Source organism: Panthera leo, chromosome A2 (genome assembly GCF_018350215.1).
Source record: "Panthera leo isolate Ple1 chromosome A2, P.leo_Ple1_pat1.1, whole genome shotgun sequence".
NCBI classification, from domain to species: Eukaryota; Metazoa; Chordata; class Mammalia; order Carnivora; family Felidae; genus Panthera; species Panthera leo.
Window position 1 is genome coordinate 75714223 of NC_056680.1, and position 131405 is coordinate 75845627.

The 131405-nt window shown below is 43.8% G+C and overlaps 1 protein-coding gene across 1 annotated transcript; it reads left to right on the forward strand.

The window, feature by feature from the left end:
* The first annotated feature begins 19436 nt into the window (after positions 1-19436).
* On the forward strand, positions 19437-119570 carry LAMB4 (laminin subunit beta 4). Its single transcript, XM_042915075.1, has 34 exons — positions 19437-19470; positions 24354-24515; positions 27904-28038; positions 30512-30585; positions 31670-31858; positions 33083-33146; positions 33271-33485; positions 34644-34764; positions 35858-36046; positions 41817-41996; positions 43981-44090; positions 46685-46764; positions 47322-47472; positions 60453-60638; positions 62833-62948; positions 63741-63861; positions 71860-72037; positions 73419-73562; positions 75011-75242; positions 76010-76167; positions 77854-78078; positions 79179-79399; positions 84813-84909; positions 89074-89449; positions 93001-93161; positions 96126-96331; positions 96950-97111; positions 101416-101560; positions 105015-105222; positions 108069-108207; positions 111249-111422; positions 112723-112876; positions 117411-117641; positions 119524-119570. The coding sequence occupies exons 1-33, from the start codon at positions 19437-19439 to the stop codon at positions 117548-117550; spliced, it is 5247 nt and encodes a 1748-aa protein (XP_042771009.1). The 3' UTR covers positions 117551-117641; positions 119524-119570.
* Positions 119571-131405: the final 11835 nt, after the last annotated feature.

The window sequence follows — 131405 nt, forward strand, 5'->3', positions numbered from 1 at the left end:
GTCTTGACTCACAGGCCATTACAAACGCTGCAGGTGGGACAGGGCCCGTGGTGTGGGGATCGCCAGCACCTGACCCAGATGAGGAAGTGAGCACAGCACTTACGTGAAGAGGAGACCGCTCCTGACAAGGCGCAGAGGCACATCCAGGACCCCGCAAGCTGTGGTTAAGATTAATTTTTTAAAACGGTAAAAGTGGGGAGCCTGGGTGGCTCAGTCGGTTAAGCGTCCGACTTTGGCTCAGGTCACGATCTCACGGTCCGTGAGTTCGAGCCCCGCGTCAGGCTCTGGGCTGACTGCTCAGAGCCTGGAGCCTGTTTCAGATTCTGTGTCTCCCTCTCTCTCTGACCCTCCCCCGTTCATGCTTTGTCTCTCTCTGTCTCAAAAATAAGTAAACGTTAAAAAAAAAAAAAAGTTTAAAACGGTAAAAGTGATGACTCTCCTACAAATGTAAAACAAGCATGTGACAGAGATTAACTTGTTAATTAGGGAACTAGTCAAATGTTACAATCAGGAAAATTTCCTTAAAAAAAAAAAAAATAGGGGCGCCTGGGTGGCTCAGTCGGTTAAGCGGCTGACTTCAGCTCAGGTCATGATCTCGCGGTCCGTGAGTTCGAGCCCCGCGTCGGGCTCTGTGCTGACAGCTCAGAGCCTGGAGCCTGTTTCAGATTCTGTGTCTCCCTCTCTCTGACCCTCCCCCATTCATGCTTTGTCTCTCTCTGTCTCAAAAATAAATAAACGTTAAAAAATATATATATATATATATATATGGCATCAGAAATGCTGAAATCAGTTGGTCAATATCTACAAGCAAGAAGGAGTTGTATCCTCACAGGGCACACTTTGCATCTCTATGGACAAAACAATCATTTTCATCACTATCAGTGTTCGAAGACTTAAAGTTGCAAAATAGCTCAAAAACCATGAAAGACAAAGGTAATCCAGGTGGATATATTATTACCGGGGACACCAGCCATTTTTCCCTCATTTCAAAGACTTTCACCATTTTTCTTGGCACAGTTCAGTGCGATTGGAGGGAAGGGCTCTGGAGGATTGGTTCTTTTCTTTTTTTTTTTCCCCCTTCCCAGAACATTCGAGAACCGGCTGACTTTAATTTAGAATGTTTGGCTATTGACGTTCAGGTTTAAGGCACGTGAAAGTCAGGATATTTACCCAGGATAGGCGTCAACAACCTGGTCTTCACTACTTTCACTTCAGAAGAATTCAGAAGAATTCCGTTCACTTCAGAAGAATTAAGGGCAGTGTTGCTGTTGGTGTCACCATGGGCAAGTTGCTTTGTTGTGCCTCAGTTTCCCCATTTGCAAAATGAGAATAACTGAGCGCTGACCTCACAGGGTTGATGTGGGATTTAAGTGATTGTGCCTCATTCTCCCACAAAACGCTCCCATTTCTCTGGACTCACTGAAACCTTGAAGCGTTCCTGTGTGAAACTGTGCCACCAAGTCACCACACGGAAGGATGAACTAAAAGAAACGCCATCCACCGTGGGTGTTAGGGCAGGAAAGATGAAGGACGGCTGTGAACCAGAGTGTGGCATTATCTGAGTAATCTAACTCCCTAGATTTTAGTTTCCTCATCTTGAGAGCAAAGAGAACTACAATTATCCAGCAGTCTGTGTGAACAATGTTTGCATAGAAATGACCCAGCTTGTACACAGTAATCGACGACTGAAAATTTGGTACATTTCAACATTTTCCTGTAACTATTGAAATGCATTTCAAAATTCTGATAGGATGGGGTGCCTGGGTGGCTCAGCCGGTTGAGCGTCTGACTTGGGCTCACAGTCCATGAGTTCGAGCCCCGCGTCGGGCTCTGTGCTGACAGCCCAGAGCCTGGAGTTGCTTTGGATTCTGTGTCTCCCTCTCTCTCTCTGCCCTTCCCCCAGTGGTGCGCTCGCGCTCTCTCTCTCTCTCATAAATGAACATTAAAAGAATAAAATAAAATTCTGATAGGAAATATAAAAACTCTTCAGTGGACTTGAGTCCCCTGGAATGCTCTTGAATGCCCTGTGAACTCCATCTACCTCAGTCTGGTAACTGGAACATCCCAGGGCAGATTCTGAGGTAGGAGTCCCCAGGATTACCTCAGGCCCGGGTCCCTGAAGGCTTAAGGATCTTCTCATCTTCCTCCATAAGGAAAGGAACCTGGAAAGTTGCTTAGAAAAGAAACCAAAGGGTAAATCTATCTTCTCTCCAGGTGCCCGTGGCTCTCTGCCTGAGGTCACTCTGAGGTAACACGGGGTGGTTGACATCAGTCCTGTCAGGGAAGGTTTTGCGGCTTCCTCGCTGCCTGAGGACTTTGTAGGCAGGCCCACACCCTTCTGTTCTTTCAGGGTTTGGGCAACATGTGTCAGCTCCCTTAAGCATGTGATCTGAGCTCCTTTCAGATCCACTGAATCTTATTAAAGGCTCATTCGCTGTCTGATGTCTCCTGAGATTTGGTAATCCTCCACATGTCCCGTCAGGCCTTGTAAGCCTCCTTGTGTCTGGTGAAGACTTCTGAGCCCTTGTGAAATCTTGAGTCAGGGCACACCTGGGTAGGTGCTCAGCCCCGCGGAGTGGAGGCCACCACTGGACAAGGCTCATCCAGGAACTTCTTCCCAGGCTGCCTTCCAAGGAAATACCCTGTTCTAGAGCTTTGAAATGTTCACTCCCCTCACTTTTATTTTCACTGTATGATTCCATTTATAGGAAACGTCCTGAGTAGGCAAATTTATGGGGATTAGAAAGTAGACTAGTGGTTGCTTGGGGGCTGAGGGAAGGGTTAGAGGAAGAATGGGGGGCTGACAGCTAATGGGTATGGAGTACCTTTGTGGTGGGGAAAAAATACTCCAAAATTAGATTGTGGTGATGGTTGTACAACTTTGTGATATGTTTGAAAACCATGAGTTGTACACGTGAAATGGGTGAATTGTAACACATATGAAGAAAGTTGTTCTTGTTTTTCTTTTTACTTTATATTCTTTTTTTTTTTTTAAGTTTTTGTTTTAATTCCTGTTGACATACAGTGTTATATTAGTTTCAGGTGATTCAACACCTCCATACAACACCCTGTGCCCATCACAACAAATGCACTCCTTAATTTCCATCACCTGTTTCACCGACCCCCCCCCCCACCCCCCCACCCCCCACCTACCTCCCCTCTGGTAACCATCAGTTTGTTCTCTATGTAGTTAAGAGTCTGTTTCTTGGTTTGTCTCTCTCTCTTTCCCTTTTCTTATTTGTTTTCCCTCTTAAATTCCACCTATGAGTGAAATCGTGGTATTTGTCTTCCTCTGACTGACTTATTTCGCTGAGCATGATACTCGCAAGGTCCCTCTCTGTCCTTACAAATGGCAAGATTTCATTCTTTTTTATGGCTGAATAATATTCCATTTTTTATATATACCATATCTTCTTTATCCATTCATCAATTGATGGATACTTGGGCTGCTTCCATATCATGTCTAATGTAAATCATGCTGCTATAAACAGTGGAGGGCATGTATCCTTTTGAATTAGTGTTCTTATATTCTTTGGGTAAATACCTAGTAGTGCAATTGCTGTATCATAGGTAGGTAGTACTATTTTTAACTTCTTGAGGAAACTCCATATTGTTTTCTACAGAGGCTGCACCAGTTTGCATTCCCACCAACAGTGTGCAAGGGTTCCTTTTTCTCCACATCCTCTCTAACACCTGTTGTTTCTTGTGTTGTTGAGTTTAGCCATTCGGACGGGTGTGAAGTGATATCTCATTGTGGTTGTCATTTGCATTTCCCTAAGAGTAAGTGACAATCTTTTCATGTGTCTGTTGGCCATTGGGATGTCTTCTTTGGAAAAATGTCTGTTGATGTCTTCTGCCCATTTTTTAATTGGATTCTTTGGTTTTGGTATTGAGTTGTAGAAGTTCTTTATAAATTTGTATCCTCTGACTTGACTAAATTTGTTTATCAGTTCTAGCAGTTTCTTGGTGGAATCTTTCGGGTTTTCTACATATAGTATCATGTCATCTGTGAAGAGTGAAAGTTTTACTTTTTCCTTACCACTTTGGATATCTTTTATTTCTTTTTGTTGTCTGACTGCTATGGGTAGGGCTTCCAGTACTATGGTTAGGTTGAATAGAAGTGGTGAGAGTAGACATCTTTGTCTTGTTCCTGACCTTAGGGGGAAAGCTCTCGGTTTTTCCTCACTGAGGATGATGCTCGCTGTGAGTTTTTCATAGATGGCCTTTGTTATGTTGAGGTGTGTTTCCTCCAAACCTACTTTGTTGATGGTTTTAATCATGAATGGCTGTTGTGCTTGTTGTCAAATGCTTCTTCTGCATCTGTTGAAATGATCATATGGTTCCTTTCCTTTATCTTATTGATGTGATGTACCGTGCTGATTGATTTGTAAATACTGAACCACACTTGCAACGCAGAAATAAATCCCACTTGATCATGGTGAATGAGTTTTTGAAGGTATTGTTGAATTCGGTTTTCTAGCATTTTTTTAATGTATTGTTGAATTTGGTTTCCTAGTATTTTATTGAGGATTTTTACATTTATGTTCATCAGGGATATTGGCCTGTAATTCTCCTTTTTAATGGTGCCTTCATCTGGTTTTGGTATCAGGATAATGCTGGCCTTATTGAATGAATTTGGAACTTTTCCTTTCTTTTCTATTTTTTTGAATAGTTTGAGAGAAATAGGTATTAACTTTTCTTTAAATGTTTGGTAGAATTTACCTGTGAAGCCATCTGGTCCTGGACTTTTACTTGTTGGGATTTGTTTGATTACTGATTCAATTTCTTTGCTGATTATCAGTCTGCTCAAATTTTCTATTTCTTCCTGTTTTGCTTTTGGTAGTCTAAATTCTGGGAATTTAGTAGTCTAAATTCTGGGAATAAATCCTGGGAATTTATCCATTTCTTCCAGGTTGTCCAATTTGCTGGCATATGGTTTTTCAGAATATTCTCTGATAATTGTTTGTATTTCTGTGAATTTGGTTGTTATTTCTGCTCTCTCATTTGTGGTTTTATTTATCTGAGTCCTATCTCATTTTTTCTTGATAATTTTGGCTAGACGTTTATCAATTTTATTGATTTTTTTCAAAGAACCAGCTCCTGATTTCATTCATCTGTCCTATTGTTTTTTGGGTTTTTGTTTTCATTTTTGTTTTTAGTTTCTATATCTAATCTTTACCATTTTCTTTCTTCTCCTAGTTTTAAGTTTGGTTTATTGTTCTTTTTCTAGCTCCTGTTGGTGTAAAGTTGGGTTTTTTTTTTGACATTTCTCTAGGCCTGTCTTGTTATAATTTTCCCTCTTAGAATTGCTTTTGCTGCATCCCAAAGGTTTTGGACCATGTGTTTTCATTTTCATTTATTTCCATGTACTTTTACATTGTTTTTAATTTCCTGGTTGACCCATTATTGTTTGTGGCATGTTATTTAATCTTCATGCATTTGTAGTCTTTCCAGATTATTTCCTGTGGTCATAGTGTTGTGGTCAGAAAAGATACACCGTATGACTCCATCTTCTTGAATTTGTTGAGGCTGGTTTTGCGGGCTAATGTGTGATCCGTTCTGGAGAATGTTCTGTGTGAACTTGAAAAGAAAGTATATTGTGCTGCTTTAGTATGGAATGTTTGAATACATCTGTTAATCCTTCTGTTGCAGTGCGTCCTTGAAAACCATTGTTTCCTCGTTGATACTGTTGAGATGATTTGTCCATTCATGTAAGTGATGTGCTAAAGTCCCCTGCTATTATTCTGTTATTACCACTACTTCCACATTTAACTTGAGTTCAAATGAATACATTGAATGATGCACCTAAAACAAGTGGATTTATGGAATGTAAAGTATACCTCATGAAATTTGCCAGTTTTGTAGGTTTTCTAAGGAAATAGGGCTAAGATTCCACATTGCTGAGTTGGGACTTGCTCCTGCCCTTCAGCCTGCCCTACCTCTATTTCTTTTTTTTTTTTTAATGTTTTTTTTTTTTTTTTTTTTTTTTTTAGAGAGAGAAAGAGAGAGACAAAATGCAAGCAAGGAGAGGCAGAGAGAGAGAAAGACACAGAATTTGAAGCAGGCTCCACGACCTGAGCTGTCAGCACAGAGCCCAATGCGGGGCTCGAACTCACAAACCATGATATCATGACATGAGCCGAAGTCAGTCGCCCAACCGACTGAGCCACCCAAGCACCCCCCTACCTCTATATCTAAGAGAAATAAGAGAAAGAGAGGAGATATCTTGGAAGATGTTTACCAAAAAATTTTAGGCTTTCACCATGTTCAAGTAGGATTTATTCCAGGGATGCCAGAGGGTTCACTATTTGCAAATCAATCAACATGATACATCACATTAACAAAAGAAAGGATAAAAATATATGATCATCTCAATAGATGCAGAAAAAGCAATTGACAAAGTACAATATCCATTCATGATAAAAGATCTCAACAAAGCAGGTTCAGAGGAAACATATCTCAACATAATAAAGGCCATTTGTGAAAAAGCCACAGCTAACCACATACCCTGTAGGGAAAACTGGCAGCTGTTCCTGTAAGATCAGGAACAAGACAAGGATGTCCACTCTCGCCACCTCCATTCAACACAGTACCGGCACCCCTAGCTACTGCACTCAAACAAGAAGAAGAAATAAGAGGCATCTCGAGTGATAAAGTAAAACTGTCACTATTTATAGATGACGTGATACTATATGTAGAAAACCCTGCAGACGCCACCAAAACATAAATAGAATTGATAAATTAATTCAGTAAATTTGCAAGGTACAAATTAATGTACAGAAATCTGTTGAGTTTCTTCACACTAATAAAGCAGTAGCAGAAGGAAAAGCCAAGAAAACAATCCCATTTAGGATCGCACCAAAAGAACAAAATACCTTGGAATAAACTTAACCAAAGGAGTGAAAGACCTGCGCTCTGAAAACTATAAAAGTGACAGAGATTGAAGATGAACAGAAACAAATGGAGAGGTGCTCCATGCTCACCGGGAGAACTAATATTGTTAAAACGTCTTGACAACCCAAAGCAATCTACAGAGTTAATGCAATCCCCATCAAAATTCCAACGTTTTTAACAAAACTAGAACAAATAATCCAAAATTTGTATGGAACTACAAAAGACCCCGAATAGGCAAAGCAATCTTGAGAGATGAGAGCAAAGCTGGTGCTATCACAGTCCCAGATTTCAAGATTTACTGCAAAGCTGTAGTCATCACAAACAGTATGTACTGACACAAAACTAGACACATCAACCAATGGACTAGAATAGAGAGCCCAGAAATAAACCCATGCTTATATGGTCAATTAATCTGGGACAAGGCAGGCAAGACTATGCAATGGGGGAAAAGACAGTCTCTTCAGCAAATGGTGCTGGGAAAAGAAACAGGCCACTTCCTTACACTGTACACAAAAGTAGACTCAAAATGGATTCAAGAACTAATATGTGAGACTTGAAACCATAAAAGTCCTAAAAGAAAACATAGACAGTTCTTTGACATCAGCTGTAGAAACAGTTTTCTAGATCTATCTCCTCCTCAGCCAAATGAAACCAAAGCAAAAATAGACTATTGGGACTACACCAAAATAAGAAGCTTTTGCACAGTGAAGGAAACCATCCACAAAACAAGATGGCAGCCTACTGAATGAGAGAAGATATTTGCAAATGAAACATTCAATAAGGGGCAAGTATCAAACAACACCAAAAAACCAATAATCTAATTGAAAATGGTCACGAGGACTGAATAGACATTTTTCCAAAGAAGAGATACCAATGGCCAGTAGACACATGAAAAGATACTCAACATCACTCACTCATCATCAGGGCAGGGCAAATGAAAACCACAATAAGATATCACCTCACACATGTCAAAATGGCGAAAATCAAAAACACGAGAAACAACAAATTTTGGCAAGGATGTGGAGAAAAAGAAATTCTCTCTCGCAATATTGGTGGGAATGCAAACTGGGATGGCCTCTATGGAAAACAGTATGGAAGTTCCTCAAATAGTTAAAAATAGAACTACCCTATAATCCAGCAATTCCATTACTGGGTATTAACAAAACAGTAACTTGAAAAGATACACGTGCCCCTATGTTTATAGCAGCTTTATTTATAGTAGCCAAATTAAGGAAGCAACTCAAGTGCCTATCGATAGATGAATAGACTAAGAAGACATATTGGAATATCACTCTGTCATTAAAAAGAGTGAAATCTTGCCATTTCCAACAACATGGACAAAACTAAAGGGTATAATGCTAAGTGAAGTAAGTCAGAGAGAGAGAAACACCATATGATTTCACTCATATGTGGAACTTAAGAAACAAAACAAATAAAGAGACAAACCCACTTTTTTTTTTTAAAGCACACTCTTAAATTTAGAGAACAAACTGGTGGGGGTGGTAGGTCAGAGAAGGGGGAAGTAGGGGATAGGGATTAAGAGCACACTTAGGACGAGCACTGAAGTACAGAACTGTTGAATGACCATGTTGTACAAGGGAAGCTAATATAACACAGTATGTTAATCACACTTCCAAAAAGTTAATTAAAAAAAATAGTGTGAGGGGCGCCTGGGTGGCGCAGTCGGTTAAGCGTCCGACTTCAGCCAGGTCACGATCTCGCGGTCTGTGAGTTCGAGCCCCGCGTCAGGCTCTGGGCTGATGGCTCGGAGCCTGGAGCCTGTTTCCGATTCTGTGTCTCCCTCTCTCTCTGCCCCTCCCCCGTTCATGCTCTGTCTCTCTCTCTGTCCCAAAAATAAATAAAAAACGTTGAAAAAAAAAATTAAAAAAAAAAAAAAAAAAAAAATAGTGTGAATAATGTGATGACTTGAAAAAAATCTAGGCTTTCAGGTGATTTTTTGTTTTCTATTTCATAATTCTTTTTCTTTTAATTTTTTTTAACATTTATTTATTTTTGAGACAGAGAGAGACAGAGCATGAACGGGGGAGGGCCAGAGAGAGAGGGAGGCACAGAATCTGAAACAGGCTCCAGGCTCTGAGCTGTCAGCACAGAGCCTGACGCGGGGCTCGAACTCACGGACCGCAAGATCATGACCTGAGCTGAAGTCGGACGCTTAAGCGACTGAGCCACCCAGGCGCCCCTTTCATAATTCTTTATATTGTCTGATATGGGGTAAATGAGTATATACCATTTTTTTTTTTTTAGGAGAAGCAGCAAAGCTGTTTTCTTTTTTGGAAAAGAGAACATCCAAAGCCAAGATCTTTGTTAAAGAAAATCTGAGACTGCTTCTGATGAACTAAGAGACTGACCTTTTGACCTTTTGGTTCAGTGGGCAAATTAGCATTCTTGACAGTCCCTCCTGGCTGACAACACTCTAGCCCTAGCCGTAATCCTAAGAGGTGTACAATTCAGCCATTCTGAGATGAAGGCAGATATCCTAAGAACACGGCATCAATTTTTCAGGAAAGTGATCCATGGTCCCCTGTTATTTGAAAGCAAGTTTCTGAAATCTGAATGATATTGTCATTTTAATTTCATTATAAAACCGGAGATACATAGTATCCAGGGAAAACCCTTGAGATATAATAAAATCGCCCAAGAATGCAGCAAGCCTTTTAAATTTACATATTTCAAAAAGAAAAAAAAAAGACATTTTTATGGAATCCGAATGTTTACAGTAAGCTTCAAATATGCATAGATGTTTAGGTCTAGGGCTTTATGTTTTGCACAGTAAGATAAAGGACTACAGAGGGAAATAGATTAATAAAACCAGTCAAAAGCACAAACTGAGAAGTCCCTCCATTTCACTCAACCCCCCTACTGAAGTTTCTGCCTAAAACCAATGTCACTCCTGGGTCTCCTACCACCTGCTGCTTTGTGGCAGTTGATGGTTTATAGCAAGACATGAGCCAAGTCAATTCAGCAGATCCTGACTACAAAAGCTTCCTCTGTGCTTAGTCCTGAAATGGAAAAGATGTGATTCTAGTCTTCTAGGATTTGCTTTCCAGGACGTCAGAAGTGAACAAGTAATCTGGCCTCTAGGGAACATATTAAAAGCAAATGGAATCAATTTATTTATTTATTTTAAGTTTATCTATTTATTTTGAGAGAGAGCAGGGGAAGAGCAGAGAGAGAGGGAGAGAGACAGAATCCTAAGCAGGTTTCATACTCTTTGTGCAGAGTATAGGGCTTGAACCCACGAACCCGTGAGATCATGACCTGAGCTGAAATCAAGAGTTGGACGTTCAACCAACTGAAGTGACCCTAACAACAATTTAAAATATAGCAATAAATACACAGGATTAAACAACAGATAAGAAACTTTGGTAAAACGCTTCTAAAAGTGCTTAAAGGTCTATAAAATTAATGTTTGAAGAATGTTCAGTCTATTCCTTCACTAGTCAATATCGTATAAAGAAACGAATACCGGGGCGCCTGGGTGGCTCAGTCGATTGAGCGTCTGACTTCGGCTCAGCTCGTGGTCTCATGGTTTGTGGGTTTGAGCCCCGCATCGGGCTCTGTGCTGATGGCTCAGAGCCTGGAGCCTGCTTCAGATACTGGGTCTGCCTCTCTCTCTGCCCCTCCCTGACTCATGCTCTGTCTCTCTCTCAAAGATAAATAATAAACATTTTTTTAAATTAAAAAAAAAAAAACACGTACAGCCTAGCTCTGGCGCAGGCGGTGTGGAAAACGGCATTGGGGCCAGGCTGTAAATCCATTTTGTTCCGCCAGCTAAGAAGCTCGGATCCTGTTAAGTGAAAGGGAGCCAGTGTACGTTTGTAAGCAAAGAAGCGGCAAGTATAAATCTGTGTTCTCTGGTGACAGTGAGGAAGAAGCAAGGATAAAACTTAGGCCACAGAGACTGCCAGAAATGATGACATTCCCAACGAAGCCGCTGATGGAAGGCTATAAAAGAAAAAATAAGCGGAGTAAAACAGCTGACTTATCGGCATTTGGAAACTGGGGGAGTTCCTTCATAAAATTATTTGCAGAGTCTCATCCTGGGAAGAGCGAAGTTAAGAGTCAAACCGAAAATGTAATGTTTTACAGTGTGTTCTATGTTGAGTCACTGAGGTAGACATAACTTTGTTTTGGTCATCCAGACCTGGCCACGAAATATTAAGTTAAATATGGTCTTCCTAAGCAAAATGAAATAGTTCAGTCAGTAGTATTTAGCCTTCTTCCCCCCAGCACCCCCGTCCCCCAGCACCGTACTTGAGAAGATCTTAGTAAAACCAGTGGAACGTATGACCTGCTGAATGACAATCCAGGGGGGACTGAACGGTGGGAAACAGGGGCTGTTCCGAATAGACCAGAACAGGAAGGAAGCCCTGGGAGGACTGAGCTTTTAAGTCTTCCCATTGATGATGCTCTGAGATCCAGTCTGAGCCCCACATGTGCCCTCTGAAAGGACATGACGGTGTCCCAGCCCAGCAAAACCAAGGCCTGAGGGAAGTTGATAATACTGCCCTGACCACCAGCCACGTCTATGCTTAGGGGAAAACCACGGGAACTTCCAGGCGAAGCAGCAGCAGACTTCCCTCTTTGTCACTGGACCCCATCAAGTAAGTGTAGGGAGGCCAGGCTCAGAGATTCTGATTTTCTGTCTCAGGGCAATGGGAGAGGGAGAGATTAAGCACAGCTGAGGCTTGGCTTGAACAAAGAGACCCGAGAAAGATGCCATTAACGGAGAAGTTACGAAAATGAGGAAGATGGAAAGGTTTGAATAACAGAAGACGTCGACCGTGAACGGTGAGCGTCATGTTTGAGGTCCTGGCGGTCCATGGTTTCTCTTTGACGAATGGCAATAATATAAATCAGTGAAACACGTTAGTCAATTTTGTCCACATGTTGCATTTCTGGAGGAATAAGCTTACTACTTATATTGAAGGAGACAAAATATTCCACGGACTGTTGCTCGCTCTTTCTCTGTAAGTTTTATCACACATGGATTCTCCTCTCCGGACCACCAGAGTCCTGGGGTCTGAAGGCCAAGTTGGGCAACAGACTATACAAGTTAGTGAATAATAAAAACGTCTGCATTTATCAGCCACTCTCTTCCAGGTTGAGATCTGCTTTGTAAAGCATTATGATTGCAAGTAGTAAGTGAAACGGGCTTGAATATGCCCACAGCTTTCATCTAAAGGAATTTAGAGCTGCTCTCACAGGCAAGCCATTGCTGGAGAGAGTGGGGCAGCTGCCTTTGATTGTCTGAGTGTTTCTCCTTAATTTCACACTGTGGGAGGCGCTAAGGGGAGCCTGGAACTTAGTTACAAATTTGGTAGAAATGTTGCAGTTTGTTGCTGCTAACCCTGATCCACACAACTCCGGGTCACTGTTTTCAGAATTCTGGCACATCAATGAAAGATATTTGCTGTAAAAGTGAGCTCGTTCCCTCTGTACACAAAGTGTGTGTGTGTGTGTGTGTGTGCATGTGTGCGCATGTGTGTGCGCATGTGAAAGTCAAAACCTAAGGCAAGTAACTTCACGACTCACCTTTTATGGCAGGTTCTAGAATACCTCTCATCTTTTCTTCCCTCCCCACAGGTGCCTCGGGGAAGACGTTTTCTGCTTAAATTGACTCTCACTTTCAGGTGTGCCTTTACACGCCCCGTTTGTTGCCTGGGCCTCTCAACACAGCCTCACAAATCCCGGTAAGTCTCGCCTTCTGTCTCACTGACAACTTGGTGTTTTTTGGGTTTTTTGGATTAAGTGAAGGAATCAGCAAATTCAGAATTTGTTGGGTACATGGGGAGCCAGCATAGAGCATATATCAGAGAGTGATTATCATTACTTTCACATGAACGATAAATAATCGGGTAACGTTTATACAGAAGACATGTATACACAAGACAATATCCAATGGGAAAAAGTGGTGCTTCGTGCACAGTGCAGCCCGTGACTTGAGCTTTTCTGCTCCTTGGAGGAAGCTTCCATGGATGTAATGTTCAGCAGCACAATTTAAATTGTGTATTAGGCGAATACCTGTTTTATCACGGTGCTGTAACTTGTGACAATGGGGGGCAAGTTCCAATTCTATGGAGCCACCCATATCTTCAAAATATACTGTTAATATCTTAGGTGTGTATAAATCGGAAGCTTTAAGGGAAAACCTGGGGTCTGCTGGCATGGAAAGAAAGAGCTTTCTCGCTTCGCGTTCTGTGTTCCTCACTGCGATGCAATTTAGGTGACGCAATTTAGGCGACACAGTTGAAATCTCTAATGATTCCCGATGTAACATGGGGGAAAAGAAAGCACGAACTTGATGGATGAGGGAAAGTTACGTGTAAGATTTCCATGAGAACGGTCATGTGTAAATGTGTAAAATAACCCATTCGAAGTGTGCCAGAAAAATAATTAAGGACTGATATCAATATATAGATTATAATGTCCCCCAGTGTTGGAGATTACTGTACAATTTGTAGAAGGAAGGCTACAGGCGGGCTGTTTACCAGACACTGGCTGCACGTGTGGGTCGAGCACCGTGTTGGGAAGCTTGACAGTAAATCTCTCTCATGTCTTCATCTGTTTCCTCCACATTTTGACGACAAAATAAGAAACTCTTTGACAAGATGTCGGCTTGAGCACAGCCTGCAGGTGAGGACAGATGAGGTAATGTTCGTAGTCAGTAAATTAAAATCGATCAGCAGTGCTGGGATATTAGTTACTGTCAGTTTCACATCCTTGACTGTTGATTGCGATACTGGGTAAGGTTTAAGGCCACTATCCTGTAGCAGCATCTATGAAACAATTAGCAAAATGCAATCACCGCCTTTGTAAGTATATTTTCATGCTCCTTGTCCAAATGAGGGGTGATACTCTGCTTATTCATCCCAATTCCTTTTACAAATGCCACGTAAGCTCACCAATGGGTTTAGCAAGAAAATGTTTTCAGGTAGCCCCTGTGAAGCTTTGCAACATTCAGTCCTGGCACACCAGCCAGAAAAGCAGCACTAATTAGATGGCAAGCCTGGTGAAGGAGGGTGTAGAGAAGATGACCGCTGAACCTACACATGTGTTGTGTGTGTAGACATGGGTTTTACAGTGACTGGGCGATTTCAGAAAGCAGAATTTGTAAATGTCGCCAGACTATGTGCTCCAATACCCCTCAAGTTTGGGACTTAGATCATCTAAAATGGGAAGCAGAAAACTGGGAGCAAGACCAGAGCCGTGCAACTTATGGAAATGGAATGCGGGGTGACAAGGCCCCGGCTAAGGGCACTGTTGGTAATTCTTCCTTAAGGGGATGGGGCTGCTCTGTGCATTGTAGGAAACTCTTTAGAGCATCCCTGGTCTGCCCACTAGATGTCAGTAGACCCACCTCCTCTACGTGACAGCCACAACTGTCCCCAGACTTGGTGTTCTCTGTGGAGCAAACGAACACTTTGAGAACCATTGCGTGGGTGACAAGTAGGAAAGCTGATACGGGCATTTCCAGTGTAATTACAGGGATCAGCCATAATCCACCTTCACTGAGAAGGAAGGGGATTCTATTTCGGGAGATAGAAGGAATTAACTGGTAACAGGATGCCAAGAACCCACTTGCAAAGTGACATAGGGAAGTAAGAAAATGAAGGATGATTTCAGTCACCCTTTACCACATTTTATTGGACACTTCAGGGAGAATAATTTTAGTAGCCTAAATTAACCAGAATTAATTCACCTCTTCATTGCCCGTGCCTCACAGATTTCAGAGATAGCTGGATCAAAGGATTTGAAACCCCAGTTTTGCCACCACTTGGGTGGAGGAAAGAAAGCTGGGGACTCCAGCTCATTTTCTACCCATCATGCCTCTGTGCCCTGTAGAATCCCATATGTGAATGCTTCGGCCCCAGGCCAGCTCTTCTGTCCTGAAAGCTGTAAATCCTTCACAGGATATGATTCAGGATTGGTTCCCTAAGGATCGTTCTAGATCAGTTCTAAATGGAGACAAGGACCGAGAATGGATGAGCTCCCTTAGAGTTTCTTCCAGCTGTGACATGAAGACAAACTTAGGAGTGCGGAGGAGTGATTACACCTATAGCCCTATTTATCTCCCAGGTGCCTCCTATCACAATATTTAACTCTTCAGGTTTAAAGACACCCTTAGATTCACGCTGGGACTCTGGAAAGCAAAGAAATATGGAAGTGGGGAAAAAGTCAGGAACTAGAAGTCACAGAATAAGGCTGTGGGGAAAGAAGCAGGAGAAAGATGAGCCCCGGTGAACACCCAGGGTTGGGAATTGACATGAGGATTATGAAACCAAGGCCAAAGCAGCCCCAGCAGGGACGGGCCCCTCCAGGGCACAGTCAAGGCCTTCAGGTCAGGACCGATGAGGTGAAGGTGGTGGAAGATCCAGTAATAAAAATCAAGCTACAATATGCTACACATGCATTTAAAGTCAAGGTCAGACAGTGATGTATTTTTTTTTAAATTTTTTTTTAATGTTTATTTATTTTTGAGACAGAGACAGAGCATGAACAGGGGAGGGGCAGAGAGAGAGGGAGACACAGAATCTGAAACAGGCTCCAGGCTCTGAGCTGTCAGCACAGAGCCCGACGCGGGGCTCGAACTCACGGACCGTGAGATCATGACCTGAGCGAAGTCGGACGCTCAACCGACCGAGCCACCCACGCGCCCCTAAAAAATTTTTAAATGTTTATTTATTTTTGAGACAATGAGAGAGACAGAGTGCAAGCAGCGGAGGGGCAGACAGAGGGAGACACAGAATCCGAAACGGGCTGCAGGCTCTGAGCTGTCAGCACAGAGCCCGCCGCAGGGCTCGAACTCATGAACCGTGAGATCATGACCTGAGCTGAAGTCGGATGCCTAACTGACTGAGCCACTCAGGTGCCCCTATAAGCAAATATTTTTAAAGAGGAGTCATGGAAAAAAATCTTCCCAGGTGCTTCTAAGGTGCCACCAGGGCTCTGACGGTGCTCAGCCCACAGGAGAATTATCGAGAAGCTCAATGATTGTGTCATTCATGCCTTCACTGAGAAACTGGTGATACTCCTTGAGCTAGTATTAATAAGAGAGTATCAATTACTGCTAAAAGAAGTATCTATTCTAGTCTAGTTTGGGTTCCTCTTCTAGTGCTCCTCCTCCTCTTTTTTTAAAAATATTTATTTAGAGAGAGAGAAAGAGAGAGGGGGAGGGGGAGCGTGTGAGTGGGGGACAGGGAGAGAGAGGGAGAGAGAGGATGCCAAGCAGGCTCCATGCTGTCAGCACAGATCCCGACCCAGGGCTCGATCTCATGAACCCCGAGATCATGAGCCGAAATCATGAGCCAAGTTCAAGAGTTGGATGCTTAACCGACTGAGCCACCCAGGCGCACCACCCCACTTCCTTTTTTTCAGGGCAAGTCACTCTTGAACTCGGCCGATACATGCTGGGAAACTCACTGTCTTGTATCATGATCTTTGCTGTAGCTTGAAGATAATTCTAGGACTGAGAAAATTCCCAGAAGTCTATTTTCATCACAGAAATGTGATGAACTGTGATACTAAGAAAGTTTGTCCCCCCAAATGCCCTGAAAAAGGCACTCCTTTCATGCAATCTTTTGTTCTCTGGTCAGCATGGTAGTTCTGCCTCTTTCTCTCTACACCTGGGTCCTTAGAATTGTGCAGTCTACATCCCTCCCACCTTCCCCGAAGGAAGGAGATTTTTGCCCATGGTCTGTAGTTGGAAACAGTCTTTCAGTTTGGAATATGCCCTGGGAATGGTCCCTGCTGGAGAGAAACAGGGATGCCCGTGATATTGCCAGTGTAACTTCTTCGATTGCCTTCAACCCAGAGGCCAGATCATCTCAAGCCCTGAATTGTAGGTCATTCACATAAGAATCTCACTGAATTCGGTCTCTTGGGTTATAGAAAATATTTTCAAACTTTGCTTATATTGCCCATTCTTATTAAAAGAATAACTAAGCTGTTAGTCTTTCTGGGCAACATCAGGCTGGGACAGGCGGTTCATGTTGTCCAAAGTGTAGCCGAATGAATGACCAAAGCCATATGCTCTGACTGTGGAAAAGGCGACAAGAAAGCACCACCAAGAAAAAGTGCTCAGGTGACCCGTACAGAATGGACTTTCTGAAGGCTCCATTCTGGATTCTCCTGTGGGTCTTAACAAGGTTCTGTATACAGTCATCAGCCCAAAACTGCAGACTTTTATAAGAGAGAGAAAGAGAGCTCATTTTCAGTTCGAGATGCTGCAGGGGGCCCACTGCTTCTCAGTGAGTCATTTCGTTGTGATGTTGGGCGTCCCATTATAGCCCAGGCTGCGTGCGCTAAGAACTTGATCGCAGAACGAAATTCACCTAAGATCAGGCATTTAAAAAAAAAAAAAAAAGACTTCATAAGGAGGATGGTGTTTGAGTTTAGGAGAGTGGCATTCAAGGCAGAGGAAACAGCATGAGAAGAGGGTTCAGAGAGAGGTGATGTGCCAGTGGAGTGCCGGGCATGTCAGATTAGAGGACTTGGAATGTGGAGGAGGGAGGAAAACACAGGATTCGCTAGGAAAAGCCTCGAAGGATTGAATGGCAAAAATAATTCTCACCTGTAAATACATGGAAAAGCATTTTTGTACTCACTACTATCCAAATAAAAACATTAAAATAATAATGAGGAGGACTGATGAATGGATAAGATGTGGGGTGTGTGTGTGTGTGTGTGTGTACGTACACACACACAACGGACATTACTTGGCCATCAAAAAGAATGGAATCTTGTCATTTGCAACAACGGGGATGGAACTAGAGTGTATTATGCTAAGCAATATAAGTCAGTGAGAGTAAGACAAGCACGATTTCACTCATGTGGAATTTAAGAAACAAAACAGACGAACATAGGGGAAGGGAAGGAAAAATAAGATTAAAAACAAGGAGGCAAATCATAAGAGACTCTTAAATACGAACTAAAGTTGCTGGAGGGGAGGTGGGTGTGGGGATGGGCTATGTGGGTGATGGGCATTAAGGCGGGCACTTGTCAGGATGAACACTGGGTGTTTATATGTAAGTGATGAATCACTGGGTTCTATTCCTGAAATCAATACTACACTATATGATAACTCACATGAATTTAAATAAATAATAATGATGATGAGATATAACTTTTTGTTCTTTAAATTGACAAAGCTTTAAAAATTCCTAATACTCAGTGTTGGAAAGGGCTCAAGTCAGCAGCTGTTCTCATAGGCTGCTGGTAAGTGTGTACATTGGGATGAAATTTGCACATGGCAGTAACATCAACAGCTTTACACACACACACACACACACACACACACACACACAGTATGCATATATGCATATATATGTACTCTTTATATGCATGCATATATGTTTGTATACACTCAGACACCCAAACACACACATGCTCTTTGAGCCATTATTTCCACCCCATTTAATTTATCCTGGGGAATAATTAAGGATGTGAAGAAAGAGTTAGCAAAATTATTTACTACAGGAAAATATTAAAAACAAAGTACACATCAACCAATAGGGTATTTATTAAATAAATTCTAGTCCCTGCATTCAGATGAAGATAATTTAAGATACTGGTGCAAAAGAGTATTTTACCTTCTTTCCACCCAACCCCTAAGGGGCATATATACTCCTATCGATATTAGGCTTCCCCACACAGTGACTTGGGGGGCCCTCTATCTAGAAGGAATCTCCAAAGGGGGACACAAATTTGGTCTGTGGAAGCCCCCAGGTGATCCTGATGTCCCTCACTAGGTTGATATTACTGATGTAAAATTGTATTTGTTGGTACAGAGAGATGTCTGGGATGCATTGATTAAAACAAGCATACAGTATGATATCATTTCTGAGAAATACTTTTATGCAAGGGGAACAGTATGGAAGAATGTATACCAAGATACTAACCACTTTTCCCTTGGTGGTAGTGCTACAGATAATATTTCCTTCACTTTGCCTGTCTGATTTTTCTATTTCTTCAATAATGACTACAGACTAATTGCATAATGAAACATTTTTTCTAAATAATAAGAGGACAAAAATCGATTAAAATAAAAATTTGCAGGGGCACCTAGGTGGCTCAGTTGGTTAAGCACCTGGCACTTGATCTCAGCTCAGGTCTTGATCTCGTGAGTTCAGGCCCCACATTGGGCTCCATGCTGGGGGTGGAACGTACTTAAAAATAAAATAAATAAATAAATACATACATACATACATACATAAATACATAAATACATAAAGTTAAAATATGCACAGGAAATTATATTTGTTTCACATTATTTCCTACAAACTATTGCATTCTCTGATTTCAAAAAATGGCAAATATTGGTAAAAATTTTATATACCACTCTTATTTTGAAGGAATTGGGCACTATAGATACTTTGTGTCTTCTTACTCAAGAATCATCAGATAAATTTTCAAATCGTTGAAAATCGATGGCAAATATTGATTCTATCAGTGGCTGACTTTCACCTCCTTTTTTTTTTTTTACCTAGAAAAATTGAATTTAATCATTTCCTGACAGAAGGATGCAATTTCCACTGACCTTTCTTTTACACCTTGGTGAGTATTAGTCGTCAAAATCCATTTTCCGCTTGTATTGAATTGCTCTAAAATATTCAGTAAAAATATTTTAAAACCTATCCACCTCTTTTTTTCTGTACTACTATATATTTTCATGGTTTTTGTGCTGTATCATTGTGTCAAGCGACTAGACATGTCAACTCCCACATGTTTACTATCCACACACAGCTGTTTCGATCCTCTTTCGTGGAATATAGTATTATCAGCAGATAATTAAGTAAATTTACTAAAGAAAGTAGACATGGTTTCAGATTCTTAATTTAAAAACATAATGCATTTTAATTTCTTTTTAATTTTTTTTTAATGTTTATTTTTAAGAGGGAGAGAGACACTGAGAGTGTGAGTTGGGGAGGGGCAGAGAGAGAGGGAGACACAGAATCCAAAGCAGGCTCCAGGCTCTAGGCTCTGAGCTGTCAGCACAGAGCCTGACACGCGGCTCGAACCCATAAACCACGAGATCATGAGCTGAGCCGAAGTCGACGCTCAACCGACTGAGCCACCCAGGTGCCCCAATGCATTTTAATTTTTAAGCATAAATCTGTTTTGAATGTAGCACTTGTCCCAGTAACAAGACACAATTGCTTGTGAAGAATTTACAGGCAAAATTCCCTCTGACTAAGCAGCGGCTCTTTGCTAAACCCTCCATGCGTCTGCTGTCTTTAATAAGCTGAGAATAATTTACATTAGTCATCGAGAGGATGTTTCCAACAATTACTCTCTTTGATCCTGACTTTTCAATAACCGCCCTGCTTCTGGTTCCTAAGTACTAACTAAATTGCTTAGAATCTTCTCTCCAAAGATTCATGCTGAGTTTCTTCATGGCAGCAAACTTTAAGAATCTCATTTTCTAATTTTGCAATTCCCAAGCCCTGAGGCAATCTCCCCGTTAGATTTGCTGGTGATGGAGGAAAGAAGAATACCTCGAAATAGAAAATGCTCATTTGTTCTCTGCTAAAAATTCTCTGCCACCGAGAGGTGAGCCGCAAGCCAGTGGGAGCAGAGACTGGTGACACATTGTCCCCTAGGACAATGAAGCTTAGATCTGGCCTCAGATGGCCAGAGAAGAGTTGTTGCAATCTATATCTGCCTCGGATGCTCTCTTTGGAACTAAACTAGTGTTCAAAATCAGAAGCAGCTACTGAGAATCGCTGAATCTCCATTAGGATAACTTCCTCACACTTTGCCAAAATTCTAAACCATTGCACAGTGGCTCAGAGATTCCCTCCTCATTCAGGAGACCCTTCTCTCAGGATGAAAGAGCTTCAAAACTAAATTCACCTGGGCAGAACAAAGTCCTCACTGCAGTAGATCCTGAGTTTCTAAATGTAAACTTACTCTGATCTAGCCCAAATCTCTAGGGTCGCCTATGGTCAAACTACCACATCATGGTTACCATAATATATTACCATATATGGTTAATCCCATATCATCGGTTGAACATTTTCTGGTTTGTAGTTCAACCATAGGCATTTATATGAAAACTGGAGCCTATTGAAACACTTTGTCTTGCATTCTGACTAAGGAAGGTTAGGGAAAAGAATCCTAAAATGTGCATTGGCCCCAGGTTTTGGGAACTGGACACAAAGTACAAACCTTATCTAACATTCATTCTTTGTAAGTTTTCTTGCCCTTAATAAATAATGTGTGTTTGTGCGTGTGTGTATATATGTGTGTTTACAGCCTCTAGAACTCTGAAGTGATCTCTAAAGTCTATGAAAACATCTCCTGGGTTTAAGAACATGAGAACGATGTTCTCAAGTTAGAGATTATATAATAATGGTTATTTCTACAAAATGATCCCTCACTTTACAGAACTTTTGCTGTACCTTTTCTTAAAATGACCAGGTCTCCTAAGTTGGTGTTTACTAAGATCATATCTTCAAGTTGTATGTCGTCTTTGAAGAATGCATTGATTCTCTAAAGACACAAGCATCTTTATTTTCTGAACCAATTCCAACTTGTTGCTGATGTGATAATCTGGCAGTTGAAAACTTCAACCCAGGAAGGGTACTGCTAAGGCTATCTGTGTTCAGGCATGAAGCTTTAACTGCTTAGGTTTCCAGCCACTTTGGGCCAAGTATTTGAGCCCAGAAATTCATATTTGCATTTAGAAAATTACATGAATAATAGTTCAATTTCCCTAAGTCCTGGGATACTTTTATTTCTGAAAAGTACACATCTGATCAAAACAAGTTAGGCCAAGTCGGGTTATAAAAACATGTTAGATCTCTAAGGCAGCAATTCCAATAAAAGAATTCAGGATGGAACTTGTCTAGAAGAATAAATCCCTGGAAGGGAAGTCTTAGCTAATCCACACATAGCATTAGCAGAGATTTTTATACCTGACTTGTTTTAAAAAGCCTCCGCCTACAGGAGCCCAAACTTCTGATTAGTTATTTATCTTACAGGTCAAGTCTAGGAAATAAAAGGAGATCTGGGTTTGGATTGTTGGGTGAATAAAAGGAAAAATCCATGTTAAGCAACTAGGACCATTTATTATACAATGAAATGAAAGTGTAGATGGAGCTCACTTTCATCACATATCTGTCTTCAAGGAGAAAGCAGAGCTGTCCCTTTGTTCTGGAATGATGGTAATTTTGCAGTGAGAGTGAAGACCGAAAATTCCTTGTCCAAACAGGTATTTGGCAACCTGCGTGGAAGGAGACATTATGTATCATATTCTTAGCTGTAGAACTATGATCTGTTAATGCCTGATGATAATCGCAAAATGACCAGATGAATAGAATAGTTCATGTGGGGACTGTGCACATAAGAGAAAAAACATTACTTTTCAGTGGCTTATGGTTTTGGAGGGCACGTTGAAGGAAAGAGATCCATTAAATGTGAAAGAAGACCACAAAAAATTCTTAGAGTTTTACAATTGAGAAAGCTGGAGAAAAACAAGCTTCTTCCACAGTTGGGAGTAATTTTCCATCTTCTGCCCATCCCCCTCACTCCTGTCTGCTGGAATCCGCTGTGCTTGACATAAGTCTTCATGTCTCAAGGGTAAAGTATATAAGAACAGGTAGAGCGGGCTGTGTGTGTGTGTGTGTGTGTGTGATGTTGGTGGGGGATTTACTTGGTTCACCATCTAGAGGCCGATGGGGTAATTTTGAAGGGACAGAGGAATCTTTGGGTTGTTCACTTTTTATTTTGAGATTACCGCAGGTTCTCATGTAGTTGTAGGAAATAATACAGAGAGATTCCCGTATACCTTTCACCCAGTTTCCCTGGATGGTAACATCTTGCATGACAATAGTGTAATATCCCAATCAGGAAACTGACATTGTTATAGTCCTTGACCTTCTTCGGATTGCACCAGTTTTACATGCTGTGTGTGTGTATTTAATTCTATACAATTTTATTCATGTGGTCATCATCAAAATTAAAATCCTGAACAGCTCCATTACCCTCCAGGAGCCCTACTACTACCCTTTTATATCCGCACCTTCATCCCTACCTCCTAATCCCTGGCAGCCACAAATCTGTTCTCCATTTCTAAAATTTTGTCATTCAAGAAATGGGGTCATGTAGTGTATAACCATTTAAGATTGATTTTTTTTCTGGGCTCCTGGGTGGCTCAGTTGGTTAAGCATCTGACTTAAGCTCAAGTCATGATCTTGTGGTCCTTGAATTCGAGCCCCGCATCGGGCTCTGTACTTTCAGATTCTGTGTCTCCCTCTCTCTATGTCCCTCCTCTGCTTGCACTCTGTCTCTGTGTGTCTTTGTCTCTCTCCTTCTCTCTCTCTCAAAAATAAATAAAACATTTAAAAAAATTTAAAGATTGGGTTTTTTTCCACTCAGTGTAATTCACAAGGTTTTAATTTTGATGAGGTCCAATTTACCAATTTTTCCCTTTTATGGATCATGTTCTTGTTGTCAATCCTGAAATTCTTCACCCCGTCCAAAGTCTCAAAGACTTGCTCCTATGTGTTATAAGAGTTTTATAGCTTTACAGTTTTATATTTTACATTGAAGTCCATGACCCATTTTGTGTTAATATTTGTGTAAGGTGTGAGGTTTCGGTTATGGTTCATTTTTTTTGTCTATGGATTTCCAGTTACTTGAAAGTAACCTTTCTCCATGGACCTGCCTTTGCACCTCAGAACGAGTTGGGCATATTTGTGTGGGTCTGGGACTCCCGAGGGGGCACGATCTGTTCCTTGGTGAATCTGAACCCAACAATCCAGGTTTTAAAGGAGGTCAATTGAATCTATGTGTTTTAAGAGAAAGTTATTTCCCAAGGATTTCTTAAATTCTCCAGTTGAGTTTGTACTGGTTAGAACAATAGGTAGAAGAGGCCACATTGAGATTTTCTTTCCTCAGGTCTGTGCATTAGTCTTTGTTATTTGCCCTAAGATGACACATAGAGAATTTCTAGTATATGGGGCTATCTTGGATCAGGCTTCCTAGATGCAGAGCCTGATGCATGGGTTTGTGTTATTGAGGGAGGGCTCTGAGCAGTAAGAGACTAAGGAAAGTGGAGACAGGATGTGGTCCCAGCTAGGGTCTGGCTTCAATCTCCCCCCCCATCCAAAATGTTCTGAGCATAAATTGCACCACACAGTTGATCCCAGGCTGAGGCAATGGTGCCACAGCCTTTTGAACTGTGTCTCCATCAGTCACTGGCTATGGACTGGCCCAGGTGGGGACGTGAATGCAGAAGGTATCACCTCCCAGGCTGAGAGATTTCCATTAGGCCAAGGGCACCAACAGCATCCACAACTGGATGGTCTTAATGATCAAGAAAACTGGCTTTAAAAATAAATGGGCTATTAACTTCCCAACTTAACCAGTTGCTTCTTTAAGCCTTCTGCTACCCTTAGACTGCCTTCTAAGTAGCTGTGTCTGTTATGTTCAAGGGTTTCTCAGTTTCACGAAAGCCCAAGATAAATGTCACAGGAGCGCCTGTCATCCTACCACTGGCGATCTCCTGGTGGGTCGCAGCGCACAGCTCATGGCTTCTTCTACCTGCGGGCTGGATGGACCCCAGAAATACTGCATCCTCAGCTACCTTGAGGTGGGTTGGTCCTTTGTTTATTTGTTGGGACATTATTGAGTCGATGACATAGATTTTTCCAAGCATGGCGGGGGCCAGCCAGGCAACATAAAAGGAGGACACATCACTCTTTCCTGAATATCAGAGGCACAGGTGATTCAATTCCTAGTCCAAGAAACCTTGATTAATCAGAAAATAGGGAAGATCTGCCACATCTATTTCTTGTTACCTTTAGAATTGGACAGAAGAGCCTCTTTGGTTCCGTCTTCGAAGGGAAGTACTCTAAAATGTACTATTCTACTTAGCCACAGGAGGAACTCGCAGGGAGTGAATTCAATTGACCCAGCAGTGAAGAGGGACGATCCCTCAGGGTCTCAAGGCCGTTATACTGAATGTGGGTTCTCACTGTCCTGCGTTAGGTGGGGGATGGGGGGGGGGTGTGAACTTTGAATTGATTGCATGCCAGCCTCACAAAACCACTTGGAAATTGTCTTGTCTAAAAACCGTAAGATCCCAGTGTCAACAGATTTGGGGGCCTTTTTTCTTTCCCTTAAAGACCAGTTTTAGAAAAGGATCAGCTGCTTTATAGTTTTTTTCTTCTCCGTGCTCGGGGACCTGAACAAGCATCCAAGGTCATTTGAGTATCATACCTGCTGAAAAGCCCAAGGCAATCACGTCAACCCCTTAAATGAGAGGACGTGCAGGCGGGAAGTTGGACGGAAGCCCGATGTTAGAGGCCCAGGCTTTTCCACGTATTGTTCATTTAAAGCAACTCCTCGAGGTCTCTGGGAAATGCTTTGGATTCTAATTGGTTTCTAGTAAAAGAGGATGATTATAAATAAGTGAAGACAATACCTGAGGGCTTAGCACTGTTCTAAGTTTGGGAAGTACTTGTGTAAGAAAGCAACTTCTCTGTGTGTGCAAGGAAATGACACTGTAGACGTTTTGTTCAACTCTAGGCCAGGTGGGATGTGGCACCCTACAAGTGACTTTCCAATTCCGGGTCCTCTGGACAAAGAAACGTTTCTAAACTCTAATATTAGATACTTTCCAACACTGGCATTATCCTTCTAGTTCTTAAACCACTGACATTTGCGTACTATTGTCCCAGCCAACTCATGACCTACTCTGGCAATGATTAGGAGTTAATATTCCTGTCTTCACCACCCAAAATAGAAGTAAATCAAACTTCAAGGTTTCTTTTGTCTCAAGAATCCCAGAAATCTTAAACTCCTAGACCTGGGGGAAAAAAATCTCAAGATATCTTCTGGCTGACAAAGTGTTACAGGTAGGGCTGTAAGTCTAGTCTACTTAAACATTTGCGTGTCATGAAGGAGGACTTGTTTCCCCATGATTATCTAAAAAATTGCTACCAAGCAACACATTCTCCTAGGAAGCTTCAAATCAACATTGACCCGTAGTGTTACTCAAGTTGGGACTTCCACATCTCATCATCACAAACAAGCATCCCCAGTCAGGCTCGCCAAAGACTATGCTTCTAAGATATTGACAGTAAAGCGTTTCCCCCAGTAATTTCCATAGTAATACTGGACATCTTTTGAAGGCTTGACACCTTTTGGTGGAATCGTAAAGCTTCTGCTGCTCTTTTAGGGGCAAGTCTGGGGCAAGCCTTCCCATATGCAGAACAGATCTCACTTCCATTGCTCCTTAATTTTGAAAGGGCATTTTTTTTTTCGGGTATAAGACTTATGGTGGCCAGTGTTTCTAAAAAGATTATATGGATCTCTTGAAAGGCTGGTCTACTTTGACAGACTCTAGCTGAAATAGTTCTCAAAATCACCACGCATTCATTTGGCAAATTTTATCCAGCCTCTACAATGTGTGAGACACTGTTCTAGGTCAGGAGGATGTGGCCTTATACAAAACAAAGTCCCATGGGGCACCTGGGTGGCTCTGTTGGTTGGACAGCCAACTTCAGCTCCAGTCATGATCTCATAGCTCGTGCGTTTGAGCCCCCCATCGGGCTCTGTACTGACAGCTCAGAGCCTGGAGCCTGCTTCGGATTCTGTGTCTCCCTCTCTCTCTGCCCCTGCCCTGCTCATGCTCTGTCTCTGTCTCTCAAAAATAAATAAACGTTAAGAAAAAATTTTTAAAAAACAACAAAGTCCCACCCTCATTGGACTTAAATTCTACTGATGGAGACAGACAATAACCCAACAACTATATAATATAGTCTCAAGTGGTGATAACAGCTTACAAGATATTATAAAGCAGGGTAAGGCATAGAGAGTGGTAGAGGCCATAAGGAGGTGGTGATATTTTAAGTAGAAGTCTCTCTGAGAGGATGGCCTTTAAACAGAGACCCAGAAGAAGGGAAGGAGCAAGAGATAGGAATATTTGAGGGTTGGAGGAGAGGGGAGCGGAGAATAGCTCGTGTCAAGATGGCAAGGTGCAATAGAGTTCCCGGTGAACTCAGGGAAGTAGCTAGAATTGAGTGAATCAAGGGAAGACTCATGGAAGGAAAGGCAAAGAGATGGTCCTGGTCAGGTTGTATAGCCCTTGTAAGCAACGATCCGGACGTCAAATCGGTTTGCTGAACACCTACCGGCGCATCTGTTATAGTCAACTTCCAGTATGGAGGATTATAATAAACAGTCCCCACTTCCTGGAAGTTTTGCAAAAATGCTCCTCCGGGGTCCCGCAAGTAGTAGTAGCCAGGAACAACTGTGCAAGCCATTGGAAGTCCTTTGGGAGTCTTTGGGGATTTCCTTGGGGGTTTTAAGTAAATACGGCCACAAATGGGTGCATTAAACTAGGCAAACTCAAAGGCCACTCTTGGCTGTTGCAACCTTGGAAATTCCATTCCAAGTAAAGTAATTCCAATTCACTAAGACCTTCCAGTCTGGAAGACAAGAGGGCAGGCCTCTCTGTTACAAGTATAATGAGAATCTTTTACAACATCCACATGGCGGTGATGGAGAGGTTTTGGTCATGGAACTTTTTCTACCAAAAACTATGTCTGAGAGAGAAAAAAAAGGATGGTTGCAGATAACATGGTGGCCGAGTGTTGCATTAGTTTCTTGCCAAATATTTGTTTTTGACTACAGAAAGTAATCCCTACTCGAAGAACGTATCCTGATTACTTCTCTACGGTTTAACATAACCTCCAGGTCATCTGCCTCTTGTGCAAGACAAAAATTAGTTCCGCATAAGTTTGCATTTTTGCCCCCAATGTACAAATTCATAAAATTTCTAGGTCCTAATTTTTATTTTGTCTGTTATTGTATTTAAGCACCTATTGATGGAAAAAATGATGTCCTGTTATTTCCTCTGCTTTTTATTTTTAGCCAGATTGAAAGACAAATATAGTAAGTACAGCTTGTTTTCAAATTGATATCAACAATAAGTAATTATGGGTCTTTATTTTTTACTGAAATGATGGTCTTTTCCAGGGGAACAAAAATGTTTCATCTGTGACTCCAGATCTCCCTATGACCCGTACACGCGATCCCAGAGCCACACCATTGAGAATGTCATTACAAGTTTTGAACCAGGGAGAGACAAGAAATGGTGGCAAGCTGAAAACGGTATGACCGAGTTCCTTTCCAGATTATCCATTTCTTTAGGTTTTTAATCCAATATCTTTCTGTACGATCTTAACAATTTCACAGCAAGGAGTTATACTGGAATGGAAAAGTATCCCCTAGCACTGTTAAAGCCTGTATAAGAACAAACTTTATTTTCATTTCAGGAGAGATTATTTTCCTTCAGAGAAATCCAAGTGTATTTTAAGCACATAACCCTGAAAGCTTCACGCATTAACCCTAATATGAAACACACTCCTGTAAATGGAATTAACACCGCCAGGGGAAATCTGAGAGTTTCCACCCTATACTTTGTCCCTCGGCAATACATGCAGGAGAGAGGAAAAGAGCATTTCATTTCTTGCTGCAAGCCAAATATTTTCATATAAAAATTGAATTGAAAGGATAGTTGGCTACTGGCTGACGTTCTTTTCTGCCTGGATTTATGCCCTTCTCTGCGCATGAACAATTGTGATTTTGAAACTCGCATCGGCCCTGACCATCCATATTTCCTAGGTGCCCTGATCAGGTCCCAACTGGGGATGCCTCCAAACTCAGGCATGGGCCTTACGTGCTTGAATGAATGTAGGCTGACTCACCCATGACAGCTCCCCTGCAGCACCAATCTGGAACCCTCACCCCACAAGATGATTCCCTTTGTTGCATCTCTATATGTTGTACCTGGGCTACAATCCCTCTATTCTCTTCAGATGCCTAAACCTATTTCCCTCAGGGGGTCCTAGACCATTAGAGAAGTGTGGGAATTGTCAGAATATATAGGATCGTAACATATGAGGCAAGCAGAATATGAGGCTATTTTCCTATGCCTTCCATTGGACAAGCACGATTGGTGTGTCTACTAAAATGCCGATTCATGTTGGATCCTAATCCTGAATCTCTAGTTGGGCCCTCCTTAGTGCATGTATGCGATGCCTTTGCAGGAGCCACCTGCCTTCGCTCAGGCCATTTTTGCTTAGCAGCAGTTTTAACCCACATGTCCAGCATTTGCTGCACATAGCCTCACAGGAGCGCCCCTCCACCAAAGCGGATCGCATAAAACAAGGGTTCTCAGCCAAGAACTTTTGAGAGGGGAAAGGCGATCTTCTTTCCAGAAAGGGTGAGGGACTCTTGACCCGGAGCCAGGAATGGGGCTGCCCTCTCAACGGCGAACCCTCCCAAGTGATGCACCCACAAATAAAACTGCCTCCGGTTCATGCAGCCCGGTTACTGACTGCTCTCAGAGCTGCTGTCCAGTATGGGAGGGAGCCCAACGCCACATGCGCTACCGGGCACTTAAAACACGGCTAACCCATGGGGCGCCTGGGTGGCTCAGTCGGTTGAGCGTCCGACTTCAGCTCAGGTCACGATCTCGCGGTCCGTGAGTTCGAGCCCCGCGTCAGGCTCTGGGCTGATGGCTCAGAGCCTGGAGCCTGCTTCCGATTCTGTGTCTCCCTCTCTCTCTGCCCCTCCCCCATTCATGCTCTGTCTCTCTCTGTCTCAAAAATAAATAAACATTAAAAAAAAATTAAAAAAAAAAACAAAACACGGCTAACCCACACTGAGATGTGACATCGGTGCAAAACCATTCCAGGTTTCTAAGGCTTACTTTGGAAAAAAAATAGGCATTGGTAGTAGCAAAATAAAACATTAGTAATTTTTTAAAATATTGAGTACATGTTGAAATGAGACGGTTTTTGGTATATGGGGTTAAAAATATTAAAAGTCGTTTCACCTGCTTGCTTTTACGTCTTTTAAATGTGGCTGCTAGGAAATTTGAAATGACACAGGTGGCTCGTATTCTGTTCCTATGGGACAGTGCCACTCTAGAGCGATCGGGGCTTCCTCGTGTCCAGCGTGGGGCCGGTCTTGCACATCCAGGCTGGAGGTGAATGGCAGCTAACTCTCTCAGGATAGGACTTTCTTCTCCTCAGCCCCAGAGGAGCTGCAGATTCTCACTCCCAGGGGAATATTCCAGGCTGTGTCTTACGCTAAGTGACCATAGAACTAGTCCGAGTGGTTATCAAGCAGATGCTGGAAGAAAAGGATGCTTCGATGTTTACCATGCACCGGTTTCCCAGCGCACCTTTACGCACGTGCGCAGTCAGGTTGTTCAAGGAAATGTTCAAGTTCAAGGAAATGAGCTCCCTCCCCGCCAAGTGGTGGCACTTGCTGCTTAGGACCTATGGGAAATGGGCGAACTTCCTTGGTGGTAGGTAACACTGCCACACAGTGGCCGTGTGCACCGCCACCATAACATGCATGTGGGCACAGTCCGAGTAAAACCTGTACCGCTCTCAGATAGACCTTCTCCTGGGTGTGCAGTGTTCTGGGAAACCACTGTAAAAGACGAGGAAAGAGTGTTGATCCCCAGCCATGTAATTTCACACATTTTTATTTTTTACAGACAAGCCACAGTGAAGGATTAAATAGGGGTCTCTCAAAATCACTGATTCCTTCTTTCTGGATTTTTCTTCAGGTCTTGATCATGTCAGCATCAGATTGGACCTAGAGGCGTTATTTCAGTTCAGCCACCTTATTCTGACTTTTAAGGTACAGATGTGTGGGCTTGTCACCCCTTTTATCTACCTACCAAGTGCTGGGCTTACCCAGGATTTCACTTCCTTGCTTCTGGGTAGAGCACAAAATCTCTACTCGAACTTTGTGCAGAATTTGACTCTTTGTTCCTGAGTGGAAAACAAAACAAGTAAAAACTCTACTGCTCATTAATTAATAACTTATATGGTTAACAGAGGAAGGAAGGAAGGAAGGAAGGAAGGAAGGGAGGAAATCTTACAAGATACAGCAAAGAGGAAAATTCCAAAGCCTAGGGTGAGAGGGACCACAAGAGCTAGAAAAATGATTTTCAGGAGAAAAAAAAAAAAGCAGAAACTGGACATTATTTTGGGAACCATGGAAAGATTGTGATCAAAAGAGGCAGAAAAATGAAAGGGTCTTTACTAAGGATAGTTAGATGCCAGAGAAATCCTGTGCTGTAGTTATTCTCAAATATTTCATCAAAATTCTAATTTTGTTGTCAGCCCAGAAGCTGAGTTACAGTAAAAAAATAAATAAAATGAAAAATGAAAAAAACCCCACAAGTCTTTGGCCTCAAAGAGCTCACAGTCTAGTCAAGGATACAAACATATATAGAAATTTAAAATCATAATACAAAATTGTCAGTGCGGGAACCGACATACAATCACAATGCTGGTAGTTTCCTTGATGAGGCTAACACTGCTGTAAGAAATCAGAAAAAGCTTCACGGTAGATTCTGGAGGATGTGTAAGAGTTTGCCAGAGAAAGGGGTTCTTCTAGTCAAAGAAAACCACATACAAATTGCTGTAACATATCAGTTACACTGACTTTTTAAAAATTGATATGCTCTCCTTTGATGAATAATTCACACAGCCCATACACAGTTTTCAAATGGAACCAGATTCGAGGCAAAGTATGTGCTCGTGATTGCTCGCCCACCGACTGGAAAGAGATTTCTGTGTGTTCATTGCATAACGGATTTCAAGAGATACAAATAAAGTTTGAAAAACTGAGATTTGGGAATACAAATATTCAGTCTGCAGTGGATAATGAAATCTGCCTTTGCGAAGCATTACAAGTTTCCCTCCCGTCTTCCTAGACTTTTCGGCCTGCTGCAATGTTAGTCGAACGCTCCACAGACTATGGACACACCTGGAAAGTGCTCAAATATTTTGCAAAAGACTGTGCTGCTTCCTTTCCCAATATCACTTCTGGCCAGGCCCAGGGAGTGGGAGACCTTGTCTGTGACTCCAAATATTCGGATATTGAACCCTCATCTGGTGGAGAGGTAGCATTTCCTTTCTTGGATTTCTCAGATAGAGGTTACACCATTTTTTTTTCTAATGCGGTTCATTTAAATGAAAACAATTTAGGTAGTGTTTACTGAAATATAACTTGAGTTCTGTTACTTTTGTTTTAGAGAAAGAGAGCGTGAGCAGGAGAAAGGGGTGGGGGGGGGAGAGAAAGAGAGAGAGAGAGAGTGGGGAGAGAGAGAATTTCAAGCAGGCTCCACACTCAGCACAGAGTCCGACATGGGGCTCAATCCCACGACCCTGGGATCATGACCTGAGCCGAAGTCAAGAGTCAGACGCTCAACTGACTGAGCCACCCATGGGCCTCTAGCTGTTGGTTTTTAAAGCATGAACGTGTTTAAATTGAAATGAGTCCTGAATTAATTTCAAACTCAGATAAATAGTAAGCATCTTACAAGCAATACTCCTGCATGAGAGATTACATCTCTCATTACATCACCTGCTGAGGGGGAGTGGGGACTAAGACCCAGCCTGGGCACTAGGACACAGGACACCCAGAGGGAGGAGCATCTGTTTCTAGCCCTTGCTACATAGCTGTGTTATCTCATGGCTGTGTGCCATAGCTGTGTTATCTCATGCTCTGTAAACCACCACCCAGGCGGGATCTGCCAGGACCTTCCTCTGAGCAAAGCGGGTGACAGGCAGAAGGGCAGGGTAGGAGCGGGGTTGGGAGGTATGACTCTTATCAGGCAGAGTGAAAGGGTTGGTGGCAGAAGGTGTCTCTGGAATCCCTGGCCAGATCCAGTTGATGACCTACTGGATTGTGACCCCGTCCTTCCCTCCCAGCCCCAGTGCTATCACCTACATGGACCATGGGGGCATAAAGAACCAGAATGACTAAGACGTTTGATTCGTTTCCATGTTGGCCCTTTTATTCACAAGAGAACCCAAATAATAATCTGTATCCTACGCCAGCTGGGAGGCAATGGCTCAGCCTTTTCGTGAGGTCAGGATCTCTTCTTTAAGAGTATACTCTTTAAGAGTTACTCTTTAAGAGTAACAGGGCGCCCAGGTGGCTCCATTGGTCGAGCATTCAACTTTTGATTTCAGCTCAGGTCTTGATCACAGGGTCATGAGTTTGGGCCCTCTGTTGGGCTCCATGCTGGGTGTGAAGCCTACTCAAAAAAAAAAAAAAAAAGTATATTTCACAATGCTGTTTTGGGTGAAATGCTATACATTTACCTGCATTTGTTTTGCAGGTCGTTTTAAAGGTTTTGGATCCCAGGTTTGAAATAGAAAACCCCTACAGCCCCTACATCCAGGGTATGAGATACTCTCTATTCTTGCACAAATTCTTTTTCTAAAATTCTGTGTTGGGGGCATCCCTTTTCATTGCATGTCCATAGCCCATGAAGTGTGCTTTCCTTTGCTGTTATCATTTCTCCAGACCTTGTGACATTAACAAACCTGAGGATCAACTTCACCAAACTCCACACCCTGGGGGACACCTTGCTTGGAAGGAGGGAAAACGGTTCTCTGGATAACTACTACTACGCTCTGTCCAACATGGTGGTTGGGGGCAGCTGTTTTTGCCACGGCCACGCTAGCCAATGCATCCCCGTGCAGAAAGTGCGGGGAGATGTTTTCAGCCCTCCTGGAATGGTAAGTCACTGATCGATCGCAGAGGGCAGCTGGCTCTCTTCCCTTTCCTTCACGGCACTGGTGCTGAATGTGGATCAGAGCCTCTCCATGGGGGTCCATAGTTGAAGTGACAGCTCTGTGTTGGGGCAGGGATCATTCAACCCGCAGTTCTGCGGTCTCCGCCCCAGATGACTCCATGAGCAGCATTTCTCATCTGTGAGCTCAGGGTAGCCCGTCGTGCTCCCTTCTTGTTTATTTGCTTTTTAGGGAATGCAGCTTTAGTGGTGAGGACCCTGTTTCGTGTGCATTCTCCCACAAAAAGTTCTCGAAGGTCTCTCGTGCGAGAGAGGGTGTACTCCACGCCGGGGTGTCCGAGGGATGCCTGCCACTGTAGAAATTGTCACTCCAAGTAGCACTCTTGTGCCGGGAATGGCTGTTCCTGGTGTTGATCTCTTCCATCCCTGGGACGAGTCTTAAAAGAGCGATGCGGTGGAAGAAATGCCTGTTTGCGCAGAGTCCTGAGGGTGTGTCTACTACATAATTTTAAACTATGAGCCACAAGCAGACAAGGCTGGATGCCGAAACTCTGCACCTTCCCTGTCAGCCAGCTCCTATTTCCCTGGAAGTACAAGTTTCTGTCTTTGAACTTGGGTATACAGTGCATTTTGTGGACAAACCAAGAGAATCATACGCTTTGCTCCAGGTTCTTTCTGTTTTCTAATTCCCTCTTTCCCTTAACCACCCTTCCCCCCCCTTCTCTCTCTCTCTCTCTCTCTCTCTCTCTCTCTCTCTCCCCTCTCCCTCTCCCCCTCTCCCTCTCCCTCTCCCTCTCCCTCTCCCTCTCCCTCTCCCTCCCCCTCCCCCTCTCCCTCCCTCCCTCCCTCCCTCCCTCCCCCCCCCCCCCCCCCCGTCTTTCCCTCTCTCTGCCCCCCCCCCCCCCCCCGCGATCCTGTCTCTCATTGTGTGTTGCCCTGAAACTAGAATTCAGAAATGCCAAAGAAAATGTAGATGGTTCCCGAACATCTTAAACTTTTTCCAAACGTGGAAGTTGGTTAAGCAGATAATAGAAGGTAGACAAGGAAAAGCTAAGACCCGAAGAGGCATCTGGCGTGGTATTGCCTTTTCCACCTCAAGAACCCCAGCATCCTCAGAGCAAAGCCCTCTTTTCACACCACGCAGGTTCACGGCCGGTGTGTCTGTCAGCACGATACAGATGGCCCGAACTGTGAGAGGTGCAAGGGCTTCTTCCAGGACGTTCCGTGGAGGCCGGCAGCAGGCCTCCAGGACAGCGTGTGCAGAGGTACGTGGGGAAGGTTCTCAGCCTGTGTCCTTAAGCTCGAACAACATCGAGTTCATTTCAGTGGAGCTGTGGGCATCAGAGGCCGCAAACTTGTGGCTCCCAGCTCCAATCGTGGGATATCCTAATGTGTCCCATTACCTCCCATAGAAGAATACCAACTTCTCAGACCCTCACACCACAAAAGGCACGTTAATTCACAAAACGAAACCATCCGCGTGTTGTGTGGTCCCTTCCCTGAGGAGGGGCAGAGCCATGTAACAGCAACATCAGTGGGGACTGATTTGGTACAGAGATCCCTACCCTTTTCCTGAAGAATCACCCATTCCGTGAACGGAGCCTTAAACACATGTCAGAGGATAGGAGAGGTGAGGACTGGGACAAACTTTGACAGGCTATTGTAGCTTTTATAAAATATTTAGGCTAATAAGGTAGAGGGTTCTTTGGCAATGCGTTTGCTGCCTCTGAATTTTGAGGAAAGTCCATACAAACTTGTTACTCAGCTTCTTTTCCCAGACTGGGGGAATATGGGATTGGGGCAGTGAGAGGTGAGTGGAAGAGGTCTCTAAAAAACGTCCCATCCAGGGGAGTCCCAGTGTGCGAGACCCAGCAAAACAGAGCCTAAGATTTTGCTGTTTACAGGGAAACCCCAACAAGGCACACAGCACAGACTTCACCACCAAGGCAAACAATAAAGTTCTCCAAGCAATAAAGCTGCACTCTAGGGCTCCCAGATCACCCAAATGATTTACTTTTGTTTACCTGATTGTAAAAAATATAGATAGACAGACATACAGATAGATAGATAGATGTGAGCAGAATCAGAGTACTATCAGTGTGTGTGTGTGTGTGTGTGTGTGTGTATTCTGTGTGTGTGTATATATATATATATATATATATACACACACACACATATATATACACAGAATAAGAGTACTAGAAAGATCCTTCGAAAGCACCTGCTTTAATCCTCATGTACTTGGTATATTTCTAACAAGTCGGCGGAGCACTGAGGCTGCAGTGATTTGTGCCCAAACAGCTGTCTGGTGGTCCCCCAGACCTTGGCCAGTCTCTCCTAACCCCTCTCCTTCCTCAGCTTGTCGCTGCAACAGCCACTCGGACCGCTGTCACTTCGACATGACCGCGTACCTGGCGAGCGGCGGCCGCAGCGGGGGTGTGTGCGAGGACTGCCAGCACCACACGGAGGGACAGCACTGTGACCGCTGCAGACCCCTCTTCTACAGGGACCCGCTCAGGGCCATGTCCGATCCTTACGCGTGCATCCGTGAGTCCCCGGCCTCTGGCCTGTCTCTTCCACACGTGTGAGGCCGACGGAGAGGTCTCGCTTGGGCTGCAGGCACCTCCCGCCCCCACTCGGTTTAGCAGCATTTAGGGGCCTGGGGGGGGGGGGCAGTCTGAAAAGGCACTCGGTTCTGAGAGCTTTCCTTTCTCACGACAGGTTGGGCCCAATAATCCGGGTCCATCCCGCAGCCCCGTGTGGGTGGCCAACACTGGTGAATCAGGAAACTATTCCAGATTCAGCCAGCAGGGGGCGGGTGGTTCAGGAGGTGCTGCAGACACCTGAGTGTCCTGTGGGTCCCCTGGGGGAAGTAGCTGAGCATGGGAGACCCGACTTACTCTGGCCCGCTCCACTTCGGATGTTTCAACTTTGCCACGGTGCCAAAGCAATGGGCATTTAGTAGAAACCTGCTTAGAATTTTGAACTCGGATCTTTTCCCAGGCCAGCCCATACGCAGATGATCCTCTTTCCCAATGCTGGGCCAGGTAGCTAGGGACAGTTCCCAGTCAGACCCCTGGTCAGTAGCCTCAGCAACCCATACGCTTGCAACCATTCTGGGGGCGCCTGGGTGGCTCAGTCGGTTAAGCTTCCAACTTCCGCTCAGGTCGTGATCTCGCAGGGTTCGTGGCTTCAAGCCCTGCATCGGGCTCTGTGCTGACAGCTCAGGGCCTGGAACGTGCTTCAAAGTCTGTGTCTCCCTCTCTCTCTGCCCCTCCCCCACTCATACTCTGTCTCTCTCTCTCTCTCTCTCAAAAATAAACATTTGGGGAAAAAAATCACTTAAAAAAACCAACCATTCTGGGCCCATACAACAAGTTTTCACTATCAGTGCAGTATTCAGGAAATTACACGAGACATTCAACACTTTACTGTAAGACAGGCTGTGTGTAGGAAGATTTTGCCCAACTGTCAGCCAGCATAAGTGTTGTCAGCGAGATTAAGGTAGCCGAGGCTGAGCTGTGATGTTCGGTAGGTTAGATGTATTAAGTATATTTTCGACTTAGGAAATTATCAGCTTCCGATGGGTTTATCAGAGTCTCGCCTTAAGGAGAAGGTCTGTAGTGAAATGGGCTACATTTGACTGGCTGTAGACAATTCATCTTTGCTGAGAAGACACATAAGCTAACGATTACCATCTTTGTTTTAATCTTTAAAAATCTTTCATCTTGTCTTTAATCTCAGCTGTTGAAAATGGAATGTTTTGTGCATATAAAAATAAGAGAGAATACTGTAATAATATGCCCACCAGCAATTGTGTCAAAATGTAATGTCTTACCCCAGGGCAACTTCAGGACCTTAATAACACATGACGGCGATACAGGTGACTCAGGTACCCCACTGTTACCTTCCTTTCTGGGGATAAACTCTCATATAACTGGCAATTACCAGTACAGTGCTGGCTTTTACACTTTTACATGTTCTTGTCTACAAACAACGTATGTTGGCATGTTTTCAAGCTTTACATAGATGATACTACGCTGTATGTATCCTTGATTATTTCACCCAACGTTATGTTTTTGAGATTTGTCTGTATCAGGTAGCTCTAATTCTCCAATTTTAAGATCTATGTGTAATGTCTGTATAGAACTCTTTCTTCCTATAGATATGACAGAATCTATTTGGCCATTTTTCTTTTGATCCCCCCCAAAGCATTCTTGTATGTGTGGCCTTGTGCAAGTGCACAAAACCTCTCCCTAAGAGTCCTACCAAGAAGTGGGACTAATGGATCATGGGGTATGAACTTCTTCCAGGTGATTAGATGGTACCACATTGTTCCCTAAGTGGGGGTACCAGTTAGCACCCACACCAACAGTGGTTGAGTACTCTCATTGCTCTATACCCTGGCCAGCACTTGGTTTTTTCACACTTCGATTTTTGCTGATGAAAACCTGTCTCATCATTATTTAAAATTGAATTTCCCTGGAGGAATGAGACCAGAGTGAGGCAAGGGAATGACCCAGATCCCAACATTTCAGGTAGCACACTCTCTCAGAGTGATGTAAGTGCGAGGTTATCACCTGCCATTTGCATTAACCAGACAGGGAGCACCTCCTTAAATTTTGGCCCTAGGCATCTTGCTGGTCTCAACTCTGGTCCCGGCACTACTGTGGATTATCTCATAGATAAACTTGATTTCAAGTACTGAGCACTGGTAACTACTGGATCTAAGATCTCACTCTACTTGCAGACTGACAAGTAGCTTATTATTGTTTCGTGGATGCTGGCAGAAGACACGAAACTCCCCGGTTAGAGACAAAGGACTTTAGTACTCATGGCACAGGAAGTAACAAGATGTTTATATTGGTGTGTGTTCCCATGTCTCCAAGCCCTTAGTCCCATGGGGCAACTCAAAGGATGCCAGGTGGACCCCACATACAAATGAGTCTATGTCACAGCCCAGGGACACAGCGCTTGGAGCATTCATTGCTTTTACAGCAAGGAGAAGCGTGCTTGTTCTTTGTCCAGGGGAAGACGTGACCTCATCCCTGAAAGTAGCTTGCTGACAACGCTACCTTGGGAAAGGGCTGGGTGAAGAGCCATCTTGCATTGCCGGGACACTGAGTAAAAATTGGGCGGGTACCCAAGACCCATGGAATGTTGCCTCTCCCCATACCCAGAAATCCTGCTTCTTACTCTCTGTCACCAGTCTGTTATTATATGGGGGGGGGGGGGGGGGGGGGGTAGGGGTTTGCTATAAAACTACAACTTCCAACTTTATGCCATCATCATACATAAAATGAAGTCCTATACAGAAGTAATTCAGTAGCCACCAGAATGTATACAACATCCTAGATTTCAAACTTTAAATCCTCACAGCGTAGAAAAGGCATAAATGAAGTTTTTGTTCAGATTGCGGAGTGGGCGCCTGACAACATAAAAGTTTACCTTATGTGATCTGTTTAAAATTGAGACAAAGAACTGAATGCTCAGAAAAAAACAATTTCTTTAAATCAGCGTCCTAAGTGTCCTACTTTGTCACCAGAATCTATATTCCACCCCCCACACACACACATACCTTTTATTAATGTTTTAAATGCTATGCATTTATAAAAGAAAAAGGAATTCCTCTCTGAGGTGGAATCAGGGGAAAATATAATGTTCCGAAGGTTATCTAACCTAGGAATCTGGAAAAGAGACTGCAAGTAACCAAGTCAGATATTCACATTAACCAACGTCTTGTTCCTTAAGAACCACTTAGTATCCGGGTGCCTGGGTGGCTCAGTTGGTTAAGTGTCTGACTCTTGGTTTCAACTCGGGTCAAGATCTCGTGGTTTGTGGGTTCAAGCCCCACATCGGGCTCTGTGCTGGCCGTGCAGAGCCTGCTTGGGATTCTCTCTCTCCCTCTCTCTCTGCCCCTCCTGCTCGCTCGCTCTCTCAAAATAAATGAATAAACTTAAAAAAAAAAAAAAGCCACTTGATGGCACTTCTAAAGGAAACTGAGTCAAGAAAACTGGTACCCAGATGTAAAATTAAGAGGCTATTCTATATATACAAGGAGGTTTTTTTTTTTTAAGTAAAGACAAATGAGCCTGTAAAAACAATCTTCAAGAGACTCCCCAGTTTCCCTAAACGCATGTTTGTGTGTGTGGAAGTCTGTGTATACAAATGGCATTTATTAAGACTGACTAGCAGTCTCCTATAAATTTTCTCTAAATTGTCCTCGTTTGTGCCTAAATATTTACATGATCAGATTCCAGGCATAGGGGTTGACTAATCTTAAGTCTGCTGTGATTAAAACACAGCCAAATGTGATACAGGGGAAAAAAAAACAACAACAACAAAAAAGATTTGGTAGATTCAACTGCCAATAATAGGAGTTTGCTGGAGTTAAGTTGTGTGATGCCAAGAAGTTTTATTGGACTTCTAAGGCCATGACTTAGGGTTATTTCAAAGTAAAATTACTACCCATTCACCCACATCCCTTCCCTAAAGGCTACTTCAGTGCATAATTAAATTATACTCTGGAACTCAGGGCTGACCCTTTGGAGTGTCTTTCAGATAAAGTTGACATTTTTCCTTTTGGCTACTTCTAAAATGACTCCAGCTTGTTCCTTCCTTTCTAGAAGCAACTGTATTTAATTAGAAGAAAATTCTGGTTTTTCCAAACTAAGCCGGACCGAATGCTGTTTTTCCATAATAAGATTTCATTACCAGTCACAATCCAATAACAATTGAAAATCGAAAGATTCTGTCAGACAACCAAGTGTTTGCTTCAATAAACCAAACAACTGGTGGGAGTAGGTTTTTTCCATCAAACTCTCTAACCTGAACGGTTGTTATATAAACCTACATAACATGGCTTTAGATATGAGGAGTTTGTTTTTATGAATCCAGAGTAAACATGTATAAATGCGAACATAACTATTTCTTAGAATCAGGATATTCTTTTTTGAGAAAGAGAGGGAGCATGAGCAGGGGAGGGGCAAAGGGATGAGAGAGAGAGGGAGAGAGAGAATCCCAAGCTGACAGCGCAGAGCCCGATGTGGGGCTGGAACTCACAAACCGTGTGATCATGACCTGAGCCAAAATCAAGGGTCAGACGCTTAACCAACTGAGCCACCCAAGCGCCCGAGGATAGTCATTTTTTAATCTTTATTGCATTCCTTAAAAGTGGCGTCCCTTGGAAACACAGCACCAAGTGGTCATCTGATGTCCACCAACAGACCTGTCCTCTCTACCAGAGCCGCAGTAGTCAATACTACTGCCCCAGCCTCTCCCGGGTACCACCCCTCAACACTGGGGGGCGTTGGGCCCCTCGAACTATCAGAGAGTTCTTCCTTGTATCACATCAAGCTCTGCCTTTGATAACTTCTCCCCTCTGGAATTATTCACACCATCAGCATCCCTTTTCATATTCGACTCCTTTCTTGAGTTATTCCAGTTTCTGCTGAAAAGAAAAAGGGTGGCCGGTGCTTCTGCTGCTCCTTGGCTACAGGTGATCGTTTATCTCATTTTGCAGAATCTCTTCATCCAAGCTTTTTCCCTGCCAGCAGATTTCCAAAAAGAAAACAGTGGTATAAGCCTTTCTTGCTCTTCTTCCCCTTTCTTTCTTATATGTGCTCCTTCCATGAAGAATTAAAGAATGATCACACTTATCCTTATTTTTCTGTGAGGGGGGGAAGGGCAGACATACTTTCTTAACCACATTTTGGAGTTTTGATAGACATGTGATTTTTTTTCTCTGTCTCACATCTGTATTTGTATATTTCATTACAGCACCCCACTCCTACTTGCCTCTAGACGTTATTCTCACCTTTGGAGTCTTATTTTCTTTCTTTAATCTTTTATTGAAGTGAAATGGACATAACATAAAACTGACCATTTTGCGATGAACAGTTTCCTACCACAAAGCTGTGCGATCATCACCTCTACCTAGCTCTAAAACATTTTCATCACCCCCCAAATTAATCTATTCTTCACATGCAGTTTTCCTAATAGCAGTCTTCCTCTGATCCTCTTACTTTAGAATCACTTAAAAGTCTCTCTCTCTCTCCCCCTTCCTCCCTCCTCTCTCGATAGATAGATAGATAGATAATAGATAGATAGATACAGATGGAATTGTGCAACATTTTCCAAGGCTGGAGATCTGGGAGACATTTCTAAACAGTCCTCGCCCACTGGTCTAGTTGTTTAAACATATTTAATTATTTAAACAAAATAAAGTACTATAGCATGAGTTAACGGCTATGTTTATATGTTTATAGGTTTCCCACAATTTGCAATTAACTAAGATAATGCATGTCTGTGTCCCCAGCTTGTGAATGTGACCCGGACGGGACCTTATCGGGTGGCATTTGTGTGAGCCACTCTGATCCTGCTTTGGGGTCTGTGGCCGGCCAGTGCTTGTGCAAGGAGAACGTGGAAGGAGCCAAGTGTGACCAGTGCAAGCCCAACCACCACGGACTGAGCGCCGCTGACCCCCTGGGCTGTCAGCGTAAGTCGGCAGCGGCCGGACGGCCAGCCCGAATGCATTTTAAAGCTTGGGGCCCTCAGTTTCAGTCATTGTAAATACCCAAGAGTATTGCCGGCCTCTGGGTTTTTAAAGGTGATTCAAGACCTTCCGCAGATTTTAGTTAAATTAATGGAGATTTTTTTTTCTTGGCGATTAGCTGAGTTTATCATAAGGAACCAGCAGGGGGCGCTCACATTTCCCCGCTGCAGCAAACATGAGAAAATGCCAAGAAATTTAATGCCGAGTTGCAAAACCTTTCTAAAAATGGTCTCGACTTGGACTCCCTTATACAAATTCGTGAAGTTACATTATGCATTTATGCATAGATTGATGACTTCTTAAGTAGATTTCAAGGGGTGGTTTCTTTTTCCTTTTTTTTTTTTTCAATTACTTTTCTCCTTTGTTCTCACACCTCTCCTAAATTGGTCCTATGTTCTCTGACAAAGAGAAGAACAAAATTAAAGAGCCAAGGGAGGGGTTGTGAGGAAACAAAGAAATTCAGAGTTTTCTGGGGCCAAATGGGAGACCTTTGCCTCTAGGATCATAGAAACTCTTAGCTGCCTGGGGTCTCAGAACTGTAGATTCCTCAGGGAATCCGGGTAAATAATTTCCCTCTGTCATGCTCTGTGTTCTTGCCCATATAAGGAACTGTGGATTGTTTGCATGTTTAGAGAGCAGCATACTGAATCCTTCCTTCTCCTGGAATTTAATGGCAACATTAAATCCCAGGACAATGGATCATATAGTCAGACCAATTCTCATCACACCTCTCAGTACTCCAAGTGTTTCCCCTGGGTCAGCCCTGACCTGATGTCCTCCTAGAATAGGCCAAATATTGTTTTCTGTTTTCTTTTCTTTTCTAATAGCTTTAGTAAGGTATAATTCACATGTCATACAATTCACCCTTTGAAGTACAAGTCCGTGACTTCTAGCATATTCAGAGTTGTGTAACCATCACTACAATCAATTTGAGGACATTTTCATTACCCCCAAAAGAAACCCTGTACCCTACTTCTGGCTATATACCCAAAAGATTGGAAACAGGGGCTTGAAGAGGGATTTGTACACCCATGTTCATAGCAACATCATTCACAGTATCCCCAAAGTGGAAGCGACCCACATGTCCATCCATGGATGAATGGGCAAACAAAATGTGGTACATACGTGGGGGAGGAAGGAGTTGGAAGAGATGGTGTTTGATGGGCACAGAGTTTCAGTTTTGCAAGATGAAGAGTCCTGGAGATTGGTTGCACAACTGTGGGGCTGTATTTAAAACGGTCGGTGTTATGTTAAATGTATTTACCATGAGAAAAAAAAAGCAACCCCCTGGCCTTTAGCTCCCACCTCCCTAACCCCTCTTAGGCAAGCACTAACCTACTTTCTGTCTCTCTAGATTTACCCCTTGTGGATATTTTGTACAAATGAGATCATCCACTATGTGGTCTTTTGTGACTGGCTTCTTTCACTAGCATGAGGTTTTCAAGGTGCATCCATGTTGCAGTATGTGTCAGTATTTTATTCCTTTTTTATGGGTGAATAATATTCCATTGTGTGGCTACTCCACATCGAATGCGTCCATTCATCAGCTGACAGACATTTGGGTTGTTTCCATGAACACTGGTTTGTCCCACAGGGGAAATGTGTATGTTGCTCTGGGAGCGTAATTTCTTCACAGGACTCAGGACTCAGGATAACTCGGGATAACGGTGCCAGATGCTCCAGCCTACATGACTTCTACTTCTACTCTCTAATTACCATCCAGTAGCACCGCATGAGGGCTCTGGAAATGTCTGGCACTGGATTTCCCACACAGAGTTGTATGCCATACAAGAACCGTGAGGCCAGGCAGACGATAGACTTGGCAGGGCTGGATGTCGGGTGTTCTTGTGGCCACGCGTTTTGCTCAGCGTGAGCTATTAAGGACAAGGGTGGGGAAATAGAATAATTGTGTTTGCTCTGCTTGCAGCCTGCAACTGTAACCCTCTTGGGAGTCTGCCTCTCTCGGCCTGTGATGTGGAGACTGGCGAATGTGCATGCCAGTCATTTGCCACCGGACCACACTGTGAAGAGTGCACTGTATGTCTTTGCCTAGGATTTCCCTTTCATGTGGTCGTGTAGATTTCTGCCGCCATTGCCCAGAGGACACTTGGTCTCGTTAATTTCTTTCCTTGTGCTGATGTATTTCGGTCCTCCCAGGTAAAAGTATTTACACAACAGAAATCAGCAAACACTAACCCTTCTACAGAGAGCTAGCTGGTTGTTAAACATTTACCAGCACACCGACTTTTCCCAGATTGCACCGAATGGACCCGGGCACCGATGTCAGAATTTTTATCCACTGTTCTCCCCAACGTACCAAGCAGTAGAATATGACAATTTATCTGCTCCCTTTTTTCAGCCCACCAGATTGTGGAGCCTTTTCTTCTGTCTCTTGCGTATAGTCTCTTTATCACCCCTACCACCCTTTGCCTAGAAATATTTTGGACGAGCTCATTTAAAAAAAAAAAACCCGCAGGTTTAAATGGACTGTAGATTCCTGTGGGAAATAAACTCCTGGATTGTTCTAGACTCCAAACATGTGAGCATGTATGTCTAAAATTAGTAAACTAAAGCCTTTTTTACACCATAAGAAATGTGTCATGCAGTTAGGGAGTCCAAATCCAACTTTTCCCTTTGTTCTCCAATCCTGGCAGCCCACCATGACATTTTAGAAAGAAAAAACCCCAAACTCAACCTAGTAAAAGAACAGTGACATTGATGTGTCTGAAGAAATGTAGCTGCTAAATAAGAAACATATGCCTATTACAACATCGTTCTGGGTTAATATTTTAAGTCATTTTACTGGAAACATATGAGGCCGGGGCACAGGAGGATGGGGAAAGAAGGCAAGAAGGTACCCTTGAAGAGGGAACTCTGGGAGACGGCACAGGTAACCTGGACATGTTATGGAGGAAGGTGAGCCACGCCAGCTCCACGGCTGCATGTGGGCAACACGAAGGATGCCGGGCTGGTTGGCAGGATTGACGAAGATGCCACGTCAGATGATTCCAGAGAGACCTTAGACTCAGGCTGACTTTGTTGGTTCGCAGTTTGACAGCCACTGTATATATAGGTCACTGGATTGTGTTTGCAGGAGGAAAATCGCTGAGCAGGGGCCACAGTGGGGGAGGGGTGGGGGGAGGGGCAGGGCAGAAGAGGGTTGCCCATTGTGGCTGCACCCACATGTCCACCAGGTGCCCCACCTCGTCCTCCGTCCGGCGGTGCCCCAGATCTGCTCTGAGCCCCATGTGCCAGCACCCCTGGCCTAGAGGGAGTTTTCACAACCACATCCTTGGCGAAGTCCGTCATTGCACATTGTTTCTGCCCAGACTGAAGTTGGGTTTCAGGAAAGATACCAAAAGTCTTTTGCTGTGTTTTGTAACAAATTCTGTCAGGCTTTAATGTTTAAAATCAATCTTTCTGAGTAAAATCAGGCGGAAAGTTCTATCAAGATAACAACAACAACAAAAATAGAGACATAACAAACCCGTTTCAAATGAGACTGCCGTGCCTATTAAGACCTTGATTTTGTCTGAGCATGTTAAATTGAGGTTTGAAAGGGAAGTCGTTTTTGGAGCATTTTATAGTAAATGTTATCAGATTTAAGAAATAGTTGTTTGTATCTCCCCAGCTGCTTATCTCGAATAAAGGTCAAGATGTTGCAATGAAGAAAAGTCTTGAACAAAACGGACTCTCTCCTGCAGAGTTTGTTATGACAAAACAGCTTACTTACAAACATAAGAGCCTGCTAAACTGTGATATGCAAATAAGATCTCAAAATCAACTTGAATTTTTTTTTTACCCCCAAACATTTTAAGACTGAGGAAGTAAAACCCCCTTAAAAACCCCTTGGGATTTTTGTGGTGAGAGAATCTACTGGCTTTACAAAAGCAGTTGCAAATAGGCTAGTTGAAGACCTTCTCCCCAGACTGGCCTTAAATAACTCACCGTGAGGCTAAATTGGTGTGGTCAGAGGAACTGTGTAGTTTTCACCATATTTTTTAAAAATTTATTTTGAGAGAGACCGTGAGTGAACGAGTGCTGGGAAGGGGCAGAGAGAGGGAAAGAATCCCAAGCAGACTGCACTGTCAGCACAGAGCCCAGTGCAGCCCTTGAACTCCCGAACTGTGAGATCATGACCTGAACTGAAATCAAGAGTCGGACACTTAACCAACTGGATCCATCCAGGCGCCCCTGCATTTTTTTTTTTTTTTAAAGAGAGAGCAAGCAGGGGAGAAGGGCAGAAGGAGAGAGAGAGAATCTTAAGCAGCCTCCACACTCAGGGCAGAGCCTGACACAGGGCTCGATTCCATAACCCTGGGATCATAACCTGAGCCAAGATCAAGTCAGACACTCAACCGACTTAACCACCCAGGTGCCCCCACTGCATTTTTGCTTGGAATAGTATTCAGGCAACCTGCCTGTCCCCTTCATTCCAAGTCCCAGGAATAGGAGAGATGTGTCCCCCAAGGTCATTACCAAGTACACAGGCAGGAAAGGTGACTGTGTGATTGCCCAGGCTGTGTGGCTATTTGACGTGTGTCGACTGAACTGTACTGATTTTAATATTTACCCTTCAGAGCAGCACGTATCTTCATAGCTGGATTTAGCTGAGCATTTTCTCTTTATAGGTTGGATACTGGGGACTGGAAAATCAGCTCCATGGATGTTCTCCCTGTGATTGTGACATTGGAGGTGCTTATTCCAACGTGTAAGTCACTAAATGAATGACGCAGTCCTGTGGCTATAGTCTCCACTCACGTTTCCACATTTTATTCTGACCGGCTTCTAGTCATCGGTGATGGACTTTATTCCATGACGAGCAAAGGGTGTTGAAAAGCAATGATCTTGAGACATTAACTACAGCCCAAATGATTTATTTTGCTCGAAATATTTCCAAGGAAGAGATCAACAGTCCTCTTGCTTAGGTAACCCACAGGTGGTGGGATAGATGCCGTGTGTGACTTGACCTGCCTAAAACACCAACTTTTTGCCACCCTATAAGGAGAGGTCCTATATACTCCTTTTTGCAGCGTTTAGAGCAGAATCAGAGGAAAGAGGTGGCTACTTGGGTTCCATGGATCTGGATTTGCTTTTCAAGACCAGACATGTAGAGCCCATGGCCTCCTAACATCCTCCTCAAGACCATTGATTGATCGATTCAAGGAGCGGGTCCAAACTCAGAAGGCATTTAGCTCAGCACCTCCATGCCTCCGTTTTATCCCTCCCCCCTCTCCATCTGTGCATGATGGGTTTGTTTCTCCCCAGGTGCTCCCCCAAGGATGGCCAGTGTGAATGCCGCCCGCACATCACTGGCCGCAGCTGCACTGAATCAGTCCCCGGCTACTTCTTTGCTCCTTTGAATTTCTATCTCTATGAGGCAGAGGAAGCCACCCCTCTCCAAGGACTTGCACCTTTGGTTCGTATTTCATTTAGTCTCCTTCCAGACTTGATTTGATGGGGCGGCGGTAAATACATATAGCACACCCTTGAGATCATGGGTAAGGTACCTGGAAAAGAATGGTTTGGCCACCCGTGCCAATCAGAACAGAGTTTACTTAGCATGGAACTGAAGGTTATAGAAACTCTGGAGGGCAGAGCCTGCATTTTACGTGATCTTTATATTACAAGTCTAGCGCAGAGCCTGGCACGTAAGTGGGAATTGGTTGAGGCTGTGGTCAAATGGACCTGACTTTTGCTCTTTCGATGTGGCTGTCTGCTAACACGTGTTCATTGAGTATCTACTTCTCTGCCTTCCCCACGACACTATAAACCACAAGATGGACGGATAGATGTGTATGCTGTTCACCACTGTTGCCCTAGCATCCGCCACAGTGTCTGAGCCACAGCGGGAACCTCACAGACCTCTGCTAACGATGAGCAAATAAGGTTCAAAACGGAAGTATACGATGTCCTCCTGAAGCTGATCATAGACTAGTCGTTCTCACTGATGTTCACTGGTGTGGGTGAGGGCAATTGTCACTCGGTGCCCTACTTCATTCCCTCCAAGTCAGGGTCCTGTGGGATATTTTCCCTAAAAACGTATTTCTTAAAAGTCTTGTTAGAGGAGCAGACACACACGTGTGGAACGATTAGAGAAGTTAGACTCCCGTGACACTCTCAAGCATGTGACCCCAGCCACAGGCAGGAATGTGGCAGGGGAAAAGGGGATGTGCGGTGAAAGTCTTCAAAAGAGAAGGCATGTAAAAGTCGGTTCTGAAGACAGGGTTTGGATAGAAAACGGGAACTCGTCCAGGTTCCAGCAACTAAGTCGTTTCCTGAGATCTTTTCTTTATCTGGACACCATTGATGGGAGGGATGAAAATGCCCCTTAGGAGGCTTGGAATGTTCTCTTCTGCTGACTGGAATCGGGGGGAGGGGCGGGAGGCTTTCACTGTCCCTACTTAAACTTACAACCATGGTGGGTGGGATCAAAATGAAACTATTCTATGTCTGCATTCTTCTTCATGATTTTTAATTTTGCACCTTTATGATGGTGACTTAAGAAAACACTTTGGTAAGATAATATTGGTATTTATATTTAGGCTATAACTATCGTAAAATAATAGAAGATATATGTTGGTCCCTACCCCTGGTTCCTGGTAAAGAGCTCCTAAATCCTTTGGAATTTTCTGGTGGATAAGGATGTCTTTTGTTCTAATTGTGTGACTTGATGGGCTTCTAGATGGGGCCTGGTCACCAGAAAGACCAAGCTTTGATTAGAAGCTTAGAATTTTCCATCCTCCCCACCCCATTCTCTGTGAAGGGGAGGGGAACTAGAGATTGAGTTAATGAATGACCATGCCTATATGATAAAGACTCCATAAAAATCTCCAACATATAGGGTTCAGAGAGCTTCCAGGTTGGTGAACACATCCATGTGCGAGGAGGGTGGTGCACCCCAACTCCAGGGGCCAGAAGCTCCTGATAGAGAACCCTCCCAGTCATAACTCTTCATCTGGTAGTTTGTATCCTTTATAGAATTCTTTATTATATAATAAACCACCAAACATAAGTGTTTCCCTGAGTTTTGTTCTAGCAAATTATCGAGCCCAAGGAAGGGGTCATGGGAGTCCCAGTTTATAGCTGGTTGGTCAGAAGTACTGGGAACAACCTGGATTTTCCATTGGCATCCGAAGGTGGGGTTGCGGGGACAGTCTGGTGGGACTGAGCTCTCAACCTGTGGCATCTGACACAAAGTCCAGGGAGATGGTGTCGGGACTGAATTAAATTACAGGACACTCAGCTGGTGTCTGAGACTTGGTGATCATGGGAAGAAACCACACACCAGTGTCCGAAGTGTTGTGAGCATAGTTAACAGTGTGACAGTAGAGGGGTCACACGAGAGGGTCTTTCCTATACAACTCTAAATATAATTGTTCCCACTATTTTAGATAAGAAAACACAAAGCAGCTGTAATATCTAGAGTAGACGGACTGATGCTTAACGTATATTCCCTGTGCGCCATGCCGTAGCTGCTGAGAAGCAGTTAAGGGGAATGTGCTAATGTGCTAATGCAGCTCCAAGCCATGAGTGTAGTCCGACGTGAAGCCTTACTCCTCTCTCCATGGTTCAAAGATCAAGGACAGAGAATGGGCTTAAAGGGCCAGGAAAATTGTGCAGAGGATCGGAAAGTAGTATCGATGACAATTCAAGCTGGGACTGATGTTGTGTTTAAAATACAGCACGAATAATTTCCTCTCCACTAAAAAGATGATCCTTAATTGTAGTAGGAAGAGTTTAAGCTAGACCCTCTTTGTGCATTCATTCAACAAATATGTATTGTGTGCTTACTATGCTCTTGCTTTTGATATTAATAAAACTTCCAGGGCCACCTGACAGGCTCAGTCGGTGGAGCATGAGACTCTTGATCTCAGGGTCAGGAGTTCGAGTCCCACGTTGGGAGAAGAGGTCACTTAAAAGAAGAAGAAAAACAACTTCACTTAGAGCTCTGTCCTTTGCACTTTATATACGTTACCTCGTTTGACTTCCCGAACAACCTATCACCTTTAATTTCCAGATTAGGGAGACATTAGAGAAGTTACCTAACTTGCCCAAAGTCACACAGCTGGTGGGCAGTGGACCCTGGATTGAAACCCGGGTGCATCTGGTTCCAAAGCTCTTGCTCTTAACCCATCAATAGGTGCCACCCACATGCGTAACATTGAGCTCCAGGCTAAGGGCAGCATAGAAAGCAATTAGTCACGGTCTCTGCCCTCCAGGAATTTTTAGCTATAGCTAATACACTTACATAGATACCTCAGGATGGGGGCAGAGACGTAGGACAAGAAGGATCCATATGTGCCGTGTGTTAAGATTTCAGAGCCAAAAGTGATACTTTATGAACAGGCTTAAGGCACAGAATAATGTGGCCTGAGACTTGAAAGCAATAAGCGTTCCAGTTGGTGGCCTCGGTGAGAAGACAGTCCAGCCAGGAAAAGTTATAAATAATGGCTCAGAGGGGAGACAGGGTAGGTATATTCCCAGGTAGAACAGGAAGTTTATATAGGGAAGAAGTATTGGAAAAGAACAGTAGATCCTCCTATTAAAGAGCCTATATTTTACTTTTTGGGCAATGAGAACTCGCTGACGCTTTCTGAGCCAGAGACTGACCTGACGAAGACTGTCCTCAGTGTTCCTGTAAGTGCGGTCTAGTCGCAGGGAGGTCTGGGATGGAGGGAGAGCTTTCTGCTGTAGTCCTGGCAGGCATAAGGAAGGAATAAGGAAAAAGCTAAGAGGTAGCAGAGAGAGGAGAAGGTATGGAGATGATGTGAACAAAAAGGATGTGAACCCAAGACCATGACTTAGGAGTAACTCTTTGAATACTCAAATCAGAGAATGAAGAAAAAGGACGATTAACTTTCTTGGCGGGTCTTCAAAAGATGTGTGTGGGTATGTGTGTATCTTAATTTTTTCAGGCTGCTGTAACAAAAGCACCACGGACTGGGTGGCTTATAAACAACATAGATTTATTTCTCACAGTCCTAGAAGCCGGGAAGTCCAAAATCAAGGCACCAGCAGATTCATGTCTGGAGAAAGCCTGCTTCCTGGTTCGTAGATGGCCGTCTTCTCACTGAGTCCTCACACGACAGAGGGGCAAAGGAACTCTTTCATAAGGGCACTGATCCCATTCCTGGGGTGTGCCCTCATGACCCAATCACCCCGGAAAGGCCCCACCTTTAATCACCACCACTGTGGGGATTAGCCTTCTCTATGTGGATTTTGCAGGGACACAAACATTCGGTCTATGGCAACATCCTTGCTACTCACATGTGGTCTATGGACCAGCAAGGCTGCATCACCTATGAGTTCACTGGACTTATAGAGTCTCAGGTCCTGCCCCAGACCTACTGAATCAAGTCTATGTGTTAACAGGATCCCTCAGTGATTCATAGGCAACTTGGGAAGCACTGGTTTGTTTTCTTATAGAAACTACCTGTGGTCACAAAACTTAACATTGATTGGATTTAACATAGTGTGGAATTTGATACAGTGTAGTATAAAGCTAATTCCATAATAGGCTTTCTGCATAAAATCAATAAAATGGTTTCTAATTTTGTGTTGGACGCATGGACATAATCCAGCGTGGCCTGTCTGAGGTTCCTCATCGCAGAGGTCAGGCAGCTGGACAGAGAGTGTGGCTGAGAATCACTAAAATAAGCGAGTTCCTGAAGCGGGCCTCCGCTGACCCGAGGGCTGCATGCTCTTGACGAACAAGTAGGGCACCTGTGAAATGAAAAACTCTTGTTTGTAAAACCAATAACGAAACATCAACCAAGGAAACACCCACGTCCAGAGGACCGCGAAAATCTGGAAATGAGCAATTGGCGATTCCGACCGGGTCCCCGCTGAGGGGGATGGTATGAAAAGGAAGCCCGTGAGACCAGGATTTTAAGGAAATGGGAGCCGCAGGAATGCAATTCCTCGGCTTCGTTTGGGAGGTGGCTCTCCTGGTATAACCTCTCATGGGACCCTGCGAGGTCAAATCCCACAAACTGTGAGAACTGTCAGGAATTGGCCTCGAGAGTGTCCAGAGTGACAATAGCTACTGAAACTGCGTCTCTACACCATGCCTGCTGTTGATTTTCTACAACTTTCTTCTTGAGATCTCACGTTAAAACATAGCATCTGCGCTTTTTTTTTTTTTTTTAACACCACGAAACTAGGAGATAAGCATAAATGTTTTCCCAGGTTCGAATGTCACCAGCACAGCGTCGTTCAAAAAGAAAACCCGAGACGTCATAGGACTACCAAAATTTTCTCATTTTCACGGAGAAAGAGGAATTATAAAGTGCTTCACGACTCCTTCCTGAGGCTATGAAATGAAGATCGTGATTACCTTTTAAGTTATCAGATAACCCGAAACGCTTGCACTGTGGTAGAATTGGAACTTCTGTGGGTTACTGACGCTGTAATTTCTTTTCTTTTTAAGATAGCAGCAACAGCTTTGCCTACGTGTGATGTGTACTTCCAGCAACAAGGGAGTGATTTCATAGTTGACAACGGCACGATAATACTGAAGAGAAATCAGAAGCAGAGTGTACGTGCTGACGAGCAGAGTGAGGTAAACCACTTCTCCATGGCCGTCATCTGTCCTGCCTGAAACAAACAATCCGGTAATGTGCTCAGAACCGTGTGGGGCCCTTGTGAGTACTCAGTCCCTGTAAGCTGCCAGTGTCCTCGAGGATGGGATGGAGGAAAGGAGGGCACAAGCTCAAAGTAATTAGAGCTTCTGGGCAGAATCCCAGTAGCTTTCTTTGTTTCAAGACAGAAGTTTCTGGATTCTGTCCAGAATCCAGGCTGGATTCTGGAGTCAGAGTCAGGTATTGCAAATTCACAAGTTTTTGTCATTTTAGGGACATAAGGAGAGCTGAGGAACGGCTCTCCCCCTAGTTGGAAGGAAGAAGACATGCTGATATCCCTGGGGGTGGTGCATGGCGTCGCCATGTCTAGAATCTGAGACAGTGGAAGCTGGTCAGTGCTAGTGTGGGTGCAGGATGATGCCACCTCCACGGGACCCTGCTCCAATGGCTTCAGAAGGCCAGAGGAGACCTGAGGACCTTGTAGCCAGCCAACTATATTAGTTTGGATAATAGTCATCCAACTCTATTAGTCAAAGTTGGGGATGCCTTGGGTCCATTCCTTCCTTCATTCAGTACCCTGGGATCTTCACTGAGTTTCCCACATGCGTATGCATGAAGGGGCACGCTGGAAAGCCAATGAAATCAGGGCTCACAAACCCTGAGTCAGTTCCTTAAACATAAGAGACCTCCTTGAGTGAATGAAATGGTTGAATCAATGGCAACAAGAATATGTCAGCACGAATGAAGTCTGCCCTTAAGATCATTGTTGTGGAAATGAGCCGTGTACACAAACCACTAATGGTGGCTGGGTGGGGTAAGTATCATAGAAGAGGTACACATAATATGACACGGACTTCAGATTCAGGAGAACTACCTCTAGGTGAGAGAATCAGAGAAGGCTTCCTGGCTGGTGTTCCTCGTCCCCAGGTCCATGCACACCAGTCATGGCGGACTTGCTCTTTCGTCTGCCTGTTCCTGTGCCCACACCATATGCCCATGAAGCCTTCTCTGACTCTCTGGGCTTCTCATTTTGAGTCCATCTGAAAGATAAGAGTGGGGAATGAGTCACTACTCCCATCTCCTGGCTCTCTATAAACAGATAAGTGAACCTGAAACTTTACTGTGCGGAAGCACTGACTAGAGGGCTCATTTAGAAAGCAGGTTCCAGGTTCTTACTCTCAAGATCCAAATCAGAGAGTCTGGGACTGGTCAAGAAATCTGCATGTTTGCCACGCACCCCAAAGTGATTCTGATACAGGTGGTCCATGACTGTTCTTTGAGAAACACAGCTCTAAATATCCACAAACTACTCTCCTGACTCTTGTCTGAAATGACCACCTCTGTATTATTTCTTGATTTGTAAAACTTCTACTCATCCCTTAAAACCCAATGCAGATTTATCTTCCTACTCCAACATCTGGACATAGTTCATTGTTTCCATCTCTGGGGTCACACAGATCCGTAATCTTCAAACTGCGGGTCCTGCCTGTTAGTAAGTAGGTTATGAAATCAATTGGCTGGGCCCAGCTTAGTACAACAGAGGAATACAAAACAAGGGCATATTTTCTTGGTGAAAACTTTGTTTCGGTTTGTATAAATGTGTATGGGTTCCCTGGAAACAGACATTGCAACAGAGATGTGGGTGCATGTGCCTTATGGAGGGGAAGGAACACTCATCAGGAGAAATCTGTAGGGGAGGGAGGGCAGGAGGCTCGGGAGGGGAAAGTGAGGCAAGGATGAAGTCTGGGATAGATGTAGCCTTGGCCTGATCCCCTGCGAAGGTTGGAAGCATAAATGGCACAACAGAATTGTCCCCCATTGAGGGTCAAGGGCAGGCCTGTTATGTCCATCAGCCTGTCATGGTTGTGGGCTCCCAGGGCAGATGCTGGCAAGCTCCCAGGTGAGGTGACTCCGATCCAAGGGCAGTTCTCAAGAGAGGGGAGCTATGTCACAGCAGCTGGTGGCTGGAGAGTGTGGCCCAGCCGAGGGGACCCGGCAGTGCACTCAGAGCGAGGGCTGGCGTCTGCTCTTTGCATGCTCAGCCCCACATGCCGGGCCCTTTGTTCAAAACTTAGGGAAAAAGAACATTGAAGGCACTGAAACATATAGCATCTTACTTTCTTCCATAGTCTCTTGACTTCCCGGTGTTCTTTTATTTGCCATCTAATGTCGTTTGAAGTAAAGAAATATTAAAAATATAAATTACTGGCACGAATGGTACCATGCATCTTTATATCGTGCAATTTTCACTGCAAACATAAGGGCATTTGGCTCATGTAAAATCACTGAAATTACACGGGTTGTATTTTGTAGTTATAAATGCATATGTATTCTGGCCTTCCCAGAACAATGGAATGTGCAAAACGAACACAACTGTTTCTGTTTCACTCCTCGGTATGTGTCTTACCAACACTCCCTACCTTCAGCATACTAACCAGTAAGGGAGGGCTGCAAGAAAGACAACCAGGAGTCGCCCTATCTTTCTTTCCTTCTGGTCATCCTTTGGTGTATGCAACTGGCTAATACAGGGAAGCAGCATGAATAACGTCTTTCTCAGAATGCCTTTGCCTTCTTTCTGCTTTCAAAGCAAGTTCTGGCTGGAACAGAAAAAGCCTGGCTTCTTGGAGCTGTCGACACCCTGCTTACTCAGGCATCAACATAACCCACTTACCTTATATGCACTCTTAGTTTCACTGAACACGTGCACATAGTAGGTCCACTGGGATGCTGTGTTCACCGGCATCATGTGCACTATTTGCAAATGGGGGCAAGGAAGCACACACATAGGGGGCATGTCTCTTCTCATATGCACGTGCCATTGTCCCAAGAGACTTCACTCACAAAACAATTTCAAACATAACATTATTATTTCAAGATGGTGATGGCAGAGCATTAAACCAAACATGGGGTCCCTTCTGAGTGTGGGACCCTCTGGAAGTACACGTTTGCACGCCCATGAAGCTGACCCAGTCCATCTGTCCCTTACATTAAGTTCATTCCATGCACGCACGGGCTTTCCGGGATTCTCCTGGACCACAATTCCTGGGGAGATTTACAAAAGGAGATTCGTGAGACAAATGCAGCCTCTGGCTGCCACAATTAGTCCCAAAGGTGGTAACCGATACTCACTGTCTCCCTCCTTCCTTGCCACCCATTCTAGATTCCCTTCATGCTCAACTAGCACTTCTGCAGGTTGGGATGACCTAGACCTTCATCCTTCCACAACTGAGCCCCTGGTTTCCATGGTCTTCTCAGGCTACATGTAGGGGAACACCACAGGTGTCTTAGTGGGCCACCTCAGTGCCACGCATATTCCTCATGTCCTGATTAAATAGGATCAGCCCTTCCGGTTATGTCAATTTCGTCCCAGGCCTCCTGGTCTACAGGCATGAGAAGCCCTGGTGGCCATGCAGCAGCCATATCTTTAAGGTTAGTGGAATTCCTTGTTCCTGGCCAAGAATCAAGACATCTAGACCCACAGAGCCTAAAGTTGCAAGCACAAGAAGCCCAAATTCCCTTGGTCACCACCTGTGACAGTGAGCTTGGCCACTCCTACTAGATTTCCAAACCCATGTCTTCTACCCATTGGGAGCACAGCATCACATAAAGGCCATTGCCATCATTAAGGAGCAAATGACATCCTGAAGAATACTGTCCCATCTCACAGGGTGTCGTTCCCAAGCTAGTGAAGCTGATGCATTTTTTCGGGGTCCCATCCCACTGCCATCTGAGGTTAACATCTTCTGGATGGCATGGTTTGTGTAGAGCAGTGGATCGCAAAGTCACATGACCACTGCAATCCTTCTTTTGCTGTGAAGTGGGTCCCTTGAGCTGAGGACGGGTGATGTGGTCTTCTGACAGAGGCCACAGAGTATCTGATTCACACCGTGGGAGACCACACGACATCGGCTTGGACCAAGGGACCCACTTCACTATCCTTTAATATAGGAAATAAGTGTGACATTTTGTGGCACATCTAGATGGTTCAAACCCCTTTGGTCTATCCAGTTACAGAGAGTGGGAGAATGAACAGTCTTGGGGCAAGACAATATACATTACCCGAGAGAAGACAGCCTGCTGCTTCTCCTTCTCTGTGTTTCTGGAGAACACATTTTGCATTTCCTTTGCTCCATATCCTGGGTGAGGGTGGTGGAAATCTGCTCTGGTAAAGATGCTCCCTCAGGCACGACAGCCACAGATGGGACTACAAGCTGGTTAAGTCTGTATTAAGTGTATGATGGGGACATGATGGGAACCACCATCGAATCCTGAGAGTGGCGCTTGGAGAATGTCTCAGATTTGTAGTACTGTTTTTTATTTACTATCTTGACTTGGTGGAGAGAAAGTGGTTGCAAATGGATGTTTCACAAGCTTTTACTTGGCATTTCCTACTAGAAGAGCTCTTACCTTTCCTTCCAGGTCAAAGAATCAATGCCCACTGCTAAGCAGATCCATTCCAATTACATAGTCAGGAATTGGAGAAAATAATCAAGGGACGGTTCAGTAAATCTGTGAACCCATTGTAAAAAGGACTTAGGCCAGGACTCCATATATTACCTGACCCTCAGATGCCCTTCTTCTAACAAGGGGACCATGATGGCATTTTGGGTACCTGATTTACACTTGCCATGGTGTTCAAGAATCTTTCTTCATGGGGATCTGGTCTCTTATTCAGTCACTGGGTTCTGGATCCAAGAAATGGCTCAAGTCTAGGAATTTGACAGAACATCACGTCTTTCCATTGGGGCAGCTGACCTCAGCCTTTTGATAATTCATATCTGACCGCTTTTAATAATATATGTTAAGCAATACTTTTGTTGTCTTCTCGTCTGTGTTGCTCCTGGGAATACCGTGTTCTATTAGTCATCTCCATTGAAGATTCTTATGGGTCAGTCCCCCTTGTCTCCTTCTCTAACCTTGCTGCCCCCTATAATAATTATGCCCATCTTGTTTTTGAGAGTTAAGTGCTACCCAGTCTTCGATAGTCTGGGATCCTGTCCTCCACATTGATACCAAAGAGCTGTTTCCCAGTGATAGATCCTACTAGCCTACAGAGGACACCCAACACTCAGCTTTTCAGTGATGCTGTTGCCCTTCTCACCAGTTCATTGCTTCTTGTCCCAATAAATAAGGTGTCCTCCAGGCTTTCAAAGAACATAATCGGCTGGTGGGTTTCCTGGTCCTGTATCTTAGATCCATTCTAGAATGCCTGCTACTCTGAGCCTTGTATCCCTTCCTCCACAGTCTGCTATGGCCGTTCTGGAACCTCCACTCCCTCTCCTTGGGACCACAGCTTTTGCCAAGCTTTGAAGAGCTACTCCAGCAATATATTGGACCCATCTCCCAAGGCTCCAGAGCTCTTGCCAGGCTATTAAATCCCATATTACTGGTGATCCCAAATCGACAAACTCTCTCTATCCAGTTTCATGTTCTGCCTCCTTATTCTAACAACCTCAGGATGCAGACCCATTCTCTCTCAGTTGCTACCTGTACGGGTTAGCCAAGTCCCTCTCAGAGATCTAGCACTTTCCCAGTCAGGTCATGCTGAAACTTGACTCTAATTATCAGGCACGTGGTCGGGGGGGGGGGGGGGTAGGATAAGCAGATCCTCAGGAAGGTACACGTTTTCTTCCAAGACAGCTGCATCATTTGAGGTTTCCACGTCATCCTCAAATGCGGCAGGGGGGTGGAGTGGAGGGGCTCTACTCTAGTAAGAGTGGGTGGATTACATCTATGGTCCACGAGCGCTCAGGAGAGCCTCAGAGTTCAAGGTTCCCACGTGCATCACCCATGTCTTAAGGTCCCTCTTCTTCCCCGTGAAGGGCCTGACTTGGGCATAGGTGACTTACCTAGGCTGAGAATGCAGGCTTCTCCGAAGTTCTGCAAGTCTTAACAATGAGGTCCTGTGCCTGGTCGTCAACTCTTCCTGCCATCTGCCTAAAGGAGATGAGGCTCTTTAAATCCCCCAGGGAGGCCCTCTGACTCTCACACTCGGCTTTAAACTGGTGATTGATTGCCCTGAGCCCATCCTCCCTCGCCACAGCATCAGTGGCATTCAACAACTCCCACCTATTTCCACAGTCCTTATAATTGCTGTTCCCCCATATCTCTCAATGCCAGAAACATGGCTGCAGTCGGTGGCTCCCCTCCTGCCTTTATCCTGTCCCAGTTCTCCACAGCTGACAGCTTTAGCAATTGCTCTGCTGCCACATCCCAGGGATCATCAGGACATGTTGCACACGGGGGTCCCCGTTGCCAGCTAAACCGAAAACGCTCCTCCTCCCAAATTGCATCTGGGAGTCTGCTTTTGGGTAAACTGGCTGGCACCAACTGTCTCAGGTCAAGTGCCCTAGAAACAGAGCCCAAGACTGGATTCAGGTGCATGTGATCCAGTAAGGAAGTGTTATTCAGGAAAGCTCTGTAAGGGAGTGAAGGAAACAAGAGGAGGGAGTAAGATGTAGTCTCAGGTGAAACCAACATTGGATTGATCCATGAAGGAGCTCAGAGGCATAAACCGCAGATAAGGTTGTCCCCTCTGCTGGGAAGACAGGGTCAGCCTTTTATAGCTCTGATCAAGAAGCCACTGGCTGTGAGCTACCCTCGGGGACAGGGGTGGGGGGGGAGGGGTTGGGGAGGAGGTATGGGAGGGCAATTCTCTAGAGAAGGAGGCAACCGTGAGCTCCTAGAAGCCACACACACAGCAACTGCGGGTGGTGGTGCACCAACCAGGTAAAGGGGATCCCCGAGGGGCATCTAGTGTCTACTGCATTTGTGAGAGTGTTTCTGAAATGTTTGAAAGACATTGCATGTAGACAAGTTTACATAGATATCTGCTGAAACCTAATCTGACGATATAGTTTCTTATTTACGTTTCGGTCTCCAGTGCAAGGTTCTAATCTCCTCCGTGGCCAGGACTGTGTCCTATTCATCTTTGCATTCCTAATGCAGGGGTTGGCGTTGAATGGTTGCTCAATAAACACTCACCAAATGAGGAGTGGTTTGGGGTAGATCGCAGAGCAATTTGAACCCCAGGCTAAGTCATATGGGCGTGATTCCATTGGCAGTTGGGTAAGAGTGTGAAATGCTTATTGGCAGCTGTGCATCATGTGGGTTGGATTAGGGAAGGGGTAGAGACAACGGCCAAGGCACTGTTGTAGTGAGACAGGCAAAATGCAACAAGAGGCAGAATTCTGGTGGATGCTGTGAGCATGGGGAGACAGATGCAAAAGTCATTAAAGTATTATCTCCAGGTTCCAGATGGCCCCAGGCTGACATCCAGGAGAGACCATCCGGGATGCAACCCAACGTGTTACGCGTTTCATACTTCTGTGCCTCCAAGCAGATAGAAGAGCATTTCTCGTGTCTGCATGGAAGAAACATCCAAAAAAAATAAATAAATCCATGTGGGTTTTCTCACTGTCGTGCATAATGAGGCAAAGTCCACGAAGGAAGCATGGGAATATTTTCTATCCTTCCTCATTTTGGCCAGAATCCCACAGTTGTATCTGAGAAAACCCCAGGTCACCAGCGTGGAATGTGTCCAATTCATTAGCACGTGGGGTACTTAAGTTTAAAGTGGTTTCCAGTGACACGGCTTGGAAATCAATCACTCTATACGGTAACATGTTCCAAAGCTGCGGATTCAGCACATCTCAGATGCCTTCTGGATCGTATCCTGGCTGGAATAATTTATCCGTGACTCAGATGGATCATGTACACATCAGGAAATATGTACTTTTTTTTTTTTCCTGAACTCTTTTTTTTCCTGCTAGGACTCGACTCTAGCAAAGCTGAGTGCATTCTTCTCCAATTTTAGGGCTCAGTGACTTTTGGCCAGGTGCCTGCTGTTCACGGTGTTTTCCGAGAACCAGTTCCTGGAAGCCCTACTGCGTGGACTGGACCTGGATTCGCCCGGGTTCTCCCTGGGGCTGGCTTGAGATTTGCCGTCGACCACATTGCCCTTCCCATGGACTTCACCATCGCCATTCGCTATGAGATTCAGGTATCCGACTTCTTCTTCAAGGGTAAAACCTGCCTGAGGTAGTACATTTTCAAATGGAGACTTTCCATTCCGGTCTTGCTAGATAGGGTCGTCAGAAAATGATTTGCAAAAAAAAAAGAAAAAAGAAAAAACCACACCAAAAAAAAAAACCACACACACACAAAAAAAAAATACAAAAAACAGAACATCTGGAGGGCATTATAAATCAAAGGGTTTCCTAATGATATTAAAACAACACACTAAGCCAGAGGCATGTGTGCTCTATTCCGTGGAGAGAGGCTAGAGCGGGGTTATATACTGAAGGTACAAGGTCTGAGGAAGTGGTGATGGAATGTTTGTATAAGAACAATAAAAAACTAAAATAACACAAATTCTGCCCTCCTTGGGCTTTTTTCTAAGAACTTCACAGGCTCACCTGTGTGAAGAGATTCTGACTCCTAGGGATACAGAAGAGGCGTTTATTTGCACTTGGCTTTTACCCTGAAACAAGAGCAAAACTAAAAGCAGGCTGCACCTCGTGGCTTCCCTGGCCTTCCCCCCGCCCCCGGCCCCACCACCACCCTGTCCCCCTCCCCCCTGCCTTTTGAGAAATATCTAAGACAGAATAGAAACCAAATTAGAAAAACACTTGATCTAGAGCAGTGGTTCCTCACTTTTTCTTCGCAGAATCTTTTCAATGATAATCTGACACCCCACAGACCATCTGCCCCAAAAAGTATTTTGTGAGGCTGGGGGTGGTCTCAGGGTCCCCAGAGTCCCTCCAGGGACCACACTCTGGAAGTGCTCATTGTGTGTTACACGACCAAAGCTGCTGACCCGCTTTGAAATTCTTGATATGACATAATTCTCTGTTTCTCACTGATAAACGAAAGCCAAGGGACTTGAGTGAACTCGGACCTGGTGAGTATAAGAAGTCATTAAAAATATAAGGTACAAATTTTTCCATAGAACACATCTCTGACATCTTTATTTTTTTAATTTTTTGGTTTGATTTTTATTTATTTATTTTGAGAGAGAGGGCATGGAGCGTGGGGGTGGGGGGGGCAGAGAGAGGAGGAGAGAGAGAATCCTGAGCAGGCTCTGCACGGCCAGCACAGAGCCCAGGGCAGGGCTTAGTCTTACGAACCATGAGATCATGACCTGAGCTGAAATCAAGAGTCAGACGCTCAACTGACTGAGCCACCCAGACGCCCCTCTGACATCTTTAAAAAGCATTTCCAGGGTGGCTGGAAATGCCCGGGTGGCTCCGCCTGTTAAGAGTCGACTCTTGGTTTAGGCTCAGGTCATGATCTCATGGCTCCTAGATTCGAGCCCCACATGAGGCTCTGCACTGACAGTGTGGAGCCTGCTCAGGATTCTCTCTCTGCCTTTCTTTTTCTGTCCCTCCCCCTTTTGCATGCGTGTGCTCTCTCTCTCTCTTTTAAATAAACTTAAAAAAAAAAAAATTTCCAAATTGCATGGCTTTCAGAATATAGCTAATTATTATATGCTATAAAAATCTATACATATTTAGATACATATAAATAGGTTTAGTAATATATTTATTTTAGTAATAAATGTAAAATAAGAAAATTTATGTAATATATTTATATAATAATATTTAAATTTTTAAATGTTTACTTATTTTTCAGAGAGAGAGAATTGCCAGCAGGGGAGGGACAGAGAGAGAGGGAGACACAGAATCTGAAGCAGGCTCCAGGCTCCAAGCTGTCAGCACAGAGCCCCATGCGGGGCTCGAACTCACGAACAGCGAGACCATGGTCTGAGCCAAAGTCGGACGCTTCACCGACTGAGCCATCTAGGCACCCTAATATTTACATGATAAGATGAAAAACAGTATATATCTTTTTGTGAAGGATTTGAAATTTTCATTTTTGTTCAGTGATCCAGGGACAGGATGAATCAATGGACTTTGGGGGAGACAGACATTAAAGACCAGCCCTGTCCGGAGCACCAGGGTCTTTCGAGCCTATGAACTAGAGCTATGGCCAGAAACAACATTCTGTCTACCCAAACCGCCATTCAGCTGCCAGCGTGTTAGAGCTGATGGCCAACCGCTAAGACTTCTCTCAGCTCTAAAGTTCCCTGTTCTGAGGGGGTCATGGGTTATAGATTTGATGGCAAGGGCTGTCCGTTAGGCATGTGTTGTGTATACGTCCTCACGAAAACATGCTTTTATGTCACGCCCGTGTAGCCCGCAGCTGACTGGGCTGTCCAGATCCTGGTTAACCCCCTCGGAAAGAGTGAGCACTGTCCACGTGAGACTCCATGGCCACGACCTCAGTCCTTCCCTTTACCGGCGACTTCCAGGTATGCTTGGGACCTGTCCTCAAACACAGAAGCCTTCTTAGAATTTTAGGCCTCTATCAATAATTTGTAGCAAAGAGCTCAGCAGGAGAAGAGGTGTATTCAAGGAGACTGTGACATTTATTAAGCGCTTGCTGTGTTACACTAAGCTTCACGTTTAAGATCATATCTTGCTGACGACTCAGCCAGGAAGACTTTCTCTTCGTCAGGTGAGGAGGAAATTCAGAGTGAGAATACCTGGAGACCTGCCCCAGCCTCGGAGATGGTGTATAACAGAACCAGGATTCCAGCCCAGATCTCCTGATTCTCGGTCTCGAATGTTCCTTTCCCATTCCCCAGATGGCCTTGATAGGTGAGAAAGTGAAACGCTCCAAGAGTAGGAATAAAATACTCAGCTGGCAGTACCTCAACAGCTGAGGGTCTCCAGGGTAAAAAGCTGCTGATTTGGAGGCCACTAATTTTACATCGGAGATTTGTGGCAAACTAAAATGGAGACCCTGTTGAGAGCATGGGAGACAGGAGGAAGGACTTCCGTTTCCATCCTTTTCCCAAAGCACTTATGACAACACGTGGCTGATGGTTCCCAAGGCTTTGCTACTTGGCACAATCCTATGGAAGAGCCACAGAGAACCTGAGTGTGATTTTGCTTTCCACTCAACCCACCCGAGCTGGTCTAGACCTGGCCTCTGCTCTGAGGCAGAACCCACTTCAACGCTGGGAGAAGCAGCTATGGCCGCTTAGGTTATATAACTGTACTTTTGTCACTGAATTTCTGCTTTATTTCTCTTAATACAGAATCGTGCTGCTTCCCACGCCCATCTGTTTAGAACCAGATGTACAATATTCCATCGACGTCTATTTTTCCCAGCCTTTGGAAGGAGGGGCCCACGCTCATTCACACATCCTGGTTGATTCAGTAAGTATCACGAAGCGACGTGGGTGCTGCCTTCTAAACTGAGCCCCATGATAATTCTACTTGCAGACTCGATGGTAAAATGTTTCTTTAGAAGTATAAATGAGGTTGTTGCGTTATAAGAAAAAATCACGTGGTCTCTATAAACGTCACCAGCACTGAGTGCAAACCTTACGGCACAGCACGTGTCAGCAACGGTTTGCAGTGTCTTGCATAGTCTATTAGTCTTCACGATAGTCTGTGAGGTAGCTACGGTCATTGTCCCTAGTTTACAGACGACAGAAATGAGGCACGGGGTCACAGAGCTAGTGAGCGAAGCGTCAGGAATGACAGCCAGGCTCCCTGGTGCCAGAGCCCCTGCTCTGAGCCACCACAGCGTGCTGGCACCACGGAAAGTTCCGGGAGACATTCTCCCACGTTCACGGTCACCATCTTAGAAGCTCCGCTTTATGGGCGACCATGTTCTCATATTGTCGTCATCAGGGTGCTCATGTAAGTACGTACACAGATGTTTTTCAGTTCACATTGTATCACGAGCGTTTTCTTATGGTGTTTCTGTAGTCTTCTTATTTTTCGGAACGATGCACAATATTTCCTCGAATGACTTCTTTCAATGTCTTTCCCCCACAGAGTTGGGCCATAGATGTTTCTTCCAATCCCTTCATTCTGTCCCCAGCTTCGGGCCCAGGGTAGACACTTGGCAGAGTTTGGGCACTGATGAAATTTAAGCTTTCTTTTACCTATCTATTCCCTACTTGCCAAGGTTTTCTGACTCTTGAAATAACCTGTCAAATGAATTTCTGGAAGGTAGTCTCCAATGTACGTTCAGGACGATTGGCAATATGTAAAATTACCAGTTTCATCCCACCCACAGGAGAATTGTATAGAATTGTGTGGGATCTCTGCGAAGTAATTTTGTGGATAAAAGCCAAATTATATATTTTTAATTTTTATTTGTTTTTGAGAGAGAGAGAGATACAGAGTGTGAGCGGGGGAGGGTCAGACAGAGAGGGAGACACAGAATCCGAAGCAGGCTCCAGACTCTGGGCTGTCAGCACAGAACCCGACGCCGGGATCAAACTCACAAACTGCGAGATCATGACCTCAGCTGAAGTCGGACACTTAACCGACTGAGCCACCCAGGCGCCCCAAAACCAAGTTAATTTGTTATAGTTGCATTTTTAAATATTCATGAGAATCTTCTAATATGATTTCATTGGCAAACTACTGCCCTACAGAGTTTATTGGCACATGAGCATGGTCATGGTCATTTGTTTATATATTATCTACAGCTGCCTTTAAGCTACAAAGGCAGAGCTGAGTACTTGTCACAGAGAACTCAAGGGCCACAAAGCCAAAAATATTTACTGTATAGCCTTTTACGGGCAGCTTGACAACCCCTGACTTAGTTGTATGTCCATATTTCATGAGTTGTGTTTTCAATGTTCAATTCTTAACCATCAAACATTTTAAATTTATACCTGGCACTTTGCTACTTTATCATCTACTATGGAGTTCAGTATGATACAGGTGTACCTTGAATTCTATTCAGTAAGTTCAGGTATTGTAACATCAAAAAAAAATTGTGTAAGATTATTTGACCAGATGTAGGATTGCAAGATTTAGCAAAAAGGAAAAGAAGGAAAGAAAGCAAGCAAGAAAGCAAGAAATCAAGAAAGCAAGAAAGAAAGAAGAGAGAAAGAAACGGGCAGAGAAGGGAGGAAATGATGGTGGGAGGGAGGAGACAAAAAGCACAGTGCCCAGTTAGAGTTGAATATTGTATAAATATGTCCCAAATATTGCTTTCAAATACTATATGAGACATAGTAAAAAATTATCCATTGTTTCTCTGAAATTCAATTCCACCTGGGTGATTTGTATTTAATCTGGTGACCTTCACCAAAGATGGTCTAAATCCTGCACCTGGAGGGCCACGGGAGATTGCGGTGAGGTTCTGCCCTGTTACGGTAGAAATGAAGAGGAAAGTTGAAACAAACTCTTGAATGAGGATTTGAATTCTCGTGATTTCCCTCTCCATGTAAGTCATATTGTCTCCTGAGGAGCTTTATAGAACCGCACTCTTGGACCACCACGTGAGTCACAAAGTAAGAAAATCAAATCCAACAGATTTAATTTAGGGGGAAAAAGCTAAAAGTTGGGAACCCAGGCAGACTAAAGAAAGGGAAAGGAAGACATTAAGTAATTCCCAAATCACAAAGGGATTTTATTATTATAATAATAGCCATGAAACTCAAATTGATAAGAGCCAGGATATGCCTCAGTTTTTTTTTTAAGTTTATTTATTATTATTATTTTTTTAATTTTTAATGTTTATTTTTGACAGAGAGAGAGGCAGAGAATGAACAGGGGAGGGGCAGAGAGAGAGGGAGACACAGAATCTGAAGCAGGCTCCAGGCTCCAAGCTGTCAGCATAGAGCCCGACGCAGGGCTTGAACTCATAGACTGCGAGTTCATGACCCTAGCCGAAGTCGGACGCTTAACCGACTAAGCCACCCAGGTGCCCCAGTTTATTTACTATTGAGAGAGTGAGAGAGAAAGCGCGAGCGCACATGTGCTAGTGGAGGAGGGGTAGAGAGAGATGGAGACAGAGAAAGAATCCTAAGTAAGCTCTCGTCTGATGTGGGGCTCGAACCCACGAACTGTGAGATCATGACCCGAGCCAAAGTCAAGAGTCAGACACTTAACCAACTGAGCCACCCAGGCACCCCAAGATACTTCTCATTTAAAACAAAAAAATTCAAGTTTATTTATTCTGAGAGAGTGTGCGAGCAGGGTAGGGGCAAAGAAATGGGAGAGAGAGAGAATCCCAAGCAGGCTCTGAGATGTCAGCACAGAGCTCAATGTGGGGCTCGAACTCACAAACCATGAGATCGTGACCTGAGCTGAAATCAAGAGTCAGACACCTAACTGACCGAGCCACCCAAGTGCTCCAATATTTCTCATTTTAAATCCACATCTTGAACATTTGGAATTTTGTAAATTCCAAAGATGATGGCTTGATGCTGTATTTCATGCATCCATGCAAATTACCCGCTCGTCACCTATTCACTGAGCACACATGAGCTGACAATGGGTAGATTCCTGGGGGTGTCAGATGTGGTCCCTGCCCTCAAATAATTCTCAGCCTGATACAGAAGACAGATGTGTAAATGAAGTCATTGCAATGATATTTGCTAGATACATAACATAATTGGATAATTTGAAATTAACTCAAAAACATATCCATTTGATCAGTTTTCAAACACACCTTCTCTTACGTATAGCTATGAAATCCACGAAACCTGCATGAAAAGTAGGAGAGCAGCCTGATCTCGGCAAACTGCCAGAACCTCAGAAGAGATGCTAGATCCCTGTTTCAGGTCAGATTCCCCAGAAGCCGAAGCTGAGCCAGGGACTCAAGTGCACCTGATTTATTGAGGGCATGCTCATGGGAGAAGAGGAGCAAAGGGACAGGGGAAGGAACCAAGCAAGGATGGGATCTGCACTGAAGTGCAGCTGATCCCACAGGGAGCTCTGGAGCATAATTGTGCCACTGAGTTGATCCCACCTGGAGGCAACAGGGTGGGCCTGTGTGCGTCCACCTCATCCACCTCACCCGGCTCATGAGTGCATGAACTTCTGGACAAGTGGCTGAGTCCAAGTTTCTGGGAAAAAGGACAGCTGTGAGCCTTCAGCAGCCAATGCCACAGCAGCTGGTGAACGGGAAGATCCGGGCAGGGCACCCACAGTGACCCTTATAGTCCCTGACCCAGGATGTCCAGTAGGAGAAAGTCCATGCGCATTCTATGATTACAGACTAATGCAGTTACTTCCATACCACTGATTTCGCTGCTCTGGGAAGATGTTTGACTGCCTAAGACCTGGCCCGTTCAACGTCCCTTCTTCTCTGCAGCCAGATTAACACTTGCATCTAATGCTTTACCAAGAAGCCCGGACGAAAGCTTTGTTCAATCCCGGATGTTCCTCCTGCACAACTAGCTTTTGTTTGGGGAGCATCGTGAGATTTCCTTCACTCACCCTGATTACATGATATATGCTTCCGTAAAAATGTGTTTAGAGACAAAAGCTGTATTAGACATTCTAGACTATAACACTGTCATTCTTTTAAACCATGGGATGGACTGCACTTGGTCAACAAAGTCTTTACAAGCTTCTAGGAGAAGAAGGGAGTCAAGACATTACAAAATCCTATAATTTGACGGGGACTCTTATCATCTGGTCCATCTGCTTTGGTGCCAGGAATGGCCTCCTCTAAGCTGCCTCCAACCAAGAACTGTAGGTAGTTAGTCCCCGGTTGGATGCCCTCGTCCTCAATCCTAGCCTCTGGCTTCTTTCTGCGGGACTCTTCACTTGGTTTGTGTTTGGACAATGTAGTCATTTTAGTATCCACTTGAAGGTACCACGCTAGACATGTCTAAGTACTTCTCTACTGAGCAAACATTTATGAAGTGTTTACTGTAAATCAGACACTATGGTAGGCACAGGTGTGACTAAGCCCAGCACCTGCCCGGACATGCTGGGCTCACTCTCTAAAGGAGAGATGCAGACGATCACACGGGAAATGGCAACGTGGCAGAGGAGCCACTACGAGCTGGGACAGGTCACTGAATGGAAAAGCTCATTGTGACTCCAGCAGTGATTCTCAACATCCCCTGACCCAACCTCCTCTTTTTTTGTTTTTAGTTTATTTGTTTATTTTGAGAGAGCGTGCACGCACAAACTGGGAAAGGACAGAGAGAGAGGGAGAGAGAGAGAATCCCAAGCAGGCCCTGCACTGTCAGCACAGAGCCCGATGTGGGGCTCGATCTCACGAACCGTGAGGTCATGACCTGAGCTGAAATCAAGAGTCAGATGCATAACCGACTGAGCCACCCAGGCGCCCCTTCCCAACCCATTTGTACTTTATGACAAATATTTTGTAACCCTCCACCAATTTAAAATGCAATTCATAGGCGTTATAGCCTACACTTTCCAAATAACATCAATGTGATGTGCAAATACAAAGAGACCTAAAAGGAGAGTAATTTATAGAGAAACACTATGTATTTCAATATGTATGTGCACAGGCATGAATATGCAGAAGACATAATGAGGCAGGGACATGCTCATATGTGCAGAATCACCCTACACGAGACAGCCATGAAAGCAGGTGTGTTACAAACATGTGTAACATGTTTGTTTAAAACATAGAGCAGGGCTTTCAACTCAGAATTGTAAACAAGGATTTCTCCTTCATGGATTTTTGGTGAGACATTTGAACGCTATAGGAGCCATGTGATGAATTTCTTTTTTGTCAATATGTCTGGGGTTTCTGATCCCCACCCACTAAAAGCCAGTTAACACACCTCATTCCAATGGCCATGACAACCAAAACCACCCCCTGGAATTTCCAAAATGCCCCCTTAGGGGGCAGCACCTCCCAAACAGAACCACTGAGCCAAGAGGTTGGGGGATAACAGAATGAAAAGAGATCGAATTTAGATTTTATCCTGAGGCAATAGGAAGCCACTGAAGGTTTTAAGGAGGGGTTATCTGAACAAACTGGCTTTTAAGGAATCACTGTGACTGCAAGGTAGGAAACTGATGGGGGAAAGGGGTAAGAGTGGAAGATGGGACGTCTGTTGGTCTGCCACCATGGCGATCCAGATGGCCTCAATTAGAGCAGCGATGGGGGAATGAAGACACATTTAAGAGGTTAGATGGATCGAGCCTGTGATTGACTCGATGTTGGGGGAACATGGGATGGGAGGGGAGTGTTGATGACCAAGAGGCAAGTATCAAAGATGATCTTTTTGAGGTGCCTAAGTGACTCAGTCATTTGAACGTCTGACTCCTGATTTTGGCTCACGTCATGATCTCACTGTTCGTGAGTTTGAGCCCCACATCAGGCTCTGTGCTAATAGCAAAGAGCCTGCTTGGGATTCTCTCTCTCTCTCTCTCTCTCTCTCTCTCTCTCTGCCCATCCCCCACTCATGCTCTCTCTCTTACTCTCAAAATAAGTAAACTTAAAAAAAAAAAAAAGATGACCTCCAGTTTTCTACACCGAGTACATTGGCAGATGGTGACATTATTTCCTACCAATAGGAAAGGAAAGTGGGTTTCAGGTGTGTTGGTTTGCAGTGCCTGTGGGACAACCAATAAGCCTGTCTGTGCAGATCTAGAGCCCATAATTGAGATGTGGGCAAAAGACCTAGATCCAGATGTCAACAATGTATTGATGGTAACTGAAGCAACATCATTGTCAAGGTCACCTAGGAAGGGGATGTGGAGTAAGAAGGGGGCTGATGAGAGAACCCTGAGGATCCCAACATTTAGGGGTGGGTGGGCGAAGAGGTGTTGCATAGGGGAGAGGTGGGAGGAGAAGAGGCAGTGAGGGTGGCCAGGAGACCGTGTTTTGAGAAATTTGACTATCAAGGAATTAGTCAAAGGGCAGAGGTGGGGGGGGGCAGTGGCAGGAGAAATATATGTGATCAAGGAGGTGGTTTTACAAATGGGAGAGATTTAAGCACATTGACATACCGGTTGAAAGGAAACGCTTAACGAAAGCATAACCTACAGAGAAGTTTCGCAAAGGCTGAGGGCAGAGTGGTGGACACCTCTTCCTAAGCGCTGGGCCGGGAACGGGGCGGGGGAAGTACCTGTGAGCCAGGAGTTTGGGAGGCAGGAAGTCGGAGGCTCCATTTTCTCTGTGAAGTAAGAGGAGAAAGAGACAGTGCAGGGAGGGTGAGGATAGAGTTTTGAGGAGTGGAGACGCTGTGAAATAGGCATCCAGGGTTGAGGTTCCACTTGCTGGGGTGTCAAAGGACAGAGAAGGACTGGGGGCGGGGGCCTGGGGGGTGTTGAAAGAGGGTCGAAGTAAAGGATCATGGGAAAGAGGTTCAGAATGGACAAAGGAAGAAGGCCAGGGGAGATACCCAGTTCACTCTTTTAACCTGACCTGGTGAATTAAACCTTAATGTCAATGCTGCATTTTCTACCAGTTGTTCAGAATGACCAACTTGTGATCAGTTCCACTGTACCAACGTGTTCTCTGCTGCATCATCCAAGCCATTCAAAAACATTTTAGGGGCACCTGGGTGGCCCAGTCAGTTAAGCGTCCGACTTCAGCTCAGGTCATGATCTCGTGGTTTGTGCGTTCGCGTCCTGCATCGGGCTCACTGCTGTTGGCGCGGAGCCCGCTTGGGATTCTGTCCCTCTCCCTCTGTCTTTCTGCCCCTTCCCCACTTGTACATGCTCGCTCTCTCAAAATAAGTAAGCTTTAAAAAATGTAAATGGTAGTAGGTTATAACTTAGATAAAATCTTCTCAAGAAATATAACTGTATGGCTTTTCTTCACATCAAACTACAGACAAGTCATCTTTGAGAAGACGCTTAGAACAATGCACTTGTCCCTCTAACCGCTGTATGGTCTAAGCCAGAAATTCCCAAAATGCATCTGTGAAATATTGGGTTTATGGGATGTTAGTGTTATTTGAATATAGGAGCAAGTGGTTACGTAAGTATGGAAACACAGAGTTTAAGAGTAGCTTTCTTGTAGGACTTCTCAGAGCATTAGTGTGTTAATCTACACTGTGACTCTCCAAGAGGCAGCCAGTTTGATGTAGAACTGTTCATATGTAATTGAAAAGAACAAAACTTTAAAAGGAGAGTTTTGTGGAATTAGAGTTCCCCAGTGACACAATGGGATGCACTGAGCCATAATTTCTGAATTTATCACACGTCGCCTAGTTAAGACTCTTTGAAACCTAAGACAAATTTATTAGCAAGCTAATAATATATTAAGGAGGGTTAAAAAAAAAAAGTCCCATTTTCTTTGTCCTAAGTCAATAGATGTGCCTATTTGAAGATTTCTTAAATAAAATGAAAATCTTAAAATCTTGTTTTAAAGTATTTTCTCATAGATCTCATTGTTTTTATAAGTAGAATCTTGAACGGCAGACCATTATGAATGTACGTTTTCCTTTCGTATTATTTCCAAAGCTTAGTCTGATTCCCCAGATCAATTCACTGGAGAATTTCTGCAGCAAGCAGGATTTGGATGAATATCACCTGCACAACTGTGTTGAAATTGCCTTGAAAACAGGACCTCAGATGCTCCCGGGTGCGTGTGAAAGGCTTATAGTGAGCATGTCTGCCAGGCTAAACAATGGGGCAGTAGGTAAGTAGTGGCTTAATGGGCTCTCCCGATGTGCTGCTTTTTGGGACGTGAATGAATGGATTTAATTCATTTTAGCGTCTAGTCCAAACGATCAGTGTCAATACCAATTGCCCAATGATTAGGTACGCAGAGCAGTCTCTTGATGTGTCAGAATCACAACGCACAGTACAGTAAATGTACAAAAAAAGGAGCCTGGCAGCGGCCCTGGGCAGTTCAGTCGGTCAAGCGTCTGACTCTTCATTTCAGCTCAGGTCACGGTCTCTCGGTTTGTGAGATCAAACCCCACGTCGGGCTCCGCGCTGACAGCGCAGAGCCTGCTTAGGATCCTCTCTCTCTCCCTCTCTCTCTGCCCCTCCCCCACTCGCATTCTCTACCCCCACCAAATAAATAAAGACAAACATTTTAAAAAATTTTAAAAAATGAAAATTAAAAAGGAACCTTGCAGTAGTGTTGGGATGCTAGATTCCTGGAAGAATGCTCCAAAAATACTTATTCAGAATCCTGGAATTTCAGGGTTGGAAGGAACTCTAAACAACTTCTTTCATCCTGCATCCTTTATTAAACCTTCATTTAATAAACAAGGCTATTGGGGTCCCAAAACACTAGGTAACTTGTCCATTTCACTAAGCTCTAGAGCAGTATTTCTCACCCTTTGCACTTTTGAAATTTGGGGCTGGATAATGCTTTGTTGTGGAGGGGAGGTCGGCATGGAAGGCTGTTCTGTGCATTATGGGATGTTTAGCAGCCTACCTACCTGCTACTCACCTGATACCAGGAGAACCTTCCCTCCAGGTGCAATGTTCAAAAAAGTCTCCAAACTTTGTCATATGTTCCCTGAGGGAGCAAAATCTCCCCCCAGTTGAGAAACACTTGTATAGAGTGAGAGTTGCAATGAAAGCCTGGGGTTCCTGAATTCTGAGCAAAGGCTTTTCCCATTACCCGGCAGGACTCTGCCTTCAGGATGCCTAGTGAAACATATAGAATAAGGGAAATCAAACAAATAGTCCAGCACCAACATGGATCATCAGGAATTGAAGTAATCGGAAATAATAATAATTATATTGGGACTATTATGAAAACAACTTATTTTAAGCCTTTCATTAACTTACTGAGTAACATTTATTGTTAAGATCTGTTTATTACGTAATGTTTACTGAGGACTTCCTACATGCCACACAGTTCTAAAGACTTCACAGGCATTATTGTCTTTAGTCCTTATAATCCCCTGGGGTAGATCCTGTATTCTCCCCATTTAACAGATGAGGGAGTTAAGGATTAGAGAAGTATCTAATGAAAGAGAGGTGAACTAAAGCTCCCACAAGGACCAGGTGCACCCCTGTCACTTCCCGCACCTCTAATTGTCCCCTTTGTCTCCCCACAGCCTGCAATTGTCACCCCCAGGGCTCGGTGGGGCCCAACTGCAGCCGGCTTGGGGGCCAGTGCCAGTGTAAGCCCCACGTGGCCGGGCGCTGCTGTGACAGGTGCTCCACAGGAAGCTACGGTTTAGGACATCATGGCTGTCACCGTACGTAGCAAAAACACCGTGGGGGGAAAGACATGCATGGGCACAACCTTGGAGTTTTGAAGGCAGGAAAACCAGAGGGGGAAATGAAAAGAGGGGGTAGGGATTGGGAATTTGGCCACACGACTTAGGCTGTCTGTCCGTGTAGATCAAGAGTACAGAAAACTTTTCCATCGTATTTCATTCCTCCATTTGGTGGGTGCCAATGTGTACAGAGCTCCATTAGGAATCGTGAGTGATGATGAAAACATGGCCTGTGATTCTCCCAGTCCAGGGAGGATGTGGGAGCACCAGGAAATGAGTGGGCTGTGCCGACCCAGCTTTAGGATCTGGCACAGACGCCCCGTGGCTGGCCAGGCTAAAACAACGATGACATTGGGAAGTCAAGAAAGGGGACAAGACTGTCACCTAGATATTACCTTCTGTGGTGCTGGGGTCACAAACAGCCATGGAACTCATTCTATAATCTCCCCAACAATCAGGGTTTAGATGGGTCTCTGTCCATACATGGTGACACATTCTCATGGCCGTCATGTTCAGGGTATATAGTCCTCTGTTCATGCTGTAAACCAATAGCGAAAATACTGTTCCCCACAGAAACCTATCATAGGAACCATGTTCCTAAGGTAAAGGAGCATATATTTTCAGTCATGGTTCAGAAAGATAGTGCACCTGCAACTAGCTGTTCAGCACACGGTGCTTAGGTCCGTTATTTCTACCCCCTTCCCCGCTCCCTTTCTTAAAAAAAAAGTGCTTGAGATACACAAAGGGATATACACAAAGGAGCAAACGTGTCTTCCATATCCCATTTTTGTATAGGGAAGATTGGCTCAAAGGATCCACTTTGTCAGAAAGGGATTGAGCCTTTCTGATTGAGCCCAGGAAAAAGAAAAAAATCCAACCATCTTGAGAAAGGTATCATTTTTTATAATCTTGAAGTTTTGACTCACGTGATAAATGGAAGTTTAGGTCATTAAAAACACATTACTTGTTGGGCGCCTGGGTGGCTCGGTCAGTTAAGCATCCAACTCTTGATTTCAGCTCCAGTCATGATCTCACGGTTCATGAGTTGGAGCCCCACCTTGGGCTCTGCACTGACAGCACAGAGCCTGCTTGGGATCCTCTGTCTCCTTCTCTCTCTCTTTCAAAAGTAAATAAACAAATGTTAAAAAAAAAAAAAAAAAAAAAAAAAGCATGTTCCTTGTTCAGGTCCTCTGTATAAATAGTGCTGATGAGACCCAATGGCTCACAGCATCCTGTTCATTGGGTGAATCAGTGAATTATTTAATAAACATTGACCTGGTACTAGGTACATGCCAGGTTCTCAGACTCTTTATTTACCTGATTGGGATGCTACAGTAAGTTCAGGACTACAAAATCAGGACCATAACTCAATTCGCCAGCACACCACGTGCCCCCACCCAACATGTTCTCTTTCTTTCTTTATCTAGCATGTCACTGCCACCCTCAAGGCTCAAAGAGCGCTGTATGTGACCAGATAACGGGACAGTGCGCCTGCCAGGGGGAGGTGGCTGGCCTCCAATGTGATCGGTGCCTGGCAGGCTACTTTGGATTTCCCAACTGCCGCCCTTGCCTTTGTAATGGTTTCGCTGAACTTTGTGATCCAGAGACAGGGTCATGCTTCAATTGCGGGGGTTTTACAACAGGAAGAAACTGTGAAAGGTATGGAATTCAGATGCACTTTGATTTTTAGTTTTGTTTCTTTTGTTCCGGTCTCACAACACTGTCTGAAGGACCGCTGAGTAGATTCTCAATAGTATTTAAGCGTAGAATGATCTCTGGGTGGGGGATGGCCGAAACAGAGTATCAGTCCTGGTGTCCTTCAGAATCTTGTCATGAGATAGACGTCTGATTAAATAAAAGCTAGGCATTTATTTGCCTGACACCTTGCTTTTTATGTCCCTGAAATATGACATGTAAATTAACTGCTACTATATTGAGTTTAATGACAATACCTTGGGACTTTTATATCGAGTTTAATGACTATATCTTGGGACTTTCAATGTAAATTAAAAAAATCACTTCGGGGCGCCTGGGTGGCTCAGTTGGTTGAGCGTCCGACTTCAGGTCATGATCTCGCAGTTCGTGAGTTCGAGCCCCACATCGGGCTCTGTGCTGACAGCTCAGAGCCTGGAGCCTGCTTCAGATTCTGTATCTCCCCCTCTCTCTCCGCCCCACCCCTCCTTGTGCTCTGTCTCTCTGTCTTTCAAAAATGAATAAACATAAAAAAAAAATTTTAATAAATAAAAATTAAAAACTCACTTCACAGAGCAAGCAAGCATCTTCTAAAATGTTGACTTTTTTTTTTTTTTTTTTTAATGTAAAATGTTGACTTTTGAGAGTTGCACTGTCCTCAAGCATGGCAAGTCCACATCGGCTAATGTGAGTTTTTCCTGTGAACACTTGGTAAAAAGAAATTGTCTCGACAGGTGCATTGATGGTTACTATGGGGATCCTCCTTCAGGACGCTCCTGCCGTCCTTGCCCGTGTCCGGATGTTCCCTCGAGTAATCAGTATTTTGCTCATTCCTGTTATCAGGATCCTTGGAGCTCAGATGTGATCTGCAATTGTCTTCAAGGTTATGCAGGTACACAGTATAGTTCATGATGGTGTTTTTCTTCCATCCCATACTGCTATCTCAAAAACATGATTCCATGCTTGTAATTTATCTGCCTCGAACAGTTGAGGGGTACCGAATATGAGTTAATAGCAAGAAGACACAATTTGGGGAGTGCCTAGGTAGCTTAGTCGGTTGAACATCTGACCCTTGATTTCAGCTCAGGTCACGATCTCATGGTCCTGGGATTGAGCCTGGCATCCAGCTCCCTGCTGAGTATGGGCTTCAGCTTGGGATTCTCTCTCTCTCTCTCTCTCTCTCTCTCTCTCTCTCTCTCTCTCTCTCTCTCTCTGCCTCTCTCCTTCTCCCTCCTTCTGCCCCTCTCTCTTGCTCTCTCTCTCTCTAAAAAAAGAAGGCACAATTTAGTACACTGATGCTTTACTGAACAAAGAATTTGAATGTTTCAAAAACCAACGACAATTAAAAGCTCATTCCTCTGAGCTATAACTTTTTAAATAATGTTCTGGAAAACTGACCAAATGAGTTCAAATCAAATTGATTTCTTTCAAATAAAATCATCACATGTTAAGTAAGACACATATGTGATTAAGTAACATGTATGTCTTATACAACATCTAACATAAGCAATTAAAAATTAAGAAATTTTAATCAAATGCTTTCTTTATATAATTCCAACCAATCCATTTGGCTGATATTTCAAAGATATAACTTCTTTTTTTCAGACGTCTTGAAGCACTGATTTGGGCATTGCACAGACACTGTAGAAGTCAATTCAATATTTTTGTCTGTCTCTCTACCAAACATTTTATTTTGAAGAGTTTAAGCATGAGTGTGTGCGTGTGTGTGTGTGTGTGTGTGTGATGCAAACAAGGAAAAAAACATAAAAGCCACTTGACTTAATCATATTTTGAAACTATGGTGCCGAAGTTTTCTTCAATGATAATTACCGTGATGATAATAAATTATATGGCTAATTTTGTCTTATTTGCTGCCTATGTCTCTACATGATTCTGATCTCGTCCATGTACATTTTGGCTTGGTTGGTCAGTTTTTAAGAACTCAGGCCATGACTGGCCAACAAGAGAATTCCTAACTAGGATGACCCAAAATGAGGGGAGCAGACCCAGAGTTGAGGCACCTAACTGACTACCATTGCCCGGCAGTTGGAAAGGTAACAGGGATGGTTTCCCCAGACAGCGCTTGATAAAGACACCCTCCAGGGTTCGTACATCAACAAAACCAGTGTCACCATCTTCACTGCTAGACACACATCTCAGGGTGCTGCACGTTCACCTCCAGGACCAGAACAGGGGCTCAGATTAGCTTTGGGTCCCAAGACGCACTCGGGTCACCCCCATTATATAAGGATCCAGGGATCCCTGTGCCCACCACTCTGTGGTTTTTGAAGAAAGACTAGAATGCACTCTTGCATTCTTCACTAAGGACTTCTTAGTTCTGAACAACCATTTTATTCTCTGAATGGATAAGAAATTGAAATGAATGTTTTGCTTTAATTCACAACACGTTTTCTTCTTCATCTCCAGTGTGTGACCTCCCGTTATCCCTAAAAGCGCCTAATTATTCGTTATTCTCTATAACAGTCTCCATCCCTGCTCCCCCAACACACACACACACACACACACACACACACACACACCTCTCTTCTTACTCCCTTTGCCTCTCTCCTTCTTTCAGGTAAGCAGTGTGGCGAATGCTCTGCGGGTTTCTATGGAAATCCCAGAATTTCAGGAGCACCTTGCCGGCCATGTGCGTGCAATAACAACATCGATGTGACTGATCCAGAGTCCTGCAGCCGGGTAACAGGGGAGTGCCTTAGATGTCTGCACGACACTCAGGGACCCAACTGCCAGTTCTGCAAACCGGGTCACTTTGGATCGGCCATCAATCAGACCTGCAGAAGTAAGTCTGCTGGGCTTCCGGCAAGGTGGGGGAGGGTGGGGCTATGGCAGTGAAGTGTGGCCCACTGTGTACTGTGCCAGAATCACCTGGGGACTGCGCTGGGATATTAACAGGCAGATTCCTAGACTACCTCCGACCCACTGAATTGAATCTCCAGGAATCTGCCCTGGAACTAGTTCATCCAGTGTCTTTAATGTATAAATTCAAGAATCACTGATGAAGAAGAGGGCAAGGGTTTGATTCTGTGATTTAAAAAAGAAGGGGGGAGGGGCGCCTGGGTGGCTCAGTCTGTTGGGCGTCCGACTTCGGCTCAGGTCATGATCTCGCGGTCCGTGAGTTCGAGCCCCGTGTCGGGCTCTGTGCTGACAGCTTAGAGCCTGGAGCCTATTTCAGATTCTGTGTCTCCCTCTCTCTCTCTGACCCTCCCCCATTCATGCTCTGTCTCTCTCTATCTCAAAAATAAATAAACGTTAAAAAAAATTTTTTTTTAAATAAAAAAGAAGGGGGGGATGCCGAGGTGGCTCAGTCAGTTAAGCATCTGACTTCGGCCCAGGTCATGACCCCGCACTTTGTGGGTTCGAGCCCCGCATCGGGCTCTGTGCTGACAGCTCAGAGCCTGGAGTCTGCTTTGGATTCTGTGTCTCCCTCTATCTCTGCCCCTGCTTATTCTCTCTCTGTGTCCCTGTTTATTCTCTCTCTCTCTCTCTCTGAAAAATAAATAAACATTAAAATTTTTTAAAAAACTGCTTGTTTTTAGGAGATATTTAACTGTGTCAGTGGACCCAAGTCAGTTTAATAGACTGTTTATTTTCAGATCATGAATAGCATGAGGAAAAAAGCAAGGTTTTCAGTCATCCTAATTGTGAGCTCTTAGAACACAATTGGCCGAACCACATGAAATTGCTATTTGGGGAGACCAAAGAGAGTTGAATGGATTCAGCTTACTTAGATTCTTTGATAAATCTGAAATATTGCCAGGTGTTTCTGCCTTGAGCCCTTTGGAGGAATGATGCGTCCAGGTCTGAAAAGCTGTCTGTACGGTTTGTTGAAAGCCAGTGTTACTGCCGAATTTGCCTCCAGCAATGGCTCTGTTGTCCCAGGGTGTTCCTGCCATCCTTCCGGTGTGACTCCTGCTGCGTGTCCCCCTGGTCAGGGAGCTTGCCTCTGTGACCCCAACACTGGCACATGTCCTTGTCTCCCCAACGTCACAGGCCAGACCTGTGACCGTTGTGCTGACGGATACTGGAATCTTGTCCCTGGCAGAGGATGTCAGCCATGCAACTGCGACCCCCGGACCTCTCACAGTGGCCACTGTGACCAGGCAAGACATTTGGAACTTACCAGGGTGCTGGAGTGGGAAGTGATGGGGAGACGTGGTTTCCAAATTTGTAAACGATGCTTTCTTTATGGACTGTTGCTAGTTAGTGTTTTTAAACAGGATTGGCCTTCTATGGGGAGAGATGCATTTATCAAGGAATGGAAAGGACTAAAAAAGAGAATGAGGGTCTCAAGGTTAAGTTTTGCCTGCTTCAGTTTTCTCCACACCTCTCTGTGACTGGGGAAGTTTGATTCACACGCAGCGAAATACAGACGACCTTTTCTTTTTCCCTGTATCATATGTATAATCCTAGGGAAGCTCCAAGAAATTGATCGTTGGTCAGAATTATTTATCAGAATGAAAATCAACAGGTGCTTCCAGAACCCACAGTTCCATTTTCAAAACCTGAGCTGTCGGGACGCCTGGACAGCTCAGTCAGTTGAACATATGACTCTTGGTTTCAGCTCAGGTCGTGATCCCAGGGTCATGGGATCAAGCCCCGCATCAGGCTCTGTGCTGAGCCCGGAGCTTGCTTGTGATTCTCTCTCTGTCTCCCTCTGCCCCTCTACCCCACTCATGCTCTTTCTCCCTCTCTCAATTAAAAAAAATAATAATTAAAAAAACAATTGAGCTGTCGTTCCCTACCCTTCATCAGTTGGTTTACATATGGGTAAAATAAGATGTCCTCTTTACTTACCAGACCAGCATTAATTGTTCCTGGAGAATGCAGGGTAATACACTAGGAGCAAATCCACATTGCTTAACATGCGATTAATGCTACTTAACTGCACATGTGATCTTTAGTCAATAAAACAATGAGCATACAATTTTTTTAAGTTTATTTAGTGAGACAGAGAGAGAGAGAGAGAGATCAAGTGGTGGAGGGGCAGAGAGAGAGAGAGGCAGAGAGAGAATCCCAAGCAGGTTCCACACTGTCAGCATGGAATCCAACGTGGGGCTCAAATTCACGAACCATGAGATCATGACCTGAGCTGAAATCAAAAGGCGGACGCTCAATCGACTGAGCCACCCAGGTACCCTGAGCATGTTTAAAATTAGTATGACATTATCTATTTATGGAAAAAAACTATTCATGTCATGATTAGGGCTTGGGGCTTAATATATTCTTTGAGACACTTTTCACATTAATAGAAATTGGAGGGAAGGATGAAACAGTGACAAGAAATTTAGAGTGAACCCACAATATAGGGACCAGGGTATAATTGGAATCAGAATGCCAATTTTAGAAGCTGGAGTTTTCCCAACTAATAATAATCATAATGATAACCATGGCTCATCTCCAATTTCGCCTCTGCTGTTCAACTTATTCAAAGGTCAAGTCTAATGCAAGTAAACCTTTGAAGGGTAGTTCTCATATACAGACTGTGTTTTCCTTTCTCTTTTTTTTTCTTTATCTTTCTCTCCCACCCTCCTGCTCCAACCCACACCCACACACTCACCATGCCCCCTTTTTTCCTTAATAAATTGTTTATTTTAAAATAGATTTACAGAAAGGCCGTGAAGATAGTACAGAGAAGATGTACCCCACACGAGGCTTCCTCTATTTTTAACATCTTACATTAGTATGGTAGATTTACCACAATCAGTGAACTAATATTGATACATTATCATTAACTAATGTCTGTAATTTATGCAGGTTTCCTGAGTTTTATCCCTAACATCCCTTTTCTGTTCCAAGATCCCATCCAGAACATCACATGACACTTAATCGTTCATGTAGCCTCAGCTCCTCTTTGTCGTGATGATTCTCAGGCTCTCCTTATTTTTCTTGAATATAATTTGTCAAATTGGTTTCCAAACAACACCCAGTGCTCATCCCAACAGGTGCCCTCCTCAATGCCCATCACCCACTTTCCCCTCTCCCCCACCCTCCATCGATGAAGCTCTCCTTAGTTTTGATGAGCTTAACAATTTTGAGAAGGATTTTGTAAAATGTCCCTCTATTCAAATTTACCTGGTGTTTTTCTCGTGATTAGACTTGGATTATGAGTTTGAGGATGAGGCCCACGGAGAGAAAATGCGATGCTCATCACATCCTATCAGGACTCGACACTGTGTGCATGTCTTATCACTGTAGATGCAAATCTCGATCACCTGGCTGAAGTAATGTTTGTCATGTTTCTCTGCTGTAAAGTTACTCTTTTTCCTCCTTTCCATACTATGCTCTTTGGAAGAAAGTCACCATGCACTGTCTATGCTTGAGGAGTGGGGAGTTTCATACTCCTGCCTTGAGGGCAGAGTGTCTCCATAAATTACTTGGAATTCTTCTGCACAGGAGATTTATCCATCATCCCCCCTTTCTTCATTTATTATTTTTTAATATCCATATGGAGTCATGGGTATTTATATTATACTTCAAGTTATAATTCAATACTGCTTTATTTTGCTGTTCAGGTTATTCCAGCTTTGGTCATTGGGAGCTATTTCATTTGGTTTCTGCATCCCTTTTACCCCATCATTGTTGGGTTTGGGTTTTTTTTAAGCCCTTTCTGCCTGACAAGATACTCGAAACGCATCTGATGTGTTTCCTGCCCCCATCCTAGGATCAGCCTTTTTTTTTTAAATTTTTTTAACGTTTTATTTATTTTTGAGACAGAGAGACAGAGCATGAACGGGGGAGGGTCAGAGAGAGAGGGAGACACAGAATCTGAAACAGGCTCCAGCCTCTGAGCTGTCACCACAAGCACAGAGCCTGACGCGGGGCTCGAACTCACGGACAGCGAGATCATGACCTGAGCGGAAGTCAGCCGCTTAACCGACTGAGCCACCCAGGCGCCCCGAGAATCAGCCATTTCTTTAGGGAGTGCTGGTTCCTTTTATTGGAGAGTGGTATCTGACTACTAGATGACCACACCTGTCTCATATCCCCCTCCACTCCTCACACCTGCAGCCAGCAATCATGAAACAAAATGGTAGCTCTCCCCATGACTTCTTGGCTTCCTAATTCAAGAGGAACTCCCAATGTTCATGACATCACTGTCTGGCATGCTTCTCAGACCTTTTAGGAAGTATATTTGCAACAGCACTCGACAAAGACCACAGTTCAGTCATGGAGGCTAAGGGAAGCTCAAGGTGAAAGTCAGATGGCATTGGTTTAACCAAAAAGTCCTCTTATGACAAGGGTATTTGGGATTGTCTGGTCCATTGGGGATTCCTTGGGGAAGGTTGCTCTTTAAATTTTTTTTTAGTGTTTATTTATTTTTGAGAGAGAGAGAGACAGCGTGTGAGCAGGGGAGGGGCAGAGAGAGAGGGAGACACAGAATCTGAAGCAGGCTCCAGGCTCCCAGCGGTCAGCGCAGAGCTCGACGTGGGGCTCAAACCCACGTACCGCAAGGTCATGACCTGAGCCGAAGTTGGACGAAGTTGGATATATAACCAACTGAGCCACCCAGGCGCCCCGGAAGGTTGCTCTTTAAAATCAGGGAACACTTTTAATGGAGTATAGAAGAGACAGGTAGATATTTCGATTTCCAGCTGTTTAAACAACCACTGATAAATGTCTCTATGTCAACCAGTAAAGCATCCCTAGTGCCTTATTACAGAGAGATCCAAATGCGCCATCCAATACTTTCATCAACAGTTTAGATGGAGTTGGAGAAACATGCTTCTCAAATATTATCAAATTTGCAGATATTGCAAAGTGGGATGCCAATGTGATAAAGCCAGAATAAGAGGCAAGATATCCCGACGGGCTGTCCTGTTGGCTGCAAAGAAGAAGATGAAATGTTACCAGGATAAAAGTGAAGTTTTGCAATTGGGTTTTTAAAATCCATTGCATAAATACAGGGTGGGAGTAATAGCTTGGCACCAGCTTGCATGAAAAACATCTGAGGATTTTCGCTCTGTGCTTCAGCTGAGCCAGCAGTGTGGCCAGGCTGCCAAAGAGACAATGTCCATTCAGGCTGGAGTAGTGGGAATGCCAGGCCCAAGTTCAGGGCAGTCATTATCCCACTGTCCCCTGTGCAGGTCAGGCAGCTGTAGGAACATTGCTGTTCTCCCTGAGAACCACGTTTTAAACCTCATATTGACATACAGACTGGTGTGTGTCCAAAGGAAGACGGCCCGGAGAGTGGATAGAACCATTGCTATTCTGTGATGAAGGCTTGAAGGAATTATGGGTAGTCAGCCTGAAGAGAAGAAGCAAATGCAAATTGAGAGCAGCCATCTCTAGCTGGGAGAAGGGCCGTAAGGAGAGGAAGTGGGAGACCGCTTGTTTTGCGCGATTCCATAAGACAGGACACCGAGTGATGGGAGCAAGTTACGAAGGAACAGATTCTGCGTCAGAAATCATCACGTGAGAAATGTGCGAGAAATCTCACTGTGTGAGAAATCATTGTGCAGCAGTTAAGAACAACCAGAAGAATGACAGGCCTCCGGGACAGTAGGCTCCCCATAACTCCTTACATTTGAGCAGAAGCTCATGGGAACCCCAAAGATGGGTAGAAGCTTGGTAGATCCAGCCATTTTATAAATTGAGCGACTTACAGAGTTGTTTAAGCAGATTTATTTGCTCAAGAATAACCTAGGACCGTGAAAATAATGATTTGCTTCTGTATTTTTCTACAGTTAATTTTCTAACCTCCTCCATTTTCAGAAAAGCTGGTCAAGGATCCAGTTGGGAGGATGCACAAAAAAAATCAGACCTCTCCCCAAAACACAGTTCATAGCTATCATTAAATGACTGGGGTGCCTGTGTGGCTCAGTTGGTTGAGGGTCCGACTTCGGCTCAGGTCACAATCTCACGGTTTGTGGGTTCGAGCCCCGCATCAGGCTCTGTGCTGACCACTCGGAACCTGGAGCCTGCTTCAGATTCTGTGTCTCCCTCTCTCTCTGCCCCTCCCCCACTCGTGCTCTCTCTTTCTCTCTCTCAAAAATAAATAAACATTAAAATATTTTTTTTAATGATTAAGCCTCAATTGCAAAAAAATGTTGTTTTGTTGAGCAAAACACGAGCCCAGTTGGGAGAAACACCATCGCACATTCCGTAATGGAATCACGATTTGCCAGATTAATTGATGAATGTCAGTCCAGGTCCGTGGCCTCTCTGTGTTAGGAGTGAACTCCCATAACACTGTAAAGGAAAAGAATGCGGACCGTTTCCCATTATGTGTTTTGTTTTCATTTACATCTGTGTATATTTCCCAGTTTGGGGCCACCTGTCCTTGAACAGCTGGAAGCAGGCGGTATATTCAGGGGCCCTGAGCCAAAACACATTAGCTCCTGATCCTTGGTATTGTCGAGGGTGGTTGCTGGCCGTGGGAACCATCATCTTTCCTCTGCCTGTGCACAGCTGTATGTTCTAAATCACTGGAGGGAAAACTGTTTTGTATTAAAATGCATTATTTTTTTTAGATCGCAAAGCTTGTCAATTCCTCACCCATGACTGTTCTCACAGCTTACAGGCCAGTGTCCGTGTAAATTAGGCTATGATGGGAAACACTGCAGTGAGTGCAAGGAAAATTATTATGGTGATCCACTGGGACGATGCCTTCGTAAGTATGGGTAATTCTAAAAACATGAGGACTGTCAACCTGGTCCTTCCATGGGTATGCTATGAACCAGCTGAATTTTAAATGTCTTTATTTGATAGAAAATTCACAAACTTTAATCTTAGTTTTGAAAGTAATATTTTTTGTAGCCTTATAAAAATTTTTTTTTTTCTCCTGTACTAAAACTTTGTGCTAAGGGCACCTGGGTGGCTCAGTAGGTCGAGCATCCGACTCTTGATTTCGGCTCAGGTCATGATCCCAGGGTCGTGGGATCAAGCCCCGCATCGGCTCTGCACTGAGTGTGGAGCCTGCTTGAGATTCTTTTTCCCTCTGCCCCTCCCCTGCTTGTGCTCTCTTTCTCTCCCTAAAATAAAAAAAAAAAAAAAAAAGTAAAAAAGTAAATGAAACTTTAGGCTAGATTAAATGTTAGTCTATATTAAAAGTTGAAGCCTGTATTGCAATTTTTCAGTCACTAAAACAGAACAGACCTCAGAGGTCATGACTTGTAGCCAGTTTTCTGCTATTCGGAAGCATGTTGACAAAAACAGTTTCTCGATGGAAGGACAGGAAGCCAGCAGCCTGTGCGCTTCATAGGAAGCCAGCAGAGGGGGTGTTTCCTCGCCTTGGATCTCATACCTCTGGGCCTTTCACATACTCACTGATGATTTATTTTAAGATACGCATCGCATGCCTCTAAGTCATGACCAGTAAGGCAAGCCCCCCCCCCCAGCCCCCTGATCTCCCGGAGTTTGTGTTCTAGTGCCCTTTGTCCCTTGTCTTAGCACTGATTGTGGGATTTAGAGCAGCACCATCCCGAGGAACTTTCTGCAGAGATGGAAATGGTCCGGTGGGCACTACCCAGCACAGGAGCCACCAGCCTGTGTGCTGGTGGGTGCTTGCAATGTGGCTGGTGCAAATGAGGGACAGAACTGTGTGTGTCATTCATTTAAATTCCAGTAGCCACCTGTGGTAAGTGGCTACCATATTGGACAGAACAGATTAAAAACAATTTTTTAATGTTTATTTATTTTTGAGAGAGAACAGAGCACGAACGGGGAAGGGGGCAGAAAGAGACGGAGACACAGAATCCGAAACTGGCTCCAGGCTCCGAGCTGTCAGCACAGGCCCCGATGCAGGACTTGAACCCATGAGACGTGAGATCATGACCTGAGCCAAAGTCGGATGTTTAACCAACTGAGCCACCCCAGGCGCCCCTGGATGGCACAGATTTAGAATATGTGTTGATTCTAGGAGGAGGGATTTTTGAATCTCTAAAGTCTGCTGTTGAAAGAAGTCAATCCAAATAAATATCGGATGTGGTGGGCTTATCACGTGCACCTCTACATAGCCACACGTGGTAACTCTTTCCTCCTTTCTATTCCTTTATAAACATGCTTTTTTTCTTTAGATTTATTTATTTATTTTGAGAGAGAGAGAGCAGGGGAGAGGCAGAGAGAGCGGGAGAGAAAATCCCAAGCAGGCTCCATGCTGTCAGCCCAGAGCTTGATGTGGGGCTTGATCTCACGAACATGAGATCATGCATGACCTGAGCCAAAATCAAGAGTCGGACGCTTAAAAAAAAAAAAAAAAAAAAAAAAAGAGTCGGACGCTTAACCGACTGAGACACCTAGGTGCCCCTATAAATGTGCTTTTGTGACCAAAATAAATTGCCTTTATCTCCTTGCCCCATTCAAATACATATGCTCAGCGGTTTCCCGGTCCCACTTAGTTTTCTAAGTGTAATTGCTACATTAAAAACCAGGGAGGAATTTTGGTTCCTGGAAAATCCGTCTAAGCCTCTTCCTCTGTGCCCCTCTAATATTTCAATAATCTTATTTTCTGAAAAGATTTCATCTTTTATAGAGAAAACTTTGCAAATGATCAGCTCAGGCCACAGACCCCCCTGACGCTCCTGGGGAAGGGTAGTTTATAAGAGGAACTTGGGCCTCCAGCTGGTGAAGTTGACCTAGTGTTGCCCCCGAGGGGGTTCCTGCTGAGGCCAAAGTGAACGTGCTGGACAGATGGTATCTAGTTAAGGAGCTTAGCATGTTAATCAGCTTTTATTTGTCATTGACATTTTTACTCAGGCTGTAAAATGCATTTTGTAAATTTTTAAAATTATTTTTATTTTTTCAGTGTATTTATCTATTTTTTTGAGAGACGGAGAGAGTGAGCAAGGGAGAGGCAGAGAGAGAGAGAATTCCAAGCAAGCTCCGTGCTGCCAGCACAGAGCCCCATGTGGGGTTCGAACTCACGAACCGTGAGATCATGAGCCGAAAACCGAGAGGCCGATGCTTGACCTACTGAGCCACCCAGGTGCCCCAAAAATGCATTTTAAAATCACTTGTTCTTTGCAGTTAGGCTAATGATTCCCTGACCTTTTGGAAATTGCTGTAACTTCCATAGCTCTGTCCCTCCTCCATCTTCCGCCTTTATCAGAAACCTACTCAAATGAAGTACATGCGGCATTAGTTTTGTTTTTTGTGGGTTTTTTTTAACTAAGACAAAGTTAATTTTTCCCTTTCTAAAAGGACTTTATTTTTTTTGAGAGCACTTTTAGGTTCATGCCAAAATTGAGAGGAAGGTACAGAGATTTCCCGTATGTCCCCACCACCCCTCCATGCATAGCCTTCCCCATTATCAACATCCCCAAGACAGTGACACGTTTGTCACAACTGACGAAACTACAAACCATAACCACCAAAGTCCATAGTTCACTTTACGGTTCACTCTTGGTATTTTCCATCCTGTGCCTTTGGACAAATGTATAAGGACGTGTATCCACCAGTATGGTATCACATGGAATATTTTCACTGCCCTAAAAACCTCTGCCCTCCACCCGTTCTGCTCTCTCCACCCCTCTTCCCACAGCCCATGCCAACCACTAGTCTTTTTACGATCTCCATAGTTTTGCCTTTTCCAGAATGTCTGGTAGTCAGCATCCTACTGTATGTAGCCTTTTCAGATTGATCTATTCCACTAGGTAATATGATGCATTTAAGGTCCCTCCATGTCTTTTCATGGCTGGATAAGCTCGTGTCTTTTTAGCCCTGAAAAATATCCCTTACACCATGGTTCATTTATCTACTCACCTACTGCAGGACATCTTGGTTGCTTCCAAGTTTTGGCAATTATAAACAAAGCTTCTGTAAACACCTGTCTGCAGGTTTTTGTGCAGACGTAAGTTTTCAACTCCTTTGGGTGAATCCGAACGAGCAATATCCCCCCCTTTTTTGAGAATGGACTAATTCACCTTATAGAATGGAAAACAGCATGGGTCCACACACCCAGGCTGGGTTTTACTAAGACAGAGGGTGTTCAGGAGAATTCTGAGAGAGTCTCTGACATGCCTGAGCCACCCGTGGGGGAGTATGTGTCAACCACCAGTAGATCCATGTTACCCGAATTGGTAAAGAAGCCCGAGCATGAACACTTGCACAGTAAAGACGGTCCCTAAGATTTTCCAGATAGAAACCACGAACTAGGGGCGCCTGGGTGGCTCAGTCGGTTAAGCATCCAACTTCAGCCCAGGTCATGGTCTCACGGCTCGTTCGAGCCCTGCATCGGGCTCTGTGCTGATGGCTCGGAGCCTGGACCCTGCTTTGGATTCTGTGTCTCCCTCTCTCTCTGCCCCTCCATAGCTCATGCTCACACTGTCTCTCTCTTTGTCAAAAGTAAATAAACTTTAAAGAAAAGAAACCATAAACTGGTTTGTTAGTGGAATGGAAAGAGGGATGCTGTATTTAATGACCATTGCCTGGGTCTCTATAATTATACCAATTTTAAATGTTCACCTCAGAAATGGGCATGGGCGTGGAGTGGGGAGGGGCGTGCCTGGGTGGTTCAATCAGTTAAGTGTCTGACTCTTGATTTCAGCTCAGGTCATGATCTCAAGGTTCATGGGATCGAGCCCCAGGTCGGGCTCTGTGCAGATAGCACAGAGCCTGCTTGGGATTCTCTCTCTCTGTCTCTCTCTCTCTCTCTCTCTCTCTCTCTCTGCCCCTCTCCCCACTCGTACATGCGTGCGTGCTCTCTCTAAATAAATAAATAAAAGAAATGGGAACTGGGGACATTCTCGGGAGAGAGGAGTGTACTTTATTCTTGAGCTAGTCCTAAACAAAAGGTCAAGGGACTGACATTCTCTGCTCCTTCTCTCTTGTGTTTTAGCATGTGACTGCAACACAGAAGGTACCCAGAAGCCTGTCTGTGACCAGAACACAGGCATGTGCCGCTGTCGGGAGGGTGTGAGCGGCCCTCGCTGCGATCGCTGCGCCAGAGGTCACGGCCAGGAATTCCCTGCCTGTCTTCCGTGTCACCAGTGCTTTGATCAGTGGGACCGTGCTGCTTCTTCCCTCTCCAAAGCAGTGCAAGGGTTAATTGGGCTGGCTGCTAACACGGAAGATAAAACAGAGACCCTGCTTGTCTGTGAGGCCGACTTCAAAGGCCTCAGAGAGAACATGTCTGAAATAGAAAGGATTTTAAAACATCCTGTTTTCTCATCTGGGGAATTCTTAAAAGCCAAGGATTATCAAGACTCTGTTCGGTAAGATTTGTGCATAAGCAATAGATAGCCAAGTTCCCGATTTACCTGAACTCCTTTTGAACTTTAACAGCTTTCAGCTGAGAAACATACCTATGTGGACGCTAGGGAAATAATTCAGTTAATAACCAGGCTGGCGATCATGGCTGTCTGTCTCTTTCTTACCTAGTTAGGATTACACGTGATCTTTCCAGATGCCATTGATTATAACAAAAAGGCAATCGTTAAGAGCTTGCTTTGGGAAAGCCCAAACCCAGCAGAGCTGAAAGATGCAAAATTGGCAATAGGGTAGTTTATAATACAAATATATTTTTTTCAGTCATGCACATGGGAAGATTTGCTAAATCTTCCCCAATTCTTCAGTTGAGAAACGCCTACATTAATGCAAAGTCCTGTAATAAGTATGACAATTTCCTCCAAATGCATAGTCATTTTTATTAGATGTCGTTGATTCCTTTTTTTCATTCGTCAAACATTTCCGGAAATTATGGGCCAGGGGTCAGCAAACCGCAGGCAAAATCCAACATATCCCCTAGTTGTGTAAATGAAGTTTCACTGGAATGCACCCGAGTCCATTTGTCGCCATATCCTCTGTGGCTGCTTTCCCAGGACCATGGCAGAGTAGAGTAGTTGTGACAGAGACTAATGGCCCCCAAGGCTTAAAATGTTTACTATCTGGACCTTTGCAGAAAAAAGTTTGCCAAGTGCTCTGGGCATAACCGGAATGCATTGGATATAGTTTCTGCCCTTTCCTGAGCATATAGTCTACTAAGAAACCAAAAGGATTGTGCTTATATAGCAAACTATCCCCCGCCCCCAGCAGAAGGTCCTGGATTGAGGAAGAGTTGAAGCTGAAGAGTTTTGTGTTATATAAAACACAGGTGGAAGTAAAAGGCCATTCATTATCACCAGGCACAAATCCCAGAAGTAGATGGTAATTGCTTAAAAGTTAACACAGGGAAGAGGGCAGGCGCCTGGGTGGCTCCGTCTGTTAAGTATCCAGCTCAGGTCACGATCTCACGGATCTCACCATTTGTGGGATTGAGCTCCGCTCCATGTCCGGCTCTGTGCTGACAGTGTGGAACTTGCTCGGGGTTTGCAGGAGTTCTGCTCTCCCTCTCTCTCTGTACCTCCCCCATTCACGCATGTGCATGTGCACTCTCTCTCTCAAAACAAAGTGGTAGAAGGAAGAAGATACAGTCCCCCCAGACAGTTCAGAGGAAGGGCCATGCAGCTAAGGGGCCCAGGGAAGTCATGTGGCCAGGTCAAGCTGGCAGGTGAGAACCGGAACATCCAGAGTCTTGTAAGGACCGTTGTCCCACGGGATTAGGGCCCTGGGTCCCCAGATCTCCCCACTTTTCAAGAGATGTCAGACATCCAGATTTTTATGGACATGTACCCACTTTAAAATATAGCCAGCTCACCCAACAGTGCTTTTAAAACGCACCGTATAGGGGCGCCTGGTTGGCTCAGTTGGTTAAGCGTCCGACTTCGGCTCAGGTCATGATCTCACAGTTTGTGAGTTCGAGCCCCGCGTTGGGCTCTGTGCTGACAGCTCAGAGCCTGGAGCCTGTTTCAGATTCTGTGTCTCCCTCTCTATCTCTGCCCCTCCCCTGCTCACGCTCTGTCTCAAAAATAAATAAACATTAAATAATAATCATAATAAAAAGTACCGTATAGGCTAAATAAATGTGTCTTGAGAATGCACTTTGCCCACGGACCACCGGTTTGTGGTTATAGCAAATGGCAAACGAAGTGGAACCGAGGAAGCAGAATGAGCCAATCCACAGTGCACATGCTGAACAGAGACTACAAGAACCCCCCTCCCCCGCCCCACCCCAGTAGAGCAGAAGAGAGCAAGAGAAGCAGGAGTGCCAGGGCCAGGCCTGGAGTGATGAGGAAATCAGTGAGCACTGGGCCGCTTCTGCCAGAAACCAGCATGCCTGCCCTCTCTTGCTCTGCCTGCTGAGCTCCTATTCCTCGTTAGCAACCACCAAAACACCACCTCCTCCTGGACGCCTTCCGTGATTTCTTCAGAAAAAGACATACGTTTCCTTCTCCATCCTTCCACCTCTTTGTACTTCATTGGCCATTGCCTCGCGGAGGGACCCCCAACAGCAGAGGCCACCCTCTCCCAGCTGATGTTCTCCAGGCTGGGTTTAGTTGTACAGCAGAGGTCGGCTGGGCAAATTGCAAAGGAAGGGGGAGGGGAGGACAGGGAACCCAGGGTGTCATGGGTATAGATTCCATGACTGAAATCACTTACTGCTGTGTGGCCGTGGACAAGTTATTTAGCTTCTCCAACCTTCTGTTTCTTCATCAACAAAAAGGGGATACAGTCTCTATTTCAAGGTTTCTTGTGAGAATTACTCAGACAAGCCACTTAGCTCGATGTCTGATGCATTATAAGTGCTTCAAGAGTACTAATTATAATAACAGTAACTACATTGTATTGCACTGTTGTTATTGTTGTTATTATTATTATTATTATTAGCCTGGTGAACTGTAGTCCTGACAGTTGGCCCCCGAAGGAAAAGTCTGTAAATTAGAAGGGAGAGTTAGAGCAGAAAATGCTCGGAAACGTTAGTTAATGCTTGGCACTTCCACGGAGATAAATCAGCGCCGTGGATTCATATTGTAATTTTCCTCAACTGTGCTTTTCAAGATTTGCACTGAATCTCCTGATCACGAGGGATGTATAGCAATTATTCACTTGAACCCACTGTGGGTGCTGAACCCAGTCAATTGAAGTGGAACCAAGATGTGTGCCATTGAGAAGAAGGTGAGGAGAATGAATGTACCGAGGGTACTCACAACAAGGAAACCTCCTTGTCACTCATGGGAATTAAAAATTAAGACCTTTGGGTGGCTTAGTCAGTTAAGCATAGAGTCTTGATTTCAGCTCAGTCATGATCTCACAGTTCAGGAGTTTGAGCCCCACATCGGGCTCTGCACTGACAGCACAGAGCCTGCTTGGGATTCTCTCTCTCTCTCTCTCTCTCTCTCTCTCTCTCTCTCCCTCTTTCTCTCTGCACGCCCCCCTCAAAACAAATAAATAAATGTAAAAAAAAAAAAGTTGAGACCTTGTACAGAAGTGGTACTAGAAGGAACCTGGCTGCAAGCAAGATTTATTCTAAAGAAAGAACTGGTTTTTACCGCAGGCAGGGTGAGGACTTCTGTGTTGAAAACTGAATGTAGATTGGATCTCATTGATTTAAATGAACCATGTCTGAATACCTGTTTTTGAAAACCCAAAGCAAAGGGAGGCAGAAAGAGTATAAACAGTTGAAATTGAAAGATTCAAAGCCTTTGTTCTACTAGACCTTGTATGCTGATCTTATTTTGAGTGAGTGCTGAAACAGTCCAGGCAGCTGAATTGGCAACAAAGAGGTAAACCATAAACAGAGCTATAAGCTGTCAAACAACACATCAGGGAAGAGGGATGCATTCTAACGATGAGGCTACCTAATAATGAGGGCAATTTTTAGGTGTTTTTCACTGATCTATCAAAAGTAACACAAGCTTTGCTACGTTTACTCTCATTTTGCCTCTAGGGAACAAATCATGCAGCTAAGCCTGCAACTGAAAGCAGTACATGAGTTTCAAGATCTGAAAGAAACAATGGTAAGAATGAAGAACGAGGCAGACCTCTTACTTGAAGATCTTCAGAAAGAAATTGATTTGCGCTCCCGGGCCCATACTGCAAACATCATGGGTAAGAGAGAAAATGCACATCAACGTTTATGGACAAAGGTTGATGAAATCCATAGTGCATTCCATTAGTGAATCACCCTGTGCTCATTGCCATGGTGTCTGAGCACTTTAGGACGTGAAAACACACCCATTAAAGGTATTATTTGCACATGAGTATTTTGACTTTGTAAACCTGGCAGAGCTTGGGTAGCATTTGCTGAAAATAATGAGTAGAGCTAACAATGTGTGATACTCCATTTCCAGCAACCAGAAAGGCAAAGGCATATGAGGCCAAAAGGACTTCAGCGAACGTTTCTCGTAAGACCTTTGTAGAGATTTGGAGTCTTGTAATGTACTAAAAGTCCTTAATTCATCTTATGCTGTTAAAATGAACGGGAACCACGCCAGAGCCAAGACTGACTTGGAGGCAAAATGGAACACAAAAGCAAAACTTGGATTAGTTCATGTCCTGATCTCTGATGAGATCCCCGTTTTACATCTAGAAGCAGATAACTTGTCACTACCGGGAGAGGCAGCCCTGAACGTCCGCTCCCCTAACCCACCTAATGGAGAGGCAAAGAGAAAATGTGCACGAAGCACGTCTCAAGGCAAAGTCGTCGGGAGCGTCTCCTTACCCTGTGTGCATGCTCCAGGTTTTCATCTGATCTCCACCTGAAAGAGAATCATGACCCTCATGGAAGGTCTAAATTTAGTGAAGTAACTAGGGATGGTGCTCAATAAACTCTCTGAAGAGTAAGGGATTTGGTCTGATTCCTATCTGGAAGAAGGTGCCCATTGAAAGGATTGAAAATGCATCAGTGGATTGCTGGGACACGTACACTCTGGCGAGGGCGGGGGGGGGGGAGGGGGAATTTCCCAACTCAGGAAAGCTGTTGTGGAAGGCAGGCAACTCACGATCATCTCACCCTGTTGCAAAGCAAGCAGGCCAAGCCCCAGCACCTCAAGCCTGAGCCCTGTGGGAGTTCCCAGAGGCTGCCCCCAGAGTGGAGGGGGTGCCAGCTTTAGAACTAGACCCTGATGTTCCAAAACCAACTTGTCCCTCCACAGACATCAGTGATGCCCAGAAAGCCTTGTCTCTTCCCTCAGAGTCAAAGGAACAAACTGTGAGACTCAGAGAAAGGACATTTCAACTGTCGCCATCCAGATTGCGGCCTCAGAACCGTTGATGGCATGAAAGATCTGGACCGGCATCTAGGAATCCACACGCAGACAGAGAAAGAGAGTGTAGATTAGTCTGTGAGGACAGTGTCCATCTCAGGGGAAACTGAAGCCTGCTCAGCCCCTCCCAGTGTCCCCCAGAGTCAGGGCTCTCTGCCTTGTGGTCACCTGCCCAGGACCTGGCCAGCGGAGCGGCCTCTGTCTGGAACATGCCAGATAAAGGCGGTCTGGACCTTTTTTCTACTGTGGACTCCTGGCAATTTTATGAAGCTTCTGGACCCTTCCCAGAATGTTTTGAAATGTAGTAAATTCACCCTGAGCTCTATTTCAGTACAATTTCAAAAAGAAAATGCCTCCGCAGTCACCAGAGCCAAATAGGAGAACACTGCCCCCAGGTTAATCCTCTCAAGCTCACAATCCAGCAGCAATTCCTGAAGCTTCCTCGGGACACCTGACCGTGTGCAGGGCAGTAGAGATGGGGCAGGGAGAAGGGCGAGTTCTTGCCCCGAGTTACTCCGGTCTAGTAGGGAGGACAGGCATGGAAGCAGCCCCAAACAGCGACAAGACTGTATTACAGCATCTTCAAGCCACGCTGGGAACAGAGCAGGGGGGAACAGAATTAATTCTCGCTGGGTTTACTGGGAAAGGCTCTGGGAAGTACGCGACCTCTGACTTGGAGTTCACAAATGAAGATAAAGTTTGCCAGAGAAATAAAGGCAGAAAAGTATCTCAAGCAATAGGAAGGTGTGGTTGTCTCATGCCCAAATTATGGTTGTGTAGGGGGTCAAGATCAGGACCCTGCCCTTCAACGTTCCTAAAATAAAGAGTTATAATTTCAAGTCCTGCTACACTGTCCTTTGCAGTAAAACGTACCATATCCCTTTCATGAATTTGTATTTTACGGTAAGTATGGAAAATACAGGGACGTGCTTAAGAACATAGTTTCTGGAATCAAACCACCTGGCTTCACATCCTGACGTTCTCTCTTACTGTCAGCGAGACCTCAGACAAATAACTTACCTCATCAGAGCCTCATCTTCTCACTTGTAACATGTTGGGGGGGGGGGTGGGGATCACACCAGTGCGACCTCACAGTGTTCTGTGAAGAGGAAGAAAGAACACTGACAGGAAGTGCAGCCACGTAGAAAGGACTCCACCACGAGAGCCGTTGCCATCGGCCTCAACGTCAGGGGTCAAAGTGAAGTTTCATTAGGAGACAGCCTCACCTGTTTGTTGACATATTGCTTGTGGCCGTTTCACTCTACAGTGGCAGAGGTGAAAAGTTGTGACAGACACGCGGTGGCCAGCAAGCCTAAAACATTTATTCCCTGGCCCTTTCCGGGACAAATTCGGCAACTCCTGTTCCATATGGTTAGGTAAACTGGGTTGGTTTCTCATGTCAGGGTTAGGTACTAATTAATACATAGCTAATGCATTTGCGGAACACTTTACGGAGTGTTCTCGTATTATTTCACTTAATCCTCACAAATTACCATCAAACAAACACAATCTAAGCAGTTGACTGATTTGCTCCAGGACAGACTCAGACGGTAAAGGGTAAAGCCAACACTCACACCCATGTCTGCAAGATCAACCTCAGTGCTGTGTACCTATTCTATGGATATCTGTTTCACTATCTCTTATCCTTCCCCATTGGGTAGAAATTCAAGGAAGAGGATGGCAAATTTTTGTATTGACCTTTGAGACCAAGCCCATGGTCAAACTGTGGAAGGACGGTCTTGATAACCAGCATATAATTGCATTTGTCTTTGCAAAATTTATCTGACCTCAATTTGCATTAATATAGATCCCTCAGAGACTATCAAGAAGCATTATCAGAGGTCATCATCTGCTGAAAAGAAAATTACTGAAACCACTTCTATCATAAAAAACTCTGAAAAAACCAGGAATGACTTACATAGCATGTTTGATATGCTAAGCTCAAAAGAAAACTTGTCATTGGAAAAATTAAAGCAGATTACAGTCCCGGATATCCAAATACTGATTGAAAAGGTAAATATTCATGAAGGTGTCGTAAAAGTGTTTGTAGTTTCTACTTGGTATACAGATCTCTTCAGTTGTATGTCCCCGTCTTACATTTTATTTTCTTATTTATGTTTTATAAATGTGTAAATATAAATAACATATATACGCTCTGTTCTATAAGATAGAAACAATATAAATACATTTATTTATATTTTACTTTTTATATCCTAGGTCAAAGTTTGAGAAAATTCAGAGTAAGACTGTGGCTTGATTTTAGTGTTTTATGTTTACTTATATTATTTGCTATTTCCACAATGGTACAGATTATGATCATTTCCTCCTCCCACTCTACTATAAGTAAAAGGTAATTTTTATTTAAAAAAAAATGAAATTAGTGAGAAATGCTAGATATTTGACTGTTTCCCCCCAAAACTCTCAGCGTAAAAATGGCATTGATTGACACAATGCTGATAACAAAAGATTCAGATATTTAGGTACCTAGAAACATTTACTGGGTTGTATCCATGAACCACTGCTGAAGAAATACATATGCACAGAGCAGTGCTTTGCCTCAGTGACCCAGGTGGCATTAGAAGAAACTCTGCCAATATGTTGCTTTTCAACATAAATCATTTCTCCTGTGAGGTGTGTGGGGTACCAGGGGACATGCCGTGCGTGCTTCCGTCCTGTGGGGACCCCAGCTGCCGTGGCTCCCGGACCCTCTCCGGCCATGCCCTCCAGCAAGCTCAGGAAGCAGAGTCTGTGATTCATAATTTGAGCGACCAGGTTCAAGGTTGGAAGAATCAGGTAAATATGTCTTCTCTTGTTCCACTTATAAAGCTGTAGCAGTCAAAAGAGAAAAGCAAACTGTTTGAAATTTTTAAAACTGCCATTTAAGGGAAAGGACAGCTTCTGAATATTAGGTGTTCATATGCTTGGAAAGATAGGATTAAAAAGACAGATGAGTGTGGATGTAAATGTACATTTAGAAGTACGTGTGAATATTGATGTATTTTCTATTATATATGTATTATCTGTACATGTGTAAATATATTTTTTATGTATGTGTGTATATTGTGTGTGTGTGACAAAGAAGTATATGCTTGGAGGACATAGACCTGTGTGGAGTTTTCTCTTTTATAGCAAATACTGCGTAGAAATGTGAAGACTTCTAGCCTTAAAGTTTTGAAAACTATAGATCCCTCAAGGTAAAGAAAAAATTTTATAAATTCAAGGATATATTTGAAATTCTACTAAATATGCAAATTTTAATGTTCGAAGTTCATTTGAAACACTTTTTTAAATGTTTGTTTATTTGAGAGAGCACACAAGCAGGGGAGGGGCAGAGAGAGAAGAGAGAGAGTGAGTCCCAAGCTGGCTCCTTACTGTCAGCACAGAGCCCGACATGGGACTCAGTCTCACAGTCCGCAAGATCATGGCCTGAGCCGAGATCAAGTGTCTGACACTTAACCAACCGAGACACCCAGGCAGCCCTGGAATTTAATTTTAGAAAATATTTTACTTTATTTAAAAACTTTTTTTTTAATGTTTACTTATTCTTGAGAGAGAGAGAGAGAGAGAGTGTGTGTGTGTGTGTGTGTGTGTGTGTGTGTGTGTGTGTGTGAGTGGGGGAGGGGCAGAGAGGGAGACACAGAATCCAAAGCAGGCTCCAGGCTCTGAGCTGTCGGCACAGAGCCAAACGCGGGGCTCGAACTCATGGACTGTGAGATTATGACTTGAGCCAAAGTCAGATGCTTAACCGACTGAGCCACCCAGGTGTCCCCAAAAATATTTTAATAGGAATACACCCTTGGGCCTTGTACTCCTTCCCATGTTGAGAGATATGATGCAATCGTTTTAATATTTAAGTACCTGATAATTGAGTCTCTAATAATTTTAAATGTTTTCATTTATTTTTCCAGTCGTGTTGGTAAATGAGGGTAATATTTAATTGCTTAGTTTTCTTTAGGTTTCTTTTTGTGAATGCATTATATTCATCTTGAAAGGATGAATGCAATTTTAGGTATTCTGTGAGTACATTGGATTGATCTTGTAAACAAGATGACGATGTGTGGCCTCATTTGGTCCGTTTTTGACGATATACATAGAGTCTTTGATGGAGAGAAAAATCAAAGAGCTGAATTTTTTTTTACAATATAAGTTAAATATTATACCAGTTAGCATTCCTGTTTGTAAGCAACAGACACCAGCTCCTGAAAAACACAAAAAAGGAAGTGAACACAATTACTTCTGGGTCTCAGAATCAACAGAAGGACAGAGGAGCAAGCTTGAGAATGGACTGAGAGCCAAGGCTAAGCTGTGTGTGTGTGTGCCTGTGTGTGCGTGAGATGAGTGTGCATACACACACATACACGTGCGCTTGCACGTGCACACACACACACACACACACACAGAACGACAGTCTCCTTCTTGAGCCTCACCTGCATGAACCTGAGCCCCAGCTGACCCTAAGCCCTTGCTCCACATGCTCCAGAATCCCAAGTTCTGGAACAAGCCTCCGATGAGCCAAGCCGGAGGATATCCCTGCACATCCTAAATGTTGAAAATTTGTATTTACATAGTCTAATTCTGCATTGCTATATAGTTTTCACTTATATGCTGTTCATCATTCTTTAACAAATGTTCACTGAGTACCTATTATGTGCGAGACATTTATCTAGGTGTTGGGAACACAGCAGTGAACTAACAAATACAAATCCTGGTGCTGCATCCTGGTGGTTAAAATAATCTTCAATTGTTTAATGTAATTATTACACCTTACTTAAATCATTACACCTTAGTTAAACTATGACACCTTACTGCCCCTTCTCAAAAACACAGAAATCTCACCCCGTTTATATAAGCCCTGTGTTCAGCTTTTACTTTTAAAAGATAGCCCCTGAGGGCACCTGGGTGGCTCAGTCAGTTAAGTGTCCATCTTTGGCTCAGATCGTGATCTCACAGTTTGTGGGTTCAAGCCCCACATCAGGCTCTGTGCTGACAGCTCGGAGCCTGGATCTTGCTTTGGATTCTGTGTCTCCCTCTCTCTCTGCCACCCTCCCATTCGTGCCTGTCTCTCTCAAAAATAAATAAACATTAAAAAAATAATAATTAAAAAAAAAGATAGCCCTTGAAGTGTGTTTTAGCAGAATCTGGCTTAATCAGCACATCCATGGAGAACTGAAAAGGATTGGGGCAGGGGTTTTGTGTTGATAAAATGGTGTGCTATTTTCCTCTTGATTAGAAGGGGGAAGAGTGCCAGAAAAGATTGTAAGAGAATTCTCAGGAGTGAATTGTGACAGGAGATGGATTGCAGAGAGATGTTTTAAGAGTGAAGTAATTTAGCAGTCTCTTTCTTTCTGAAAACAGCATCGACTAATCCACACAGATTCCATCTCTATACTTTGGTGTTTTCCCATCCAGAGCATTTATTTCTGGAATTCTCGTTTTACTCCTATGCATTCTTTCTTACTGCTAACCATTTTATTTATTTACTTTTATTGAGATATAATTGACACATAACATTGTATTAGTTTTAGGTGTATGACATATGGTTTGATAGATGTATATATTGCAAAACGATTAACACAGTAACTCTGATTGACATCCAACACCTCATATAGTTACATATTTTTCTCCTGATGGGAACTTTTAAGATCTCTCTTAGCAACAGCTGACCATTTCAAGGTTTTCAAAGTTCTAGAGAATTAAGGAATAGCTCTCCACAAAGTGAAGATACATATCTTTTTTAATCATGGAAATATTTCTTTTCTCTTTCATCATTTGCCAATGACTGCAATTAAATCCTTTTCCACAAAAATCCAACAGCTCAAATTAAGCTGGCTCCTTTTGTGGGGAAATAAAGGGAGATTTTTTTTTCCTAATTGTGTTTGATCCTAATTAGCCCTACTTCTGTCACAATTAATTTATTCAGTACAGCTCAGCTTGCTAGTGATATTGTCCTATTGTCTTCTGTTGTTTTTTTGTTTTTGTTTTTTTTCCTCTTTCTCTAATTTGTTGGAATCTCAAGAAAAGCCCAGGACCTTTCTCAAATCACATAATTAAGAATTTGCACTTCTGGGGGGCAAGCCTTTTAGACCTATCATTTCTCCACCAAGTGTACAAAGTGTTTGGGATTTTTCTTTGTAGCCTGCTCTGAGTTCAAACTCATTTATTAAAAGGAGGAATGCTTTCTTTTTAGCTTTTAAAGAAAATACGTTATTTGAACTTGAGGAGTGTTGAGAAGAGTAACTATTTGAACTTACCTAAAAGAAAATGCTCAGTTTATTAAGCATAATGGCCACTGAAAGGAGTCCTAAGTGATTTGCTGATGATATAGAATGCAAAAGTCTCATGAAAACAGCATTTGAGTTTTACATTTGTGTCAGACAAAGTCATTAGTACTAGGTCAATATTGTTTTCAAATAATAATGTTGCTCACTAGTAATGTTTTCAGAGAGAAATCACATTATTTTTTTTTTTTAAGATTTTATTTTGTAAGTAACCTCTACATCCAACCTGAGGCTTGAACTCACAACCCCAGGATCAAGGGTTGTAGGCTCTACCAACTGAGCCAGCCAGGCGCCACCAGATAAATTCACGTTATTAAGAAAACATGATAATGAAAACAAATAATATCACCTTTTATTTTTTTTTTATTTTTTTTTCAATATATGAAATTTATTGTCAAATTGGTTTCCATAAAAGGAATCCTTTAAAATAAATCTTTTGGGGCGCCTGGGTGGCTCAGTCGGTTAAGCGTCTGTCTTCGGCTCAGGTCATGATCTCGCGGTCCGTGAGTTCGAGCCCCGCGTCGGGCTCTGGGCTGATGGCTCAGAGCCTGGAGCCTGCTTCCGGTTCTGTGTCTCCCTCTCTCTCTGCCCCTCCCCTGTTCATGCTCTGTCTCTCTCTGTCTCAAAAATAAATAAACGTTAAAAAAAAATTTAAAAAAAATTTTATAAAAATAAAAAAATAAAATAAATCTTTTGTTTCATTATCTAGACTTCTATTTTGTTTTTAGTGAATTTCATTTGGGTCAGCTAAGTAATTAAACGTTACACAATGTGCGGAACTGTTGTATTTTTTCCCTTGTTGCTCTTTCCTTATTCCAGCTCAAAAATGTAAGCAAACTGGCAGAAGTCTCCAAAACCAATGCCTTACAGCTGAGTGAGAAACTGAGGAATATGAAAAACCAAAGTGAATCTGAAGAAGAAAAAATGAGTCTTTTAATCAAACAACTGAAAAAGCTTTTGTCAGGTAATAAAATATATATATGTGTATATATATATATAGGGACTAGTTTTTGGTTTCTTTTCCTTTTCCTTTTTTTTTTAATTTAATGTATACTCAAACAGCACAACCAATTCCAAATTACATTTAGTGGGAATGAAATGCATAAGTCAGAAACATGATGTACTCCTTGATTTAAAATTTCTTAGTGAAAATAACCCCAAAATAGTACCTCTGCACCAAACACATATGGCTCTCTGTATAGGAGCAATTTAGTAATACAAATTTTTTAAAAATCTAGTATTTAGTTAAAATTTCAAGCAACGAACTCGGTGTTTAAAGTTATATGTTTTGTTAAAGAAAAAAGTCTACTGAAATGATTCTGTCAGATTCCCTAATGCTAGGAAAATCTGACATGATTTTCTCTGCTGACAGACTGTATTAGATCTGTTATGGACTATTTTCCAAGTTTCATAATGGTTCTCCGTGATTGACCAAAAGGAACTATTTGTGACTCATTATTATTATAATTATGATTTTTATCCCTCATTGTACCTTATTTGGGGAGAAGTGTATTTTATTTTATTTTTTAGGAGATTATTTTAAACTATAGAGAATTATTAAAATTTTTTTTTAACGTTTATTTATTTTTGAGACAGAGAGAGACAGAGCATGAATGGGGGAGGGTCAGAGAGAGGGAGACACAGAATCCGAAACAGGCTCCAGGCTCTGAGCTGTCAGCACAGAGCCCGACGCGGGGCTCGAACTCACGGACCGCTAGATCATGACCCGAGCTGAAGTCGGCCGCTTAACCGACTGAGCCACCCAGGCGCTCCAAACTATAGAGAATTATTAGTTGAAGATAAAAAATCGCATGGTACAACTGAAAATTGACCTAAAACCTCGCACTCTGCAAGTAATGCAGTTCGGATACAACCCTACACAGAATTAACCTTAAGAGGCTTTCTTCTCTATCACCATCTTCCAGATTCAATAATTTAATGCACCTCACGTGAATTAACTGACAACTGGGATGTCTGTTACAATCTTTGCAACCACTTTGTTCATCTGTTTAATATTTGTAAGAGACCCCTGTGGCCAATTATTTTTTTCATCTCAGTGTTTCTAGATATTGGATTAGCAGCTCTAGTCCTGATTTTCGAAATAAGAACAAAATTAGGCAGTACAAATAATCGGTGAAAATAATCAAAATAATCCGTAAAAATAAATGGGGGTGCGATGGTCCCCTGGATGATTGTTCAAAAACAAATTTGCCGTGAGTTAGCTAGATGGATTGCTATCGACCAGACACAGATCCAGGAACTGGTGGGATTGAGGAATGCGTTAGCTATTTCTACAGACACGGGTCAATCCAGGCACGAAAACCAAAACTAAACCGAACTGCCAGACCCATAGTGTGACAATGGTGCACTAATACACCTCTGGGCCCCAGTGACGGTTCTGAAGGCAAGTTCAACTGCCTTCCACCTCATTCCCTGGGTCATAGAGCCTACTTCCTTACCAGTGGTATTTCTCATCGCTGCTGAAAACATTTCTAATTTAAAAAAAAAGTTTAATTACGCTAAGGAAATGAAAAACAAAACTGTGTCCAGATTATTACAACAAAAATTAGGCAAAGGGAGAAATCCTATTCCATGAAAGAAACTTCCCTGATCTGGGCCCCAAGACCCTTGGTCACTGGGAAGCAATACCCTTCACTCACCGATTTCTTCTCTCTTTTCCATAAAACCCAAATGAGAGTATTATTAAATTGCATGGTGCCTACGCTATTTAGCTATTCTTGACCCTCTTAATATTTTCCTTGTGGTCTGAATTCCCTATTAATGAAGTCCCATATGAAAATTTTGAATTTATGCTCTCATGATAAATGTTAATAAATGTTTGATGACAGATATGTGGTTCAATGAAATTCACTTACTAGAACTTTTTTTTATAAAAGGAAATACTATTTCTTACAAGAGCCAGCTCCCCGAGTCCAGTACATTCTGTTTAAAGTATGATTTGAATTTATTCACCAAATTGTTGCTTTTTTTTTTTTTCCAAAAGCATGACAGGAAGTAAAACATTCCTTTTATATTAGACAAAACAGCTAAAGCAAAAATGATTACCAAATGGATATATACTCATGTCGTGTCACTCAAAAGCTAAAAGCTGTCTGTGGTGCCCACTGTCTCCAGAAGAAAGTCCACGTTCCTTAGCCTCACATTGAGAGGTTCCTGTGTCCTGCTCCCAGCCCTTGGGGACTTCCGGTCCCTCCCACCCCCATTTAGACTCCACTCTCCTGCCAACAGTGATCTGATCATTGCTCCCAAGCTTTGGCTTTGGCGGTTCCCTCAATTTAGAATGCTTTGACCCCTGCCTTCGCCCCACATTTCCCCGAGTTTAATCTCGCTGTCCTCCAGGCTCAGTTTATGTGCCTTTTTAAGGTTCTTCCTGAAATATTTTCCCCTCCCTCTGGGCCGCATATCATTTCATCTTATATTTATTGCTTCTGTTCATATGTGATTGGTATTTGTATGGAACGGCTTAGATTCTCCCACTTGATGGTAAACCCCTTGAGGATTAGAGCTCCAACTCCCAATGTGGGATGTAGCATTCTGCCTCAGTAAGGAGCCAGAGAGTCACAAAGAGCTGTCACCCCAAACCCTAATGGCCGATCTTCTGCTGCAGTTCTCAGGGAAGGCCAATTTTACTGTCCTGAAAAGCAGGGCATGGGTGCATGTAACAGTTTCTTTATAATATGTTATTCATCTGGTACTTGCCCCTGTACTGTCACATCGCCTTCTCAAAATAGGACTTCGGTGATGTCCAGTTATAGAGATGGGCAACCATTGTGTGCCTTTTAAAGGTCATGGAGAATTAGAATCGAGTTTTGTTGAGTCCAAACCTGGTGCTGCCCCGATACCTCATTCACTGTATTTGAATCTTCTCTTTTTAAGTTTATTTATTTTTGAGGGAGTGTGAGCAGGGGAGGGGCAGAGAGAGAGGGGAACAGAGGATCCAAAGTGGGCTCTGTGCTGACAGCAGACAGCCTGATGCGGGGCTCAAACTCACAAACCATGAGATCATGACTTGAGCCATAGTTGGATGCGTAGCCAACTGACCCACCAAGGCACCCCCACTGTATCTGAGTCTTAATGACAGGCATCTGAACATTTTAATTGCTTTTGAATCGGTGCTTAAATAGTTCTTGGGAGGATGTTTTGCGGAACATACACAGTATTCCAAGTCTGTAGTTTTTCATTTTTCCAACAATCATTTGTGCAGTGTGTATTCAGAGAGAAGGGGAAACTGAGGATGAAGAAGAATCCATGGGGACACAGGCACTCTAATCCCTCTATTCTAGGGACACATAATCAAGTGCAAGTTCATTTGACTTAGAGTTCGTTGTGCTTGTATTTATAAGATTCAGTGTTGAATAAGGAGACACAATGACCTAAAACCCACCTTCTTATTTAAGAGGAAAATGTGCCTCCGGAGGACATAGAGAAGGTTGCAAATCGTGTACTTGACATCCATCTACCAATAGCATCACAAAATCTAACCCGTGAACTTGACAAGATACGAAAACTGACGCAGCTCTGTGAGGACAACGGAACAGATGCGGGCAGGCTAAATAAAGCGGCAGACGAAGCCCGAAAGGTTTTGGTGAAAGCAAAAGGAGCTGAGTAAGTACAACATTAATAATCCCTATTCCTGCTCTCACAGACCATCTGCTAAAAGACCATCTGCAAAATATTTGCGTGAGGAGTTACTTAACGTCCAAATGAAATTACCCTCCAGTAGTTCAATGCCCACAGTGAGGGCTAAGCCCTTTGCAGGTGTCTCAGGAAGCTGGGCAATTGGGAGGCAATGGGCGAGCATACATATTTTCAATTTGCCTTCCATAGAGTCGGAATGCCCTTCCAGTGATCTGGTACCTCTTCATGCCAATAAATGTCACAGACTAGTTATATGCCAGTATCTTAACAAGTGGTGGGAATATCGGTGTATTTTCCCTTTCTTGTTTACCTATGTCCGGGACTTTCTAAATTTACCATAATAGACAGTACCTTGAAGATCTAAATTTTTTTTAAAAAGACCACACTAAAAAGATATGGTGGCGAGGGATAGAAGAAAGGAACACTAGTGCCCAGGAGTAACACAGGAGTAAAATTAAAGAGAGAGGATGCAGAATCAATTAACTCTTGCTTCCCCTTGTCCTTGTTGACTTCGCCAAGTGAAAAGGAAAAGACCTCTTGATGTTTTTATGAGCGTGGGGTGCTGTGGGTCAGAGTCATGGAGTCACTTGGACAGTGGCGACATCATCAGTATCCACCACCATTTTTGGGTGCCCCGCGGTTGAGCCCTGAGCTGCCTTCACTGTCTCCACACCCACTTGTGTAAATGAAGTGTACCAGACTCAGGTGTAAGCCCAGCCCCTTCCAGGGTTAATATTTAAAACTAGGAAGATTAAGTAACTGCAGTATAATCACTTGGCTATTAAAAATGATGCTGAGGAAGATTCTTGATAACATGCAGAGATTCTTGGAGTATAATGCTATTGCTTTTAAGAAGAAGATAAGAGCTTATACACTGAAGAGGACCTCCATCATGAAAGGAAAAAAAATGGATAAAAACACTGGACTACGCTGCTATCTTAAAAGGTGGTAGGATTAGTGGTAAATTTTTCCCTTCCTGATATAATTTTTTCTTTGTTTTGTGTTTCTACCTCCTCCTCCTCCTCCTCCACCCCTCCCTCCTCCCCTCTCTCCTCCCCCTCTCTCCCTCCTCCCCTCTCTCCTCCCCTCTCTCTCCCTCCACCCCTCCGTCCTCTCCTCCTCCTCCTCCTTCTTCTTCTTCCTCCTTCTTCTTCTTTCTTCTTTCTTCTTTCTTCTTCTTCTTCTTCTTCTTCTTCTTCTTCTTCTTCTTCTCCTTCTTCAATTTTTCATATTTTCTAAATTTAATAAGCAGTTACATTGAAAACCTAAAGGAAAAAGAGGGGCGCCTTGGTGGCTCAGTCAGTTGAGCATCCGACTCTTGATTTCGGCTCAGGTCATGATCCCAGGGTCATGGGCTCAAGTCCCATGTTGGGCTCTGCACTGAGTGTGAAGCCTGCTTAAGATTCAATCTCTCTCTCTCTCTCTCTCTCTCTCTGTCCCCTCCCCCCCACATGTGTGCACGCTCTGCTTCTCTCTCTAAAATCTGAAGGAAAAAGAATACAATAAAAAGATACGGTGGTCGGGGAGTGTTAGGAGAACTTTCCTGAGCCCCTCCAGTAACTGTAGAGAAAGAAGTTATAGAAAGGGAAGTCTACATATTGTATGGTTCAACCAAAGGACATTCTGGAAAAGGCAAAACTGTGGAGACAGTGAAAAAGATGAGTAGTTGCCAGGGGTTGAGGGGAGGAATGAAAAAAAAAGGTGGAGCACAGAGAAATTTTAGGGCAGTAAAAATATGCCGTACGACACTATAATGATGAATACGTGGCATTGTGCGTTTGTCCAAACTCACAGAATGGACACCACCAGGAGTGAGCCCCAATGTAAACTATGGACTTCAGTGTCTATGATGTGTCCATGTGGGTTCGTCAATGCTAACAAATGTACCAGCCTGGCAGGGATGTTGATAACTGGGGAGGCTGTGCCCGCAGGGGGGTGGGAGAGAGGGGCAGGGGGCATAAGGGACCTCTCTGGACCTTCTGCTTAATTTTGCCGTGAACCCAAAACTGTTTTAAAAAAATAGCCTTTTTTAAAAAGTGAGTGAGAGATTCCACTAGGAGAGGTGGGGTTTCATGGGGAAGGCGGATGTTTTGCAAGTCAGGTTTTCTTGCTGGTCCACACGCACTTGTGATTCTGCCTCTGCAAAGGTCTATCTGATATTCCACTCGCTTGGTACATTCTTCCCAAGGTGCTTCTGAGCCCACAGATCTAAGTATCTGCTGACTGTTGACTAGAGGTGAGCTTATTTCTGTAAAACAGACTATCACTTGGAATGCTTGTGATTTTAACCTCTGACTGGGCCCCTGGAAGCTAGGATGTCAGTGAAGCTTAAATAAACCTGAATAAACACAGCCTGAAAACGTAGGGCTTTTAGTTCTCTTTGCTGTCTGTGGAGTCTCTTGACTATTCCACCCCCACTCCGGTGAGGATTTAGAGAGTAGTGCTTAAGTTTGACAAACCAGGGAACTGGAATCGGCTGAGGAGAGTTATTTTGTTCAAAGCTGGGCAGTGAGAGTCCTCAAGCCTCTCTGGTTATGACAGATCAAGAAGGAACAAGGCCTGTGTCATTGATTTCCATTATCTGCCGAAATCCGTATCTATTTGATATGTGTATATGTGCATTCTTATTGGCATGTAAAGATACCTATTTCTCAAAATAAAGATTTCCGCACTTTGCCTTGCTTAAGAGTAATTTAAATTTACTTTATAAATAATTCAGCCAAGTTTTTCCGTTGAGTCCAATGAACTCCCAAGGTGAAATAAATGAATAATTGTATATTTATCTAATCTGACACATTAATATCTTACCTTAGAAAAGCAGCAAATGTTCTATTAAATCTTGACAAAACGCTGAATAGATTGCAACAAGTTCAAACCACCCAAGGACGGATAAATTCTGCCATCACACAGCTGACTGCAGAGATAACAAAAATTAAAAAGAACACTGTGCAGGTATTTCTGTACCCTCTTTGAAACTAACCTGAAAAAAATTTTGAATGTGGACACAGCATGGTTTTTTTTTGTGCCAGTGTGATGCTTGCCCTAACCCATCTGATAGGATGATTTTAGGATAAAATAAAATGATGGTGGCTTTATGCATTTAATTGAGGTTCTTTTTTTTTAATGTTTTATTTTCGAGAGAGAGAGAGCATGAGCTGGGGAGGGACAGAAAGAGAAGGACAGAGGATCTGACATGGGCTCTGTGCTGAGAGTAGAGAGCCCAGTGCAGGGCTTGAACTCACAAACCGTGAGATCATGACCTGAGCCGAAGTCAGATGCTCAACCAACTGAGCCACCCAGGCACCCCAATGTTCTATGGAGCTCTCACAGTATCACTTCATTCATTCTTGACCCCTCCCGGGGGAAGAAGCAGGTGCTACTGTCTGCTTATAAATGAGGAAACTGAGACTTAGGGAGGTTAAGTGACCTGCCTAAGGTCACGCAGCTTATTAAAGGTAGATTTGAGGCCGGAGTTTAATCCCTTCTGATTCCAGGGAAAGCCATAGACTTGTGAAAGCTCATGAGGCAAAGAAATAAAGCTAATTGTTGCCAGGGTTTTGTAACTCCCAGGTTTTGCATGAGAGCTCATCAGACTATCCTAAGACTGAAAGAATATCTTACCCTAAAGAAAGTGTCCCGTCCAGAGCACGGGACAGGGTGCAAAGCCATGGTTTAACCCACAGAATGGATCCGGGAGAGGAACCTAGCAGTGGAGGACAGGACAAGACCTAGTCCCAAGGTGTGTGAAGTGTCTTCCTCCAAGTCTCCACTCTCCAGTCTATTCCCTTCTCCATAGAATGCTGGTTCCTCGGTCTCTGTTCTGCAGCCGGGCTTTATAGGTAAATACATGCAATTTGAAAAGAAAAGCAGAAACAGACAGAACAGGAAGCAGTGCACCAGGAAGTAAAAGGGTTGGATATGAACTGGTTGCAAATATTGGGCAGCAGAGAAATCAAAGAAGGGCTCCAGGATTTCCCCTTCGAGGCATATACTCTAGAACAGGGGATGGCGAAATAGAGCCCACGGGCCAAATGGGCTCACTAACTGTTGTTTTTTTGTTTTGTTTTGTTTTGTTTTGTTTATCCCAAATCATGAAGTCTTAGTGGAATACAGCCACACACTGTCGGTGGCTGCTTCTGTGCTACAGTGGCACAGAGTTGCATAGTTGTAATAAAGACTTTATGAACGACAGAGCACACAACATTTACTACCTGGTCCTTTACGGAAACAGTCCGTAGACTTGTACTCTAGAAAAATTTCCTCGTGTGTCCAAGGGCACAACAAGGGACTTCTATTTCTACAAATATGGTGCACCCGGGACCCCAAGGAGCCCTCCTAATAGAAAAATACCCAAAATGTTGCATAGGATTTTTTTTTAATTTTAATACACAGCTGAATTAGTAAGAAATGGATGAACTCTTCAGAGGCCAACAGTGACAGGGAAGTCTGACGCCAGAGAGGTAATAAAGCATGAACCTGATGGCGGGCAGAGTGTATCTGCCAACCCCTGGTGCATGAGAGCTGTTGGTCTTAATGCTCACCAGGCAGAAGAGACAGAAAACAAAGCCCATTCAAGGAGAGAATAAGACCCCAAATGGAAAGGCAAAATTCTCAGTGAAATGTTAAACCCCTCCCCCCAACACACACACACACACCCTGGGAGGGCAGCCCCAGTAAGACACTGGGGCTGTAGGGAAGGAAAGTCTTGACTAAGAATTTCTACCCCCAAGCTGGCTTTCACAGGAATTTGAGGGTCAGATTCACACTACCTGTGTGGCCCCCCACAACCTAAGCTGAAAATGTCCCTTAAGGTGGTCCTGGGCTGCCCTCAGATACCTGGCAGAGACAAACAAGGGAATTCACCTTAAAACAAAGACTCAAAAAAAATTCTCCCCAAACACATAAAAGAACAAATTGCCTGCCTCAAGCAAGAGTCATCAGAAATAGTAAACAACAGAATCAGAACACAGAAGACTGGGGATATACCATCATTGGATACAGAATACAAAATCATAATGTTTATTATGCTTGGGAAAATCAAAGAAGGCATGAAAGGACGACCAAAGAATGAGATACAAGAGATAACAGGGGCGTCTGGGCGGCTCAGTCGGTTGAGCATCCAACTCTTAATTTTTAATTTCGGCTTAGGTCATGATCCCAGGATCGTGGGATTGAGCCCCGGGCTGAGCATGAAGCCCTGGGCTGAGCATGAAGCCTGCGTAAGACTCTCTCTCTTCCCCTCTCCCCGACTCACGCTCTCTCACTCTAAAAAAATAAATAAATAAAAAGGATATAACAGATGACCAGTCAGATTTGACTTCTATATATGACAAATGTAGTCACGGAAATAAGAAACAAGTATAAGATGTTCATTATTGTTTGTAAGGGGGAAAAAAATTAGAAGCCACCTGCAATAAATAACCGGAGAATAGGAATATCAATTGTATATCCGAACAATGGAATGCTTTAAATTGCTAAAACGGAATAAACAAGAGCTATGCAAACTAGCCAAGATGAAGTATACAAGCATAACTTTGAATTAAAAATTTAAGGTGCAGAAAGAGACAGTATCATTTATTTGCATACAGTTAAAAAAAAAAAAGAAATACCGCAGGTGTTAAAAATACCGACTTTGTAATAGTAAAAAAGCATGTAGAAATACACGGGGTGACGCATGTTAGATTCAGGAGAGTGGTTCCCTTTAGGGGGACAGAAGGGATGGGATGAGGGTCTTCACTCACTGGCAAGCGCTTTATTCTTAAACGGACTGGAAAGTGCGTAGATAACGGGTCATATTTGCTTTCACACCCGCACGTATGTCTAGGAATATTTTATTACAACTTTCTTTTGGGTGGAACTGAAAAACTGAAGGAATGATTTACTTTCCCTTCACACCTAGCTTATTTTCTGAAGGGCATAATTAGATCATTTGTTTTTGTGTGGTTTGTTACACGAAGAGACTTTCTCCTTTCTGGTCTTTCAATCGACAACAGGCTGAAAAGGAAGCCAAGGACACCGAGAACAAGCTGGACTCAGCAAAGCAGCAGTCGGTGCTGGAAGCTGGACTCTCCCAGCTGCGGACCACGTTGCAAAGGAACAGGGGGCGAGCGGCCCGCGTGAGAGCTCAGGCTGCATCGGCCCAACGCCAAGCTGGGGGCCTTGAACAGGTCAGTGGCCCCACCAGTGCCACCAAGAGCAGACAGTGCTTCTTTGAAGGATAATCCTTTAACCCCACCTCATGGTGCCATTTGTCAGCAGTTCCCTTAGTGCTGGACCCTGCTCAGTGGTGTGTGTTAGTTGGGATTCCCATGGGCATGAAGGCTCTTCTGTAACGGAGGGCTGTCTCCGGGGAAGACAAACGTCCTTTGACCATCCTAGGAGTGTTTCCTCCCCCTCATCTACTCCTCCTAGTACTTCTAGTGGTTTCCTGGTCTATTTTTCCCTCCCTTCCAAACATTCACAGTCTGTGCCGTGGGTCTATCTTGGGCGTATTTACCCTTTACTCTAGAAAAATCACATAACCTATAATGAAAACAAGTGAAAGTCACCTGCCAAAGAGAATAGATCATGTTACAAAAGTCAGAGTGAGTTAATTAAACAGTTGTGGAAAATACCCTACTAATCTAGTTTGCTGAAAGAAACTATCAACTCATTTTCTTAGCAGGATATCTCTGGTTGGCTGCATTAATAGAGTAGCTTACACAAAGGAAAGATGTTCAAGTGTTTTTACAATTAGTCGGTTCTCTTGCTTTTAATTTCTAATGGGCAGGGTCACTCCCCCCTCGCCCCGCCCCCCACTTGGGACTTGAGCACACTTTCTATGAACAGAAGTGGAGAAAGGTACTTCCCGCCCACCCCCTCCCCATCTCCATGGGGCCTTCCTGGCCTTCACTCATCTATTTAACATTCTAGACTGTCAGCCACGCGAGCTGACCCCAGAGATGTCCATTCTAACACTGAGGGAGCTCTGGACACTAACACATATATACTTCGCTTCCTGCCTCATTTCTCTCTTACCTATTTGCCAGCCAAATAACGTATCGTTGCTACTAAATCTTTGCCACTCACTCTGCCCTTCATCCTGTACAGGCAGCTGTCTGATTCAGCTGAACCAAAGATTTGTCAAAGGCAGGATTGCGTCAGTTCTGTCCTCTGTATCTCCCACCTTAGCTAGTTTAGCACAAACAATCGGTGCTTCCTAAATCATTGCCTTAACATGGAATTAACATTGCTATTTTGTAACCAAGCAGTTTTATGTTTAATTAGCTAAAGCTGAGGATTTTTTTTCAGTCTAAAAAAAAAAACATTGCAAATAAAAGCCCTGTTGGAAATATCAGGGTGACTCCAGCATATTGACCAGATCATGGTTTCCGCTTGCCCCTTTTGTGAACGGTATCAGGCAACTATCACACCCGTATACACGCTTTATAAATATTTTCTGGTGATGGGAGCATTTCTCTGTTATAGGAGTTTGCAGAGCTAAACAACCAATATGCTGTTCTGCAGCATAAGACAAGTGCCACAGGACTGACAAAGGTAACATTAGGTAAAGTGGAACAGCTGAAAGAGGCGGCAGAAAAACTGGCCATAGATACAGAAGACAAGATAAGAAGAATAGCAGGTATTTCTTCCTTTTTTGTAGCTTTCTGGAGGTCTAAGTGGCAGGTGAAATTGTCTATATTTAAAGTGTACACTGTGACAATATGATGGGCATATATGTTGTAAAATGATCGCCACAATTACATTAATCAACAGCAGCCCGCATACTTTTTATGGTAAGAATGTTTAACATCTACTCCTATATGCAATAGAATATTATTAACTAGACAGCGCCGCACTGACCATGCGATCCCCAGACTTTTTCATCTTAAAACTGAACCCTTTTACCAAGCTCTCCCCATTTCCCCAACCCACCAGACCCTGGCAGCCACCATTCTCTCTGCTTCTAGGAGTTCAACTTTTTTTTTTTTTTTTTTTTTGGATTCCACATGAATCTATGAGTGAGATCATATAGTATTTGTCTTTCTCTCTCCAGCTTATTTTCACTTAGCATAATGTCCTCCGGGTTCATCTATGTTGTTGCAAATGGCAGAATTTCCTCCTTTTTTTATGGCTGAATTACACACACACACACACACACACACACACACACACACACACACATTTTCTTCATTCATTAATGGACACTCAGGTTGTTTCCATAGTTTATTTATTGTGAATAATGCTGCAATGAACATGGGAATGCAGATATCCTCTTTGAGATATGGATTTCATTTCCTTCAGAGAGATACCCAGAAAGGGGATTGCTGGATTATATGGGAGTTCTCTCTATTCTATCACATGCTCCACCAATGTGACAATAACAGAGTGCCGCACTTCCCTGGTAGAATGTATACCAATTGATCATGACACAGTTCAACCACATATGAGTCCACTGAGGAAAGGAAGGAGGAATGGGGTCAGTGCCTTGGGGACCGCAGTGTAACAAGCCACTTGCATGGTTTTACTTCAAAGGGTATCATCGAGCCTGCATTTCTGTGTTCATCAGAACAAACTGGCATGGCCTTTGGTCAACCTGAAATGCCCTTTTCCGAACCCACTGTTTCTCAACCCAGGGTGATTTTATCTCCTTCCCTGGGGACAAAAACGTCTGAAAACATTTCTGCTTGTCACACCTAGGGGGTTCCACCGGCATCTAGTGGATGGGGGCCGGGGGCACAGGTAATCATTCCATGATGCACAGGACAGACCCACAGTGAACAATTATTTTACCCAGAGAATCAGTAGTGTGGATGTTGAGAAACTTGAAACACCCCGTCCTAACCTATGCTTCCTATTTTCCCCTCTCATGCAAATAACTGTTTTGGAGTCCATATGATCTAGACCCCAAGGCACTGGTCATCCTACAGAGATCTGTAGGCAGCATTCTAGAAGGAATCATAGTCCAGACAAGGATTTTGATCAAAAATGGACATTTAGATGCGCACAAAGTGTAGTAAATACAGAATGCATACAGTCAGAAAGTTCATCAGAATCTTCTTCCCCTACAACTTGTACTCATGGTTTTTCTAGGCAGTCATCATGCCCTTAACTGCTTCTAAATCATCAAGAAATACCAAATGATGAGTGGTCTAGTTTCACTTTTGGTTGTATTTGTATTGTCTCCAAAACTTTAAAGTGAATCATATTCATTTGGAATGTAAATAACTCTCAAAATATTCAAACAACCGAGACTCCTCCTGTATAATGCTTCTTTGTTATAAAATGAGTCTTTGGCCTTAGAATCACTTATATTCCCACTATGACAGGGAACAAAATGAGAACACACCATTGGTGTGGGCCAAAGTCAGGAAAAATACATCCCACCCTGTTACCATTCATTATCTCTGGGGAGGGGGAGAGTAAAGAGGAAAACGCTACTTTTTCTATTAATGTAATTGTTTATATAATTTACATCTTTTACATTTATGTAATTTACACAGTTTTCACTTTCCATATTTTCCTAACAATTTTGAGAAGAAATTAACTAGGAAAGAGTCAAAAAGACAGAGCGGTTTTTATTGTGCCCTCCATAAGCAATACCATGAAAATCAGTTGCTGTTATTCATACAACTTCGTCCTTACTGTAGGAGCAAAAACGTGGGGAGAACATTTTCTGTCTTGTGTTTTATGTTGAGGCCCAAACTGTTTCCACGTATTCCCATAGCCTCAAACTCTCAACAGTTTTTGAAATTCGCTTGGAAGAGAAGTTAGGGGCCTTCTAAGAGAAGTCTAAAATAACACACTCCACTTTCTTGGCTCTGTTTTGAGAGCTGTTTTGACAGCTCAACAAGGTAGGAAAAGAAGACATTGGTTTGGCCACCTTCCTGATTCTGCCACTCGAGAAGGGTCTGAACCCCAACAGCTGTGCTCTGGTCGTACCTGTTAGGAAGAAGTACCCATGGGACCCCAGAAGGGAGCCCTTATTTACGTTGGTAGGGTCAAGGTTGAGTGAGAATGGACCCCAGTCCACAGCCAGGGTCCCTTTATAGTCCTTTGTGTCATTCAGGGTCCCAGCGAGAAATAGGAAGCACACCTGGATAGAATTCTGGATTATATATATATATATATATATATATATATATATATATATATATATATATATTAATGTTTATTTCTGAGAGAGAGAGAGAGAGAGACAGAGCATGACTGGGGGAAGGGCAGAGAGAGAGGGAGACACAGAATCTGAAGCAGGCTCCAGGTTCTGTCTGAGCCGTCAGCACAGAGCCTGACACGGGGCTCAAAGCCACGAACCGCAAGACCATGACCTGAGCTGAAATCGGATGCTTAACTGACTGAGCCACCCAGATGCCCCTGGATCGCATACTTATAAACAGAGTGGGCTCTGTTATCTATTTGTTGTGTAACAAAGCACTCCCAATTTTAAGGGCTTAACACAGCAGCCATGCATTATTTTTCTGTGGCTTTCTGCGTAGCTGTTCTGTGGGTCTGTCCTGAGTTCTTCAAGCAGGTGCTCTCAGCTCCTGGGTCAGCTGGCTGGTCTGCCCGGGGCCGGGCTTGACTGAGATGCTGGACCGTTTTCTCCAGGGTCTTTTATCCCAGGCTGCCTTACGGCTGCTTGTATTGAATTCCATGAGAATGAGCACAGAAACTGCAAGGCCCCTGTGGTCCTGTACGTTTCTTTCCCTTCATACTGGTCAAAACAACATGCGGTGCTGGACCTGGTTTGAGGGGGGTGGGCAGATAGCCTCTGCTTCTTGATAGGAGGAACTCTAAAAACCACCCAGGAATTCAGAGAATCTGCTAAGGGTGTGGAGGTACCTGGTGACAGGCAGCAATGAGAAGCCATCAGTGTCCCTGGGCCTGAAGGGGCAGGGGAAGCAGGAGGGCCAGAGCCCTGAAGTAGCTCTATGAAGGCTGGAGCCAGAGGCGGGGGGGCCACCTTTGCAGGCTGGGCGGACAGATGCATAAACTGCCAGAAGCCTGCTTCTCCACGGGGACCGTCTGCTCGCCCGCCCCCTCCCCCTACCATCACTTCCCAGAACTGTCCAGGGGCCAAGTGTGAATGAGACCCAGAGATCAAGGGAGCCAGATGATGTCACCCACTGAGGCCAGCTTTCCAGGACAGAGCAGGACGGAGAATGGATGTGGTCAGGCAAACGAGGAGTAACCCGCATAGCCTCACTCACTTATGTGGCGGAAACAGAGGGGGCTTTTCTCCTTTTAGAACAAATCCCCTACCAGTGCTGGATCTCCTTTTCATTCCCAAGTGACCTGTATTTAAGTTTCTAGAGACAGAATGCTCGCCACCTTCCATAACAGCTCTTTCTTTGAACAGCTGCGACTGCTAGAAAGTTCTTTATAAATCAGACAAAATCTTCCTTCCTGGAACTTTCACCTGCTGGTTTCATTCTGTTTCCTCAGGATGACAAAAAACACCCACATTTCAGATGTCTTCAGCACTCTGGTTCCTTCCTCTAGACACACGCTCCAGGCTAGTGTGACAATTCCCCCAGGCCACCCGATCACCCAGGTGTGATCTGTCCAGGTGAAGCAGGACATTTATTTTCCTTAAGAAGTTCCTCATCAGGGGCGCCTGGGTGGTTCAGTCAGTTGAGCACCTGACTTCGGCTCAGGTCACGATCTCACAGTTTGTGAGTTCCAGCCCCATTTGGGGCTCTGTGCTGACAGCTCAGAACCTGGGGTCTGCTTCCGATTCTCTGTCTCCCTCGGTCTCTGCCCCTCCCCCACTCACCCTCTGTCTCTCTCACTCTCGAAAATAAACATTAAAATTTAAAAAAAAAGTGAAGTTAAAACAGCAAGAACAAACATTTGGAAATATGCACCAAATCCAATCAAGGCTCATCATTTGTCTTTTCATTTCTAATGAATTCTAACTCGTTTTAGACTGACATTGATAAATGCCATTAGATAGAAACTACTTTTTAGACAAAAATATCAACTTTTCTGCCCTGATTTGTGTGAAAACCTCAAGAAGTCTGGTGAAAATAAACATTTTGTCCGTGGAATCAAAACGCAAAGCTAAATACATCTTTAAGAGACCCGTAAATCCCTGTGTAAGGTATAAGGCGGGTATCCAGTTTCCAAACCAGACCAAAACCAAATACATCCTGTACTTCATTTTCTTGTTTCAGATTTAGAAAAGAAGATCCAAGATTTGAATCTGAGTAGACAAGAAAAAGCTGACCAACTGAAAGAGTTGGAAGATCAAGTTGTTGCCATTAAAAATGAGATTGTTGAGCGAGAAAATAAATACGCTGCTTGCTACAGTTAGGCAGAGGGGAAGTACGAATCACCTGTGCCTTCTTTTCTGGCTTCTGACAAGTAAACCTGAGGAGGTGTGCTGAACGTGAGAAACAGGAATGGTCAGTCCTGCCTGCCTCCCCGTCCCGAGCCCGGTCCTTGCCAGAGATCTGAGCTGGGCCCAGGCAATGCTGTTCCGCATGGAATAGAAAGGGGGAAGCAGAGAAATCGCCTCTGGCTTGAGAAACCTTTCCTCTTGCCTTCCTTTCTCTTTCATAACCTAAAAATAATTTGTTACATATGGCAAGCACAAATCTAAATAAGTATTCCATTTACTAATCATCATTTCAGTCAAATGAAACTAAATGTGAAATGACTTGCTAGGGGCTGGGGGACAAGGGGAAAAGTGTTACTAATCAGTGGGCATAAAGTTCCAGTGAAGCAACGTGAATACGTTCTAGAGTTCTGCCTTACATTACACGTAAGTCAAGGATAACGTATTGCACACTTACAAGTGTGTTAAGAAGGTAGATCTCACGGTGCCTGCGTGGCTCAGTCGGTTGGGCATCCAACTCTTGATTTCAGCTCAGGTCATGATCTCATGGTTTGTGAGATCCAGTCCCACGTCAGGCTACCCATTAGCAGTGTGGAGCCTGCTTGGGATTCTCTCTCTCCCTCTCCCTCTCTGCTTTTTCTCTGCTTGTGCTCTCTCTCTCACTCTCAAAATAAATAAATAAACTTAAAAAAAAAAAAAGAAGGTAGATCTCATATTAAATGTTCTTACCACAATAAAGTAAAATAAATTTAAGCAAATGAAGTTAAAATAAGTCAATGTCTCTAACACTAGAATGGAATAAATCTGGATGGCATGTGCTAGCTTGTCCTGTATTTGATTTTTATTTGGATTTGCGCTATGTACGAAACTATCACTCTATCGTGAGTAAAATGCATAGAATTCAAAATGTAATTAAAAAAAATTTTTTTACATTTATTTTTTTTTGAGAGACAGAGAGAGACAGAGCACAAGCAGGGGAGGGACAGAGAGAGAGGGAGACATAGAATCTAAAGCAGGCTCCAGGCTCTGAGCTGTCAGCACAGAGCCCGAAGCAGGGCTCGAACCCATGAACCGTGAGATCATGACCTGAGCCGAAGTCAGATGCTTAACCGACCGAGCCACCCGGGCGCCCCCAAAATGTAATTTTTATACCCGCTTCCCTACATATCCATTCTCTCAACCAAAGAATTCCACCCTCCCCAAATGGCATTGGAACAATATTCAAAAAGATAAATATTGAACTACTTTTCATAATTTGTCTGTAAGCATTTTTGCTGCAAAATCTGATTTTTGAAAGAGTAGCAATCCTGCTGTTATTGTTTGGTATGAAAGATCGGGTTGTCTCATTTCCAATTAGGTCTATGAGTCCACATTAACTTGTTTTGCATGTCTGCTATATAACAGAGCACAGTGCTTCTATTTGTGAAAGTTGTCCTTCAGCAGGGTTATTTTAAGGGAATCTAGCCCCTCATTTTTGCATAAGAAATAATGGACACTGACACTGCCATATGAAAGAGGAAAGCAGCTGGAACCATGTCCCTTAAAGACTGACTCATAAAAACTGGATTTAAACATTTAACGAAGGGGGCTTTAGGATTACATAGAATTATGACATTTCTTAAAACATAGATTATTTAGGAAAATTGCAGTTTCCCGGGAGATCCTGAAGAATGGAATGACATTTTTCTACCGGAAAGACCCCCCAGAAATCTCTCTTGAAACATGATTGTAATGTTCTTACACTTTTGGAAACTTCTACGAAAACAAATGACACACGGAGTTGAACACTAGACTGTCACAATGTCTACGTTGTTTGCTCCAACGTACAGAGTGGAACACACTCCAGCTTTCCCACCAGGACACTGACTTCCACCTTTGAATGGGTGGTTGACTTTCCAAGCATGGGTATCTGTCTGCAACAGCAACACTCAACCGTTTTACCTTTTTAGTGGTTGGAGACTATGCAAGTACCAGCCAGAGAGTGTGGAAAGGGTTGAAGAGGAAGGAGTTTCTGTCTTCTGACCAGGAGGCTATTGAGGTCACCCCGGGCAGCGAATTCCCCAGCGCTGAGGAAAGCACGGGAATCAAGTGCAAGGGCAAGATAAACCCACCATCTCTCCTCCAGGCCTCCGGGGATGAGGGATCCCGGTTGGAGGAGGTTAGGAAGTATGTGATGTATTTTGGAAAGACTGTAATCAAAAAGTGGTTATGCTTTCTAAACTTTGGTGTTTAATAAGCCTTGGTTATCTTAAAAAAATGGGCATATGCAAAAAATCTTCTTCCTGAAATAAATCATTTGTAACTTGTATTGTTTGCTGTATCGGTTGTTCAAGAAGTGACCCAGGCAAAGATTCGGTGAAACGGTATCTTTTATACGTTGCAGAGTCACCTGAAAATGTGTGGCAAGATCTACTGTAAGACTTAGTTGAACCTGCATATTAAGAAAATAATCTTGGGGCGCCCGGGAGGCTCAGTCGGTTAAGCGTCCGACTTCAGCTCAGGTCACGATCTCACGGTCCGTGAGTTCGAGCCCCGCGTCGGGCTCTGGGCTGATGGCCCAGAGCCTGGAGCCTGCTTCCAATTCTGTGTCTCCCTCTCTCTCTGCTCCTCCCCCGTTCATGCTCTGTCTCTCTCTGTCTCACAAATAAACGTTAAAAAAAAATTAAAAAAAAAAAAAGAAAATAATCTTAAACAGAGGGGCAGAAAAGCTTTGTGAATAATTTGTTATAACACTCCTTATATTAAAAATGCGAAGAATCCAAATAACCAACAATAAAAGACCAGTTAAATATTATGATTTTACCAGTCTGGTTCTTGGATGCAAACATTGAAAACCAACACGAGCTCATCATGCAGGAAACGGCTTTATTTAAACGTAATCTAACAGCACATAAAATGGGAGAAATGGCTGGAGAGACTGCAACCAAGGACAATTATGCCTCTGGGAACACGTCTGAGGTCACACTCCCGGAAATCCCGGGTGAGGATGCTAATGCTGTCCCTACTGGACATTCTAACCATCTAGTTAATTCTCCACTGTCTTGCATCTTGCATCATTCTCTCATGACTCAACATCCCTGGGAACACTTTCCAGCCTGAGCCTCTTCATGTGCCCTGGCCACCAGAGAGAAGAGAGAATGTCCGCCTCCTTTAGCTTGGGTAGGAGGGGGGTTTCGCCTCCACCAGTCTCTGGAATCTTACAAGGTAGGAAGTATTTTGTTGCCAAGCATCAAAAAATTATAAATTTCCATTATAATCTGACTCTTCCTAATATCATGATGCATTCTTCATCCCCCTTTTGATTCTAAAACCAAAACAAATGCTTCCAGGGGCACCTGGGTGGCTCAATCGGTTAAGCATCCAACTTCCGCTCAGGTCATGATCTCTTGGTTCATGAGTTCGAGCCCTGCGTCTGGCTCTGTGCTTACAGCTCAGAGCCTGGAGCCTGCTTCAGATTCTGTGTCTCCTTCTGTCTCTGCCCCTCCCTTGCTCTCTCTCTCTCTCTCTCAAAAATAAACATTAAAAAAATTTAAAAACACAGATTGAGATTGCAAACTTCGTCTCTGTGACTCCTCAAGAGGATGTATTAGGATTGATGCTTTTCTTCCCTTGCTACTCATTCCACGTTCCCTCTGCCTTCAGCAAGCATCTCTTTGCCAGTTAGAGTGACCCAAACCTCCTTTCCTGAGGATTCTGTCTTTGAAGGTCCTTCAAGTACAGGGGTAGAGTGCTCTTACATTTTGCCCTTGGATGTGGCAGGACTGGATTGTGGAGATTGTAGTCACATGCCTCTAGGCTGCCACTGTGTAACAGCAGCCCTTTAAGAGTTGAGATCAAGTACCCCAATCCAAAGCATAATTCCCCCCTTTTTTAGCCTGTTTATCCTCTAACATGAGGACCCAGAAATAGCTGGGTATTGGCGTGTTTTCCAATTGAATGGTGCAACTATTGTGTCGTCTAGTAAGAACGTACTTCCTTAGAGACCAGAACCCAAAGTCAGGTATAGGAAGTAACATTTGGCCTGCGAGTCATTTGGATATAACTGTGAACAGTGTCACACAGACTTTCACTCTCTGTTGGTTTTAGATCCATGTATACTGCATAGGAGAAGGCTCCATCAGCTTTCATGGAAGCAGGCATGGCTCTGTCTGGCATCCGCATGAATACATTTTCTTTTTTTTTTAAGTTTATTTATTTATTTTGAGATGGGGGGCTGTGAGAGAGGGGGAGGGGCAGAGAGAGAGAAGAGAGAGAGAATCCCAAGCAGGGTCCACACTGTCAGCGCAGAGCCCGATGTGGGGCTCAAACTCACAAACCGCGAGATCATGACCTGAGCCGAAGTTGGATGCTCAACTGACTGAGCCACCCCAACATGATATACATTTTCTTTGCCTTGGTTACAATTTTTCTAATTGTTTCCTATACTTGAGTTGACTGAACGCTACATCTACCCAGCACTGGGAAGTCTCTTGAGGTGTGTGAGGGACCAGTAAGAGAGAAGTCTAGATGAATTCTGTGCATCTCAGAGCAGGGGTTGAGTGAAGGGCAGGAGACAGCCAAGACTGAGACCAAGAGTAGTGGCCGGGCTTATAGAGACTGGGACCGGCAAGACCCAATAACAGGGCAGCAGACAGGATCTAAGACTCTGAATGTGGAAGGGAGAGCAAGATGGTGGACAGCGCACTGGGTAGGTCACACACGGTGTGGGTCAGAGGTCAGAAACATTTGTAAACCAGCTAGTCTCAGCAGAAAATCATTACGGAATGGGAATGCAATCTGGTGCAACCACTCTGGAAAACAGTATGGAAGTTCCTCAAAAAACTAAAAATAGAACTTCCCTACGACCCAGCAATTGCACTACTAGGCATTTATCCAAGGGATACAGGTGTGCTGTTTCAAAGGGACACACGCACCCCAATGTTTATAGCAGCACTATCAACAACAGCCAAAGTATGGAAAGAGCCCAAATGTCCATCGATGGATGAATGGATAAAGAAGATGTGGTGTGTGTGTATACACACACACACACACACACACACACACACACACAATGGAGTATTACTTGGCAATCAAAAAGAATGAAATCTTGCCATTTGCAACTACGTGGATGGAACCGGAGGGTATTATGTTAAGTGAAATTAGTCAGAGAAAGACACAAATCATATGACTTCACTCATATGAAGACTTTGAGACAAAACAGATGAACATAAGGGAAGGCAAACCAAAATAATATAAAAACAGGGAGGGGGACAAAACAGAAGAGACTCATAAATATGGAGACCAAACTGAGGGTGGCTGGAGGGGTTGTGGGAGGGGGGTGGGCTACATGGGCAAGGGGCACTAAGGAATCTACTCCTGAAATCATTGTTTCAGTATATGCTAACTAATTTGGATGTAAATTTAAAAAAATAAAAAATTAAATTAAAAAAATTAAAAAAAAATCATTATGAAAGATCAGGACACAGACCACATGAGGCAGCTGCTGTGGTCCATTAAGGAAACCACTCTATCTTCTCCTAAATTAGAAACCGATCTCAGGTGAAGGGCAGCTCAGGGCCAATAGTTACTTGCAATTAGCCCAAAACACCAAGATGCAAAAGGAAGTGAGGGGAAACCAAAAGCAGATCTTGCCAAGACCAAACAAGCCTGAGGGGGAACAGGCTAGAAATTGCTATTCAATATCCCTTCTCTCCCTTCATTCTTTGGGTAATAGGACTCCTCCACGTTTTAACTGGGTCCACGGCTGCCTAGTTCGACAAACCGTACTTCTCAACCTCCCTTGCAGTTCAGTGTGACCATGTGACTGAATTCTGGCCAGGAGGATAGTAGGGGAGAGTGTTGTATGCAACCTTAAGGACACAACCTTAAAAGGAAGTTGTTCACCCGCTGCGGTAGGCAGAATAGTGGCCCTCAAAATGTGTCCACGTCCTAATCTCCTTAGCCTGTAACTGTTACATCATATGGCAGAGGGAAATTAGGGCTGCAGATGGAGTTGCGGTACTGACAGCTGACCCTGAAATCTGGCAATTAGCCTGGATTATCCAGGTGGGTCCAATGTAATCGTAAGAGTCCTTAAAAGTGGAAGAGGGAGGCGGAAGAGGGAGGCAGAAAAGGAATTTGGCGAGATGTCAGCATCAGGAGGGTTTGGGCTGATGTTGCTGTCCTTCAAGATGGAGGATAGGCACCATGGTGAATGTAAGTGGACCTTAGAAGCTGGAAAAAGCAAGGAAAGGGATTCTTCTCCACTGCCTCCAGAAAAGAGCACAGCTATGCACGCCACACTTTGATTTTAGCCCAGTGAGATGTGTACCAGACGTCTAACCTATAAAAATGTAAGCTAAACATGCCCTTTTAAGCTACTATGTTTGTGGTAACTGGTTCTAGCAGCAACAGGAAACTAATACAGTCTCCATTTCTTTTTCCCCTTCAAGTGGGTTGGAATACGGTGAGCCAGGTATAACCCTGTAGATGAGGATCATACTGGTGGGAAAAAAAGCAAAAAAAACTTAAGTCCCTAATTGACTAGCAGTCAGGGTTCCGGCATGATGCAGAGGGTACAAGCGGGTACCGTTTCATCAGGGAATGGTGGACAAAGATGTGGTCAGAGTGGAGGAAAACTATAAAAGGACAGCATGAGACGGGGGTCATCAGCACACTTGGCCGTGGGTGAGGAAAGACGGTAACAAGTGGGAATCAGAGAGCGTGTGTAGGAAGGCCGCTCACCAGGTTCCATGACCCTTGGTAAAGGGAGACAGCCAGTCATGACTACCTTGCAGAGGATGTTGGGGCATAAAGACCTGATGCCGCCCTCCCCAGTCACAGCCAGTCTCTTGTTAGTGCTTCCTGTTTGCGAAACCAAGATATCAGACTGATGCTGCCCATGTAGACCAGCCTCCTGGGGCTTAGGGGAGACACAATGACCATGTGCAGTACAGCTGTCTATGCCTGGCTCCTGTGGGCTACCTGCCAGCTTGAACTTGTACCAGATAGAAAAGCAAACCTCTCCTGTGATGTCACTAGGACCTTGGTCTCTGTGAAACAGCTGAACCAACATCCCTTTAGGATCTCTGGGACACTCGCGGAGTCCAAACCCTCCTCTGACTGCTACAACAGTCCCCTCTCTGTCCCACAGCATGGGGACAGTGGACTAAATTCTGGCCTGTCCCCTACGTGACTTCTCACGATTCACAGCCTCTCTGAATTTCATGTCCTTATTTCCTGCAGCTGTGAAATGCTAATGACTATACCTGATCTGCCTCCCACGGTCACTCACAAGGGAAAGGGCTACGAGAAGAGAAAGGTATTCCTGAAATCCTTCAGGACCTACTTCTGGTCAATCACCCCATGTATGTTACATCTCCCCTACTTCTTTCTAGTGGCTCCTAGAGTGAGCGCTGGCTTTCTTGAAAGTCCCATTGTTGTCGGTCTGCCAAATCTGATTTTTCCGTGAGGAAAACCTCCCTTCAGCCAAAGTCCTTCTCTTCTCTGGCCTAGCTGAAAACACTTTCTCTGAAATGTCCTCTTACACTGCCTGTTCGCTGATAAGCCTTATCTAACCAGATAGCAAGTTCCGTGAGGACACAGAACATATGTTCAGCCACTTCTATAGCCTTTATAGAACTTAGCACAGAGTAAAACATGCTAAATATTTGTGCACTTACGTATTCCATAAATCGACTCCCAATTGTTGCAAATCAGACAGTCCTCGGACCATCCCTGAATGAAAATGTTTTCCGCTGCAACATGAAACTGGCTTACCATGTGGGTTGGCCCCTCTAAAAATGTAACTGAGAACAATGCAAGTCTTTAACTCCATATTTAGAGGGGGAAAATGTCCACTGGGAATTGAGTACATGCATAGGACAAAAGAAATCCTTTTCTCCCATCCCTCCCGCTCTCTGTAACTGACACCCTATAGCAGCTATTGAAAATCCCCTCCTTTCTCTGGAAAAAGTCTCCACCGGAAAAACTCTCCCCCCCCCCCCCCCCCCAAGCAAGGTCCCTGCTCTTTCCTCTCAAATCTGGTTCTTCCCCCTGCATTTGGACACTCTCGCCTTTCCTTGGCCATGGATGTTTGTTTACAAGATTGTTGATATTTTCCAAGCCACAGGGCCATAAATTGGAGTGCACCACTCCCAAATGAAGGTCATGGCCTCACAGACAGGCGACAGCTACAATTCCCAGGCAGAGCTTCCTGAGCCAAAATGAAGGACAGCTTTGCGTTGCATTCAATTAGGCTTTGTATAGAAAAAGCGACTGCTAAGTGGCTAAGCAGAAAGCCTTAACACATTTGAAAACATTTTTATGTGTTCATAAAACATGTATTTATACAACATAAAGGTTTATATATTTATGTATATTTAAGATTTATGCAAAGTTTATGTAAAGACAGCTACAATTCTTAGGTTCCTCAGTAATCCTTAGCCATTCAACAAACTAGTTGAATCAAACCCTCCTGTGTGCAAACCCTCACACATACATACCCATTCTTCTTCCTCCCTTGCCAACAATCCCCACCCCTCCCGCAAAATAAACCTGAACAGAAGTTTTTTTTCATCACTTTATATTCCTCACTGAAAGTTCTTTGCCAGCCCTGAATCTCCTGCTTCAGAGAAGTGACAAACTTTGGTGACCAAAGTTTTCACAGGCTCTTTCCATTATAAGCATTAAAGCTTTTAGGAACAGAGATGCCTGCTTACAATTTACCAGAAGACTGCTCCGTTTGTTCTCTCCTGTTTCCTTCCCTCAAGGTTCTGTTTCTTCTCTTGAGAGAGAGAAAGAGAGCAAGAGAGCGCGCGAGTGAGCATTTTTTTCCCTCTCCCTCCAACATAAAGCAGATGAAGGATGACTTCTCTTAACACCTGCTCATCTATCAGCATCTAGCTTTTCTCTTCTGGGAAAGAGCTTGAAACTACATATAATCTTTAGTTTTACTCGTTAAATGCTCTGAGTGGCCATTCTAGAGGGCTCCTTGTGCCCTACCAACCTGTCTGACTCAGCCTGCTAACTGAACAAACTTTGACACAAAACAGGTTTATCACAGCCTCTAATTAAACATATTAATCAGAATGCACAGGATTTTGAAGATGGTTTTCTTCATGTTCATATAAATTACGTGCTTTTTGTTTTTAAAGGTTAGCTGTTTGATTCATAGCCATGTCTAACATGACATACCTCCATACTTCTTTGACAAACACGGAAGTCTAGGAAATAGAGGGCTGGCTACACTTTATCTCCCATTTACCAGCTGGTAATAGACTAAGTTTACTGCAAAGTTCTCTTGCTCTCCCTCCCAAGAATTAAAATCTAGTCATTAGTACGGTTACTTGCTTGCAGGGAAGACTTGGAAATAGATCACAAAACATTTACAGTAAAAAAGAAAAATTAAAATCTACCAGTGGAAGGTATTCCCTGTAAAGGACTGTCCAAAAAGTACTACATGGAACTGGGCAAACCCTTAGAGATGCTAGCTACGGACATCTCTCTGGGGCTGTGGCATGTGATCTTCTCTCCAACCTTGCCTCTCCTTCAGGAAAACGGTTTAGGAAAGCCAAAACGCAAGAGATTTAAAGAATTCCCTCCCCCTCTCCCCTCATTTTCAGAAGAGTACTGAGGTTACTTTAGCTGGGGTCACATAGCTAGTTGACAGAAATGTTAAGGCAGCCGTGATAGAAAACCTATCCCAGGACAATACTCATTCTATTGAACCCTCTTTTTTTTTTTTTTTTTTGAGAGAGAGAGAGAGAGGGGGGGAGGGTGTCTGGGGAGGGGTGGAGAGAGAAGGAGATACAGAATCCAAAAACAGGCTCCAGGCTCTGAGCTGTTAGCACAGAGCCCGATGTGGGGTTCAGATCCACGAGCGTTGACATGGTGACTTGAGCCAAAGTCAGACACTCAACCTACTAAGCCACCCAGGCATCCCTGGACCCTCTCTTTCAAGACCACTTGTTCTTTTAACTGGTCTTAGGCTCTATTAAACAGTCCATCAAATACAGTAGAACATTTTCTTAAAATGGACTACAACTTTTTATATAAATGGCCTTAGAAATTATTTCACCGAAAGTGACTCTGCTAGAAAGAAAACAAAAGTCAAAATGGGTCACCAAATAGAAATATTTTATCATTTTTTTTTAAGTTTATTTAGAGAGAGCACAAGCAGGGGAGGGGCAGAGAGGGAGAGACACAGAATCACAAGCAGGCTCCGTGCTCCCAGCACAGAGCCCAGCACAGGACTTAAACCCACAAACCATGAGATTATGACCTGAGCCGAAGCCAAGAGTTGGACGCTTAACCACTGAGCCACCCAGGTACCCTGAAATACTGTATCCTTAATGTTAGTGAACAAACATGTATCCTCTTGTGGGACTAGTAGGTCTTTTAAGAACAGCCAACTAAAGGAGCATATGGTTGTCACCAAACATATTCAACAGAATTCTTTTCAGTCCTCAAACCTTCCACGTAGTTTTTAAAAATAGGGCAACAATGTACCTTACAAATAACGAGGTAGGCCAGATTTTAAGTAGTAAGTTGTATTATTTCTACAACTTATTACAATATGTGTGTATTCAACAAAATTCATTTGGTCATGTAGAAAAACAAACCCAACTACTATAGTCCATCTATAGGACATGCAACCAATTTCCAGGACTCTGTAATAACCAAACTCCTACCTAGACTCTTAGCTCTGTGAAAGTGAATATTTAACCCAAGTTGTTGTTTTTTTCCTTGACTCCCAATGGAGCCTATTAAAAGCATCACTATACTGTGAACTTTCTAGAAAGGAACAGGAATGGAAGTTTCATGGAGCCTGAAAAATCTAACAGCCAAACTAGTGTTTGAGGATTCCAGAGATTCGTACCATGGGAAGAAGCTCAAAGCTTGGAAAGGCTGTATAAACATCCCATATCTAAAGATAAACACTTGGGGATCTTTACGACACTGACGTTTAGCTTTGTGTTGGCCATACTGCATGAGGACTCACCTAGGAAAGCAAAATACTAATGGAGAAGGTCACGTATTGGGGATTAAAAGAACAATTGCTTTCATCTGGAAAGAAGTCTAAACTTTATTACAGACCAATATAAAAAAGTGAATGTATTTAGATAGGATATGTTTGAAGTGGCAATTTTTCCTTTTTAAGATCCCAGTTCTTTTCTTAGCTCTTCAGACCATACCATCATGCATTCTATACAGCAGATATACAGAGATGGGTATACTAAAATTCCTCCATAACAAATTCCATTTTTCCTCTCCATCCACTTGGGAGGGCAGCTCCAACATGCAGACAACCTGAAGGATTTAAACATTTATAAACATGTGTCTTTGTCAGAAAAAAAAAAAAAATCCACTCTCAACGGTGAACACAGTTTACCATATTTTGTTTGGAGCCTAACAGCAAAGGAGGCAGTTAAGAAGAATTTTAATCCTGGCTACTCTTAACATTGCAAACGCAAATTGACCATAACTGTTTCTACTCTACTCAGACTCAAGTTTGTATCAAATACCTGCATCTTTTAAGGGATAGCAGCAAGATTGATTTGTTTCTCTTCTGTTTTGACTGTGCAGAAGACAGACTTTTTTCTCAGGGATGTGAAGGATGTGAACATTGCAATACTTTGATCAAGGTTACAGAGTTTATTAAAGTGAACTTCACTTCTGCACATAAAAGTTCACTTTGGAGCAGGCGATCACAGGAAACTCTCCTAATTTTGAAATGATTTTTAGAACAAAGCCTTGACATGTTCATTACGGAGAAAACCCTAAAATAAGGGGAAACTATCATTTAAAATTTGGGGCTGTCTGTAGGCAATTCCTGTATGGTTTCCCTTTTTAATCCCTCAAGAAATATAATGTACATATATTACATTTATTTTTCATAATTGGAGCCTACTTTCTCCCAGTTATGCCCTAAAAATGGGACTGCATCTTTTTAGGGAAATGTCTAGTATTCCATTACAGGGGTCTAGCATAATTAACCTAAATGATCATCAATAGGGGGTTGGTCATTTCCAGTTTTTTCTCTTATTTAAAAACAACAGTGTAAACCTCTTTATCTGCATGATTTGGCATATTTTCCCTGAGTCAAAGTTATATATAATTTAGTATTTCAGATTGCCTTCCGGAAAGGCACGCTTTTACCTTTCTAGCAATCAGTTCTGTTGGTGCCCTTATGAACCTCGTTACAGATGGCACGGTGAGACCTGGGGACGTTGACTTACCATTCTGTCAACAGAAACGGTGAAAAGTATGGTGCTATATATACATAGTACTAATGTATATTGGGTATGACTCATTCTGGCTGAAGAATTACCTGTGAATTATTTCTCCCCGGAAAGCACACTGGGCGTAGATCCAGGCATTTATTGAATGAACACGTTCAACAAATACCTGATGAGCTCTGTGCTCAGTGCTGGGCAAATTCGGATGCTCTCCACGCACTCGCAATTTAGCAAACACAGAAAATCTCCTACGCTAACAATCTGCTTGGTGGACATTCGTCGGATACCAGCGATGTGCTCTGTGCTGGTGCTAGGGATACAGTGCAAGAGATGAGGCGCCTGGCCTCGTGTGTGGCACAGCTGGTCCAGAACAATCTAGAAAGCTCTTTTCCAAGAGGTGTCTGTCCAAGTATTGCATCTGGGCAGTGGAAACTGAGAAGGTTCCACGTGCAAAGTACCATCAGAGCTGGACTTTGAACATAAGTAGAAGCTGTCTTGGCAGAGAAGACCGAGAAGGCATTCCAGGCAGAAGGAACTGGATGAGCCAAAAACCAGGGTTTAGCTTTTGCGAATGGTGAGTATATTCAGGCTACAGCTTGTTGGGGGGTGAGAGGCTGCTAGCTCAGAATGCAGAATTGGGAGTAATTACAAGGGGCCACATTTCGAAGAGCCTGTATTGTGTGCTAAGGCACGTGACCTTTGTACCTGTTTTACAGATGAGGAAACCGAGGCATAGAAATGTGACTTACATGGTCCCAATTTGTTAAGAGCCATGTTGTCTCATTTAGTAAATTCATTGGTGACTAGAAAGAATGGATTTTAATTTCCTAGGTCTTTCTTTGAATTTGTATTTTAAGGTAAAAACCCAGACTTAGCCCAAATTCAGCATATGCTGTATTCAAAGTAAAACAGACATTTATATCTAAAACAAACAAACAAAAACCTAGGGTTACAATTTTTTGGTCTGATTATACCAGCTACAGACATTAGATTATCATTCAAAAAGTTAAAACGTTATTTAACCCCCATCCCAAACATAATGCCCGTACCTTCCCTGAAAGTACCCACCATCTTGCTACGCCTCTTCCTAGAACTTTCTACAACTTTGCCTATTCATGTATGCATACATGTATATGTGTATAGAAATAGAACATTGTAGTGTTCGTTCTTCATCTTAGACTTTAACGCTTGTTACTCTTCTTGCTAATAGTATACGTATTTAAGACAGCCTTGGCCTTCTCTAAATGTAGAACATATACCATTAGTACATACCAGTGATTGGCACATAGAAACTACTCAAGAAATGTTAAAGAATGAGACAGAGGTTGATGCTAAGGCTTAAGGTACTAACCAGGTAGACAACTGGAGCTTCCAAAGTCGAAGGCCACCGACCAGCGATGGTCAGCACTTGGACGAAAAAGTCCTGAGTAGATGACTGAATTATCAGCCCCGTATTCCATGTTTTCCAGATAGGATCACAGAGAAACCATTTACTCAGAGGTTAATAGCAGCATCCCATTTAGCCATCTCGGAAAGGGCAAACACATCCTCCAACTTCTTTGTCTGGCAAACAGCCTGATACGTGAAATAGCACCTAACCCTGGAGTGAGGCC

Bases quoted from the DNA above. Each gene is read 5' to 3' on its own strand.
- LAMB4 (XM_042915075.1), top strand. From the start codon at position 19,437: ATGCAATTTCCACTGACCTTTCTTTTACACCTTG. The intron at 24,516-27,903 runs GTTGGTCCTTTG...GGTCTTTTCCAG, and splicing joins CCTCAGCTACCTTGAGGTGG to GGGAACAAAAATGTTTCATC. The intron at 28,039-30,511 runs GTATGACCGAGT...ATTTTTCTTCAG, and splicing joins ATGGTGGCAAGCTGAAAACG to GTCTTGATCATGTCAGCATC.